This window comes from Nematostella vectensis, chromosome 8 (genome assembly GCF_932526225.1).
Source record: "Nematostella vectensis chromosome 8, jaNemVect1.1, whole genome shotgun sequence".
NCBI lineage: Eukaryota > Metazoa > Cnidaria > Anthozoa > Actiniaria > Edwardsiidae > Nematostella > Nematostella vectensis.
Genome location: NC_064041.1, coordinates 15,620,774 through 15,764,952, shown reverse-complemented (window position 1 = coordinate 15,764,952; position 144,179 = coordinate 15,620,774). Strand labels below are relative to the sequence as shown.

The 144,179-nt window shown below is 35.6% G+C and overlaps 2 protein-coding genes across 3 annotated transcripts in view; one reads left to right on the top strand and one right to left on the bottom strand.

Annotated features, from left to right (window-relative positions):
- Positions 1-7,571, top strand: part of LOC5505368 (xaa-Pro aminopeptidase 3) — a 13,831-nt gene extending 6,260 nt beyond the window's left edge. The window contains exons 11-18 of one of the 2 annotated variants that reach the window (XM_001626145.3): positions 2,326-2,438; positions 3,565-3,674; positions 3,970-4,133; positions 4,542-4,692; positions 5,002-5,074; positions 5,416-5,462; positions 6,096-6,256; positions 6,824-7,571. In XM_001626145.3, coding sequence (XP_001626195.2) covers positions 2,326-2,438; positions 3,565-3,674; positions 3,970-4,133; positions 4,542-4,692; positions 5,002-5,074; positions 5,416-5,462; positions 6,096-6,256; positions 6,824-6,944 — 940 coding nt within the window. In that variant the 3' untranslated portion in view covers positions 6,945-7,571. Of the gene's footprint in view, positions 1-2,325; positions 2,439-3,564; positions 3,675-3,969; positions 4,134-4,541; positions 4,693-5,001; positions 5,075-5,415; positions 5,463-6,095; positions 6,257-6,823 lie in introns of those variants that run through there. The other variant, XM_032373789.2, reaches the window with a different exon arrangement.
- On the bottom strand, positions 7,001-9,406 carry LOC5505343 (28S ribosomal protein S33, mitochondrial). The gene is made up of 4 exons (XM_032373791.2): positions 9,182-9,406; positions 8,750-8,885; positions 7,589-7,649; positions 7,001-7,099 (listed from the first exon to the last, which is right to left on the bottom strand). The coding sequence occupies exons 1-4, from the start codon at positions 9,259-9,261 to the stop codon at positions 7,068-7,070; spliced, it is 309 nt and encodes a 102-aa protein (XP_032229682.1). The 5' UTR covers positions 9,262-9,406; the 3' UTR covers positions 7,001-7,067.
- Between the last annotated feature and the right edge of the window lie 134,773 nt (positions 9,407-144,179).

Below are 144,179 nucleotides of genomic sequence, written 5' to 3'. Positions count from 1 at the left end.
TCAATTTTCATCATGACATGACGTATATTGTTCCTTTGAAGTGTAAATACCACGAAACACTATTGGAATTTGTTTTTAAACTTAATTTCAATTTCATATTTTGAGATATCAGTGTGTCTGAGCAGGCTGAATGAGCACACGCGGGCTTTGTTTCATTTCCGGTTCTGCGTTTTCTTAAAACTTTTTTAGAGCCAAGTTATTTCAAAATGCAACATTCTTTCTGTATTCCTTTTTTTGAAATTCTCCTTCATATAGCCAAGCATGGATTTAGCGTTAATCTAACAGAAACCAAAGTTATATCAAATAATCTGGATTTAAGGACCTTTGAAAAATCATAAAAAAACAATAACTCAATCATTTCTAAAATGCATGCTTGGCTTAATGCACCCATCCCTCAAGATTCATAAAACGTATTCAGTATTTGTTTTCGAGCAATTTTACTTGAAATATCTGCTTTTATATGTATCTATGACGTCACATTATGACATCACTGGGCAACGTCATCATAATAGTCAGCACACCTGTGGTGGTCAACTTGGCAAATATCAGACCCTTATGACTTTCTAAAAGGCTTTTCTATATGCTATATTTAATTTTCCTTAGCAACAGATGTCAGTACACCCTTAAAACCTGCCTCAACGTTGGAAACATGGCAAATGATCAGGCCCTTCACAATTGCCTGCCTTGCTACACGAGACCACATACACAGCACCTGCACAATATCAGCACAAAAGACATGGGACTTGCTGTAGGTCTCTGATAAGTTGCTGGCTAGCTGCACAAACCAAACGGGATTTCTATTTCCGCCTAGATGCCCTGGAGTCTTCTGTTATTGTAAAATATTTGTTTTTTAGCAGCCTGTACCCAAAAAGAAATTTTCTCAGCAATATGTAAACTGTGATTTGGAGGGCAAAGCCACGCCCCTTCTGATGAAGCCTGTACTAATTTCCTTATATAAAGAAATATATATATCTTATAATGCTCGTTTATTTCAACCGTTTGCAGTTCTTTTACAACTGAATTACCGGTGGGGTCAGCTAACTACAAAATACATTACACCATACATAATTCATAATAACATTAAATCCCCAGCATATTGCGCTGAGACGAATTTGGAAAAACGGTCCGTGCGACCCGGAACCACACTATGTGCGCGCTTAGATCTTAGGGAGTATGACGAATTGGAGGATATAAGTCTGCTTGACACTAGGGGATATAAGACGCTCCCCTGTTTGATATTGCTTATGAATTTTCTGCACACATTGTGACGCCGCGCCTCTAAAGAAGACAAGCATGCGCGTTCGAGGGCGTCCTCGTAGCTAAGGCCACTACCGAAAATTATTCCTAGAGATCTTTTTTGAATTCTTTCTAAGGCAGCACATAGGTATTGCGGAAGGTTGGAAAAGACAACGCAGGCATACTCTAAGATGGACCTTATAAGAGAACAGTATACAGACACTAAATCCCTTTCTGGGACACCACATGATTTTAGTTTTCTGAGTGCATAGAGACGACGGTTTGACTTTTTGATCACATAGTCACAGTGCGATGACCAACTAAGGTCCGAAGAGATATACACACCGAGAAGCTTGAAACTGGTGACTGACTCAATAACGGAACCGCCGACCGCTATTGGTTGGCACTGAGAACTATTGTACTGTAAAAAATCAACCCGCATCTCCTTGCACTTACTAGGATTTAACAGCATGTTATTATTTTGTGCGAAATTGTTGACATTATTTACCATATGTCTCATGACAGATGGAGCGTTGCGAGGAATTATTTCTAGAATAGATAAGTCATCAACGTATTTCACCCTAGGACCCCAGGCGCGCACTAGATCATCTACCATAACTGCAAATAAAATGGGGCTCAATTTGGTTCCCTGAGGAATTCCACCATTTGGGGATTTACAAGCTGATGACGAGTTAGCAATTTGGACACTCTGTGACCTTCCTTGAAGAAAAGTGGGTGGTGGGGTTGGGGCGTGCCGCCCGGGCCCCCTCCCCTGTTACAGCCCTGTTTGTGCTATACTAGCACTATTGGTCTACCCTTCTACGGCCCTGTTTGCGCTATACTAACACTATTGGTCTACCCTTCTACGGCCCTGTTTGCGCTATACTAACACTATTGGTCTACCCTTCTACGGCCCTGTTTGCGCTATACTAACACTATTGGTCTACCCTGCTACGGCCCTGTATGCGCTATACTAAACTCTAAATTGGTCTACCCTGCTACGGCCCTGTTTGTGCTATACTAACACTATACAGCCCTGTTTGCGCTATACTAACACTATTTATTCTATTTTGATTTATACGCACTTAGGTATGGTGGTAAAGGCTACTGCATCTGGTATGATCATATTCGCACAACAAACCCCCTACTCCATGCCGAAATAAGCGGAGTACTTTTCAAGACTCCAGAATTCACCTTTAAACGTAAGAGACATTTATTCTATAACCATTAGTAGTATTCAACTCCATAAATGATCGATGCATTATGTCCTCATGAATGTCGTAATCTTATAAAAGAAGCGTTTGATTGACTGGATTTTTCTGGAAATCTCTAAATGATCAAAACGGATTTTAAGAAAAAAGGCCTGCTTTTTATTACCATAGAGGTTCCAACAGCGTTCCTATTCAGCTTTTAGCCCATTACACACATTCTTTGTTTTCAATTCAATTCAATTTTCTATTTCTTTTCAATTTTACGTTAGTGGTTACTCAACCCACAAATAGCGTAGCTAGTCGAGGTGGGTTGAGTTTTAAATATATTGGAATAATTGTTTATTATTTTATTTTGAAAAAAAAGTACTGACACACACACAGAAAATACTAGACTAAAACAAGAAAAACCAATACAAACACAGAAGGACGAAAAGGAGAAGAGAACATTCTTTGTTTTCAATTCAATTTTTTTCAATTCAGTTCAATTTTTATTTCTTTTCAATTTTACATTAGTGGTTACTCAACCCACAAATAGCGTAGCTAGTCAAGGTGGGTTGAGTTTTAAATATATTGGAATAATTGTTTATTATTTTATTTTGAAAAACAGTACTGACACACACACAGAAAATACTAGACTAAAACAAGAAAACCATGACAAACACAGAAGGACAAAAAGGAGAAGATAACATTCTTTGTTTTCAATTCAATTTTTTTTAAATTCAATTCAATTTTTATTTCTTTTCAATTTTACATTTATAGTGGTTACTCAACCCACAAATAGCGTAGCTAGTCGAGGTGGGTTGAGTTTTAAATATATTGGAATAATTGTTTATTATTTTATTTTGAAAAAAAAGATCATTAATATGAATTATATTATATTAATATAAATAATAAAACTATTTCCTAGAATAGAGCCTGGGGAACTCCACAACCAATCTTTCTAGCATCAGACAGGCGATATATTGATTCTCTCTAACTGAGTTAAGGCAGCCTTGCTCTACCCTTAGAGCTAAGCTTCTATGACTTGCTTTCCTTTGTCCATTTATTTCAATGTTTAGCCTGTAGTTTGAATTTCCAGTGTGACTTTTTTGTAAATATTGTTTCTGTTGTACCCCAGGTCTACTGTCCCTCGGCCATAAACTTCACATGTTGAGGCTGATCAAGTCGCCTGCTGAGATTGCGCTGCTGCGGAAGTCCGCCTCTGTCGCTGCACAATCCATCACTAAAGTATAAAATGCTTAAAATACCAACAGTGATTTAAATGTGGTTTTATGGTGCGTTATAACGAAGTCAGTCGTAAAATTCCCAATTTTCTCTAATTCCACAATTATATGCATACAACGTAACATGGTTATTTGTTGCAGAAGACTTCCAATTGATCCGAATAAGCAAACTTCAGCCTTACACTGACCTCTAGTCTATGTCACAGTTTCTACTAGTTTGTATTATACATGTGGTTATAAACCCAAGCATTTGAGAGCAAAACATGTTTAGTTTAAAAATTGTCTTGCTGCTATTGCAGGTGATGCAAAATACTCGTCCTGGCATGGAGGAGTCACGGGCTCATGCCCTGATGGAGTACGAGTGTCGGATGCAGGGGGCAGATAGACTTGCATACCCCCCTGTGGTGGCTGGAGGGGCCCTGGCCAACACCCTACATTACATTAACAACACTCAAGTACTAAGGTTAGAGCAACTTAAAAGGAGACTTGGATACCAACCTTAGGTTGAAGGCCCCTCCATAGACAACACCCTACATTACATTAACAACACTCAAGTACTAAGGTTAGAGCAACTTAAAAGGAGACTTGGATACCAACCTTAGGTTGAAGGCCCCTCCATAGACAACACCCTACATTACATTAACAACGCTCAAGTACTAAGGTTAGAGCAACTTAAAAGGAGACTTGGATACCAACCTTAGGTTGAAGGACCCTCCATAGACAACACCCTACACTATGGAGAGAATGTAGAGAAGGACTTGCATATCCGTATAATGGCACTCCAGATCAAGGACACCAGAGCTTACACGATAGAGTTACATTGGCCCAAGTGTTTGTGCAGAAACATGTTTAACTTTTTTCACTCCTTCAGAGATGGTGATCTAGTGCTGATGGATTCCGGATGTGAGTACCATGGCTACGCCAGTGATATCACTCGCACATGGCCAGTCAACGGGACCTTCACAGGACCTCAGAGAGAGCTTTATGATATTGTACTAGAAGTGCAAAAAACTTGTATTTCGGTAAGATAATCAGTTTTCCCATAATCACTATGTCAGGACAAATGCTTTAGTTTTATTCAGCGCAAATTTGATGTATGTGTTTTGTCAAATGTTTAGGCAGCAAAGGTTGTGGTACCACATCCAATGCGCCTTGCTTTATTAACCAGTCAGATACAAGAAATGTAAGAATCACTGGCATGTGAAAATATTTTAGACCTGTTGCTGTAATTGGCTAACCACAGAGAAAATCTTAACTATGCGGCTGGTAAAAAATTGGTATGAACTAATCTGCAAATCACAAATAATCATTTTTTTTTTATTTCTCCCCAGCTTTGCCACAAAGACATTACACTTGACTACCTACACACAGTCATGCTCACTTTACTAGCTGAAGGACTCGTAAGTAAGTCACTTTTGGTTTTGAAACACTCATATTTGTTTTTTGTTAAACCCATTGACTCCTATACTGGCATGTACTGGCCATTGACTAGACTCACAGTATTTGACTTTGTATAAAACACAATGTAATTAAGTAAATAGTATTTGCTGTGTTTTTGTTTTGTGTTGTGTACATGTGAATTCTCTTCAAGTAAAAAAAATAATTTTTAGGCAAAATGAAAACTTTGATTGAAGGTGAAACTAGCCTCTTTTTCTAGCCATTGCGGGCTAAAAGAAATGAGCCTGGAAATCAAGCCTTGTGTGAAATACTTATTTGGTTTTACTCATTTATGGTTTGTGTTGCAGAGGCCGGCATTCTACCAAATAACTTGACCGAGTCCCAAACAAAACAGGTGACATCACATGCATACATGCTGGCTAGGGCTGTATGTGCTGGTTGGCAGGGGGTATTTTATCTTAATGGGTGAAAGTTATGTTACATGTACAGTGCCGTAGTGCGCCTCGTTATATTGGGGGAGGGGCACAATAAAGAAATATTAAGAAAATATTTGTGGGCCTACCTGTCATTTCCTTATAATGTTTTAACATATTGGGGGGGGGGGGGGGGGGGGGGCTGTGCCCAACCCCTATGAGGTGGATTTTTTTGTGACACCTCAATGTCATTTTAGGATTATTTTATTTATTGTATATCTTAGGGAGGGAACCGCAAGTTCATTTGTATGATCACAATGATATGAATTATTATAAATGATTGTCACCTTTTGTACTTTTTTGTTGACATTTTCATTTAAATGCCAAGAAATTCTAAAGGCATGTGGTAATACTAATAGATCATAGATATCCCTCCAGCCCAGAGCATTCTACATAGTGGCTACTCCAGGTGCATATTAGAAGAAAATATTTGGCCATCCTGCATTTAAAAATGACCCACTTTTGGGAGGCCAAAAGGGATTCGCTTCCACCCTGCCAATCCCTTGGTATGAGCTTGTTCTCCAAAGATGACATTTTCATTGTCTTCCCTCCAGGTTGCTGTTGAGTTGTGTCCTCACCATGTAGGCCACTACCTCGGCATGGATGTACACGACACCCACCTTGTGAGCCGCAGCCTAAGTATGCAGCCAGGAATGGTGGTTACCATAGAACCTGGACTGTATATCAACAGCAACAACAAGATTATTGATAAAAGGTACTTAAGGATGCAACATGTTTGTAAAATGATGGTTACCATGGAACCGGGACTGTATATCAACCTCATAATTGATAAAAGGTGCTTTATAGAGGTTGAAGTATAAGAGGAGAATCCTCAGTCCGCTAAGGTGATTTTTTTTCATATGTACTGAGTATAATTCAGCCCTTCTAATGGAAGTGAACAAAGCCATAAATTACAGTAGCTCACTGGGGCTTCTGACATGAAGGAATTGATCATAAGCATCCATCATCCTACGGCCGCGATGTCTCACACAACAGTTTGCCACACTTGGCGATCGGCCATGGCAGATTACAGGTCCTGCTGCGGGATCACGTGTCCTTGATATAGTGTCAGGAAAGGTCAGCTTGCAAGACGTGGCCATCAGCCGGGGTTCCACAGGATTAGATGGATTTGCCCGAAAGCAGTGTCCAGCGTATTCGCTGCACACTAAACGAATTAATTAAGTAGGCACTGTAGAAAATTGATTATTCAATAATTTTTCAATTTTATGTCTCTTTTTCCAGATATCTGATTAATCATTTTGCCAATCTCTTATTTCTCCAGGTACCATGGAATTGGTATTCGCATTGAGGATGATATTCTCATAACAGAAGAAGGCCAAGAGGTTCTAAGTGCAGAGTGTCCCAAGGATCCAGAGGAGATCGAGAAGCTTATGAGAAGATAGCAGGTTACAACGTATTTAACTGATTAGACATACTAGGTGTGGATCCTCACTACACATAAAACCAGTGTATTTTTTATTAATGTTACAATTATGTACAGTACAATTTTAGTCTTAATCATTTTCTTATTTCTTCTTTTTTGAGCGCTTTCCCTCTCCTGTACAAGATAAACAGAAAACAGTTTTTAGTAGAAGGCTTTTTTTTTCAAATTTTGTCTTTACTAATTAAAAGTAATCAGTTCTGTTTGTGGAATTGGGCTTTATGTACCATACCACCCTTTGTATTACCATGCTGCCACCCCAGAAAACCTCAAACTGCAAACAATATTCTTTCAATCAGAAGTTTTGATCTTATACATGTTTGTGTTTTCAAACAGGCAACAAAACTCATTGATTCACGAATTTCAATTTTAAAATTTTTATTTCAAGGGAAGAATCATCTGAGTCTATAAGTTTTATGGACTTTGGATCGTTGTAATAGAACAAAATTTAATAGTAAATAGGACAGAAAAAGGTACTGAGGTAATTATAGACTATTAATAGATTTTTGTCTTCCATGGTACTGTAAATAATAAATAGGTAGTTCAACTAGCAAGGAAAGGTAATTTAATAAATTTATAGTATTTGTAAGCATGGCGATTGTTTACCTTTCTTGGGAGGACCTTTCCCTCTTTCCTTCCTCCTGACAGCCATTTCTTCCTTGAAATCCTACAGGAACAGAAACACAGTAATTTGCATCCCCCCTAAGAAAACTACCAATAAGTAGTATGCAGTGCAAATTTTTTTCGGATTAAAACAGTTGAATTCTGAGAACTCAAATGTTCACAGAGCCATGAAAGGAGAATTGTACAAATGACCCTGATAAGAGATATATTTACATCAATGTGCCCCCAACAATTAGTGATAGTCCCCAAAACAAACACTGAGAAATGTTTCATAAAAAGAGGTCTGGGATCGAAGGATACCCAGCAGAAGTAGATGAACAAATGTATGCTAAACAAGACCCAGGTGTGAGCTGGTATGGATGGTATGGATAACCCAAAGCATAAGCAATGGTTAGGGAGCATTCAATAAATACACCAAGGGGAGGAGAGGGAAGATATTAGGGGGGGCTCCGAAATTTTTAAGCCACCAAGTGGGGCTCCGAAAAAAGCGGTCCTTTAAAGGGGGGGCTCTGAAAACAGTAACAAATTGAATTTGGGGGATTTTGAAAAGCAAACAACTGATTGAAAAAATCCCTGCACCATTTTACATGATTTTACTTGCAAAAAAATATGAGGTATTCCTAAAAGAATTAACGCCTTTTAATCCTGAGAGAAAATAAAATCCTGCCGACTTAAATTCACCCCCCCTCCCCCTTGGGCTGCCTTTTTTTATTATTTTCATGTCTGTTCATTCCAAAGTAGCTACTTTTACTAGGTAAAAAGCTAGATCTGTCCCTCTGTTGGACTCTGATATGATGACAAACTTGACTGGAACATCAATTCGGAAAAGGAGGGCAACTTCGCAGTATTCATTTTCCAGATTTAAAGCCTTTTTGTTTATTAAGGTTGTAAGTGGAGGGCACAGAAAAAAAATTTACAAGGAAAGGGAGGAGTTTCGAAATTTTAAGGTGTCTTGAGTAAAAATCTTCCCTCCTTCCCCGTTGGTGTATTTAATAAACACTCCCTTAAAAAAACATCCAAAGACCAAGCACAGCCACCAGGGAAACTACATCTGATGGCAAATAATGAGGTGACAGCGGCGGCGGCGACGATGATGATAATGATGATGATGACAAAGTGGTAATAGTGATAATGATGACTTACCAAATGATCATCACGATAAAATCCCAGATGTCGCAGTCTTAGTAGAAGAGAGTTGAACTGCTTCAGCGGAGGATAGTAGCTGTTTATAGCTCCACCAAGCGGTCGACGACTGAAATGTGTCACAACCTTGTATGACCTACAAAGATCACCACGGAAGACGTGACCAAGAAATAATAGCAGCTTTGCTATAAGCAGTCTGCTCTTCCCCTATCAGTATGGCCACAAAGGCAAAGTATCCAAACCTGATAACGTCAGGGCCGACTTGGCTTAAATACACTGATCCCCTATGCACCCACAACATTATCAGATATGGCACCTTTCGGCCATAGAACTGCCGTGAAATGACAACGTTTTTCTAAAAGGTCTTAGCATGTTTGGTTATTTTGGGTTGCCTGTGTAACGGTGTACAGTAGCTTAGTACTTAGTACTCACTGTTTTGTCACTGGCCTTGTCAACTTTCCAAAGATTCTTGCTTGAAGCAAGGCCATTTTCCGCGCATAATTCGTACTCATCTTGCAAAAAACGTCTTACTCGATCTCTTGCTTCCCCCTATAAAATCATTGCTATTGTAAAATGAACTCAAAACGCCGCAAACAACTGCTTTCCTCGACACTGAACCGAAACCACCAAAATGCAAAGTCAGAGTCATACGAGAGAGACTGGGGCAAGCACGTGTTTAGATATAATACAGCCGCTGACATATGTACGTAAGGCTCAGTCTGCCTCAAACCAAAACAAACTCAAACATGAGACTTCTAAAGAAATCAAGGAAGAATGCCGCTTCGTTATTTTTGCTTGCTTAAAGTAATATCCCAGAAACCTTTAAACACCAGTTTGATTATAAAGTTTCGATGCTGAAGAGGCATGAAAATAGTCAGTTTATGGTAAGAGTGAGATTATTTTGGCTCCTAGCTAGTACTGTAGGTTATCTTACTGTGTATTGTTTTTGAAACTTTGTGTATTCTACTAATTGTGGCATATATGCTAGATACGTACCTAGATTAATACCCCAGATCTAGATACCTTGGACTATCTATGTCTATTGTTGTATGTCTTCTTGCAAAAAAGTCATTTCAACTTTTTTTGACTATCAGATTGGTTTGGAACTTTTTGATTGACAAATGCCAAATTCTCAATGTATAATTTTAAATGTTCATCTAAGGATTACTCAGATAAGAAAATGTACCTTATTACACTTAATTTTCGCAACGCAGAATTTCGCGATTTTGAGATGGCAATATTTTGTGACACTTTATTCCCGCGATTTCCCTATTTTCGTAAAAACCAGATTTCGTGCATTATTATTTTCACGGCACTGAATTTTAACGTCACTTTATTTTCACAAATCTCTTAAAATCGCGAAATTAAAGTTATGGAAAAATTAAGTGTAATAAGGTATATTAACTAAGCTCTAATATTTGCTTGCAGACTTTGGTTAGCAGAGGGTTTTTTTCTAAGAGCAGTAATAAGCAAATGATGGATCCCATACATTTTGTTTTTCATAATAAGATGATGATCCCCCATCATTAGGTAAAAAACAAGCTATTTAATGGCCTCATATGTTTGTGTCTAACATACTGCACAGGTCACTCATGTTCATTGTAAGTATGTATGAATCAAATAAGTGGGTTCACATTGTGAGTTTTTTAAAACTCTTAAAAGTGTCAACAAACAGTTGAACTTTTTAAAAGCTGTGAATACCTTATTAAATAATATGCAATATTATATTGAAAACTATGTTAATTGACAGTTTGTGGTCATTTTTTTTGTTTTGTTTAAAGTCTCCCACATGTACCAAAAGCTCATAAGTCAGTATTAGAATTTCACTGAAGTTCATTGTGTCAGGGCTCTAGAGCTATTGCAAATCTCTTAACCATGACACTCCCCTTTTAAAGGAAAGTAAAAAAAATCAAAATTGTTGGTGGGGGTCTCTGTTGTGTTTGTTTTCTTTTTAGTTTTGTTCTATTATTATTATTATTTTCTTTTTAGAGGGGGAGGGGAATTAAGCTAAAAATAGCCAAGGGTCAATTCAAGCAACTAGTACAAAAGATGTTTTTTTGCAGTCCTTTATTCAATATATTCAAGGTTATCATGCAATTCTGTTGTTTGACTGCATATATATATATATATATATATATATATATATATATATATATATATTTTTCTTTCTTTTCATTACAAGTTCTATATGTGTAAGTGGTGACCATAGCTATGATTACTATTATTTAGAATATTTTTTTACCTACTAACAGAAAACAACTTGACTGCAAAACACTTACTGTAGGGCACTCGATATTAGGCATTACTTTCATGTGGATGTAAGGTTGAAATGTCAAAACCTTCATTAACCCGTGAACTACGCTTTAGCGTATTACACTTTGTGGTGATCTGATTCTATTGTACTTTTTTGTGTTTTACTAACTATTACCGTTTAACTATCACACTTTGTTTCACGGGTTAATGAAAACCACTCTAATTACTTACAGTAGTTCTTTTTTAATATTATTATTTACTTGTATAATTTAGATGAGCAATACATATTTCTTTATGGCTTTGTAGAGCTCATCTCGTTCCTCATAAATAACAAACAAAATGAAGTTTGTTCTTATTTTGGTGCAAAGGAATCTACAGTAGTTTTCTAATCAGATAATTGTTTTTTTTTTAACACTCACCTGTTATTTCAACAGCCTTACTTGAGTTTGCTTGTCTCAGAAATAGACCTTGCTTAATAAACAAAGACATGTTACAAACTTATTTAATAATAGGTAACAACTGCAATATTGTATGAAGAGAGTGCCCCTCTCTTCCCCCTACTATTGTTGAAATTATGCTCAATAAACTTTTACCTCTTCCCTCTCCACCAGTTAAGCATTCTATGTATGCTTCCCTGTACAAAATGCACCCCTTCAAATAGAACATTAAAGTTCACATACTTGTTTACTTCCTCAAACTCTTTGCTTTGTGTTTTTTGTTAACTTCCTAGGAACAAATTGAATACATATAATCAATAAATCTAGCAAGCTTATTTTGCAAACTCACTTTTTTTTTTTATTTTTGCGCAAAACCTATCAGGATTAAGGGGGTCCAGCACAAAGAAAAAGAAACGAACTAAAAAAAAAAAAGCCCATTGGCCTGGGATCAAACCCGGTCTGAAGAACAAAACGGAAACCATACATACGGATTACCCAATCGGTATGGCAGCAAAAGGCTTTTACGGAAGGCTGTAAAGAACCCGAAGGCCCCAAGCACCGATATTTCCGAGCGAATATGCTGTACAACACTCTTGCAAGGTTATCCCAACCCGCGCATTAATGGGGAGGACAATAACCAGGATCCCAGGCCTGTAATACGGTTACGCCATGCACAGCTCGCCGAGATTGTGGATGACAAAAAATAGAGGTCTATTTGGGCGTCTTGGGTCCCTTGGGGACTCGCCATGTGCACGGGCGCATCTCTTTTATTGTGTACATGACATCAAATTAGCGAAGAAAAAAGACGCTGTTTTGGTATCATGTGAAAATCATAAAATAAATAGAAATAAAGACGTAAGGGGGGAGAATATTGACATCTTCATATTAGAATATTGACAAAATCCGCAATTTTGTCTACGCTGACTAAGTAAAGCTGTATTTTGCTTTAAAGGGGCAGCAACATAGTACTGCGCATGTCTGGAGTCAGTGATTATTGTAGGCTTTTAAGTGTCTACAAACAGTTGAACATTTTAAAAGCTGTCAATACCTTATTAAATAATATACAATATTATATTGAAAACTATGTTAATGGTCAGTTTGTGGTCATTTTTTTTGTTTTGTTTAAAGTCTCCCACATGTACCAAAAGCTCATAAGTCAGTATTAGAATTTCACTGAAGTTCATTGTGTCAAGGCTCTAGAGCTATTGCAAATCTCTTAAACATGACACTCCCCCTTTAAAGGAAAGTAAAAAAAAAAATCAAAATTGTTGGTGGGTGTCTCTGCTGTGTTTGTTTTCTTTTTAGTTTTGTTCTATTATTTGTGGTGTTCGGCAAGGAACAAAGCAAAAAGAAACAGACTCGTGGTCTTCCACATTTAATACAAGATGGCGGATCTCTGACATGTGTTCTACCATGGTGCATTGCGCACCTTAACAATCCATAATGCAATGCGGCGGACACTACATCCCCCCCTTACTTAGCATTAAAGTCCATACTAGGAGCTAAATAACTATAACAGCTATAGTAGGGGTCCTACGCATGTATGTAAAACTGAAAAGAAAAATAAAACTAACAAAACTTATTGTAGCACATAATCCTTAAAACGAACAGGTTGTTGCCTAGTGCGCGCAGGTCGCTGATTGGCCAGAGAACCAGGAGACGCTGGCATTTCAGCTGTACAATCAAGTGTGGACTGGTTCTGGGTCTCAGGTGCGGTTTGGTGTTCCTGCGCGATTTCAGGTGCAGTAGGCAGCATGTCTGCGGCGACTGCTTCCTGTGGTTTGATGAACTTCTTCATTTGTGCTACATTCCTCATCTTCCTATTTCCATCAGAATCCTCCAGTACAACTGCATTACCTGTCTTCTGCAAAACCTTGTAAGCTTCAGGCTCAAAAACTGGAGAGAGTTTGTTCTCGCGGCGAGTCTGTCGCAGCAGTACTTCATCGCCTTCATCAATTCCACTTGGCTCAGCATGTCTTCTAGCATCAGCATACTCTTTCTGTCTGAGTTTTGATAGAGCGTCTCTGTCCCTAAGTTTGTGTTGCCACTCTGACTCTGTCGCTCTATCCTTCGGAATCTTTACACTAGGTAGCTTGTCTCGGAGCTGCCTTCCCATTAGGAGTTCGGCTGGCGAGCATCCAGTTGCGGCATGGTTTGTTGTGCGATACTGAAAAAGGAAATCATCAAGCGCTTTCTTCCAATCATTTCCTTGCAAGTTTGCTATCCGAATCACTTTAAGAATTGTTCTGTTACATCGTTCCACTTCGCCGTTGCTCTGTGGCCAATATGGAATTCCTTTCTTATGTTCTATGCCTAAGAACTCTAAGAAATTCTCAAATTCTTTCGAGGCAAAGGGCGGTCCGTTGTCGCTGCGAACCGTGTATGGTATGCCATGTGTCCTGAATATTCCCTCCAATGCCGTGATGACGTGTGGCGCATCGGTTTTCTTAAGGAGTACTACCTCTGGCCATCTGGAGTAGTTATCCACAACTACCAGCAAGTGGTTTCCTCCAGGTATCTCAGTCAAATCTGTGGCGAGGTCCTCCCATGGTTCTTCAGGTAGTTCTGTTGATCGAACAGGTTCCGGTTTGCCACGTGGTCCAACTAGCTGGCAGGGGTAGCAGGCCTTGATGAACTGTTCAGCCTGTGCATCCATCTGCGGCCACCATAGTTTGCTTCGCAGGCGGGATTTTGTGCGCACCATTCCTTGGTGTCCCTCATGAGCTAAAATAATTGCTTGCTTCCATAGGGATTCTGGTAGCACAATTCGGTTTCCACGCATCACTAATTGTCCGGCAATCCACAACTCCTTTGACACTGCTTTGTACAAGGTACCTGTGAGGCGGGTGAAGTCTCCACTTCTAATTGCTTCGCGTACCAGAATAAGGGTTGGGTCCTTCTCTGAAACAACCTCTACATGCTTTGGGGTCATGGCGACAGGTACTGCGGCCTTTGCAGTGCTAAACACATACTCGCTGGTTGCTTTAGAATCAGCTGTCTGTACTGGACCAACTGGTAAACGACTCAGGGCGTCGGCTGAATTTTCCTTTCCGGAAATGTGCCTGACCACATAGCTGAATTGCTGAAGGTACAACAGCCAGCGTTCAATCCTAGCAGACGGGGGTTTAGACTTTGGACCTAGGACTGAAATTAAGGGTTTGTGATCAGTTAGTATTTCAAAATGGGTTCCATAAAGGAACATGTGAAATTTCTCACAGGCCCATTTGACAGCAAGGGCCTCTCGCTCGAACTGTGAGTAGCGCTGTTCAACCTTACTAAGCTTACGACTTGCGTAGTACACTGGTCGAAATTGACCATCACCAGGTTGTCTTTGCTCTAGTATGGCCCCCAGGCCAACTGGTGAGGCGTCAGTGATAATCCTGGTCTGGGCTCCCTGTGTAAAATAAGACATGACTGGTGCACATGTTAGCAAGTGCTTAATTTGTGCAAATGATTCTGCCTCTTTGGCACCCCATTTCCATTTAGCATTTTTACTGGTAAGATCCCACAGGGGAGCAGAAATGGTTGCAAACTGTGGAATGAATTTGGCACAAAATTGAGCAGAACCAAGGAAACTTCTCACCTCTGATTGGTTGGTTGGTGCAGGTGCCTCGACAATTGCTTCGACTCTTTTGTCAGATAACTTAAGACCATCTGCAGAAATGGTGTCTCCCATGAAATCCATACTCGAGGCTCCTACCACACATCTCTCATAGTTGAGGGTGAGCCCGCTGTCTTGCAGCTTTTGGACAGCTCTTTCCAGGTTCTCGTCATGCTCCTTTTGGTTCCTACCCACTATAAGAATGTCGTCATGCATGTTGAAGGCTCCAGGGCAGTCTTTCAAAACTTGCCATATCAGGTTCTGGAACTTCTCGGTAGCCATGTTCACACCGAAGAGCAATCGACAGTAGCGATATAAACCTGTTGGCGCTGCGAAAGTAGTTATGTCTCGGGACTCTGGGGATAACTCGATTTGATGGAAAGCCATGTTTAAATCCAATTTGGTGAAAATCTTTGCATCTGAGATTTCTTGTAGGGTTTCTTGCATAGTAGGTACTGGGTGTCTTTCTCTTAAGATAGCCTGATTGGCCTGGCGCATGTCCAAACAAATGCGAACATCTCCATTTGGCTTTTCGACTGCCACAAGGGGATTGATCCAACTTGTAGGACTGTTTACCTTTTCCACCACACCAAGCTTCTCAAGTTCCTCTAACTTGTCAGCGACCTTCTGCCTGCGACTAAAAGGAATCCTACGCAATGGTTGTGCTACTGGCTTAATATTCTGATCAATATGTAACTTGAGTTTAAAACCTTTAAGCTTGCCCAAACCATGAAAAACATTAGGAAATTTGGCCTTAAGCGCTGCTTTGCTGTTTAACTGAGTATTTATAGCTGAGAAATCTGAGCTACAACTATTAACCTGAACTCCTACTTTGAGTATGCCTAGAGCTTCAGATAATTCACGACCTAACAAAGTTGACGCTTTTCCAGAGACAATGAAAAACTTTGCGCGCTTATCCACATTTGTTTCTGGTACATGCACATTAAGCATACAACTACCCTTAAGATTTAAAGCATCACTAGACGAATATGCAAAAATTTGCTTGCTACTTGGCTTCAAAACAATGTCTCCTTTTGATAAGTCATTGAATGTCCTTTCTGACATAAGGTTACAGCTTGCACCCGAATCAATGATGACATTCTGTATAACACCTCCAATAGATATCTCCATAGTACCAGGCGGTGACTCTGTGTGCGTGCAGAATACATTAAAAACATCTTCTTCCTCTTCGCTATCAGTTTCTTGAACATCAACAGCTTCCACTTGTCTTACATGAGATGGCTTCCTGCCCTTTGATTTTGGTCCACTTGCAGACTTTGCTTTTCCAGATGTCTGCTTTGATTTGCAGCAGACCTTGAAATGTCCAATTTTCCCACATTTTTCACATTGGTGATTTTTGCTACATCTGCAGTCAGCAGCTTTATGACCCTGCTTATTGCAACGATGACATCTGCCATCAAACTTGGGACCAGCACTGTCAGGCTTCTGTTGTACTCTCAATTGGTTAACACCACCTTGATCTGGCACAAGAACTAGTGCTTCTTTGTCATGGTACGTGTTGACAATTTCCAGGAGCTTGCTGAGAGTCAGACCTTCCTCACGAAAGAGTTTTGCTTTGAGGGGTTTATCCAATATGAAGGTCAAAATTCTATCTCGAATTTGACTGTCCTTTTGGTCGTTGTACTCGCAGTGTTCGCAAAGGGTTTGCAGTCTAATTGCAAATTGATGAATCCTCTCACCGGGTTTTGGTACCGCTGTCAAGAAGGCTTGCCTGGCCATCGGTACGTTTTTCTTGAGTTTGAAGTGTTGAGTGAGGGAGTCCATGGCTGTTTTATAGTCCTCCCCCTGTTGTTCAGCCGTAAAAGCGTGAAAAATTTCTCGTATTCCAGCTCCTGCTAGGTGAAGAAGTATTGCTCGTTGTTGTTTCGAGTCTTTGATGCCAGATGCAGTGCAGTAGAGCTCAAATTCGGACTTCCAGATTGTCCATCTTTGTTCCAGCGTGGCTGGTTCGCCAATGCAGTCGAAGGCTTTTGGCGTTGGTAATCCTGATAAACAGACGGCCATACCGGCTTTTTTTTGACAGATTTAACTTCAGTATGTGTTTATCCAGTTGTTGATCCCATCCTCGTCGCCAGAATGTGGTGTTCGGCAAGGAACAAAGCAAAAAGAAACAGACTCGTGGTCTTCCACATTTAATACAAGATGGCGGATCTCTGACATGTGTTCTACCATGGTGCATTGCGCACCTTAACAATACATAATGCAATGCGGCGGACACTACATTATTATTATTATTTTCTTTTTTAGAGGGGGAGGGGAATTCAGCTAAAAATAGCCAAGGGTCAATTCAAGCAACTAGTACAAAATATGTTTTTTTGCAGTCCTTTATTCAATATATTCAAGGTTATCATGCAATTCTGTTGTTTGACTGCATATATATTTTTTTCTTTCTTTTCATTACAAGTGCTATATGTGTAAGTGGTGACCATAGCTATGATTACTATTATTTAGAATAATTTTTTACCTACTAACAGAAAACAACTTGACTGCAAAACACTTACTGTAGGGCACTCGATATTAGGCATTACTTTCATGTGGATGTAAGGTTGAAATGTCAAAACCTTCATTAACCCGTGAACTACGCTTTAGGGTATTACACTTTGTTGTGATCTGATTCTATTGTTGTTTTTTGTGTTGTACTAACTATTACCGTTTAACTATCACACTTTGTTTCACGGGTTAACGAAAACCACTCTAATTACTTACAGTAATTCTTTTTTAATATTATTATTTACTTGTATAATTTAGATGAGCAATACATATTTCTTCTTGGCCTTGTAGAGCTCATCTCGTTCCTCATAAATAACAAACAAAATGAAGTTTGTACTTATTTGGTGCAAAGGAATCTACATTAGTTTTCTAATCAGATAATTGTTTTTTTTTTAACACTCACCTGTTATTTCAACAGCTCTTACTTGAGTTTGCTTGTCTCAGAAATAGACCTTGCTTAATAAACAAATATATATAACAAACTTATTTAATAATAGGTAACAACTGCAATATTGTATGAAGAGAGTGCCCCTCCCTTCCCCCTGCTATTGTTGACATTATGCTCAATAAACTGTTACCTCTCCCCACTCCACCAGTTAAGCATTCTATGTATGCTTCCCTGTACAAAATGCACAACTTCAAATAGAACATTAAAGTTCACATACTTGTTTACTTCCTCAAACTCTTTGCTTTGTGTTTTTGTTAACTTCCTAGGAACAAATTGAATACATATAATCAATAAATCTAGCAAGCTTATTTTGCAAACTCACTTTTTTTATTATTTTTGCGCAAAACCTATAAGGATTAAGGGAGTCCAGCACAAAGAAAAAAAAAACGAACTAAAAAAAAAGCCCATTGGCCTGGGATCGAACCCGGTCTGAAGAGCAAAATGGAAACCATACATACGGATTACCCAATCGGTATGGCAGCACAAGGCTTTTACGGAAGGCTGTAAAAAACCCGAAGGCCCCAAGCACCGATATTTCCGAGCGAATATGCTGTATAACACTCTTGCAAGGTTATCCCAACCCGCGCATTAATGGGGAGGACAATAACCAGGATCCCAGGCCTGTAATACGGTTACGCCACGCACAGCTCGCCGAGATTGTGGATGACAAAAAATAGAGGTCTATTTGGGCGTCTTGGGCCCCTTGGGGACTCGCCATGCGCACGGGCGCATCTCTTTTATTGTGTACATGACATCAAATTAGCAAAGAAAAAAGACGCTGTTTTGGTATCATGTGAAAAGCATAAAATAAATAGAAATAAAGACGTAAGGGGGAGAATAATGACATATTCATATTAGAATATTGACAAAATCCGCAATATTGTCTACGCTGACTAAGTAAAGCTGTATTTTACTTTGAAGGGGCAGCAGCATAGTACTGCGCATGTCAGGAGTAAGTGTTTATTGTAGGCTTTTAAGTGTCTACAAACAGTTGAACTTTTTAAAAGCTGTCAATACCTTATTAAATAATATGCAATATTATATTGAAAACTATGTTAATTGACAGTTTGTGGTCATTTTTTTTGTTTTGTTTAAAGTCTCCCACATGTACCAAAAGCTCATAAGTCAGTATTAGAATTTCACTGAAGTTCATTGTGTCGGGGCACTAGGGCTATTGCAAATCTCTTAACCATGACACTCCCCTTTTAAAGGAAAGTAAAAAAAAAATCAAAATTGTTGGTGGGGGTCTCTGCTGTGTTTGTTTTCTTTTTAGTTTTGTTCTATTATTATTATTATTATTATTATTATTTTCTTTTTTAGACGGGGAGGGGAATTCAGCTAAAAATAGCCAAGGGTCAATTCAAGCAACTAGTACAAAAGATGTTTTTTTGCAGTCCTTTATTCAATGTATATAAAGGTTATCATGCAATTCTGTTGTTTGACTGCATATATATATTTTTTCTTTCTTTTCATTACAAGTGCTATATGTGTAAGTGGTGACCATAGCTATGATTACTATTATTTAGAATATTTTTTTACCTACTAACAGAAAACAACTTGACTGCAAAACACTTACTGTAGGGCACTCGATATTAGGCATTACTTTCATGTGGATGTAAGGTTGAAATGTCAAAACCTTCATTAACCCGTGAACTACGCTTTAGGGTATTACACTTTGTTGTGATCTGATTCTATTGTTGTTTTTTGTGTTGTACTAACTATTACCGTTTAACTATCACACTTTGTTTCACGGGTTAACGAAAACCACTATAATTACTTACAGTAATTCTTTTTTAATATTATTATTTACTTGTATAATTTAGATGAGCAATACATATTTCTTCTTGGCCTTGTAGAGCTCATCTCGTTCCTCATAAATAACAAACAAAATGAAGTTTGTACTTATTTGGTGCAAAGGAATCTACATTAGTTTTCTAATCAGATAATTGTTTTTTTTTAACACTCACCTGTTATTTCAACAGCTCTTACTTGAGTTTGCTTGTCTCAGAAATAGACCTTGCTTAATAAACAAATATATATAACAAACTTATTTAATAATAGGTAACAACTGCAATATTGTATGAAGAGAGTGCCCCTCCCTTCCCCCTGCTATTGTTGACATTATGCTCAATAAACTGTTACCTCTCCCCACTCCACCAGTTAAGCATTCTATTTATGCTTCCCTGTACAAAATGCGCCCCTTCAAATAGAACATTAAAGTTCACATACTTGTTTACTTCCTCAAACTCTTTGCTTTGTGTTTTTGTTAACTTCCTAGGAACAAATTGAATACATATAATCAATAAATCTAGCAAGCTTATTTTGCAAACTCACTTTTTTTTATTATTTTTGCGCAAAACCTATCAGGATTAAGGGGGTCCAGCACAAAGAAAAAAAAACGAATTAAAAAAAAAAGCCCATTGGCCTGAGATGGAACCCGGTCTGAAGAACAAAACGGAAACCATACATACGGATTACCCAATCGGTATGGCAGCACAAGGCTTTTACGGAAGGCTGTAAAGAACCCGAAGGCCCCAAGCACCGATATTTCCGAGCGAATATGCTGTACAACACTCTTGCAAGGTTATCCCAACCCGCGCATTAATGGGGAGGACAATAACCAGGATCCCAGGCCTGTAATACGGTTACGCCACGCACAGCTCGCCGAGATTGTGGATGACAAAAAATAGAGGTCTATTTGGGCGTCTTGTGTCCCTTGGGGACTCGCCATGCGCACGGGCACATCTCTTTTATTGTGCACATGACATCAAATTAGCGAAGAAAAAAGACGCTGTTTTGGTATTATGTGAAAATCATAAAATAAATAGAAATAAAGACGTAAGGGGGGACAATATTGACATCTTCATATTAGAATATTGACAAAATCCGCAATTTTGTCTACGCTGACTAAGTAAAGCTGTATTTTACTTTAAAGGGGCAGCAACATAGTACTGCGCATGTCTGGAGTCAGTGATTATTGTAGGCTTTTAAGTGTCTACAAACAGTTGAACTTTTTAAAAGCTGTGAATACCTTATTAAATAGTATGCAATATTATATTGAAAACTATGTTAATTGACAGTTTGTGGTCATTTTTTTTTGGTTATAGTCTCCCACATGTACCAAAAGCTCATAAGTCAGTATTAGAATTTCACTGAAGTTCATTGTGTCAGGGCTCTAGAGCTATTGCAAATCTCTTAAACATGACACTCCCCCTTTAAAGGAAAGTAAAAAAAAAATCAAAATTGTTGGTGGGGGTCTCTGCTGTGTTTGTTTTCTTTTTAGTTTTGTTCTATTATTATTATTATTTTCTTTTTTTAGAGGGGGAGGGGAATTCAGCTAAAAATAGCCAAGGGTCAATTCAAGCAACTAGTACAAAAGATGTTTTTTTTGCAGTCCTTTATTCAATATATTCAAGGTTATCATGCAATTCTGTTGTTTGACTGCATATATATATTTTTTCTTTCTTTTCATTACAAGTGCTATATGTGTAAGTGGTGACCATAGCTATGATTACTATTATTTAGAATAATTTTTTACCTACTAACAGAAAACAACTTGACTGCAAAACACTTACTGTAGGGCACTCGATATTAGGCATTACTTTCATGTGGATGTAAGGTTGAAATGTCAAAACCTTCATTAAGCCGTGAACTACGCTTTAGCGTATTACACTTTGTTGTGATCTGATTCTATTGTTCTTTTTTGTGTTTTACTAACTATTACCGTTTAACTATCACACTTTGTTTTACGGGTTAATGAAAACCACTCTAATTACTTACAGTAATTCTTTTTTAATATTATTATTTACTTGTATAATTTAGATGAGCAATACATATTTCTTCTTGGCCTTGTAGAGCTCATCTCGTTCCTCATAAATAACAAACAAAATGAAGTTTGTTCTCATTTGGTGCAAAGGAATCTACATTAGTTTTCTAATCAGATAATTGTTTTTTTTAACACTCACCTGTTTTTTCAACAGCTCTTACTTGAGTTTGCTTGTCTCAGAAATAGACCTTGCTTAATAAACAAATATATCTTACAAACTTATTTAATAATAGGTAACAACTGCAATATTGTATGAAGAGATTGCCCCTCCCTTCCACCTGTTATTGTTGACATTATGCTCAATAAACTGTTACCTCTTCCCTCTCCACCAGTTAAGCATTCTATGTATGCTTCCCTGTACAAAATGCACCCCTTCAAATAGAACATTAAAGTTCATATACTTGTTTACTTCTTCAAACTCTTTGCTTTGTGTTTTTTGTTAACTTCCTAGGAACAAATTAAATACATATAATCAATAAATCTAGCAAGCTTATTTTGCAAACTCACTTTTTTTTATTATTTTTGCGCAAAACCTATCAGGATTAAGGGGGTCCAGCACAAAGAAAAAAAACTAATTAAAAAAAAAAAAAAGCCCATTGGCCTGGGATCAAACCCTGTCTGAAGAACAAAACGGAAACCATACATACGGATTACCCAATCGGTATGGCAGCACAAGGCTTTTACGGAAGGCTGTAAAGAACCCGAAGGCCCCAAGCACCGATATTTCCGAGCGAATATGCTGTACAACACTCTTGCAAGGTTATCCCAACCCGCGCATTAATGGGGAGGACAATAACCAGGATCCCAGGCATGTAATACGGTTACGCCACGCACAGCTCGCCGAGATTGTGGATGACAAAAAATAGAGGTCTATTTGGGCGTCTTGGGTCCCTTGGGGACTCGCCATGCGCACGGGCGCATCTCTTTTATTGTGTACATGACATCAAATTAGCGAAGAAAAAAGACGCTGTTTTGGTATCATGTGAAAATCATAAAATAAATAGAAATAAAGACGTAAGGGGGGAGAATATTGACATCTTCATATTAGAATATTGACAAAATCCGCAATTTTGTCTACGCTGACTAAGTAAAGCTGTATTTTACTTTAAAGGGGCAGCAACATAGTACTGCGCATGTCTGGAGTCAGTGTTTATTGTAGGCTTTTAAGTGTCAACAAACAGTTGAACTTTTTAAAAGCTGTGAATACCTTATTAAATAATATGCAATATTATATTGAAAACTATGTTAATTGACAGTTTGTGGTCATTTTGTTTGTTTTGTTTAAAGTCTCCCACATGTACCAAAAGCTCATAAGTCAGTATTAGAATTTCACTGAAGTTCATTGTGTCAGGGCTCTAGAGCTATTGCAAATCTCTTAAACATGACACTCCCCCTTTAAAGGAAAGTAAAAAAAATAAAAAATGTTGGTGGGGGTCTCTGCTGTGTTTGTTTTCTTTTTAGTTTTGTTCTATTATTATTATTATTTTCTTTTTTAGAGGGGGAGTTGAATTCAGCTAAAAATAGCCAAGGGTCAATTCAAGCAACTAGTACAAAAGATGTTTTTTTGCAGTCCTTTATTCAATATATTCAAGGTTATCATGCAATTCTGTTGTTTGACTGCATATATATATTTTTTCTTTCTTTTCATTACAAGTGCTATATGTGTAAGTGGTGACCATAGCTATGATTACTATCATTTAGAAGAATTTTTTACCTACTAACAGAAAACAACTTGACTGCAAAACACTTACTGTAGGGCACTCGATATTAGGCATTACTTTCATGTGGATGTAAGGTTGAAATGTCAAAACCTTCATTAACCCGTGAACTACGCTTTAGCGTATTACACTTTGTTGTGATCTGATTCTATTGTTCCTTTTTGTGTTTTACTAATGATTACCGTTTAACTATCACACTTTGTTTCACGGGTTAATGAAAACCACTCTAATTACTTACAGTAGTTCTTTTTTAATATTATTATTTACTTGTATAATTTAGATGAGCAATACATATTTCTTCTTGGCCTTGTAGAGCTCATCTCGTTCCTCATAAATAACAAACAAAATGAAGTTTGTTCTTATTTTGGTGCAAAGGAATCTACAGTAGTTTTCTAATCAGATAATTGTTTTCCTTTTAACACTCACCTGTTATTTCAACAGCTTTACTTGAGTTTGCTTGTCTCAGAAATAGACCTTGCTTAATAAACAAAGACATGTTACAAACTTATTTAATAATAGGTAACAATTGCAATATTGTATGAAGAGAGTGCCCCTCTCTTCCCCCTGCTATTGTTGAAATTATGCTCAATAAACTTTTACCTCTTCCCTCTCCACCAGTTAAGCATTCTATGTATGCTTCCCTGTACAAAATGCACCCCTTCAAATAGAACATTAAAGTTCACATACTTGTTTACTTCCTCAAACTCTTTGCTTTGTGTTTTTTGTTAACTTCCTAGGAACAAATTGAATACATATAATCAATAAATCTAGCAAGCTTATTTTGCAAACTCACTTTTTTTTATTTTTTTTGTGCAAAACCTATCAGTATTAAGGGGGTCCAGCACAAAGAAAAAAAACGAATTAAAAAAAAAGCCCATTGGCCTGGGATCGAACCCGTTCTGAAGAACAAAACGGAAACCATACATACGGATTACCCAATCGGTATGGCAGCACAAGGCTTTTACGGAAGGCTGTAAAGAACCCGAAGGCCCCAAGCACCGATATTTCCGAGCGAATATGCTGTACAACACTCTTGCAAGGTTATCCCAACCCGCGCATTAATGGGGAGGACAATAACCAGGATCCCAGGCCTGTAATACGGTTACGCCACGCACAGCTCGCCGGGATTGTGGATGACAAAAAATAGAGGTCTATTTGGGCGTCTTGGGTCCCTTGGGGACTCGCCATGCGCACGGGCGCATCTGTTTTATTGTGTACATGACATCAAATTAGCGAAGAAAAAAGAAGCTGTTTTGGTATCATGTGAAAAGCATAAAATAAATAGAAATAAAGACGTAAGGGGGGAGAATATTGACATCTTCATATTAGAATATTGACAAAATCCGCAATTTTGTCTACGCTGACTAAGTAAAGCTGTATTTTACTTTAAAGGGGCAGCAACATAGTACTGCGCATGTCTGGAGTCAGTGATTATTGTAGGCTTTTAAGTGTCAACAAACAGTTGAACTTTTTAAAAGCTGTGAATACCTTTTTAAATAATATGCAATATTATATTGAAAACTATGTTAATTGACAGTTTGTGGCATTTTTTTTTGTTTTGTTTAAAGTCTCCCACATGTACCAAAAGCTCATAAGTCAGTATTAGAATTTCACTGAAGTTCATTGTGTCAGGGCTCTAGAGCTATTGCAAATCTCTTAACCATGACACTCCCCTTTTAAAGGAAAGTAAAAAAAATCAAAATTGTTGGTGGGGGTCTCTGTTGTGTTTGTTTTCTTTTTAGTTTTGTTCTATTATTATTTTTATTTTATTTTTTATAGGGGGGGAGGGGAATTCAGCTAAAAATAGCTAAGGGTCAATTCAAGCAACTAGTACAAAAATGTTTTTTTGCAGTCCTTTATTCAATATATTTTCAAGGTTATCATGCAATTCTGTTGTTTGACTGCATATATATATATTTTTTCTTTCTTTTCATTACAAGTTCTATATGTGTAAGTGGTGACCATAGCTATGATTACTATTATTTAGAATATTTTTTTACCTACTAACAGAAAACAACTTGACTGCAAAACACTTACTGTAGGGCACTCGATATTAGGCATTACTTTCATGTGGATGTAAGGTTGAATTGTCAAAACCTTCATTAACCCGTGAACTACGCTTTAGCGTATTACACTTTGTTGTGATCTGATTCTATTGTTCTTTTTTGTGTTTTACTAACTATTACCGTTTAACTATCACACTTTGTTTCACGGGTTAATGAAAACCACTCTAATTACTTACAGTAATTCTTTTTTAATATTATTATTTACTTGTATAATTTTGATGAGCAATACATATTTCTTCTTGGCCTTGTAGAGCTCATCTCGTTTCTCATAAATAACAAACAAAATGAAGTTTGTTCTTATTTGGTGCAAAGGAATCTACAGTAGTTTTCTAATCAGATAATTGTTTTTCTTTTAACACTCACCTGTTATTTCAACAGCCTTACTAGAGTTTGCTTGTCTCAGAAATAGACCTTGCTTAATAAACAAAGACATGTTACAAACTTTTTTAATAATAGGTAACAACTGCAATATTGTATGAAGAGAGTGCCCCTCTCTTCCCCCTGCTATTGTTGAAATTATGCTCAATAAACTTTTACCTCTTCCCTCTCCACCAGTTAAGCATTCTATGTATGCTTCCCTGCACAAAATGCACCCCTTCAAATAGAACATTAAAGTTCACATACTTGTTTACTTCCTCAAACTCTTTGTTTTGTGTTTTTTGTTAACTTCCTAGGAACAAATTGAATACATATAATCAATAAATCTAGCAAGCTTATTTTGCAAACTCACTTTTTTTTATTATTTTTGCGCAAAACCTATCAGGATTAAGGGGGTCCAGCACAAAGAAAAAAAAACGAACTAAAAAAAAGCCCATTGGCCTGGGATCGAACCCGGTCTGAAGAACAAAACGGAAACCATACATACGGATTACCCAATCGGTATGGCAGCACAAGGCTTTTACGGAAGGCTGTAAAGAACCCGAAGGCCCCAAGCACCGATATTTCCGAGCGAATATGCTGTACAACACTCTTGCAAGGTTATCCCAACCCGCGCATTAATGGGGAGGACAATAACCAGGATCCCAGGCCTGTAATACGGTTACGCCACGCACAGCTCGCCGAGATTGTGGATGACAAAAAATAGAGGTCTATTTGGGCGTCTTGGGTCCCTTGGGGACTCGCCATGCGCACGGGCGCATCTCTTTTATTGTGTACATGACATCAAATTAGCGAAGAAAAAAGACGCTGTTTTGGTATCATGTGAAAAGCATAAAATAAACAGAAATAAAGACGTAAGGGGGAAAATAATGACATATTCATATTAGAATATTGACAAAATCCGCAATATTGTCTACGCTGACTAAGTAAAGCTGTATTTTACTTTAAAAGGGCAGCAGCATAGTACTGCGCATGTCAGGAGTCAGTGTTTATTGTAGTCTTTTAAGTGTCTACAAACAGTTGAACTTTTTAAAAGCTGTCAATACCTTATTAAATAATATGCAATATTATATTGAAAACTATGTCAATTGACAGTTTGTGGTCATTTTTTTTTGTTTTCTTTAAAGTCTCCCACATGTACCAAAAGCTCATAAGTCAGTATTAGAATTTCACTGACGTTCATTGTGTCAGGGCACTAGGGCTATTGCAAATCTCTTAACCATGACACTCCCCTTTTAAAGGAAAGTAAAAAAAAAATCAAAATTGTTGGCGGTGGTCTCTGCTGTGTTTGTTTTCTTTTTAGTTTTGTTCTATTATTATTATTATTATTTTCTTTTTTAGACGGGGAGGGGAATTCAGCTAAAAATAGCCAAGGGTCAATTCAAGCAACTAGTACAAAAGATGTTTTTTAGCAGTTCTTTATTCAATATATTCAAGGTTATCATGCAATTCTGTTGTTTGACTGCATATATATTTTTTTCTTTCTTTTCATTACAAGTGCTATATGTGTAAGTGGTGACCATAGCTATGATTACTATTATTTAGAATAATTTTTTACCTACTAACAGAAAACAACTTGACTGCAAAACACTTACTGTAGGGCACTCGATATTAGGCATTACTTTCATGGGGATGTAAGGTTGAAATGTCAAAACCTTCATTAACCCGTGAACTACGCTTTAGGGTATTACACTTTGTTGTGATCTGATTCTATTGTTGTTTTTTGTGTTTTACTAACTATTACCGTTTAACTATCACACTTTGTTTCACGGGTTAACGAAAACCACTCTAATTATTTACAGTAATTCTTTTTTAATATTATTATTTACTTGTATAATTTAGATGAGCAATACATATTTCTTCTTGGCCTTGTAGAGCTCATCTCGTTCCTCATAAATAACAAACAAAATGAAGTTTGTACTTATTTGGTGCAAAGGAATCTACATTAGTTTTCTAATCAGATAATTGTTTTTTTTTAACACTCACCTGTTATTTCAACAGCTCTTACTTGAGTTTGCTTGTCTCAGAAATAGACCTTGCTTAATAAACAAATATATATAACAAACTTATTTAATAATAGGTAACAACTGCAATATTGTATGAAGAGAGTGCCCCTCCCTTCCCCCTGCTATTGTTGACATTATGCTCAATAAACTGTTACCTCTCCCCTCTCCACCAGTTAAGCATTCTATTTATGCTTCCCTGTACAAAATGCGCCCCTTCAAATAGAACATTAAAGTTCACATACTTGTTTACTTCCTCAAACTCTTTGCTTTGTGTTTTTGTTAACTTCCTAGGAACAAATTGAATACATATAATCAATAAATCTAGCAAGCTTATTTTGCAAACTCACTTTTTTTTTATTATTTTTGCGCAAAACCTATCAGGATTAAGGGGGTCCAGCACAAAGAAAAAAAAAACGAATTAAAAAAAAAAGCCCATTGGCCTGAGATGGAACCCGGTCTGAAGAACAAAACGGAAACCATACATACGGATTACCCAATCGGTATGGCAGCACAAGGCTTTTACGGAAGGCTGTAAAGAACCCGAAGGCCCCAAGCACCGATATTTCCGAGCGAATATGCTGTACAACACTCTTGCAAGGTTATCCCAACCCGCGCATTAATGGGGAGGACAATAACCAGGATCCCAGGCCTGTAATACGGTTACGCCACGCACAGCTCGCCGAGATTGTGGATGACAAAAAATAGAGGTCTATTTGGGCGTCTTGGGTCCCTTGGGGACTCGCCATGCGCACGGGCGCATCTCTTTTATTGTGTACATGACATCAAATTAGCGAAGAAAAAAGACGCTGTTTTGGTATTATGTGAAAATCATAAAATAAATAGAAATAAAGACGTAAGGGGGGAGAATATTGACATCTCCATATTAGAATATTGACAAAATCCGCAATTTTGTCTACGCTGACTAAGTAAAGCTGTATTTTACTTTAAAGGGGCAGCAACATAGTACTGCGCATGTCTGGAGTCAGTGATTATTGTAGGCTTTTAAGTGTCTACAAACAGTTGAACTTTTTTAAAGCTGTGAATACCTTATTAAATAATATGCAATATTATATTGAAAACTATGTTAATGGACAGTTTGTGGTCATTTTTTTTGTTTTGTTTAAAGTCTCCCACATGTACCAAAAGCTCATAAGTCAGTATTAGAATTTCACTGAAGTTCATTGTGTCAGGGCTCTAGAGCTATTGCAAATCTCTTAAACATGACACTCCCCCTTTAGAGGAAAGTAAAAAAAAATCAAAATTACTGGTGGGGGTCTCTGCTGTGTTTGTTTTCTTTTTAGTTTTGTTCTATTATTATTATTATTTTCTTTTTTAGAGGGGGAGGGGAATTCAGCTTAAAATAGCCAAGGGTCAATTCAAGCAACTAGTACAAAAGATGTTTTTTTGCACTCCTTTATTCAATGTATTCAAGGTTATCATGCAATTCTGTTGTTTGACTGCATATATATATTTTTTCTTTCTTTTCATTACAAGTGCTATATGTGTAAGTGGTGACCATAGCTATGATTACTATTATTTAGAATAATTTTTTACCTACTAACAGAAAACAACTTGACTGCAAAACACTTACTGTAGGGCACTCGATATTAGGCATTACTTTCATGTGGATGTAAGGTTCAAATGTCAAAACCTTCATTAACCCGTGAACTACGCTTTAGCGTATTACACATTGTTGTGATCTGATTCTATTGTTCTTTTTTGTGTTTTGCTAACTATTACTGTCTAACTATCACACCTTGTTTCACGAGTTAATGAAAACCACTCTAATTACTTACAGTAGTTCTTTTTTAATATTATTATTTACTTGTATAATTTAGATGAGCAATACATATTTCTTTATGGCTTTGTAGAGCTCATCTCGTTCCTCATAAATAACAAACAAAATGAAGTTTGTTCTTATTTTGGTGCAAAGGAATCTACAGTAGTTTTCTAATCAGATAATTGTTTTTCTTTTAACACTCACCTGTTATTTCAACAGCCTTACTTGAATTTGCTTGTCTCAGAAATAGACCTTGCTTAATAAACAAAGACATGTTACAAACTTATTTAAAAATAGGTAACAACTGCAATATTGTATGAAGAGAGTGCCCCTCTCTTCCCCCTGCTATTGTTGAAATTATGCTCAATAAACTTTTACCTCTTCCCTCTCCACCAGTTAAGCATTCTATGTATGCTTCCCTGTACAAAATGCACCCCTTCAAATAGAACATTAAAGTTCACATACTTGTTTACTTCCTCAAACTCTTTGTTTTGTGTTTTTTGTTAACTTCCTAGGAACAAATTGAATACATATATATCAATAAATCTAGCAAGCTTATTTTGCAAACTCACTTTTTTTTTTTATTTTTGCGCAAAACCTATCAGGATTAAGGGGGTCCAGCACAAAGAAAAAAAACGAACTATAAAAAGCCCATTGGCCTGGGATCGAACCCGGTCTGAAGAACAAATCGGAAACCATACATACGGATTACCCAATCGGTATGGCAGCACATGGCTTCTACGGAAGGCTGTAAAGAACACGAAGGCCCCAAGCACCGATATTTCCGAGCGAATATGCTGTACAACACTCTTGCAAGGTTATCCCAACCCGCGCATTAATGGGGAGGACAATAACCAGGATCCCAGGCCTGTAATACGGTTACGCCACGCACAGCTCGCTGAGATTGTGGATGACAAAAAATAGAGGTCTATTTGGGCGTCTTGGGTCCCTTGGGGACTCGCCATGCGCACGGGCGCATCTCTTTTATTGTGTACATGATATCAAATTAGCGAAGAAAAAAGACGCTGTTTTGGTATCATGTGAAAATCATAAAATAAATAGAAATAAAGACGTAAGGGGGGAGAATATTGACATCTTCATATTAGAATATTGACAAAATCCGCAATTTTGTCTACGCTGACTAAGTAAAGCTGTATTTTACTTTAAAGGGGCAGCAACATAGTACTGCGCATATCTGGAGTCAGTGATTATTGTAGGCTTTTAAGTGTCAACAAACAGTTGAACTTTTTAAAAGCTGTGAATACCTTATTAAATATTATGCAATATTATATTGAAAACTATGTTAATGGACAGTTTGTGGTCATTTTTTTTTGTTTTGTTTAAAGTCTCCCACATGTACCAAAAGCTCATAAGCAGTATTAGAATTTCACTGAAGTTCATTGTGTCAGGGCTCTAGAGCTATTGCAAATCTCTTAACCATGACACTCCCCTTTTAAAGGAAAGTAAAAAAAAATCAAAATTGTTGGTGGGGGTCTCTGTTGTGTTTGTTTTCTTTTTAGTTTTGTTCTATTATTATTATTATTTTCTTTTTTAGAGGGGGAGGGGAATTCAGCTAAAAATAGCCAAGGGTCAATTCAAGCAACTAGTACAAAAGATGTTTTTTTTGCAGTCCTTTATTCAATATATTCAAGGTTATCATGCAATTCTGTTGTTTGACTGCATATATATATATATATATATTTTTTTTTTCTTTCTTTTCATTACAAGTTCTATATGTGTAAGTGGTGACCATAGCTATGATTACTATTATTTAGAATATTTTTTTACCTACTAACAGAAAACAACTTGACTGCAAAAAAACACTTACTGTAGGGCACTCGATATTAGGCATTACTTTCATGTGGATGTAAGGTTGAAATGTCAAAACCTTCATTAACCCGTGAACTACGCTTTAGCGTATTACACTTTGTGGTGATCTGATTCTATTGTACTTTTTTGTGTTTTACTAACTATTACCGTTTAACTATCACACTTTGTTTCACGGGTTAATGAAAACCACACTAATTACTTACAGTAGTTCTTTTTTAATATTATTATTTACTTGTATAATTTAGATGAGCAATACATATTTCTTTATGGTTTTGTAGAGCTCATCTCGTTCCTCATAAATAACAAACAAAATGAAGTTTGTTCTTATTTTGGTGCAAAGGTGTCTACAGTAGTTTTCTAATCAGATAATTGTTTTTCTTTCAACACTCACCTGTTATTTCAACAGCCTTACTTGAGTTTGCTTGTCTCAGAAATAGACCTTGCTTAATAAACAAAGACATGTTACAAACTTATTTAATAATAGGTAACAGCTGCAATATTGTATGAAGAGAGTGCCCCGCTCTTCCCCCTGCTATTGTTGAAATTATGCTCAATAAACTTTTACCTCTTCCCTCTCCACCAGTTAAGCATTCTATGTATGCTTCCCTGTACAAAATGCACCCCTTCAAATAGAACATTAAAGTTCACATACTTGTTTACTTCGCCAAACTCTTTGCTTTGTGTTTTTTGTTAACTTCCTAGGAACAAATTGAATACATATAATCAATAAATCTAGCAAGCTTATTTCGCAAACTCACTTTTTTATTATTATTTTTGCGCAAAACCTATCAGGATTAATGGGGTCCAGCACAAAGAAAAAAAAAACGAATTAAAAAAAAAAGCCCATTGGCCTGGGATCGAACCCGGTCTGAAGAACAAAACGGAAACCATACATACGGATTACCCAATCGGTATGGCAGCACAAGGCTTTTACGGAAGGCTGTAAAGAACCCGAAGGCCCAAAGCACCGATATTTCCGAGCGAATATGCTGTACAACACTCTTGCAAGGTTATCCCAACCCGAGCATTAATGGGGAGGACAATAACCAGGATCCCAGGCCTGTAATACGGTTACGCCACGCACAGCTCGCCGAGATTGTGGATGACAAAAAATAGAGGTCTATGTGGGCGTCTTGGGTCCCTTGGGGACTCGCCATGCGCACGGGCGCATCTCTTTTATTGTGTACATGACATCAAATTAGCGAAGAAAAAAGACGCTGTTGTGGTATCATGTGAAAATCATAAAATAAATAGAAATAAAGACGTAAGGGGGGAGAATATTGACATCTTCATATTAGAATATTGACAAAATCCGCAATTTTGTCTACGCTGACTAAGTAAAGCTGTATTTTACTTCAAAGGGGCAGCAACATAGTACTGCGCATGTCTGGAGTCAATGATTATTGTAGTCTTTTAAGTGTCAACAAACAGTTGAACTTTTTAAAAGCTATGAATACCTTATTAAATAATATGCAATATTATATTGAAAACTATGTTAATTGACAGTTTGTGGTCATTTTTTTGTTTTGTTTAAAGTCTCCCACATGTACCAAAAGCTCATAAGTCAGTATTAGAATTTCACTGAAGTTCATTGTGTCAGGGCTCTAGAGCTATTGCAAATCTCTTAACCATGACACTCCCCTTTTAAAGGAAAGTAAAAAAAATCAAAATTGTTGGTGGGGGTCTCTGTTGTGTTTGTTTTCTTTTTAGTTTTGTTCTATTATTATTATTATTTTCTTTTTTAGAGGGGGAGGGGAATTCAGCTAAAAATAGCCAAGGTTCAATTCAAGCAACTAGTACAAAAGATGTTTTTTTTGCAGTCCTTTTATCAATGTATTCAAGGTTATCATGCAATTCTGTTGTTTGACTGCATATATATATTTTTTCTTTCTTTTCATTACAAGTTCTATATGTGTAAGTGGTGACCATAGCTATGATTACTATTATTTAGAATAATTTTTTTACCTACTAACAGAAAACAACTTGACTGCAAAACACTTACTGTAGGGCACTCGATATTAGGCATTACTTTCATGTGGATGTAAGGTTGAAATGTCAAAACCTTCATTAACCCGTGAACTACGCTTTAGCGTATTACATTTTGTTGTGATCTGATTCTATTGTTCGTTTTTGTGTTTTACTAACTATTACCGTTTAACTATCACACTTTGTTTCACGGGTTAATGAAAACCACTCTAATTACTTACAGTAATTCTTTTTTAATATTATTATTTACTTGTATAATTTAGATGAGCAATACATATTTCTTCTTGGCCTTGTAGAGCTCATGTCGTTCCTCATAAATAACAAACAAAATGAAGTTTGTTCTTATTTGGTGCAAAGGAATCTACATTAGTTTTCTAATCAGATAATTGTTTTTTTTAACACTCACCTGTTATTTCAACAGCTCTTACTTGAGTTTGCTTGTCTCAGAAATAGACCTTGCTTAATAAACAAAGACATGTTACAAACTTATTTAATAAGAGGTAACAGCTGCAATATTGTATGAAGAGAGTGCCCCGCTCTTCCCCCTGCTATTGTTGAAATTATGCTCAATAAACTTTTACCTCTTCCCTCTCCAAAAGTTAAGCATTCTATGTATGCTTCCCTGTACAAAATGCACCCCTTCAAATAGAACATTAAAGTTCACATACTTGTTTACTTCCTCAAACTCTTTGCTTTGTGTTTTTTGTTAACTTCCTAGGAACAAATTGAATACATATAATCAATAAATCTAGCAAGCTTATTTCGCAAACTCACTTTTTTTTATTATTTTTGCGCAAAACCTATCAGGATTAAGGGGGTCCAGCACAAAGAAAAAAAAACGAATTTAAAAAAAAAAAAGCCTATTGGCCTGGGATCGAACCCGGTCTGAAGAACAAAACGGAAACCATACATACGGATTACCCAATCGGTATGGCAGCACAAGGCTTTTACGGAAGGCTGTAAAGAACCCGAAGGCCCCAAGCACCGATATTTCCGAGCGAATATGCTGTACAACACTCTTGCAAGGTTATCCCAACCCGCGCATTAATGGGGAGGACAATAACCAGGATCCCAGGCCTGTAATACGGTTACGCCACGCACAGCTCGCCGAGATTGTGGATGACAAAAAATAGAGGTCTATTTGGGCGTCTTGGGTCCCTTGGGGACTCGCCATGCGCACGGGCGCATCTCTTTTATTGTGTACATGACATCAACTTAGCGAAGAAAAAAGACGCTGTTTTGGTATCATGTGAAAATCATAAAATAAATAGAAATAAAGACGTAAGGGGGGTGAATATTGACATATTCATATTAAAATATTGACAAAATCCGCAATTTTGTCTACGCTGACTAAGTAAAGCTGTATTTTACTTAAAAGGGGCAGCAACATAGTACTGCGCATGTCTGGAGTCAGTGATTATTGTAGGCTTTTAAGTGTCAACAGACAGTAGAACTTTTTAAAAGCTGTGAATACCTTATTAAATAATATGCAATATTATACTGAAAACTATGTTAATTGACAGTTTGTGGTCATTTTTTTTGTTTTGTTTAAAGTCTCCCACATGTACCAAAAGCTCATAAGTCAGTATTAGAATTTCACTGAAGTTCATTTTGTCATGGCTCTAGAGCTATTGCAAATCTCTTAACCATGACACTCCCCTTTTAAAGGAAAGTAAAAAAAATCAAAATTGTTGGTGGGGGTCTCTGTTGTGTTTGTTTTCTTTTTAGTTTTGTTCTATTATTATTATTATTTTCTTTTTTAGAGGGGGAGGGGAATTCAGCTAAAAATAGCCAAGGGTCAATTCAAGCAACTAGTACAAATTATGTTTTTTTGCAGTCCTTTATTCAATATATTCAAGGTTATCATGCAATTCGGTTGTTTGACTGCATATATATATATATATATATATATATATATATATATATATATATATATATATATATATATATATATATATATATATATATATATATATATATATATATATATATATTTTTCTTTCTTTTCATTACAAGTTCTATATGTGTAAGTGGTGACCATAGCTATGATTACTATTATTTAGAATATTTTTTTACCTACTAACAGAAAACAACTTGACTGCAAAACACTTACTGTAGGGCACTCGATATTAGGCATTACTTTCATGTGGATGTAAGGTTGAAATGTGAAAACCTTCATTAACTAGTGAACTACGCTTTAGCGTATTACACTTTGTGGTGATCTGATTCTATTGTACTTTTTTGTGTTTTACTAACTATTACCGTTTAACTATCACACTTTGTTTCACGGGTTAATGAAAACCACTCTAATTACTTACAGTAGTTCTTTTTTAATATTATTATTTACTTGTATAATTTAGACGAGCAATACATATTTCTTCTTGGCCTTGTAGAGCTCATCTCGTTCCTCATAAATAACAAACAAAATGAAGTTTGTTCTTATTTGGTGCAAAGGAATCTACATTAGTTTTCTAATCAGATAATTGTTTTTTTTAACACTCACCTGTTATTTCAACAGCTCTTACTTGAGTTTGCTTGTCTCAGAAATAGACCTTGCTTAATAAACAAAGACATGTTACAAACTTATTTAATAAGAAGTAACAGCTGCAATATTGTATGAAGAGAGTGCCCCGCTCTTCCCCCTGCTATTGTTGAAATTATGCTCAATAAACTTTTACCTCTTCCCTCTCCAAAAGTTAAGCATTCTATGTATGCTTCCCTGTACAAAATGCACCCCTTCAAATAGAACATTAAAGTTCACATACTTGTTTACTTCCTCAAACTCTTTGCTTTGTGTTTTTTGTTAACTTCCTAGGAACAAATTGAATACATATAATCAATAAATCTAGCAAGCTTATTTCGCAAACTCACTTTTTTTTATTATTTTTGCGCAAAACCTATCAGGATTAAGGGGGTCCAGCACAAAGAAAAAAAAACGAATTTAAAAAAAAAAAAGCCTATTGGCCTGGGATCGAACCCGGTCTGAAGAACAAAACGGAAACCATACATACGGATTACCCAATCGGTATGGCAGCACAAGGCTTTTACGGAAGGCTGTAAAGAACCCGAAGGCCCCAAGCACCGATATTTCCGAGCGAATATGCTGTACAACACTCTTGCAAGGTTATCCCAACCCGCGCATTAATGGGGAGGACAATAACCAGGATCCCAGGCCTGTAATACGGTTACGCCACGCACAGCTCGCCGAGATTGTGGATGACAAAAAATAGAGGTCTATTTGGGCGTCTTGGGTCCCTTGGGGACTCGCCATGCGCACGGGCGCATCTCTTTTATTGTGTACATGACATCAACTTAGCGAAGAAAAAAGACGCTGTTTTGGTATCATGTGAAAATCATAAAATAAATAGAAATAAAGACGTAAGGGGGGTGAATATTGACATATTCATATTAAAATATTGACAAAATCCGCAATTTTGTCTACGCTGACTAAGTAAAGCTGTATTTTACTTAAAAGGGGCAGCAACATAGTACTGCGCATGTCTGGAGTCAGTGATTATTGTAGGCTTTTAAGTGTCAACAGACAGTAGAACTTTTTAAAAGCTGTGAATACCTTATTAAATAATATGCAATATTATACTGAAAACTATGTTAATTGACAGTTTGTGGTCATTTTTTTTGTTTTGTTTAAAGTCTCCCACATGTACCAAAAGCTCATAAGTCAGTATTAGAATTTCACTGAAGTTCATTTTGTCATGGCTCTAGAGCTATTGCAAATCTCTTAACCATGACACTCCCCTTTTAAAGGAAAGTAAAAAAAATCAAAATTGTTGGTGGGGGTCTCTGTTGTGTTTGTTTTCTTTTTAGTTTTGTTCTATTATTATTATTATTTTCTTTTTTAGAGGGGGAGGGGAATTCAGCTAAAAATAGCCAAGGGTCAATTCAAGCAACTAGTACAAATTATGTTTTTTTGCAGTCCTTTATTTAATATATTCAAGGTTATCATGCAATTCGGTTGTTTGACTGCATATATATATATATATATATATATATATATATATATATATATATATATATATATATATATATATATATATATATATATATTTTTTTTTTTTTTTTTTCCTTTCTTTTCATTACAAGTTCTATATGTGTAAGTGGTGACCATAGCTATGATTACTATTATTTAGAATATTTTTTTACCTACTAACAGAAAACAACTTGACTGCAAAACACTTACTGTAGGGCACTCGATATTAGGCATTACTTTCATGTGGATGTAAGGTTGAAATGTGAAAACCTTCATTAACTAGTGAACTACGCTTTAGCGTATTACACTTTGTGGTGATCTGATTCTATTGTACTTTTTTGTGTTTTACTAACTATTACCGTTTAACTATCACACTTTGTTTCACGGGTTAATGAAAACCACTCTAATTACTTACAGTAGTTCTTTTTTAATATTATTATTTACTTGTATAATTTACATGAGCAATACATATTTCTTTATGGCTTTTTAGAGCTCATCTCGTTCCTCATAAATAACAAACAAAATGAAGTTTGTTCTTATTTTGGTGCAAAGGAATCTACAGTAGTTTTCTAATCAGATAATTGTTTTTCTTTTAACACTCACCTGTTATTTCAACAGCCTTACTTGAGTTTGCTTGTCTCAGAAATAGACCTTGCTTAATAAACAAAGACATGTTACAAACTTATTTAATAATAGGTAACAACTGCAATATTGTATGAAGAGAGTGCCCCTCTCTTCCCCCTGCTATTGTTGAAATTATGCTCAATAAACTTTTACCTCTTCCCTCTCCACCAGTTAAGCATTCTATGTATGCTTCCCTGTACAAAATGCGCCCCTTCAAATAGAACATTAAAGTTCACATACTTGTTTGCTTCCTCAAACTCTTTGCTTTGTGTTTTTGTTAACTTCCTAGGAACAAATTGAATACATATAATCAATAAATCTAGCAAGCTTATTTTGCAAACTCACTTTTTTTTATTATTTTTGCGCAAAACCTATCAGGATTAAGGGGGTCCAGCACAAAGAAAAAAAAACGAATTTAAAAAAAAAGCCCATTGGCCTGGGATCGAACCCGGTCTGAAGAACAAAACGGAAACCATACATACGGATTACCCAATCGGTATTGCAGCACACAGAAAGCACCACACAGTAAATTATCCATTTCGACATCTAATGGAAACACCCTTGAATCAGTGGAATCAGTAAGACTCCTTGGACTGGATGTGGACAGTAAATTGACCTTTTCGGATCACGCTGAAAGGACATACAAGAAAATTGCAGGAAGAATCGGCGTACTAAATAAGATCAAAGGTTGTCTACCCCTCAAACAAAGAACAAATTTCTATAATGCCATGATCAAACCTTTGTTTAGCTATGCTGGGACTGTTTGGCAAACAGCATCAACTAAGGATTGTTTGTCAAGATTTCTAACTCTACAAAAAAGAGCTGCACGTCTAATACTCAACGCTGAACCCAGAGCACCCTCAGTACCGTTGTTTAATAGACTTCAATGGCTGCCTTTCTATCTGGACAATCACATCTCAATGTGTTCTATTCTCTTTAAAAGGCTACAACTGATGGTGCCCGAATATCTAATTGAAACTCTTAAGCTGAACAATACACTTCATAATAGAAATACTCGTTTCTCAGGACTGAATTTTATAACTCCAAAGTATATTAGAAAAACCGAAGGTGGGAAAACGTTTACAGTAAATGCCATCCGTAAATGGAACAATTTAGAAGCCAGCATAAAGAAACTGCCTAATATAAGCTCTTTTAAGAACGCTCTCCGTCATAAATATCTTAATGAACAATTACTTTTAAATCATTTTAATATTTCGAATTAACTCATATTTTATTTTATTTATTTAATCTTTTTTTTTTCTCCTTTTGGTCTGGGTGGGAATAGTATTTTTATAATTTGTATTGTAAATAGAGATTTTATATATATATATATATATATATATATATATATATATATATATATATATATATATATATATATATATATATATTTTATATTGTATTTTTTGTATGTATGAGTTTTGAGGGCCACAAGTTTACTAGTGTATTACACTATTAAGTGTCACCCTCTGTAAATAAAGTAAAAAATAAAATAGCACAAGGCTTTTACGGAAGGCTGTAAAGAACCCGAAGGCCCCAAGCACCGATATTTCCGAGCGAATATGCTGTACAACAATCTTGCAAGGTTAACCCAACCCGCGCATTAATGGGGAGGACAATAACCAGGATCCCAGGCCTGTAATACGGTTACGCCACGCACAGCTCGCTGAGATTGTGGATGACAAAAAATAGAGGTCTATTTGGGCGTCTTGGGTCCCTTGGGGACTCGCCATGCGCACGGGCGCATCTCTTTTATTGTGTACATGACATAAAATTAGCGAAGAAAAAAGACGCTGTTTTGGTATCATGTGAAAAGCATAAAATAAATAGAAATAAAGACGTAAGGGGGGAGAATATTGACATCTTCATATTAGAATATTGACAAAATCCGCAATTTTGTCTACGCTGACTAAGTAAAGCTGTATTTTACTTTAAAGGGGCAGCAACATAGTACTGCGCATGTCTGGAGTCAGTGATTATTGTAGGCTTTTAAGTGTCAACAAACAGTTGACCTTTTTAAAAGCTGTGAATACCTTATTAAATAATATGCAATATTATATTGAAAACTATGTTAATTGACAGTTTGTGGTCATTTTTTTGTTTTGTTTAAAGTCTCCCACATGTACCAAAAGCTCATAAGTCAGTATTAGAATTTCACTGAAGTTCATTGTGTCAGGTCTCTAGAGCTATTGCAAATCTCTTAACCATGACACTCCCCTTTTTAAGGAAAGTAAAAAAAAATCAAAATTGTTGGTGGGGGTCTCTGTTGTGTTTGTTTTCTTTTTAGATTTGTTCTATTATTATTATTATTTTCTTTTTTAGAGGGGGAGGGGAATTCAGCTAAAAATAGCCAAGGGTCAATTCAAGCAACTAGTACAAACGATGTTTTTTGCAGTCCTTTATTCAATATATTCAAGGTTATCATGCAATTCTGTTGTTTGACTGCATATATATATATATATATATATATATATATATATATATTTTCTTTCTTTTCATTTTAAGTTCTATATGTGTAAGTGGTGACCATAGCTATGATTACTATTATTTAGAATATTTTTTTACCTACTAACAGAAAACAACTTGACTGCAAAACACTTACTGTAGGGCATTCGATATTAGGCATTACTTTCATGTGGATGTAAGGTTGAAATGTCAAAACCTTCATTAACCCGTGAACTACGCTTTAGCGTATTACACTTTTTGGTGATCTGATTCTATTGTACTTTTTTGTGTTTTACTAACTATTACCGTTTAACTATCACACTTTGTTTCACGGGTTAATGAAAACCACTCTAGATACTTACAGTAGTTCTTTTTTAATATTATTATTTACTTGTATAATTTAGATGAGCAATACATATTTCTTTATGGCTTTGTAGAGCTCATCTCGTTCCTCATAAATAACAAACAAAATGAAGTTTGTTCTTATTTTGGTTCAAAGGAATCTACAGTAGTTTTCTAATCAGATAATTGTTTTTCTTTTAACACTCACCTGTTATTTCAACAGCCTTACTTGAGTTTGCTTGTCTCAGAAATAGACCTTGCTTAATAAACAAAGACATGTTACAAACTTATTTAATAATAGGTAACAACTGCAATATTGTACGAAGAGAGTGCCCCTCTTTTCCCCCTGCTATTGTTGAAATTATGCTCAATAAACTTTTACCTCTTCCCTCTCCACCAGTTAAGCATTCTATGTATGCTTCCCTGTACAAAATGCACCCCTTCAAATAAAACATTAAAGTTCACATACTTGTTAACTTCCTCAAACTCTTTGCTTTGTGTTTTTTGTTAACTTCCTAGGAACAAATTGAATACATATAATCAATAAATCTAGCAAGCTTATTTTGCAAACTCACTTTTTCATTATTTTTGCGCAAAACCTATCAGGATTAAGGGGGTCCAGCACAAAGAAAAAAAAAACGAATTAAAAAAACAAAGCCCATTGGCCTGGGATCGAACCCGGTCTGAAGAACAAAACGGAAACCATACATACGGATTACCCAATCGGTATGGCAGCACAAGGCTTTTACGGAAGGCTGTAAAGAACCCGAAGGCCCCAAGCACCGATATTTCCGAGCGAATATGCTGTACAACACTCTTGCAAGGTTATCCCAACCCGCGCATTAATGGGGAGGACAATAACCAGGATCCCAGGCCTGTAATACGGTTACGCCACGCACAGCTCGCCGAGATTGTGGATGACAAAAAATAGAGGTCTATTTGGGCGTCTTGGGTCCCTTGGGGACTCGCCATGCGCACGGGCGCATCTCTTTTATTGTGTACATGACATCAAATTAGCGAAGAAAAATGACGCTGTTTTGGTATCATGTGAAAAGCATAAAATAAATAGAAATAAATACGTAAGGGGGGAGAATATTAACATCTTCATATTAGAATATTGACAAAATCCGCAATTTTGTCTACGCTGACTAAGTAAAGCTGTATTTTACTTTAAAGGGGCAGCAACATAGTACTGCGCATGTCTGGAGTCAGTGATTATTGTAGGCTTTTAAGTGTCAACAAACAGTTGAACTTTTTAAAAGCTGTGAATACCTTATTAAATAATATGCAATATTATATTGAAAACTATGTTAATTGACAGTTTGGGGTCATTTTTTTTGTTTTGTTTAAAGTCTCCCACATGTACCTAAAGCTCATAAGTCAGTATTAGAATTTCACTGAAGTTCATTGTGTCAGGGCTCTAGAGCTATTGCAAATCTCTTAACCATGACACTCCTCTTTTAAAGGAAAGTAAAAAAAATCAAAATTGTTGGTGGGGGTCTCTGTTGTGTTTGTTTTCTTTTTAGTTTTGTTCTATTATTATTATTATTTTCTTTTTTAGAGGGGGAGGGGAATTCAGCTAAAAATAGCCAAGGGTCAATTCAAGCAACTAGTTCAAAAGATGTTTTTTTGCAGTCCTTTATTCAATATATTCAAGGTTATCATGCAATTCTGTTGTTTGACTGCATATATATATTTTTTCTTTCTTTTTATTACAAGGCTATATGTGTAAGTGGTGACCATAGCTATGATTACTATTATATAGAATAATTTTTTACCTACTAACAGAAAACAACTTGACTGCAAGACACTTACTGTAGGGCACTCGATATTAGGCATTACTTTCATGTGGATGTAAGGTTGAAATGTCAAAACCTTTATTAACCCGTAAACTACGCTTTAGCGTATTACACTTTGTTGTGATCTGATTCTATTGTACTTTTTTGTGTTTTACTAACTATTACCGTTTAACTATCACACTTTGTTTCACGGGTTAATGAAAACCACTCTAGATACTTACAGTAGTTCTTTTTTAATATTATTATTTACTTGTATAATTTAGATGAGCAATACATATTTCTTTATGGCTTTGTAGAGCTCATCTCGTTCCTCATAAATAGCAAACAAAATGAAGTTTGTTCTTATTTTGGTGCAAAGGAATCTACAGTAGTTTTCTAATCAGATAATTGTTTTTCTTTTAACACTAACCTGTTATTTCAACAGCCTTACTTGAGTTTGCTTGTCTCAGAAATAGACCTTGCTTAATAAACAAAGACATGTTACAAACTTATTTAATAATAGGTAACAACTGCAATATTGTATGAAGAGAGTGCCCCTCTCTTCCCCCTGCTATTGTTGAAATTATGCTCAATAAACTTTTACCTCTTCCCTCTCCACCAGTTAAGCATTCTATGTATGCTTCCCTGTACAAAATGCACCCCTTCAAATAGAACATTAAAGTTCACATACTTGTTTACTTCCTCAAACTCTTTGCTTTGTGTTTTTTGTTAACTTCCTAGGAACAAATTGAATACATATAATCAATAAATCTAGCAAGCTTATTTTGCAAACTCACTTTTTTTTATTATTTTTGCGCAAAACCTATCAGGATTAAGAGGGTCCAGCACAGAGAAAAAAAACGAATTAAAAAAAAGGCCCATTGGCCTGGGATCGAACCCGGTCTGAAGAACAAAACGGAAAACATACATACGGATTACCCAATCGGTATGGCAGCACAAGGCTTTTACGGAAGGCTGTAAAGAACCCGAAGGCCCCAAGCACCGATATTTCCGAGCGAATATGCTGTACAACACTCTTGCAAGGTTATCCCAACCCGCGCATTAATGGGGAGGACAATAACCAGGATCCCAGGCCTGTAATACGGTTACGCCACGCACAGCTCGCCGAGATTGTGGATGACAAAAAATAGAGGTCTATTTGGGCGTCTTGGGTCCCTTGGGGACTCGCCATGCGCACGGGCGCATCTCTTTTATTGTGTACATGACATCAAATTAGCGAAGAAAAATGACGCTGTTTTGGTATCATGTGAAAAGCATAAAATAAATAGAAATAAAGACGTAAGGGGGGAGAATATTGACATCTTCATATTAGAATATTGACAAAATCCGCAATTTTGTCTACGCTGACTAAGTAAAGCTGTATTTTACTTTAAAGGGGCAGCAACATAGTACTGCGCATGTCTGGAGTCAGTGTTTATTGTAGGCTTTTACGTGTCTACAAACAGTTGAACTTTTTAAAAGCTGTCAATACCTTATTAAATAATATGCAATATTATATTGAAAACTATGTTAATGGACAGTTTGTGGTCATTTTTTTTTGTTTTGTTTAAAGTCTCCCACATGTACCAAAAGCTCATAAGTCAGTATTAGAATTTCACTGAAGTTCATTGTGTCAGGGCTCTAGAGCTCTTGCAAATCTCCTAAACATGACACTCCCCTTTAAAGGAAAGTAAAAAAAAATCAAAATTGTTGGTGGGGGTCTCTGCTGTGTTTGTTTTCTTTTTAGTTTTGTTCTATTATATTATTATTTTCTTTTTTAGAGGGGGAGGGGAATTCAGCTAAAAATAGCCAAGGGTCAATTCAAGCAACTAGTACAAAAGATGTTTTTTTGCAGTCCTTTATTCAACATATTCAAGGTTATCATGCAATTCTGTTGTTTGACTGCATATATATATTTTTTTTCTTTCTTTTCATTACAAGGCTATATGTGTAAGTGGTGACCATAGCTATGATTACTATTATTTAGAATATTTTTTTACCTACTAACAGAAAACAACTTGACTGCAAAACACTTACTGTAGGGCACTCGATATTAGGCATTACTTTCATGTGGATGTAAGGTTGAAATGTCAAAACCTTCATTAACCCGTGAACTACCCTTTAGCGTATTACACTTTGTGGTGATCTGATTCTATTGTACTTTTTTGTGTTTTACTAACTATTACCGTTTAACTATCACACTTTGTTTCACGGGTTAATGAAAACCACTCTAGATACTTACAGTAGTTCTTTTTTAATATTATTATTTACTTGTATAATTTAGATGAGCAATACATATTTCTTTATGGCTTTGTAGAGCTCATCTCGTTCCTCATAAATAACAAACAAAATGAAGTTTGTTCTTATTTTGGTGCAAAGGAATCTACATTAGTTTTCTAATCAGATAATTGTTTTTCTTTTAACACTCACCTGTTATTTCAACAGCCTTACTTGAGTTTGCTTGTCTCAGAAATAGACCTTGCTTAATAAACAAAGACATGTTACAAACTTATTTAATAATAGGTAACAACTGCAATATTGTATGAAGGGAGTGCCCCTCTCTTCCCCCTGCTATTGTTGAAATTATGCTCAATAAACTTTTACCTCTTCCCTCTCCACCAGTTAAGCATTCTATGTATGCTTCCCTGTACAAAATGCACCCATTCAAATAGAACATTAAAGTTCATATACATGTTTACTTCCTCAAACTCTTTGCTTTGTGTTTTTTTGTTAACTTCCCAAGAACAAATTGAATACATATAATCAATAAATCTAGCAAGCTTATTTTGCAAACTCAGTTTTTTTATTATTTGTGCGCAAAACCTATCAGAATTAAGGGGGTCCAGCACAAAGAAAAAAAACGAACTAAAACAAGAAGCCCATTGGCCTGGGATCGAACCCGGTCTGAAGAACAAAACGGAAACCATACATACGGATTACCCAATCGGTATGGCAGCACAAGGCTTTTACGGAAGGCTGTAAAGAACCCGAAGGCCCCAAGCACCGATATTTCCGAGCGAATATGCTGTACAACACTCTTGCAAGGCTATCCCAACCCGCGCATTAATGGGGAGGACAATAACCAGGATCCCAGGCCTGTAATACGGTTACGCCACGCACAGCTCGCCGAGATTGTGGATGACAAAAAATAGAGGTCTATTTGGGCGTCTTGGGTCCCATGGGGACTCGCCATGCGCACGGGCGCATCTCTTTTATTGTGTACATGACATCAAATTAGCGAAGAAAAATGACGCTGTTTTGGTATCATGTGAAAAGCATAAAATAAATAGAAATAAAGACGTAAGTTGGGAGAATATTGACATCTTCATATTAGAATATTGACAAAATCCGCAATTTTGTCTACGCTGACTAAGTAAAGCTGTATTTTACTTTAAAGGGGCAGCAACATAGTACTGCGCATGTCTGGAGTCAGTGTTTATTGTAGGCTTTTAAGTGTCTACAAACAGTTGAACTTTTTAAAAGCTGTCAATACCTTATTAAATAATATGCAATATTATATTGAAAACAATGTTAATGGACAGTTTGTGGTCATTTTTTTTTTTTGTTCAAAGTCTCCCACATGTACCAAAAGCTCATAAGTCAGTATTAAAATTTCACTGAAGTTCATTGTGTCAGGGCTCTAGAGCTATTGCAAATCTCCTAAACATGACACTCCCCCTTTAAAGGAAAGTAAAAAAAAATCAAAATTGTTGGTGGGGGTCTCTGTTGTGTTTGTTTTCTTTTTAGTTTTGTTCTATTATTATTATTATTTTCTTTTTTAGAGGGGGAGGGAAATTCAGCTAAAAATAGCCAAGGGTCAATTCAAGCAACTAGTACAAAAGATGTTTTCTTGCAGTCCTTTATTCAATATATTCAAGGTTATCATGCAATTCTGTTGTTTGACTGCATATATATATTTTTTCTTTCTTTTCATTACAAGTTCTATATGTGTAAGTGGTGACCATAGCTATGATTACTATTATATAGAATAAATTTTTACCTACTAACAGAAAACAACTTGACTGCAAAACACTTACTGTAGGGCACTCGATATTAGGCATTACTTTCATGTGGATGTGAGGTTGAAATGTCAAAACCTTCATTAACCCGTGAACTACGCTTTAGCGTATTACACTTTGTTGTGATCTGATTCTATTGTTCTTTTTTGTGTTTTACTAACTATTACCGTTTAACTATCACACTTTGTTTCACGGGTTAATGAAAACCACTCTAATTACTTACAGTAATTCTTTTTCAATATTATTATTTACTTGTATAATTTAGACGAGCAATACATATTTCTTCTTGGCCTTGTAGAGCTCATCTCGTTCCTCATAAATAACAAAAAAAATGAAGTTTGTTCTTATTTGGTGCAAAGGAATCTACATTAGTTTTCTAATCAGATAATTGTTTTTTTTAAACACTCACCTGTTATTTCAACAGCTCTTACTTGAGTTTGCTTGTCTCAGAAATAGACCTTGCTTAATAAACAAATATATATAACAAACTTATTTAATAATAGGTAACAACTGCAATATTGTATGAAGAGAGTGCCCCTCCCTTCCCCCTGCTATTGTTGACATTATGCTCAATAAACTGTTACCTCTCCCCTCTCCACCAGTTAAGCATTTTATGTATGCTTCCCTGTACAAAATGCGCCCCTTCAAATAGAATATTAAAGTTCACATACTTGTTTACTTCCTCAAACTCTTTGCTTTGTGTTTTTGTTAACTTCCTAGAAACAAATTGAATACATATAATCAATACATCTAGCAAGCTTATTTTGCACACTCACTTTTTTTTATTATTTTTGCGCAAAACCTATCAGGATTAAGGGGGTCCAGCACAAAGAAAAAAAAACGAATTAAAAAAAAAGGCCCATTGGCCTGGGATCGAACCCGGTCTAAAGAACAAAACGGAAACCACACATACGGATTACCCAATCGGTATGGCAGCACAAGGCTTTTACGGAAGGCTGTAAAGAACCCGAAGGCCCCAAGCACCGATATTTCCGAGCGAATATGCTGTACAACACTCTTGCAAGGTTATCCCAACCCGCGCATTAATTTGGAGGACAATAACCAGGATCCCAGGCCTGTAATACGGTTACGCCACGCACAGCTCGCCGAGATTGTGGATGACAAAAAATAGAGGTTTATTGGGCGTCTTGGGTCCCTTGGGGACTCGCCATGCGCACGGGCGCATCTCTTTTATTGTGTACATGACATCAAATTAGCGAAGGAAAAAGACGCTGTTTTGGTATCATGTGAAAAGCATAAAATAAATAGAAATAAAGACGTAAGGGGGGAGAATATTGACATCTTCATATTAGAATATTGACAAAATCCGCAATTTTGTCTACGCTGACTAAGTAAAGCTGTATTTTACTTTAAAGGGGCAGCAACATAGTACTGCGCATGTCTGGAGTCAGTGATTATTGTAGGCTTTTAAGTGTCAACAAACAGTTGACCTTTTTAAAAGCTGTGAATACCTTATTAAATAATATGCAATATTATATTGAAAACTATGTTAATTGACAGTTTGTGGTCATTTTTTTTGTTTTGTTTAAAGTCTCCCACATGTACCAAAAGCTCATAAGTCTGTATTAGAATTTCACTGAAGTTCATTGTGTCAGGGCTCTAGAGCTCTTGCAAATCTCCTAAACATGACACTCCCCCTTTAAAGGAAAGTAAAAAAAAATCAAAATTGTTGGTGGGGGTCTCTGCTGTGTTTGTTTTCTTTTTAGTTTTGTTCTATTATATTATTATTTTCTTTTTTAGAGGGGGAGGGGAATTCAGCTAAAAATAGCCAAGGGTCAATTCAAGCAACTAGTACAAAAGATGTTTTTTTGCAGTCCTTTATTCAATATATTCAAGGTTATCATGCAATTCTGTTGTTTGACTGCATATATATATATTTGTTTTCTTTCTTTTCATTACAAGTTCTATATGTGTAGGTGGTGACCATAGCTATGATTACTATTATTTAGAATATTTTTTACCTACTAACAGAAAACAACTTGACTGCAAAACACTTACTGTAGGGCACTCGATATTAGGCATTACTTTCATGTGGATGTAAGGTTGAAATGTCAAAACCTTTATTAACCCGTGACCTACGCTTTAGCGTATTACACTTTGTGGTGATCTGATTCTATTGTACTTTTTTGTGTTTTACTAACTATTACCGTTTAACTATCACACTTTGTTTCACGGGTTAATGAAAACCACTCTAGATACTTACAGTAGTTCTTTTTTAATATTATTATTTACTTGTATAATTTAGATGAGCAATACATATTTCTTTATGGCTTTGTAGAGCTCATCTCGTTCCTCATAAATAACAAACAAAATGAAGTTTGTTCTTATTTTGGTGCAAAGGAATCTACAGTAGTTTTCTAATCAGATAATTGTTTTGTTTTTACACTCACCTGTTATTTCAACAGCCTTACTTGAGTTTGCTTGTCTCAGAAATAGACCTTGCTTAATAAACAAAGACATGTTACAAACTTATTTAATAATAGGTAACAACTGCAATATTGTATTAAGAGCGTGCCCCTCTCTTCCACATGCTATTGTTGAAATTATGCTCAATAAACTTTTACCTCTTCCCTCTCCACCAGTTAAGCATTCTATGAATGCTTCTTTGTACAAAATGCACCCCTTCAAATAGAACATTAAAGTTCACATACTTGTTTACTTCCTCAAACTCTTTGCTTTGTGTTTTTTGTTAACTTCCCAGGAACAAATTGAATACATATAATCAATAAATCTAGCAAGCTTATTTTGCAAACTCACTTTTTTTTATTATTTGTGCGCAAAACCTATCAGAATTAAGGGGGTCCAGCACAAAGAAAAAAAACGAACTAAAAAAAAAGCCCATTGGCCTGGGATCGAACCCGGTCTGAAGAACAAAACGGAAACCATACATACGGATTACCCAATCGGTATGGCAGCACAAGGCTTTTACGGAAGGCTGTAAAGAACCCGAAGGCCCCAAGCACCGATATTTCCGAGCGAATATGCTGTACAACACTCTTGCAAGGTTATCCCAACCCGCGCATTAATGGGGAGGACAAAAACCAGGATCCCAGGCCTGTAATACGGTTACGCCACGCACAGCTCGCCGAGATTGTAGATGACAAAAAATAGAGGTCTATTTGGGCGTCTTGGGTCCCTTGGGGACTCGCCATGCGCACGGGCGCATCTCTTTTATTGTGTACATGACATCAAATTAGCGAAGAAAAATGACGCTGTTTTGGTATCATGTGAAAATCATAAAATAAATAGAAATAAATACGTAAGGGGGGAGAATATTAACATCTTCATATTAGAATATTGACAAAATCCGCAATTTTGTCTACGCTGACTAAGTAAAGCTGTATTTTACTTTAAAGGGGCAGCAACATAGTACTGCGCATGTCTGGAGTCAGTGATTATTGTAGGCTTTTAAGTGTCAACAAACAGTTGAACTTTTTAAAAGCTGTCAATACCTTATTAAATAATATGCAATATTATATTGAAAACTATGTTAATTGACAGTTTGTGGTCATTTTTTTTGTTTTGTTTCAAGTCTCCCACATGTACCAAAAGCTCATAAGTCAGTATTAGAATTTCACTGAAGTTCATTGTGTCAGGGCTCCAGAGCTATTGCAAATCTCTTAACCATGACACTCCGCTTTTAAAGGAAAGTAAAAAAAATCAAAATTGTTGGTGGGGGTCTCTGTTGTGTTTGTTTTCTTTTTAGTTTTGTTCTATTATTATTATTATTATTTTCTTTTTTAGAGGGGGAGGGGAATTCAGCTAAAAATAGCCAAGGGTCAATTCAAGCAACTAGTACAAAAGATGTTTTTTTGCAGTCCTTTATTCAATATATTCAAGGTTATCATGCAATTCTGTTGTTTGACTGCATATATATATTTTTTCTTTCTTTTCATTACAAGGCTATATGTGTAAGTGGTGACCATAGCTATGATTACTATTATATAGAATAATTTTTTACCTACTAACAGAAAACAACTTGACTGCAAAACACTTACTGTAGGGCACTCGATATTAGGCATTACTTTCATGTGGATGTAAGGTTGAAATGTCAAAACCTTTATTAACCCGTGAACTACGCTTTAGCGTATTACACTTTGTTGTGATCTGATTCTATTGTTCTTTTTTGTGTTTTACTAACTATTACCGTTTAACTATCACACTTTGTTTCACGGGTTAATGAAAACCACTCTAATTACTTACAGTAATTCTTTTTTAATATTATTATTTACTTGTATAATTAAGACGAGCAATACATATTTCTTCTAGGCCTTGTAGAGCTCATCTCGTTCCTCATAAATAACAAACAAAATGAAGTTTGTTCTTATTTGGTGCAAAGGAATCTACATTAGTTTTCTAATCAGATAATTGTTTTTTTTTTTAACACTCACCTGTTATTTCAACAGCCTTACTTGAGTTTGCTTGTCTCAGAAATAGACCTTGCTTAATAAACAAATATATATAACAAACTTATTTAATAATAGGTAACAACTGCAATATTGTATGAAGAGAGTGCCCCTCCCTTCCCCCTGCTATTGTTGACATTATGCTCAATAAACTGTTACCTCTCCCCTCTCCACCAGTTAAGCATTCTATGTATGCTTCCCTGTACAAAATGCACCCCTTCAAATAGAATATTAAAGTTCACATACTTGTTTTTTTCCTCAAACTCTTTGCTTTGTGTTTTTGTTAACTTCCTAGGAACAAATTGAATACATATAATCAATAAATCTAGCAAGCTTATTTTGCAAACTCACTTTTTTTTATTATTTTTGCGCAAAACCTATCAGGATTAAGGGGGTCCAGCACAAAGAAAAAAAAACGAATTAAAAAAAAAGGCCCATTGGCCTGGGATCGAACCCGGTCTGAAGAACAAAACGGAAACCATACATACGGATTACCCAATCGGTATGGCAGCACAAGGCTTTTACGGAAGGCTGTAAAGAACCCGAAGGCCCCAAGCACCGATATTTCCGAGCGAATATGCTGTACAACACTCTTGCAAGGTTATCCCAGCCCGCGCATTAATATGGAGGACAATAACCAGGATCCCAGGCCTGTAATACGGTTACGCCACGCACAGCTCGCCGAGATTGTGGATGACAAAAAATAGAGGTCTATTTGGGCGTCTTGGGTCCCTTGGGGACTCGCCATGCGCACGGGCGCATCTCTTTTATTGTGTACATGACATCAAATTAGCGAAGAAAAAAGACGCTGTTTTGGTATTATGTGAAAATCATAAAATAAATAGAAATAAAGACGTAAGGGGGGAGAATATTGACATCTCCATATTAGAATATTGACAAAATCCGCAATTTTGTCTACGCTGACTAAGTAAAGCTGTATTTTACTTTAAAGGGGCAGCAACATAGTACTGCGCATGTCTGGAGTCAGTGATTATTGTAGGCTTTTAAGTGTCAACAAACAGTTGACCTTTTTAAAAGCTGTGAATACCTTATTAAATAATATGCAATATTATATTGAAAACTATGTTAATTGACAGTTTGTGGTCATTTTTTTTGTTTTGTTTCAAGTCTACCACATGTACCAAAAGCTCATAAGTCAGTATTAGAATTTCACTGAAGTTCATTGTGTCAGGGCTCTAGAGCTATTGCAAATCTCTTAACCATGACACTCCCCTTTTAAAAAAAAGTAAAAAAATTAAAATTGTTGGTGGGGGTCTCTGTTGTGTTTGTTTTCTTTTTAGTTTTGTTCTATTATTATTATTATTTTTTTTTTTAGAGGGGGAGGGGAATTCAGCTAAAAATAGCCAAGGGTCAATTCAAGCAACTAGTACAAAAGATGTTTTTTGCAGTCCTTTATTCAATATATTCAAGGTTATCATGCAATTCTGTTGTTTGACTGCATATATATATTTTTTCTTTCTTTTCGTTACAAGGCTATATGTGTAAATGGTGACCATAGCTATGATTACTATTATATAGAATAATTTTTTACCTACTAACAGAAAACAACTTGACTGCAAAATACTTACTGTAGGGCACTCGATATTAGGCATTACTTTCATGTGGATGTAAGGTTGAAATGTCAAAACCTTCATTAACCCGTGAACTACGCTTTAGCGTATTACACTTTGTTGTGATCTGATTCTATTGTTCTTTTTTGTGTTTTACTAACTATTACCGTTTAACTATCACACTTTGTTTCACGGGTTAATGAAAACCACTCTAGATACTTACAGTAGTTCTTTTTTAATATTATTATTTACTTGTATAATTTAGATGAGCAATACATATTTCTTTATGGCTTTGTAGAGCACATCTCGTTCCTCATAAATAACAAACAAAATGAAGTTTGTTCTTATTTTGGTGCAAAGGAATCTACAGTAGTTTTCTAATCAGATAATTGTTTTTCTTTTAACACTCACCTGTTATTTCAACAGCCTTACTTGAGTTTGCTTGTCTCAGAAATAGACCTTGCTTAATAAACAAAGACATGTTACAAACTTATTTAATAATAGGTAACAACTGCAATATTGTATTAAGAGCGTGCCCCTCTCTTCCCCCTGCTATTGTTGAAATTATGCTCAATAAACGTTTACCTCTTCCCTTTCCACCAGTTAAGCATTCTATGTATGCTTCCCTGTACAAAATGCACCCCTTCAAATAGAACATTAAAGTTTACATACTTGTTTACTTCCTCAAACTCTTTGCTTTGTGTTTTTTGTTAACTTCCCAGGAACAAATTGAATACATATTATCAATAAATCTAGCAAGCTTATTTTGCAAACTCACTTTTTTTTATTATTTTTGCGCAAAACCTATCAGGATTAAGGGGGTCCAGCACAAAGAAAAAAAAAACGAATTAAAAAAAACAAAGCCCATTGGTCTGGGATCGAACCCGGTCTGAAGAACAAAACGGAAACCATACATACGGATTACCCAATCGGTATGGCAGCACAAGGCTTTTACGGAAGGCTGTAAAGAACCCGAAGGCCCCAAGCACCGATATTTCCGAGCGAATATGCTGTACAACACTCTTGCAAGGTTATCCCAACCCGCGCATTAATGGGGAGGACAATAACCAGGATCCCAGGCCTGTAATACGGTTACGCCACGCACAGCTCGCCGAGATTGTGGATGACAAAAAATAGAGGTCTATTTGGGCGTCTTGGGTCGCTTGGGGACTCGCCATGCGCACGGGCGCATCTCTTTTATTGTGTACATGACATCAAATTAGCGAAGAAAAATGACGCTGTTTTGGTATCATGTGAAAAGCATAAAATAAATAGAAATAAATACGTAAGGGGGGAGAATATTAACATCTAAATATTAGAATATTGACAAAATCCGCAATTTTGTCTACGCTGACTAAGTAAAGCTGTATTTTACTTTAAAGGGGCAGCAACATAGTACTGCGCATGTCTGGAGTCAGTGATTATTGTAGGCTTTTAAGTGTCAACAAACAGTTAAACTTTTTAAAAGCTGTGAATACCTTATTAAATAAAATGCAATATTATATTGAAAACTATGTTAATTGACAGTTTGTGGTCATTTTTTTTGTTTTGTTTGAAGTCTCCCACATGTACCTAAAGCTCATAAGTCAGTATTAGAATTTCACTGAAATTCATTGTGTCAGGGCTCCAGAGCTATTGCAATTCTCTTAACCATGACACTCCCCTTTTAAAGGAAAGTAAAAAAAATCAAAATTGTTGGTGGGGGTCTCTGTTGTGTTTGTTTTCTTTTTAGTTTTGTTCTATTATTATTATTATTTTCTTTTTTAGAGGGGGAGGGGAATTCAGCTAAAAATAGCCAAGGGTCAATTCAAGCAACTAGTACAAAAGATGTTTTTTTGCAGTCCTTTATTCAATATATTCAAGGTTATCATGCAATTCTGTTGTTTGACTGCATATATATATTTTTTCTTTCTTTTCATTACAAGGCTATATGTGTAAGTGGTGACCATAGCTATGATTACTATTATATAGAATAATTTTTTACCTACTAACAGAAAACAACTTGACTGCAAAACACCTACTGTAGGGCACTCGATATTAGGCATTACTTTCATGTGGATGTAAGGTTGAAATGTCAAAACCTCCATTAACCCGTGAACTACGCTTTAGCGTATTACACTTTGTTGTGATCTGATTCTATTGTTCTTTTTTGTGTTTTACTAACTATTACCGTTTAACTATCACACTTTGTTTCACGGGTTAATGAAAACCACTCTAATTACTTACAGTAATTCTTTTTTAATATTATTATTTACTTGTATAATTAAGACGAGCAATACATATTTCTTCTAGGCCTTGTAGAGCTCATCTCGTTCCTCATAAATAACAAACAAAATGAAGTTTGTTCTTATTTGGTGCAAAGGAATCTACATTAGTTTTCTAATCAGATAATTGTTTTTTTTAACACTCACCTGTTATTTCAACAGCCTTACTTGAGTTTGCTTGTCTCAGAAATAGACCTTGCTTAATAAACAAATATATATAACAAACTTATTTAATAATAGGTAACAACTGCAATATTGTATGAAGAGAGTGCCCCTCCCTTCCCCCTGCTATTGTTGACATTATGCTCAATAAACTGTTACCTCTCCCCTCTCCACCAGTTAAGCATTCTATGTATGCTTCCCTGTACAAAATGCGCCCCTTCAAATAGAATATTAAAGTTCACATACTTGTTTACTTCCTCAAACTCTTTGCTTTGTGTTTTTGTTAACTTCCTAGGAACAAATTGAATACATATAATCAATAAATCTAGCAAGCTTATTTTGCAAACTCACTTTTTTTTATTATTTTTGCGCAAAACCTATCAGGATTAAGGGGGTCCAGCACAAAGAAAAAAAAAACGAATTAAAAAAAAAGACCCATTGGCCTGGGATCGAACCCGGTCTGAAGAACAAAACGGAAACCATACATACGGATTACCCAATCGGTATGGCAGCACAAGGCTTTTACGGAAGGCTGTAAAGAACCCGAAGGCCCCAAGCACCGATATTTCCGAGCGAATATGCTGTACAACACTCTTGCAAGGTTATCCCAACCCGCGCATTAATGGGGAGGACAATAACCAGGATCCCAGGCCTGTAATACGGTTACGCCACGCACAGCTCGCCGAGATTGTGGATGACAAAAAATAGAGGTCTATTTGGGCGTCTTGGGTCCCTTGGGGACTCGCCATGCGCACGGGCGCATCTCTTTTATTGTGTACATGACATCAAATTAGCGAAGAAAAAAGACGCTGTTTTGGTATTATGTGAAAAGCATAAAATAAATAGAAATAAAGACGTAAGGGGGGAGAATATTGACATCTTCATATTAGAATATTGACAAAATCCGCAATTTTGTCTACGCTGATTAAGTAAAGCTGTATTTTACTTTAAAGGGGCAGCAACATAGTACTGCGCATGTCTGGAGTCAGTGATTATTGTAGGCTTTTAAGTGTCAACAAACAGTTGACCTTTTTAAAAGCTGTGAATACCTTATTAAATAATATGCAATATTATATTGAAAACTATGTTAATTGACAGTTTGTGGTCATTTTTTTTGTTTTGTTTCAAGTCTACCACATGTACCAAAAGCTCATAAGTCAGTATTAGAATTTCACTGAAGTTCATTGTGTCAGGGCTCTAGAGCTATTGCAAATCTCTTAACCATGACACTCCCCTTTTAAAGGAAAGTAAAAAAAATCAAAATTGTTGGTGGGGGTCTCTGCTGTGTTTGTTTTCTTTCTAGTTTTGTTCTATTATTATTATTATTTTCTTTTTTAGAGGGGGAGGGGAATTCAGCTAAAAATAGCCAAGGGTCAATTCAAGCAACTAGTACAAAAGATGTTTTTTGCAGTCCTTTATTCAATATATTCAAGGTTATCATGCAATTCTGTTGTTTGACTGCATATATATATTTTTTCTTTCTTTTCATTACAAGGCTATATGTGTAAATGGTGACCATAGCAATGATTACTATTATATAGAATAATTTTTTACCTACTAACAGAAAACAACTTGACTGCAAAATACTTACTGTAGGGCACTCGATATTAGGCATTACTTTCATGTGGATGTAAGGTTGAAATGTCAAAACCTTCATCAACCCGTGAACTACGCTTTAGCGTATTACACTTTGTTGTGATCTGATTCTATTGTTCTTTTTTGTGTTTTACTAACTATTACCGTTTAACTATCACACTTTGTTTCACGGGTTAATGAAAACCACTCTAATTACTTACAGTAATTCTTTTTTAATATTATTATTTACTTGTATAATTTAGACGAGCAATACATATTTCTTCTTGGCCTTGTAGAGCTCATCTCGTTCCTCATAAATAACAAACAAAATGAAGTTTGTTCTTATTTGGTGCAAAGGAATCTACATTAGTTTTCTAATCAGATAATTGTTTTTTTTTAACACTCACCTGTTATTTCAACAGCTCTTACTTGAGTTTGCTTGTCTCAGAAATAGACCTTGCTTAATAAACAAAGACATGTTACAAACTTATTTAATAATAGGTAACAACTGCAATATTGTATAAAGGGAGTGCCCCTCTCTTCCCCCTGCTATTGTTGAAATTATGCTCAATAAACTTTTAACTCTTCCCTCTCCACCAGTTAAGCATTCTATGTATGCTTCCCTGTACAAAATGCACCCCTTCAAATAGAACATTAAAGTTCACATACTTGTTTACTTCCTCAAACTCTTTGCTTTGTGTTTTTTGTTAACTTCCCAAGAACAAATTGAATAGATATAATCAATAAATCTAGCAAGCTTATTTTGCAAACTCAGTTTTTTTATTATTTGTGCGCAAAACCTATCAGAATTAAGGGGGTCCAGCACAAAGAAAAAAAAAACGAACTAAAAAAAAAAGCCCATTGGCCTGGGATCGAACACGGTCTGAAGAACAAAACGGAAACCATACATACGGATTACCCAATCGGTATGGCAGCACAAGGCTTTTACGGAAGGCTGTAAAGAACCTGAAGGCCCCAAGCACCGATATTTCCGAGCGAATATGCTGTACAACACTCTTGCAAGGTTATCCCAACCCGCGCATTAATGGGGAGGACAATAACCAGGATCCCAGGCCTGTAATACGGTTACGCCACGCACAGCTCGCCGAGATTGTGGATGACAAAAAATAGATGTCTATTTGGGCGTCTTGGGTCCCTTGGGGACTCGCCATGCGCACGGGCGCATCTCTTTTATTGTGTACATGATATCAAATTAGCGAAGAAAAAAGACGCTGTTTTGGTATCATGTAAAAAACATAAAATAAATAGAAATAAAGGCGTAAGGGGGGAGAATATTGACATCTTCATATTAGAATATTGACAAAATACGCAATTTTGTCTACGCTGACTAAGTAAAGCTGTATTTTACTTTAAAGAGGCAGCAACATAGTACTGCGCATGTCTGGAGTCAGTGTTTATTGTAGGCTTTCAAGTGTCTACAAACAGTTGAACTTTTTAAAAGCTGTCAATACCTTATTAAATAATATGCAATATTATATTGAAAACTATGTTAATGGACAGTTTGTGGTCATTTTTTTTTGTTTTGTTTAAAGTCTCCCACATGTACCAAAAGCTCATAAGTCAGTATTAGAATTTCACTGAAGTTCATTGTGTCAGGGCTCTAGAGCTCTTGCAAATCTCCTAAACATGACACTCCCCCTTTAAAGGAAAGTAAAAAAAATCAAAATTGTTGGTGGGGGTCTCTGCTGTGTTTGTTTTCTTTTTAGTTTTGTTCTATTATATTATTATTTTCTTTTTTAGAGGGGGGGGGAATTCAGCTAAAAATAGCCAAGGGTCAATTCAAGCAACTAGTACAAAAGATGTTTTTTTGCAGTCCTTTATTCAATATATTCAAGGTTATCATGCAATTCTGTTGTTTGACTGCATATATATATATTTGTTTTCTTTCTTTTCATTACAAGTTCTATATGTGTAGGTGGTGATCATAGCTATGATTACTATTATTTAGAATATTTTTTACCTACTAACAGAAAACAACTTGACTGCAAAACACTTACCGTAGGGCACTCGATATTAGGCATTACTTTCATGTGGATGTAAGGTTGAAATGTCAAAACCTTCATTAACCCGTGACCTACGCTTTAGCGTATTACACTTTGTGGTGATCTGATTCTATTGTACTTTTTTGTGTTTTACTAACTATTACCGTTTAACTATCACACTTTGTTTCACGGGTTAATGAAAACCACTCTAGATACTTACAGTAGTTATATTTTAATATTATTATTTACTTGTATAATTTAGATGAGCAATACATATTTCTTTATGGCTTTGTAGAGCTCATCTCGTTCCTCATAAATAACAAACAAAATGAAGTTTGTTCTTATTTTGGTGCAAAGGAATCTACAGTAGTTTTCTAATCAGATAATTGTTTTTTTTTAACACTCACCTGTTATTTCAACAGCCTTACTTGAGTTTGCTTGTCTCAGAAATAGACCTTGCTTAATAAACAAAGACATGTTACAAACTTATTTAATAATAGGTAAAAACTGCAATATTGTATGAAGAGCGTGCCCCTCTCTTCCCCCTGCTATTGTTGAAATTATGCTCAATAAACTTTTACCTCTTCCCTCTCCACCAGTTAAGCATTCTATGAATGCTTCCCTGTACAAAATGCACACCTTTAAATAGAACATTAAAGTTCACATACTTGTTTACTTCCTCAAACTCTTTGCTTTGTGTTTTTTGTTAACTTCCTAGGAACAAATTGAATACATATAATCAATAAATCTAGCAAGCTTATTTTGCAAACTTACTTTTTTTTATTATTTTTGCGCAAAACCTATCAGGATTAAGGTGGTCCAGCACAAAGAAAAAAAAAACGAATTAAAAAAACAAAGCCCATTGGCCTGGGATCGAACCCGGTCTGAAGAACAAAACGGAAACCATAGATACGGATTACCCAATCGGTATGGCAGCACAAGGCTTTTACGGAAGGCTGTAAAGAACCCGAAGGCCCCAAGCACCGATATTTCTGAGCGAATATGCTGTACAACACTCTTGCAAGGTTATCCCAACCCGCGCATTAATGGGGAGGACAATAACCAGGATCCCAGGCCTGTAATACGGTTACGCCACGCACAGCTCGCCGAGATTGTGGATGACAAAAAATAGAGGTCTATTTGGGCGTCTTGGGTCCCTTGGGGACCCGCCATGCGCACGGGCGAATCTCTTTTATTGTGTACATGACATCAAATTAGCGAAGAAAAAAGACGCTGTTTTGGTATCATGTGAAAAGCATAAAATAAATAGAAATAAATACGTAAGGGGGGAGAATATTAACATCTTCATATTAGAATATTGACAAAATCCGCAATTTTGTCTACGCTGACTAAGTAAAGCTGTATTTTACTTTAAAGGGGCAGCAACATAGTACTGCGCATGTCTGGAGTCAGTGATTATTGTAGGCTTTTAAGTGTCAACAAACAGTTGAACTTTTTAAAAGCTGTGAATACCTTATTAAATAATATGCAATATTATATTGAAAACTATGTTAATTGACAGTTTGTGGTCATTTTTTTTGTTTTGTTTAAAGTCTCCCACATGTACCAAAAGCTCATAAGTCAGTATTAGAATTTCACTGAAGTTCATTGTGTCAGGGCTCCAGAGCTATTGCAAATCTCTTAACCATGACACTCCGCTTTTAAAGGAAAGTAAAAAAAATCAAAATTGTTGGTGGGGGTCACTGTTGTGTTTGTTTTCCTTTTAGTTTTGTTCTATTATTATTATTATTTTCTTTTTTAGAGGGGGAGGGGAATTCAGCTAAAAATAGCCAAGGGTCAATTCAAGCAACTAGTACAAAAGATGTTTTTTTGCAGTCCTTTATTCAATATATTCAAGGTTATCATGCAATTCTGTTGTTTGACTGCATATATATATTTTTTCTTTCTTTTCATTACAAGGCTATATGTGTAAGTGGTGACCATAGCTATGATTACTATTATATAGAATAATTTTTTACCTACTAACAGAAAACAACTTGACTGCAAAACACTTACTGTAGGGCACTCGATATTAGGCATTACTTTCATGTGGATGTAAGGTTGAAATGTCAAAACCTTCATTAACCCGTGAACTACGCTTTAGCGTATTACACTTTGTTGTGATCTGATTCTATTGTTCTTTTTTGTGTTTTACTAACTATTACCGTTTAACTATCACACTTTGTTTCACGGGTTAATGAAAACCACTCTAATTACTTACAGTAATTCTTTTTTAATATTATTATTTACTTGTATAATTAAGACGAGCAATACATATTTCTTCTAGGCCTTGTAGAGCTCATCTCGTTCCTCATAAATAACAAACAAAATGAAGTTTGTTCTTATTTGGTGCAAAGGAATCTACATTAGTTTTCTAATCAGATAATTGTTTTTTTTAACACTCACCTGTTATTTCAACAGCCTTACTTGAGTTTGCTTGTCTCAGAAATAGACCTTGCTTAATAAACAAATATATATAACAAACTTATTTAATAATAGGTAACAACTGCAATATTGTATGAAGAGAGTGCCCCTCCCTTCCCCCTGCTATTGTTGACATTATGCTCAATAAACTGTTACCTCTCCCCTCTCCACCAGTTAAGCATTCTATGTATGCTTCCCTGTACAAAATGCACCCCTTCAAATAGAATATTAAAGTTCACATACTTGTTTACTTCCTCAAACTCTTTGCTTTGTGTTTTTGTTAACTTCCTAGGAACAAATTGAATACATATAATCAATAAATCTAGCAAGCTTATTTTGCAAACTCACTTTTTTTTATTATTTTTGCGCAAAACCTATCAGGATTAAGGGGGTCCAGCACAAAGAAAAAAAAAACGAATTAAAAAAAAAGGCCCATTGGCCTGGGATCGAACCCGGTCTGAAGAACAGAACGGAAACCATACATACGGATTACCCAATCGGTATGGCAGCACAAGGCTTTTACGGAAGGCTGTAAAGAACCCGAAGGCCCCAAGCACCGATATTTCCGAGCGAATATGCTGTACAACACTCTTGCAAGGTTATCCCAACCCGCGCATTAATTGGGAGGACAATAACCAGGATCCCAGGCCTGTAATACGGTTACGCCACGCACAGCTCGCCGAGATTGTGGATGACAAAAAATAGAGGTCTATTTGGGCGTCTTGGGTCGCTTGGGGACTCGCCATGCGCACGGGCGCATCTCTTTTATTGTGTACATGACATCAAATTAGCGAAGAAAAAAGACGCTGTTTTGGTATTATGTGAAAAGCATAAAATAAATAGAAATAAAGACGTAAGGGGGGAGAATATTGACATCTTCATATTAGAATATTGACAAAATCCGCAATTTTGTCTACGCTGACTAAGTAAAGCTGTATTTTACTTTAAAGGGGCAGCAACATAGTACTGCGCATGTCTGGAGTCAGTGATTATTGTAGGCTTTTAAGTGTCAACAAGCAGTTGACCTTTTTAAAAGCTGTGAATACCTTATTAAATAATATGCAATATTATATTGAAAACTATGTTAATTGACAGTTTGTGGTCATTTTTTTTGTTTTGTTTCAAGTCTACCACATGTACCAAAAGCTCATAAGTCAGTATTAGAATTTCACTGAAGTTCATTGTGTCAGGGCTCTAGAGCTATTGCAAATCTCTTAACCATGACACTCCCCTTTTAAAGGAAAGTAAAAAAAATCAAAATTGTTGGTGGGGGTCTCTGTTGTGTTTGTTTTCTTTTTAGTTTTGTTCTATTATTATTATTATTTTCTTTTTTAGAGGGGGGGGAAATTCAGCTAAAAATAGCCAAGGGTCAATTCAAGCAACTAGTACAAAAGATGTTTTTTTGCAGTCCTTTATTCAATATATTCAAGGTTATCATGCAATTCTGTTGTTTGACTGCATATATATATTTTTTCTTTCTTTTCATTACAAGTGCTATATGTGTAAGTGGTGACCATAGCTATGATTACTATTATTTAGAATATTTTTTTACCTACTAACAGAAAACAACTTGACTGCAAAACACTTACTGTAGGGCACTCGATATTAGGCATTACTTTCATGTGGATGTAAGGTTGAAATGTCAAAACCTTCATTAACCCGTGAACTACGCTTTAGCGTATTACACTTTGTTGTGATCTGATTCTATTGTTCTTTTTTGTGTTTTACTAACTATTACCGTTTAACTATCACACTTTGTTTCACGGGTTAATGAAAACCACTCTAATTACTTACAGTAATTCTTTTTTAATATTATTATTTACTTGTATAATTTAGATGAGCAATACATATTTCTTCTTGGCCTTGTAGAGCTCATCTCGTTCCTCATAAATAACAAACCAAATTGAGTTTGTTCTTATTTGGTGCAAAGGAATCTACATTAGTTTTCTAATCAGATAATTGTTTTTTTTTAACACTCACCTGTTATTTTAACAGCTCTTACTTGAGTTTGCTTGTCTCAGAAATAGACCTTGCTTAATAAACAAAGACATGTTACAAACTTATTTAATAATAGGTAACAACTGCAATATTGTATGAAGGGAGTGCACCTCTCTTCCCCCTGCTATTGTTGAAATTATGCTCAATAAACTTTTACCTCTTCCCTCTCCACCAGTTAAGCATTCTATGTATGCTTCCCTGTACAAAATGCACCCCTTCAAATAGAACATTAAGACCAGCGGTCTGAGTTCGTCAAGATTTCTCGGAAAAATGATGTTTGGGCGCCCTAGCTCAAAACTAAACTGGTTATAGGTATGGTTGACCTCAGTATACTGTGAAAGTTTGAAGCAATTTGGATAAATATTTTTGGTGATAGAAGCCGAAAAGTAATTTTTCGTCTCCCGCACCCGGATTTGAGACAATTTCGTGGTTGTTAGAAAAAGACTAAAAACCGGTTCGCAACGCGTGATAAAACATTTGAAGCCTATATAAACCTAAAGAATAGATAATAAGGATTTCCCAGGCTGAAAGATAAGCTGTTTTGTCAGCACCTTATTATTTTACGCGATTTTATTTTATTTTATGTTTTTAGATGACTTTGAAAAGCCTTGAAATGATCGTGTAATATCGCCGATGAGATGTGGATTTGGCAAAAATGATTGCATTCATCGAAAAGAACATCATTTCTACCTTTGATATGTGAAATAAAATTTAGGGGCAAATAAAATCCGACTTTTTTACAAGCCGAAATATGACCCCCACTTGACCCTAATTATAAACAAATGCTGACTACTGTATCGGGTTTTCCGTATTCAAACAACGCCTTCAAATCTCCAGAAAAACAAGAAAGAGCGCTCAAATCAAAAGAAATATACTGTCGGCAATACTAAAATTTAATGGTAATAATTTCATAGCATTTATTGCATTAAATTGCGATTTTTAGGCTCGCGTGATACTATTTTGTTTGCTGCCATGCATACGTAATTTTAAAAGCGTGACAAACAAAGCGACAAGCATTAAATACCTCACCATGACTGCAATAAGACTTTTCTGATAATTACTTATTAAAAAGAAAAACGTCCAAAAGAAGAAAATGAGAGTTTTGCATGTTTTTATTTAATTAACAAGCGATACTGACATAATTTTGTACAGTTTTAAATTGTAATTAAAGAAAAAGCTTGATCAAATTGTCAAAATTTGCTTATTTTCAAAGCCTTTGTTCAACTACAAATTTGATCAAATAAAAATACAAATTACGCAAGAACGCTGAGACATTTGCGATATTGAGGCCTCTCACCGTAAGCTGTTTTCCTTTTTAGTAAAAGAGAGTATTGAAGTGTAAAAACTTACTCTGGTCTTCACAACAGAACACAGGATTACCGACTCAGAAATCTATTTCATGTAACCATGAAAAAAATATAATCGGGACCCAAGAAATCGTGGATTTATTTTGCGCAACTACATCTTCGAATAACATCCAATAGCGTGGCTACAAAAGAAGCTTTGCGTCGGGTTGCTCCGGGCACTTGAAGCTCCAGCTCTTTGCAGATAGTGGGAAGGGTGGCCACTGAAAGAAAGGTGAGCCTGGACCTGGAGTACAAGTGGCACAAGTCGATGCCGTTCGCTTCTATTGGGTGATTTAGTCGGCATTCATCTAGGATGGCAGCTCTCGTACGGAAGTAGGCGGCTGCCTCCTCCGCAGCCTCTACTGCCTCCGCACCCTGTGTTATTTTCGGGAAAAATACACCTGTACATGGCCCGGTAATAGGAACTCGCTGATTTAATCGGCGTTCCCCTGTATAGAGATGCAGCTTGTTGATTCTATCACTTCATTCCCAATTAATGGTACACCCCCCTCCTCCCCCCGACTACTTTTTGGTGGTAGCCAAGCTTGCCGGGAAGGGGGACTCCGATAAAAACAGACGGGGGTGATCGTCGGCAAAATTAACCTGTTAGGGATGGCACTTTAGGCGTGGTCAACAGAAATTATTTCCTCTAAGAGATGGAAAATTGGGTAGGGTCGAAGGAATTTTTGCCCCTAAGGGATAGCAGAATCGAAAAAAAAAACCGTTTAACACCCCCTTAGGAATAGCAATTAATCGAAGTTTATACCCTAAGAGATAACAGAATGGAAAAAAAAAAACGTTTAACACCCACTTAGGAATAGCAGTTGGTCGAATTTTACACCCTAAGAGATAGCAAAATCTGAAAAATCCTCCAACACCCCCAAAGAGATGGCAGTTGGTAGAAATTTTATACCCGAAAAGATATGACGATTACCCCCGTCTATATTTTTAGAGAGTCTCTCCCCCCCCCCCCCCCCCCCCCCCCCCCCCGGGCAAAGATATGCATTCCCCTTCTTTGTCAAACTCGCATTTGCCGTATAGTGTGTGCCGGTCTAACCAAGCCAAGCGTGTATAGCCTTTCACGCACTGGACAGCTGAATAGCTTTGTGGTAGGCTCTTCCTCGTTGCTGACTGCGAGTTCTGGCTCAGCGGCGTTCGCCCTGCGCTCGACAGCACGCTGGATGTCATCGAATTCACCGTCACTGAACGAGCCCGGAAACGTTGAAATCGATTGGTCAGGATGCTGCTTGAAGGCTCTCTCTCCTCTTCCTCTCCCACTCCCCTCGTTTTTCATTTTTGCTCAAATCCAAGATGGTGGCTATAATACACCGGGTAAACGCCCCCCCCCCCCCCCCCCCTTATTGAAGGCTTTTCAAATATTATTATTTTTCCAAATGGTACCTATGGTTGAGCAAGCCACACCTCCCCCCCCCCCTCCTCAGTCCTCTGGTCCTATGATCTCCTGCCTGAGACTTTGTCAAAGTAAAGAAGCGCTTATAGACAGTAATTACCTGCTTGCAATAAGCTTTTACTGCTTCTTACGCGCAATGATAGAATCCTGCGTTGTCTTGCTTGTAGTATGCCGGTAAAGTGAATAGTGAAAGCGATTTTTTTTACTGGTTAACAACCAATCGATTGGCTAGGACAAAATTTGGACGGCTGTTTATCCCGGCCAGACAAATTTTGTCCTCCTAGTACGATTAGGCCCTTAGTTAACGCGCGAAAAAATGAAAACAGAAAAGTAACCTCAAAATTTACCTAGGGAGCTTTTTTGGACATATGCTCCCTGACAAGAATGGAATTTTTTTGGTAGTATTGAAAACAATAGTAAAAGCATCAACTGTTATTTTTTCTTACTTTCTTTTTATAACTCAATTTACCTGGGGAATGGAAATTGGTTGGTTATATCATAAACAATGGTAGAAAAGCTTCAACTGTTATGTTTTCTTGATTTCTTTGTATGAACGCTTGTTGAATAAATTAACTCCTCGAATTTGCATAACAACACGACAGCAGAAGATGGTACGCGTTTCTAGTCCACGAAAGTAGGAAACGAAAGAAAATATTATAATTCTTATAGAACGAGGGATGGATAGAAATAAATATAGGACGATTTAAGAATAACTTTCGTGGGAAAAAGTTTTGTGATGCTCATGAAGCGGAAGAATAAAGAACCGGAAGTTTTTAGTGCCGATAATAATTATCATGCATGGGGATTGTACTTTAAAATGTTATGAAAATATAATCTTGAAAAGCATATAAACATCAGAGAGACAAGAATATTTGATCAAATACCAGTATTTTCAAGAATTATATTGCATCCTTTTTTTGGGAGTTTTAATTGTTATTTATAAGTTTTTGGTAGCGAGGCATTAAAAAGTGAGTGTCGGCATTTGTTTATAATTAGGGTCAAGTGGGGGTCATATTTCGGCTTGTAAAAAAGTCGGATTTTATTTGCCCCTAAATTTTATTTCACATATCAAAAGTAGAAATGATGCTCTTTTCGATGAATGCAAACATTTTTGCCAAATCCACATCTCATCGGCGATATTACACGATTATTTCAAGGCTTTTCAAAATCATCTAAAAACATAAAATAAAATAAAATCGCGTAAAATAATAAGGTGCTGACAGAACAGCTTATCCTTCAGCCTGGGAGTTCCTTATTATCCATTCTTTAGGTTTATATAAGCTGCAGTTGTTTTATCACGCGTTGCGAACCGGTTTTTAGTCTTTTTCTAACAACCACGAAATTGTCTCAAATCCGGGTGCGGGAGACGAAAAATTACTTTTCGGCTTCTATCGCCAAAAATATTTATCCAAATTGCTTCAAACTTTCACAGGATATCATGGTCACACATACCTATTACCAGTTTAATTTTGAGCTAGGGCACCCAAACATCATTTTTCCGAGAAATCTCGACGAACTCAGACTGCTGGTCTTAAAGTTCAAATACTTGTTTACTTCCTCAAACTCTTTGCTTTGTGTTTTTTGTTAACTTCCCAAGAACAAATTGAATACATATAATCAATAAATCTAGCAAGCTTATTTTGCAAACTCAGTTTTTTTATTATTTGTGCGCAAAACCTATCAGAATTAAGGGGGTCCAGCACAAAGAAAAAAAAACGAACTAAAAAAAAAAGCCCATTGGCCTGGGATCGAACACGGTCTGAAGAACAAAACGGAAACCATACATACTGATTACCCAATCGGTATGGCAGCACAAGGCTTTTACGGAAGGCTGTAAAGAACCTGAAGGCCCCAAGCACCGATATTTCCGAGCGAATATGCTGTACAACACTCTTGCAAGGTTATCCCAACCCGCGCATTAATGGGGAGGACAATAACCAGGATCCCAGGCCTGTAATACGGTTACGCCACGCACAGCTCGCCGAGATTGTGGATGACAAAAAATAGAGGTCTATTTGGGCGTCTTGAGTCCCTTGGGGACTCGCCATGCGCACGGGCGCATCTCTTTTATTGTGTACATGATATCAAATTAGCGAAGAAAAAAGACGCTGTTTTGGTATCATGTGAAAAGCATAAAATAAATAGAAATAAAGACGTAAGGGGGGAGAATATTGACATCTTCATATTAGAATATTGACAAAATCCGCAATTTTGTCTACGCTGACTAAGTAAAGCTGTATTTTACTTTAAAGGGACAGCAACATAGTACTGCGCATGTCTGGAGTCAGTGTTTATTGTAGGCTTTTAAAAGTCTACAAACAGTTGAACTTTTTAAAAGCTGTCAATACCTTATTTAATAATATGCAATATTATATTGAAAACTATGTTAATGGACAGTTTGTGGTCATTTTTTTTTTGTTTTGTTTAAAGTCTCCCACATGTACCAAAAGCTCATAAGTCAGTATTAGAATTTCACTGAAGTTCATTGTGTCAGGGCTCTAGAGCTCTTGCAAATCTCCTAAACATGACACTCCCCCTTTAAAGGAAAGTAAAAAAAAATCAAAATTGTTGGTGGGGGTCTCTGCTGTGTTTGTTTTCTTTTTAGTTTTGTTCTATTATATTATTATTTTCTTTTTTAGAGGGGGAGGGGAATTCAGCTAAAAATAGCCAAGGGTCAATTCAAGCAACTAGTACAAAAGATGTTTTTTTGCAGTCCTTTATTCAATATATTCAAGGTTATCATGCAATTCTGTTGTTTGACTGCATATATATATATTTGTTTTCTTTCTTTTCATTACAAGTTCTATATGTGTAGGTGGTGACCATAGCTATGATTACTATTATTTAGAATATTTTTTACCTACTAACAGAAAACAACTTGACTGCAAAACACTTACTGTAGGGCACTCGATATTAGGCATTACTTTCATGTGGATGTAAGGTTGAAATGTCAAAACCTTCATTAACCCGTGACCTACGCTTTAGCGTATTACACTTTGTGGTGATCTGATTCTATTGTACTTTTTTGTGTTTTACTAACTATTACCGTTTAACTATCACACTTTGTTTCACGGGTTAATGAAAACCACTCTAGATACTTACAGTAGTTCTTTTTTAATATTATTATTCACTTGTATAATTTAGATGAGCAATACATATTTCTTTATGGCTTTGTAGAGCTCATCTCGTTCCTCATAAATAACAAACAAAATGAAGTTTGTTCTTATTTTGGTGCAAAGGAATCTACAGTAGTTTTCTAATCAGATAATTGTTTTTTTTTTAACACTCACCTGTTATTTCAACAGCCTTACTTGAGTTTGCTTGTCTCAGAAATAGACCTTGCTTAATAAACAAATATATATAACAAACTTATTTAATAATAGGTAACAACTGCAATATTGTATGAAGAGCGTGCCCCTCTCTTCCCCCTGCTATTGTTGAAATTATGCTCAATAAACTTTTACCTCTTCCCTCTCCACCAGTTAAGCATTCTATGAATGCTTCCCTGTACAAAATGCACACCTTTAAATAGAACATTAAAGTTCACATACTTGTTTACTTCCTCAAACTCTTTGCTTTGTGTTTTTTGTTAACTTCCTAGGAACAAATTGAATACATATAATCAATAAATCTAGCAAGCTTATTTTGCAAACTCACTTTTTTTATTATTTTTGCGCAATAAATAATATGCAATATTATATTGAAAACTATGTTAATTGACAGTTTGTGGTCATTTTTTTTGTTTTGTTTCAAGTCTACCACATGTACCAAAAGCTCATAAGTCAGTATTAGAATTTCACTGAAGTTCATTGTGTCAGGGCTCTAGAGCTATTGCAAATCTCTTAACCATGACACTCCCCTTTTAAAGGAAAGTAAAAAAAATCAAAATTGTTGGTGGGGATCTCTGTTGTGTTTGTTTTCTTTTTAGTTTTGTTCTATTATTATTATTATTTTCTTTTTTAGAGGGGGAGGGGAATTCAGCTAAAAATAGCCAAGGGTCAATTCAAGCAACTAGTACAAAAGATGTTTTTTTTTGCAGTCCTTTATTCAATATATTCAAGGTTATCATGCAATTCTGTTGTTTGACTGCATATATATATTTTTTCTTTCTTTTCATTACAAGGCTATATGTGTAAATGGTGACCATAGCTATGATTACTATTATATAGACTAATTTTTTACCTACTAACAGAAAACAACTTGACTGCAAAATACTTACTGTAGGGCACTCGATATTAGGCATTACTTTCATGTGGATGTAAGGTTGAAATGTCAAAACCTTCATTAACCCGTGAACTACGCTTTAGCGTATTACACATTGTTGTGATCTGATTCTATTGTTCTTTTTTGTGTTTCACTAACTATTACCGTTTAACTATCACACTTTGTTTCACGGGTTAATGAAAACCACTCTAATTACTTACAGTAATTCTTTTTTAATATTATTATTTACTTGTATAATTTAGACGAGCAATACATATTTCTTCTTGGCCTTGTAGAGCTCATCTCGTTCCTCATAAATAACAAACAAAATGAAGTTTGTTCTTATTTGGTGCAAAGGAATCTACATTAGTTTTCTGATCAGATAATTGTTTTTTTTTTAACACTCACCTGTTATTTCAACAGCCTTACTTGAGTTTGCTTGTCTCAGAAATAGACCTTGCTTAATAAACAAATATATATAACAAACTTATTTAATAATAGGTAACAACTGCAATATTGTATGAAGAGAGTGCCCCTCCATTCCCCCTGCTATTGTTGACATTATGCTCAATAAACTGTTACCTCTCCCCTCTCCACCAGTTAAGCATTCTATGTATGCTTCCCTGTACAAAATGCGCCCCTTCAAATAGAATATTAAAGTTCACATACTTGTTTACTTCCTCAAACTCTTTGCTTTGTGTTTTTGTTAACTTCCTAGGAACAAATTGAATACATATAATCAATAAATCTAGCAAGCTTATTTTGCAAACTCACTTTTTTTTATTATTTTTGCGCAAAACCTATCAGGATTAAGGGGGTCCAGCACAAAGAAAAAAAAACGAATTAAAAAAAAAGGCCCATTGGCCTGGGATCGAACCCGGTCTAAAGAACAAAACGGAAACCATACATACGGATTACCCAATCGGTATGGCAGCACAAGGCTTTTAAGGAAGGCTGTAAAGAACCCGAAGGCCCCAAGCACCGATATTTCCGAGCGAATATGCTGTACAACACTCTTGCAAGGTTATCCCAACCCGCGCATTAATGGGGAGGACAATAACCAGGATCCCAGGCCTGTAATACGGTTACGCCACGCACAGCTCGCCGAGATTGTGGATGACAAAAAATAGAGGTCTATTTGGGCGTCTTGGGTCCCTTGGGGACTCGCCATGCGCACGGGCGCATCTCTTTTATTGTGTACATGACATCAAATTAGCGAAGAAAAAAGACGCTGTTTTGGTATCATGTGAAAAGCATAAAATAAATAGAAATAAAGACGTAAGGGGGGAGAATATTGACATCTTCATATTAGAATATTGACAAAATCCGCAATTTTGACTACGCTGACTAAGTAAAGCTGTATTTTACTTTAAAGGGGCAGCAACATAGTACTGCGCATGTCTGGAGTCAGTGATTATTGTAGGCTTTTAAGTGTCAACAAACAGTTGACCTTTTTAAAAGCTGTGAATACCTTATTAAATAATATGCAATATTATATTGAAAACTATGTTAATTGACAGTTTGTGGTCATTTTTTTTGTTTTGTTCAAAGTCTCCCACATGTACCAAAAGCTCATAACTCTGTATTAAAATTTCACTGAAGTTCATTGTGTCAGGGCTCTAGAGCTCTTGCAAATCTCCTGAACATGACACTCCCCCTTTAAAGGAAAGTAAAAAAAAAATCAAAATTGTTGGTGGGGGTCTCTGCTGTGTTTGTTTTCTTTTTAGTTTTGTTCTATTATATTATTATTTTCTTTTTTAGAGGGGGAGGGGAATTCAGCTAAAAATAGCCAAGGGTCAATTCAAGCAACTAGTACAAAAGATGTTTTTTTTGCAGTCCTTTATTCAATATATTCAAGGTTATCATGCAATTCTGTTGTTTGACTGCATATATATATATTTTTTCCTTCTTTTCATTACAAGTTCTATATGTGTAAGTGGTGACCATAGCTATGATTACTATTATTTAGAATATTTTTTTACCTACTAACAGAAAACAACTTGACTGCAAAACACTTACTGTAGGGCACTCGATATTAGGCATTACTTTCATGTGGATGTAAGGTTGAAATGTCAAAACCTTCATTAACCCGTGAACTACGCTTTAGCGTATTACACTTTGTGGTGATCTGATTCTATTGTACTTTTTTGTGTTTTACTAACTATTACCGTTTAACTATCACACTTTGTTTCACGGGTTAATGAAAACCACTCTAGATACTTACAGTAGTTCTTTTTTAATATTATTATTTACTTGTATAATTTAGATGAGCAATACATATTTCTTTATGGCTTTGTAGAGCTCATCTCGTTCCTCATAAATAACAAACAAAATGAAGTTTGTTCTTATTTTGGTGCAAAGGAATCTACAGTAGTTTTCTAATCAGATAATTGTTTTTCTTTTAACACTCACCTGTTATTTCAACAGCCTTACTTGAGTTTGCTTGTCTCAGAAATAGACCTTGCTTAATAAACAAAGACATGTTACAAACTTATTTAATAATAGGTAACAACTGCAATATTGTATGAAGGGAGTGCCCCTCTCTTCCCCCTGCTATTGTTGAAATTATGCTCAATAAACTTTTACCTCTTCCCTCTCCACCAGTTAAGCATTCTATGTATGCTTCCCTGTACAAAATGCACCCCTTCAAATAGAACATTAAAGTTCACATACTTGTTTACTTCCTCAAACTCTTTGCTTTGTGTTTTTTGTTAACTTCCCAAGAACAAATTGAATACATATAATCAATAAATCTAGCAAGCTTATTTTGCAAACTCAGTTTTTTTATTATTTGTGCGCAAAACCTATCAGAATTAAGGGGGTCCAGCACAAAGAAAAAAAACGAACTAAAAAAAAAAGCCCATTGGCCTGGGATCGAACCCGGTCTGAAGAACAAAACGGAAACCATACATACGGATTACCCAATCGGTATGGCAGCACAAGGCTTTTAAGGAAGGCTGTAAAGAACCCGAAGGCCCCAAGCACCGATATTTCCGAGCGAATATGCTGTACAACACTCTTGCAAGGTTATCCCAACCCGCGCATTAATGGGGAGGACAATAACCAGGATCCCAGGCCTGTAATACGGTTACGCCACGCACAGCTCGCCGAGATTGTGGATGACAAAAAATAGATGTCTATTTGGGCGTCTTGGGTCCCTTGGGGACTCGCCATGCGCACGGGCGCATCTCTTTTATTGTGTACATGACAACAAATTAGCGAAACAAAAAGACGCTGTTTTGGTATCATGTGAAAAGCATAAAATAAATAGAAATAAAGACGTAAGGGGGGAGAATATTGACATCTTCATATTAGAATATTGACAAAATCCGCAATTTTGTCTACGCTGACTAAGTAAAGCTGTATTTTACTTTAAAGGGGCAGCAACATAGTACTGCGCATGTCTGGAGTCAGTGTTTATTGTAGGCTTTTAAGTGTCTACAAACAGTTGAACTTTTTAAAAGCTGTCAATACCTTATTAAATAATATGCAATATTATATTGAAAACAATAATAATTGACAGTTTGTGGTCATTTTTTTTGTTTTGTTTAAAGTCTCCCACATGTACCAAAAGCTCATAAGTCAGTATTAGAATTTCACTGAAGTTCATTGTGTCAGGGCTCTAGAGCTCTTGCAAATCTCCTAAACATGACACTCCCCCTTTAAAGGAAAGTAAAAAAAATCAAAATTGTTGGTGGGGGTCTCTGCTGTGTTTGTTTTCTTTTTAGTTTTGTTCTATTATATTATTATTTTCTTTTTTAGAGGGGGTGGGGAATTCAGCTAAAAATAGCCAAGGGTCAATTCAAGCAACTAGTACAAAAGATGTTTTTTTGCAGTCCTTTATTCAATATATTCAAGGTTATCATGCAATTCTGTTGTTTGACTGCATATATATATATATTTGTTTTCTTTCTTTTCATTACAAGTTCTATATGTGTAGGTGGTGACCATAGCTATGATTACTATTATTTAGAATATTTTTTACCTACTAACAGAAAACAACTTGACTGCAAAACACTTACTGTAGGGCACTCGATATTAGGCATTACTTTCATGTGGATATAAGGTTGAAATGTCAAAACCTTTATTAACCCGTGACCTACGCTTTAGCGTATTACACTTTGTGGTGATCTGATTCTATTGTACTTTTTTGTGTTTTACTAACTATTACCGTTTAACTATCACACTTTGTTTCACGGGTTAATGAAAACCACTCTAGATACTTACAGTAGTTCTTTTTTAATATTATTATTTACTTGTATAATTTAGATGAGCAATACATATTTCTTTATGGCTTTGTAGAGCTCATCTCGTTCCTCATAAATAACAAACAAAATGAAGTTTGTTCTTATTTTGGTGCAAAGGAATCTACAGTAGTTTTCTAATCAGATAATTGTTTTTCTTTTAACACTCACCTGTTATTTCAACAGCCTTACTTGAGTTTGCTTGTCTCAGAAATAGACCTTGCTTAATAAACAAAGACATGTTACAAACTTATTTAATAATAGGTAACAACTGCAATATTGTATTAAGAGCGTGCCCCTCTCTTCCCCCTGCTATTGTTGAAATTATGCTCAATAAACTTTTACCTCTTCCCTCTCCACCAGTTAAGCATTCTATGAATGCTTCCCTGTACAAAATGCACCCCTTCAAATAGAACATTAAAGTTCACATACTTGTTTACTTCCTCAAACTCTTTGCTTTGTGTTTTTGTTAACTTCCTAGGAACAAATTGAATACATATAATCAATAAATCTAGCAAGCTTATTTTGCAAACTCACTTTTTTTTATTATTTTTGCGCAAAACCTATCAGGATTAAGGGGGTCCAGCACAAAGAAAAAAAACGAATTAAAAAAAAAGGCCCATTGGCCTGGGATCGAACCCGGTCTGAAGAACAAAACGGAAACCATACATACGGATTACCCAATCGGTATGGCAGCACAAGGCTTTTACGGAAGGCTGTAAAGAACCCGAAGGCCCCAAGCACCGATATTTCCGAGCGAATATGCTGTACAACACTCTTGCAAGGTTATCCCAACCCGCGCATTAATGGGGAGGACAATAACCAGGATCCCAGGCCTGTAATACGGTTACGCCACGCACAGCTCGCCGAGATTGTGGATGACAAAAAATAGAGGTCTATTTGGGCGTCTTGGGTCCCTTGGGGACTCGCCATGAGCACGGGCGCATCTCTTTTATTGTGAACATGACATCAAATTAGCGAAGAAAAAAGACGCTGTTTTGGTATCATGTGAAAAGCATAAAATAAATAGAAATAAAGACGTAAGGGGGGAAAATATTGACATCTTCATATCAGAATATTGACAAAATCCGCAATTTTGTCTACGCTGACTAAGTAAAGCTGTATTTTACTTTAAAGGGGCAGCAACATAGTACTGCGCATGTCTGGAGTCAGTGATTATTGTAGGCTTTTAAGTGTCAACAAACAGTTGAACTTTTTAAAAGTTGTCAATACCTTATTAAATAATATGCAATATTATATTGAAAACTATGTTAATTGACAGTTTGTGGTCATTTTTTTTGTTTTGTTTAAAGTCTCCCACATGTACCAAAAGCTCATAAGTCAGTATTAGAATTTCACTGAAGTTCATTGTGTCAGGTCTCTAGAGCTATTGCAAATCTCTTAACCATGACACTCCGCTTTTAAAGGAAAGTAAAAAAATCAAAATTGTTGGTGGGGGTCTCTGTTGTGTTTGTTTTCTTTTTAGTTTTGTTCTATTATATTATTATTTTCTTTTTTAGAGCGGGAGGGGAATTCAGCTAAAAATAGTCAAGGGTCAATTCAAGCAACTAGTACAAAAGATGTTTTTTTTGCAGTCCTTTATTCAATATATTCAAGGTTATCATGCAATTCTGTTGTTTGACTGCATATATATATATTTTTTCTTTCTTTTCATTACAAGTTCTATATGTGTAAGTGGTGACCATAGCTATTATTACTATTATTTAGAATATTTTTATACCTACTAACAGAAAACAACTTGACTGCAAAACACTTACTGTAGGGCACTCGATATTAGGCATTACTTTCATGTGGATGTAAGGTTGAAATGTCAAAACCTTCATTAACCCGTGAACTACGCTTTAGCGTATTACACTTTGTGGTGATCTGATTCTATTGTACTTTTTTGTGTTTTACTAACTATTACCGTTTAACTATCACACTTTGTTTCACGGGTTAATGAAAACCACTCTAGATACTTACAGTAGTTCTTTTTTAATATTATTATTTACTTGTATAATTTAGATGAGCAATACATATTTCTTTATGGCTTTGTAGAGCTCATCTCGTTCCTCATAAATAACAAACAAAATGAAGTTTGTTCTTATTTTGGTGCAAAGGAATCTACAGTAGTTTTCTAATCAGATAATTGTTTTTCTTTTAACACTCACCTGTTATTTCAACAGCCTTACTTGAGTTTGCTTGTCTCAGAAATAGACCTTGCTTAATAAACAAAGACATGTTACAAACTTATTTAATAATAGGTAACAACTGCAATATTGTATGAAGGGAGTGCCCCTCTCTTCCCCCTGCTATTGTTGAAATTATGCTCAATAAACTTTTACCTCTTCCCTTTCCACCAGTTAAGCATTCTATGTATGCTTCCCTGTACAAAATGCACCCCTTCAAATAGAACATTAAAGTTTACATACTTGTTTACTTCCTCAAACTCTTTGCTTTGTGTTTTTTGTTAACTTCCCAGGAACAAATTGAATACATATAATCAATAAATCTAGCAAGCTTATTTTGCAAACTCACTTTTTTTTATTATTTTTGCGCAAAACCTATCAGGATTAAGGGGGTCCAGCACAAAGAAAAAAAAACGAATTAAAAAAACAAAGCCCATTGGTCTGGGATCGAACCCGGTCTGAAGAACAAAACGGAAACCATACATACGGATTACCCAATCGGTATGGCAGCACAAGGCTTTTACGGAAGGCTGTAAAGAACCCGAAGGCCCCAAGCACCGATATTTCCGAGCGAATATGCTGTACAACACTCTTGCAAGGTTATCCCAACCCGCGCATTAATGGGGAGGACAATAACCAGGATCCCATGCCTGTAATACGGTTACGCCACGCACAGCTCGCCGAGATTGTGGATGACAAAAAATAGAGGTCTATTTGGGCGTCTTGGGTCCCTTGGGGACTCGCCATGCGCACGGGCGCATCTCTTTTATTGTGTACATGACATCAAAATAGCGAAGAAAAATGACGCTGTTTTGGTATCATGTGAAAATCATAAAATAAATAGAAATAAATACGTAAGGGGGGAGAATATTAACATCTAAATATTAGAATATTGACAAAATCCGCAATTTTGTCTACGCTGACTAAGTAAAGCTGTATTTTACTTTAAAGGGGCAGCAACATAGTACTGCGCATGTCTGGAGTCAGTGATTATTGTAGGCTTTTAAGTGTCAACAAACAGTTGACCTTTTTAAAAGCTGTGAATACCTTATTAAATAATATGCAATATTATATTGAAAACTATGTTAATTGACAGTTTGTGGTCATTTTTTTTGTTTTGTTCAAAGTCTCCCACATGTACCAAAAGCTCATAAGTCTGTATTAAAATTTCACTGAAGTTCATTGTGTCAGGGCTCTAGAGCTCTTGCAAATCTCCTAAACATGACACTCCCCCTTTAAAGGAAAGTAAAAAAAAAATCAAAATTGTTGGTGGGGGTCTCTGCTGTGTTTGTTTTCTTTTTAGTTTTGTTCTATTATATTATTATTTTCTTTTTTAGAGGGGGAGGGGAATTCAGCTAAAAATAGCCAAGGGTCAATTCAAGCAACTAGTACAAAAGATGTTTTTTTTGCAGTCCTTTATTCAATATATTCAAGGTTATCATGCAATTCTGTTGTTTGACTGCATATATATATATATTTTCTTTCTTTTCATTACAAGTTCTATATGTGTAAGTGGTGACCATAGCTATGATTACTATTATTTAGAATATTTTTTTACCTACTAACAGAAAACAACTTGACTGCAAAACACTTACTGTAGGGCACTCGATATTAGGCATTACTTTCATGTGGATGTAAGGTTGAAATGTCAAAACCTTCATTAACCCGTGAACTACGCTTTAGCGTATTACACTTTGTGGTGATCTGATTCTATTGTACTTTTTTGTGTTTTACTAACTATTACCGTTTAACTATCACACTTTGTTTCACGGGTTAATGAAAACCACTCTAGATACTTACAGTAGTTCTTTTTTAATATTATTATTTACTTGTATAATTTAGATGAGCAATACATATTTCTTTATGGCTTTGTAGAGCTCATCTCGTTCCTCATAAATAACAAACAAAATGAAGTTTGTTCTTATTTTGGTGCAAAGGAATCTACAGTAGTTTTCTAATCAGATAATTGTTTTTCTTTTAACACTCACCTGTTATTTCAACAGCCTTACTTGAGTTTGCTTGTCTCAGAAATAGACCTTGCTTAATAAACAAAGACATGTTACAAACTTATTTAATAATAGGTAACAACTGCAATATTGTATGAAGGGAGTGCCCCTCTCTTCCCCCTGCTATTGTTGAAATTATGCTCAAAACACTTTTACCTCTTCCCTCTCCACCAGTTAAGCATTCTATGTATGCTTCCCTGTACAAAATGCACCCCTTTAAATAGAACATTAAAGTTCACATACTTGTTTACTTCCTCAAACTCTTTGCTTTGTGTTTTTTGTTAACTTCCCAAGAACAAATTGAATACATATAATCAATAAATCTAGCAAGCTTATTTTGCAAACTCAGTTTTTTTATTATTTGTGCGCAAAACCTATCAGAATTAAGGGGGTCCAGCACAAAGAAAAAAAACGAACTAAAAAAAAAAGCCCATTGGCCTGGGATCGAACCCGGTATGAAGAACAAAACGGAAACCATACATACGGATTACCCAATCGGTATGGCAGCACAAGGCTTTTAAGGAAGGCTGTAAAGAACCCGAAGGCCCCAAGCACCGATATTTCCGAGCGAATATGCTGTACAACACTCTTGCAAGGTTATCCCAACCCGCGCATTAATGGGGAGGACAATAACCAGGATCCCAGGCCTGTAATACGGTTACGCCACGCACAGCTCGCCGAGATTGTGGATGACAAAAAATAGATGTCTATTTGGGCGTCTTGGGTCCCTTGGGGACTCGCCATGCGCACGGGCGCATCTCTTTTATTGTGTACATGACAACAAATTAGCGAAACAAAAAGACGCTGTTTTGGTATCATGTGAAAAGCATAAAATAAATAGAAATAAAGACGTAAGGGGGGAGAATATTGACATCTTCATATTAGAATATTGACAAAATCCGCAATTTTGTCTACGCTGACTAAGTAAAGCTGTATTTTACTTTAAAGGGGCAGCAACATAGTACTGCGCATGTCTGGAGTCAGTGTTTATTGTAGGCTTTTAAGTGTCTACAAACAGTTGAACTTTTTAAAAGCTGTCAATACCTTATTAAATAATATGCAATATTGTATTGAAAACAATAATAATTGACAGTTTGTGGTCATTTTTTTTGTTTTGTTTAAAGTCTCCCACATGTACCAAAAGCTCATAAGTCAGTATTAGAATTTCACTGAAGTTCATTGTGTCAGTGCTCTAGAGCTCTTGCAAATCTCCTAAACATGACACTCCCCCTTTAAAGGAAAGTAAAAAAAATCAAAATTGTTGGTGGGGGTCTCTGCTGTGTTTGTTTTCTTTTTAGTTTTGTTCTATTATATTATTATTTTCTTTTTTAGAGGGGGAGGGGAATTCAGCTAAAAATAGCCAAGGGTCAATTCAAGCAACTAGTACAAAAGATGTTTTTTTGCAGTCCTTTATTCAATATATTCAAGGTTATCATGCAATTCTGTTGTTTGACTGCATATATATATATATTTGTTTTCTTTCTTTTCATTACAAGTTCTATATGTGTAGGTGGTGACCATAGCTATGATTACTATTATTTAGAATATTTTTTACCTACTAACAGAAAACAACTTGACTGCAAAACACTTACTGTAGGGCACTCGATATTAGGCATTACTTTCATGTGGATGTAAGGTTGAAATGTCAAAACCTTTATTAACCCGTGACCTACGCTTTAGCGTATTACACTTTGTGGTGATCTGATTCTATTGTACTTTTTTGTGTTTTACTAACTATTACCGTTTAACTATCACACTTTGTTTCACGGGTTAATGAAAACCACTCTAGATACTTACAGTAGTTCTTTTTTAATATTATTATTTACTTGTATAATTTAGATGAGCAATACATATTTCTTTATGGCTTTGTAGAGCTCATCTCGTTCCTCATAAATAACAAACAAAATGAAGTTTGTTCTTATTTTGGTGCAAAGGAATCTACAGTAGTTTTCTAATCAGATAATTGTTTTTCTTTTAACACTCACCTGTTATTTCAACAGCCTTACTTGAGTTTGCTTGTCTCAGAAATAGACCTTGCTTAATAAACAAAGACATGTTACAAACTTATTTAATAATAGGTAACAACTGCAATATTGTATTAAGAGCGTGCCCCTCTCTTCCCCCTGCTATTGTTGAAATTATGCTCAATAAACTTTTACCTCTTCCCTCTCCACCAGTTAAGCATTCTATGAATGCTTCCCTGTACAAAATGCACCCCTTCAAATAGAACATTAAAGTTCACATACTTGTTTACTTCCTCAAACTCTTTGCTTTGTGTTTTTTGTTAACTTCCTAGGAACAAATTGAATACATATAATCAATAAATCTAGCAAGCTTATTTTGCAAACTCACTTTTTTTTATTATTTGTGCGCAAAACCTATCAGAATTAAGGGGGTCCAGCACAAAGAAAAAAAACGAACTAAAAAAAAAGCCCATTGGCCTGGGATCGAACCCGGTCTGAAGAACAAAACGGAAACCATACATACGGATTACCCAATCGGTATGGCAGCACAAGGCTTTTACGGAAGGCTGTAAAGAACCCGAAGGCCCCAAGCACCGATATTTCCGAGCGAATATGCTGTACAACACTCTTGCAAGGTTATCCCAACCCGCGCATTAATGGGGAGGACAATAACCAGGATCCCAGGCCTGTAATACGGTTACGCCACGCACAGCTCGCCGAGATTGTGGATGACAAAAATTAGAGGTCTATTTGGGCGTCTTGGGTCCCTTGGGGACTCGCCATGCGCACGGGCGCATCTCTTTTATTGTGTACATGACATCAAATTAGCGAAAAAAAATGAAGCTGTTTTGGTATCATGTGAAAATCATAAAATAAATAGAAATAAATACGTAAGGGGGGAGAATATTAACATCTTCATATTAGAATATTGACAAAATCCGCAATTTTGTCTACGCTGACTAAGTAAAGCTGTATTTTACTTTAAAGGGGCAGCAACATAGTACTGCGCATGTCTGGAGTCAGTGATTATTGTAGGCTTTTAAGTGTCAACAAACAGTTGAACTTTTTAAAAGCTGTGAATACCTTATTAAATAATATGCAATATTATATTGAAAACTATGTTAATTGACAGTTTGTGGTCATTTTTTTTGTTTTGTTTAAAGTCTCCCACATGTACCAAAAGCTCATAAGTCAGTATTAGAATTTCACTGAAGTTCATTGTGTCAGGGCTCTAGAGCTATTGCAAATCTCTTAACCATAACACTCCCCTTTTAAAGGAAAGTAAAAAAAATCAAAATTGTTGGTGGGGGTCTCTGTTGTGTTTGTTTTCTTTTTAGTTTTGTTCTATTATTATTATTATTTTCTTTTTTAGAGGGGGAGGGGAATTCAGCTAAAAATAGCCAAGGGTCAATTCAAGCAACTAGTACAAAAGATGTTTTTTTGCAGTCCTTTATTCAATATATTCAAGGTTATCATGCAATTCTGTTGTTTGACTGCATATATATATTTTTTCTTTCTTTTCATTACAAGGCTATATGTGTAAGTGGTGACCATAGCTATGATTACTATTATATAGAATAATTTTTTACCTACTAACAGAAAACAACTTGACTGCAAAACACTTACTGTAGGGCACTCGATATTAGGCATTACTTTCATGTGGATGTAAGGTTGAAATGTCAAAACCTTCATTAACCCGTGAACTACGCTTTAGCGTATTACACTTTGTGGTGATCTGATTCTATTGTACTTTTTTGTGTTTTACTAACTATTACCGTTTAACTATCACACTTTGTTTCACGGGTTAATGAAAACCACTCTAGATACTTACAGTAGTTCTTTTTTAATATTATTATTTACTTGTATAATTTAGATGAGCAATACATATTTCTTTATGGCTTTGTAGAGCTCATCTCGTTCCTCATAAATAACAAACAAAATGAAGTTTGTTCTTATTTTGGTGCAAAGGAATCTACAGTAGTTTTCTAATCAGATAATTGTTTTTCTTTTAACACTCACCTGTTATTTCAACAGCCTTACTTGAGTTTGCTTGTCTCAGAAATAGACCTTGCTTAATAAACAAAGACATGTTACAAACTTATTTAATAATAGGTAACAACTGCAATATTGTATGAAGGGAGTGCCCCTCTCTTCCCCCTGCTATTGTTGAAATTATGCTCAATAAACTTTTACCTCTTCCCTTTCCACCAGTTAAGCATTCTATGTATGCTTCCCTGTACAAAATGCACCCCTTCAAATAGAACATTAAAGTTTACATACTTGTTTACTTCCTCAAACTCTTTGCTTTGTGTTTTTTGTTAACTTCCCAGGAACAAATTGAATACATATAATCAATAAATCTAGCAAGCTTATTTTGCAAACTCACTTTTTTTTATTATTTTTGCGCAAAACCTATCAGGATTAAGGGGGTCCAGCACAAAGAAAAAAAAACGAATTAAAAAAACAAAGCCCATTGGTCTGGGATCGAACCCGGTCTGAAGAACAAAACGGAAACCATACATACGGATTACCCAATCGGTATGGCAGCACAAGGCTTTTACGGAAGGCTGTAAAGAACCCGAAGGCCCCAAGCACCGATATTTCCGAGCGAATATGCTGTACAACACTCTTGCAAGGTTATCCCAACCCGCGCATTAATGGGGAGGACAATAACCAGGATCCCATGCCTGTAATACGGTTACGCCACGCACAGCTCGCCGAGATTGTGGATGACAAACAATAGAGGTCTATTTGGGCGTCTTGGGTCCCTTGGGGACTCGCCATGCGCACGGGCGCATCTCTTTTATTGTGTACATGACATCAAATTAGCGAAGAAAAATGACGCTGTTTTGGTATCATGTGAAAATCATAAAATAAATAGAAATAAATACGTAAGGGGGGAGAATATTAACATCTAAATATTAGAATATTGACAAAATCCGCAATTTTGTCTACGCTGACTAAGTAAAGCTGTATTTTACTTTAAAGGGGCAGCAACATAGTACTGCGCATGTCTGAAGTCAGTGTTTATTGTAGGCTTTTAAGTGTCTACAAAAAGTTGAACTTTTTAAAAGCTGTCAATACCTTATTAAATAATATGCAATATTATATTGAAAACAATAATAATTGACAGTTTGTGGTCATTTTTTTTGTTTTGTTTAAAGTCTCCCACATGTACCAAAAGCTCATAAGTCAGTATTAGAATTTCACTGAAGTTCATTGTGTCAGGGCTCCAGAGCTATTGCAAATCTCTTAACCATGACACTCCCCTTTTAAAGGAAAGTAAAAAAAATCAAAATTGTTGGTGGGGGTCTCTGTTGTGTTTGTTTTCTTTTTAGTTTTGTTCTATTATTATTATTATTTTCTTTTTTAGAGGGGGAGGGGAATTCAGCTAAAAATAGCCAAGGGTAAATTCAAGCAACTAGTACAAAAGATGTTTTTTTGCAGTCCTTTATTCAATATATTCAAGGTTATCATGCAATTCTGTTGTTTGACTGCATATATATATTTTTTCTTTCTTTTCATTACAAGGCTATATGTGTAAGTGGTGACCATAGCTATGATTACTATTATATAGAATAATTTTTTACCTACTAACAGAAAACAACTTGACTGCAAAACACTTACTGTAGGGCACTCGATATTAGGCATTACTTTCATGTGGATGTAAGGTTGAAATGTCAAAACCTTCATTAACCCGTGAACTACGCTTTAGCGTATTACACTTTGTTGTGATCTGATTCTATTGTTCTTTTTTGTGTTTTACTAACTATTACCGTTTAACTATCACACTTTGTTTCACGGGTTAATGAAAACCACTCTAATTACTTACAGTAATTCTTTTTTAATATTATTATTTACTTGTATAATTAAGACGAGCAATACATATTTCTTCTAGGCCTTGTAGAGCTTATCTCGTTCCTCATAAATAACAAACAAAATGAAGTTTGTTCTTATTTGGTGCAAAGGAATCTACATTAGTTTTCTAATCAGATAATTGTTTTTTTTAACACTCACCTGTTATTTCAACAGCCTTACTTGAGTTTGCTTGTCTCAGAAATAGACCTTGCTTAATAAACAAATATATATAACAAACTTATTTAATAATAGGTAACAACTGCAATATTGTATGAAGAGAGTGCCCCTCCCTTCCCCCTGCTATTGTTGACATTATGCTCAATAAACTGTTACCTCTCCCCTCTCCACCAGTTAAGCATTCTATGTATGCTTCCCTGTACAAAATGCGCCCCTTCAAATAGAATATTAAAGTTCACATACTTGTTTACTTCCTCAAACTCTTTGCTTTGTGTTTTTGTTAACTTCCTAGGAACAAATTGAATACATATAATCAATAAATCTAGCAAGCTTATTTTGCAAACTCACTTTTTTTTTATTATTTTTGCGCAAAACCTATCAGGATTAAGGGGGTCCAGCACAAAGAAAAAAAAAACGAATTAAAAAAAAAGACCCATTGGCCTGGGATCGAACCCGGTCTGAAGAACAAAACGGAAACCATACATACGGATTACCCAATCGGTATGGCAGCACAAGGCTTTTACGGAAGGCTGTAAAGAACCCGAAGGCCCCAAGCACCGATATTTCCGAGCGAATATGCTGTACAACACTCTTGCAAGGTTATCCCAACCCGCGCATTAATGGGGAGGACAATAACCAGGATCCCAGGCCTGTAATACGGTTACGCCACGCACAGCTCGCCGAGATTGTGGATGACAAAAAATAGAGGTCTATTTGGGCGTCTTGGGTCCCTTGGGGACTCGCCATGCGCACGGGCGCATCTCTTTTATTGTGTACATGACATCAAATTAGCGAAGAAAAAAGACGCTGTTTTGGTATTATGTGAAAATCATAAAATAAATAGAAATAAAGACGTAAGGGGGGAGAATATTGACATCTTCATATTAGAATATTGACAAAATCCGCAATTTTGTCTACGCTGACTAAGTAAAGCTGTATTTTACTTTAAAGGGGCAGCAACATAGTACTGCGCATGTCTGGAGTCAGTGTTTATTGTAGGCTTTTAAGTGTCTACAAACAGTTGAACTTTTTAAAAGCTGTCAATACCTTATTAAATAATATGCAATATTATATTGAAAACTATGTTAATGGACAGTTTGTGGTCATTTTTTTTTTGTTTTGTTTAAAGTCTCCCACATGTACCAAAAGCTCATAAGTCAGTATTAGAATTTCACTGAAGTTCATTGTGTCAGGGCTCTAGAGCTCTTGCAAATCTCCTAATCATGACACTCCCCCTTTAAAGGAAAGTAAAAAAAAATCAAAATTGCTGGTGGGGGTCTCTGCTGTGTTTGTTTTCTTTTTAGTTTTGTTCTATTATATTATTATTTTCTTTTTTAGAGGGGGGGGGGAAATTCAGCTAAAAATAGCCAAGGGTCAATTCAAGCAACTAGTACAAAAGATATTTTTTTGCAGTCCTTTATTCAATATATTCAAGGTTATCATGCAATTCTGTTGTTTGACTGCATATATATATATTTGTTTTCTTTCTTTTCATTACAAGTTCTATATGTGTAAGTGGTGACCATAGCTATGATTACTATTATTTAGAATATTTTTTACCTACTATCAGAAAACAACTTGACTGCAAAACACTTACTGTAGGGCACTCGATATTAGGCATTACTTTCATGTGGATGTAAGGTTGAAATGTCAAAACCTTCATTAACCCGTGACCTACGCTTAAGCGTATTACACTTTGTGGTGATCTGATTCTATTGTACTTTTTTGTGTTTTACTAACTATTACCGTTTAACTATCACACTTTGTTTCACGGGTTAATGAAAACCACTCTAGATACTTACAGTAGTTCTTTTTTAATATGATTATTTACTTGTATAATTTAGATGAGCAATACATATTTCTTTATGGCTTTGTAGAGCTCATCTCGTTCCTCATAAATAACAAACAAAATGAAGTTTGTTCTTATTTTGGTGCAAAGGAATCTACAGTAGTTTTCTAATCAGATAATTGTTTTTTTTTTTAACACTCACCTGTTATTTCAACAGCCTTACTTGAGTTTGCTTGTCTCAGAAATAGACCTTGCCTAATAAACAAAGACATGTTACAAACTTATTTAATAATAGGTAACAACTGCAATATTGTATGAAGAGCGTGCCCCTCTCTTTCCCCTGCTATTGTTGAAATTATGCTCAATAAACTTTTACCTCTTCCCTCTCCACCAGTTAAGCATTCTATGAATGCTTCCCTGTACAAAATGCACACCTTTAAATAGAACATTAAAGTTCACATACTTGTTTACTTCCTCAAACTCTTTGCTTTGTGTTTTTTGTTAACTTCCTAGGAACAAATTGAATACATATAATCAATAAATCTAGCAAGCTTATTTTGCAAACTCACTTTTTTTTATTATTTTTGCGCAAAACCTATCAGGATTAAGGGGGTCCAGCACAAAGAAAAAAAAACGAATTAAAAAAACAAAGCCCATTGGCCTGGGATCGAACCCGGTCTGAAGAACAAAACGGAAACCATACATACGGATTACCCAATCGGTATGGCAGCACAAGGCTTTTACGGAAGGCTGTAAAGAACCCGAAGGCCCCTAGCACCGATATTTCTGAGCGAATATGCTGTACAACACTCTTGCAAGGTTATCCCAACCCGCGCATTAATGGGGAGGACAATAACCAGGATCCCAGGCCTGTAATACGGTTACGCCACGCACAGCTCGCCGAGATTGTGGATGACAAAAAATAGAGGTCTATTTGGGCGTCTTGGGTCCCTTGGGGACCCGCCATGCGCACGGGCGAATCTCTTTTATTGTGTACATGACATCAAATTAGCGAAGAAAAAAGACGCTGTTTTGGTATCATGTGAAAAGCATAAAATAAATAGAAATAAAGACGTAAAGGGGGAGAATATTGATAACTTCATATTAGAATATTAACAAAATCCGCAATTTTGTCTACGCTGACTAAGTAAAGCTGTATTTTACTTTAAAGGGGCAGCAACATAGTACTGCGCATGTCTTGAGTCAGTGATTATTGTAGGCTTTTAAGTGTCTACAAACAGTTGAACTTTTTAAAAGCTGTCAATACCTTATTAAATAATATGCAATATTATATTGAAAACAATGTTAATGGACAGTTTGTGGTCATTTTTTTTGTTTTGTTTAAAGTCTCCCACATGTACCAAAAGCTTATAAGTCAGTATTAGAATTTCACTGAAGTTCATTGCGTCAGGGCTCTAGAGCTATTGCAAATCTCCTAAACATGACACTCCCCCTTTAAAGGAAAGTAAAAAAAAAATCAAAATTGTTGGTGGGGGTCTCTGTTGTGTTTGTTTTCTTTTTAGTTTTGTTCTATTATTATTATTATTTTCTTTTTTAGAGGGGGAGGGGAATTCAGCTAAAAATAGTCAAGGGTCAATTCAAGCAACTAGTACAAAAGATGTTTTTTTGCAGTCCTTTATTCAATATATTCAAGGTTATCATGCAATTCTGTTGTTTGACTGCATATATATATTTTTTCTTTCTTTTCATTACAAGGCTATATGTGTAAATGGTGACCATAGCTATGATTACTATTATATAGACTAATTTTTTACCTACTAACAGAAAACAACTTGACTGCAAAATACTTACTGTAGGGCACTCGATATTAGGCATTACTTTCATGTGGATGTAAGGTTGAAATGTCAAAACCTTCATTAACCCGTGACCTACGCTTTAGCGTATTACACTTTGTGGTGATCTGATTCTATTGTACTTTTTTGTGTTTTACTAACTATTACCGTTTAACTATCACACTTTGTTTCACGGGTTAATGAAAACCACTCTAGATACTTACAGTAGTTCTTTTTTAATATGATTATTTACTTGTATAATTTAGACGAGCAATACATATTTCTTCTTGGCCTTGTAGAGCTCATCTCGTTCCTCATAAAAAACAAACAAAATGAAGTTTGTTCTTATTTGGTGCAAAGGAATCTACATTAGTTTTTTTATCAGATAATTGTTTTTTTTTAACACTCACCTGTTATTTCAACAGCCTTACTTGAGTTTGCTTGTCTCAGAAATAGACCTTGCTTAATAAACAAATATATATAACAAACTTATTTAATAATAGGTAACAACTGCAATATTGTATGAAGAGAGTGCCCCTACCTTCCCCCTGCTATTGTTGAAATTATGCTCAATAAACTTTTACCTCTTCCCTCTCCACCAGTTAAGCATTCTATGTATGCTTCCCTGTACAAAATGCACCCCTTCAAATAGAACATTAAAGTTCACATACTTGTTTACTTCCTCAAACTCTTTGCTTTGTGTTTTTTGTTAACTTCCCAAGAACAAATTGAATACATATAATCAATAAATCTAGCAAGCTTATTTTGCAAACTCAGTTTTTTTTTTATTTGTGCGCAAAACCTATCAGAATTAAGGGGGTCCAGCACAAAGAAAAAAAAACGAACTAAAAAAAAAAAGCCCATTGGCCTGGGATCGAACACGGTCTGAAGAACAAAACGGAAACCATACATACGGATTACCCAATCGGTATGGCAGCACAAGGCTTTTACGGAAGGCTGTAAAGAACCTGAAGGCCCCAAGCACCGATATTTCCGAGCGAATATGCTGTACAACACTCTTGCAAGGTTATCCCAACCCGCGCATTAATGGGGAGGACAATAACCAGGATCCCAGGCCTGTAATACGGTTACGCCACGCACAGCTCGCCGAGATTGTGGATGACAAAAAATAGATGTTTATTTGGGCGTCTTGGGTCCCTTGGGGACTCGCCATGCGCACGGGCGCATCTCTTTTATTGTGTACATGATATCAAATTAGCGAAGAAAAAAGACGCTGTTTTGGTATCATGTGAAAAGCATAAAATAAATAGAAATAAAGACGTAAGGGGGGAGAATATTGACATCTTCATATTAGAATATTGACAAAATCCGCAATTTTGTCTACGCTGACTAAGTAAAGCTGTATTTTACTTTAAAGGGGCAGCAACATAGTACTGCGCATTTCTGGAGTCAGTGTTTATTGTAGGCTTTTAAGTGTCTACAAACAGTTGAACTTTTTAAAAGCTGTCAATACCTTATTAAATAATATGCAATATTATATTGAAAACTATGTTAATGGACAGTTTGTGGTCATTTTTTTTGTTTTGTTTAAAGTCTCCCACATGTACCAAAAGCTCATAAGTCAGTATTAGAATTTCACTGAAGTTCATTGTGTCAGGGCTCTAGAGCTATTGCAAATCTCTTAACCATGACACTCCCCTTTTAAAGGATAGTAAAAAAAATCAAAATTGTTGGTGGGGGTCTCTGTTGTGTTTGTTTTCTTTTTAGTTTTGTTCTATTATTATTATTATTTTCTTTTTTAGAGGGGGAGGGGAATTCAGCTAAAAATAGCCAAGGGTCAATTTAAGCAACTAGTACAAAATATGTTTTTTTGCAGTCCTTTATTCAATATATTCAAGGTTATCATGCAATTCTGTTGTTTGACTGCATATATATATTTTTTCTTTCTTTTTATTACAAGGCTATATGTGTAAGTGGTGACCATAGCTATGATTACTATTATATAGAATAATTTTTTACCTACTAACAGAAAACAACTTGACTGCAAAACACTTACTGTAGGGCACTCGATATTTGGCATTACTTTCATGTGGATGTAAGGTTGAAATGTCAAAACCTTCATTAACCCGTAAACTACGCTTTAGCGTATTACACTTTGTTGTGATCTGATTCTATTGTTCTTTTTTGTGTTTTACTAACTATTACCGTTTAACTATCACACTTTGTTTCACGGGTTAATGAAAACCACTCTAGATACTTACAGTAGTTCTTTTTTAATATTATTATTTACTTGTATAATTTAGATGAGCAATACATATTTCTTCTTGGCCTTGTAGAGCTCATCTCGTTCCTCAAAAATAACAAACGAAATTAAGTTTGTTCTTATTTTGGTGCAAAGGAATCTACAGTAGTTTTCTAATCAGATAATTGTTTTTCTTTTAACACTCACCTGTTATTTCAACAGCCTTACTTGAGTTTGCTTGTCTCAGAAATAGACCTTGCTTAATAAACAAAGACATGTTACAAACTTATTTAATAATAGGTAACAACTGCAATATTGTATGAAGGGAGTGCCCCTCTCTTCCCCCTGCTATTGTTGAAATTATGCTCAATAAACTTTTACCTCTTCCCTCTCCACCAGTTAAGCATTCTATGTATGCTTCCCTGTACAAAATGCACCCCTTCAAATAGAACATTAAAGTTCACATACTTGTTTACTTCCTCAAACTCTTTGCTTTGTGTTTTTTGTTAACTTCCCAAGAACAAATTGAATACATATAATCAATAAATCTAGCAAGCTTATTTTGCAAACTCAGTTTTTTTATTATTTGTGCGCAAAACCTATCAGAATTAAGGGGGTCCAGCACAAAGAAAAAAAAACGAACTAAAAAAAAAAGCCCATTGGCCTGGGATCGAACCCGGTCTGAAGAACAAAACGGAAACCATACATACGGATTACCCAATCGGTATGGCAGCACAAGGCTTTTACGGAAGGCTGTAAAGAACCCGAAGGCCCCAAGCACCGATATTTCCGAGCGAATATGCTGTACAACACTCTTGCAAGGTTATCCCAACCCGCGCATTAATGGGGAGGACAATAACCAGGATCCCAGGCCTGTAATACGGTTACGCCTCGCACAGCTCGCCGAGATTGTGGATGACAAAAAATAGATGTCTATTTGGGCGTCTTGGGTCCCTTGGGGACTCGCCATGCGCACGGGCGCATCTCTTTTATTGTGTACATGACATCAAATTAGCGAAGAAAAAAGACGCTGTTTTGGTATCATGTGAAAAGCATAAAATAAATAGAAATAAAGACGTAAGGGGGGAGAATATTGACATCTTCATATTAGAATATTGACAAAATCCGCAATTTTGTCTACGCTGACTAAGTAAAGCTGTATTTTACTTTAAAGGGGCAGCAACATAGTACTGCGCATGTCTGGAGTCAGTGATTATTGTAGGCTTTTAAGTGTCAACAAACAGTTGACCTTTTTAAAAGCTGTGAATACCTTATTAAATAATATGCAATATTATATTGAAAACTATGTTAATTGACAGTTTGTGGTCATTTTTTTTTGTTTTGTTCAAAGTCTCCCACATGTACCAAAAGCTCATAAGTCAGTATTAGAATTTCACTGAAGTTCATTGTGTCAGGGCTCTAGAGCTCTTGCAAATCTACTAAACATGACACTCCCCCTTTGAAGGAAAGTAAAAAAAAATCAAAATTGTTGGTGGGGGTCTCTGCTGTGTTTGTTTTCTTTTTAGTTTTGTTCTATTATATTATTATTTTCTTTTTTAGAGGGGGAGGGGAATTCAGCTAAAAATAGCCAAGGGTCAATTCAAGCAACTAGTACAAAAGATGTTTTTTTGCAGTCCTTTATTCATTATATTCAAGGTTATCATGCAATTCTGTTGTTTGACTGCATATATATATATTTTTTCTTTCTTTTAATTACAAGTTCTATATGTGTAAGTGGTGACCATAGCTATGATTACTATTATTTAGAATATTTTTTTACCTACTAACAGAAAACAACTTGACTGCAAAACACTTACTGTAGGGCACTCGATATTAGGCATTACTTTCATGTGGATGTAAGGTTGAAATGTCAAAACCTTCATTAACCCGTGAACTACGCTTTAGCGTATTACACTTTGTGGTGATCTGATTCTATTGTACTTTTTTGTGTTTTACTAACTATTACCGTTTAACTATCACACTTTGTTTCACGGGTTAATGAAAACCACTCTAGATACTTACAGTAGTTCTTTTTTAATATTATTATTTACTTGTATAATTTAGATGAGCAATACATATTTCTTTATGGCTTTGTAGAGCTCATCTCGTTCCTCATAAATAACAAACAAAATGAAGTTTGTTCTTATTTTGGTGCAAAGGAATCTACAGTAGTTTTCTAATCAGATAATTGTTTTTCTTTTAACACTCACCTGTTATTTCAACAGCCTTACTTGAGTTTGCTTGTCTCAGAAATAGACCTTGCTTAATAAACAAAGACATGTTACAAACTTATTTAATAATAGGTAACAACTGCAATATTGTATGAACGGAGTGCCCCTCTCTTCCCCCTGCTATTGTTGAAATTATGCTCAATAAACTTTTACCTCTTCCCTCTCCACCAGTTAAGCATTCTATGTATGCTCCCCTGTACAAAATGCACCCCTTCAAAAAGAACATTAAAGTTCACATACTTGTTTACTTCCTCAAACTCTTTGCTTTGTGTTTTTTGTTAACTTCCCAAGAACAAATTGAATACATATAATCAATAAATCTAGCAAGCTTATTTTGCAAACTCAGTTTTTTTATTATTTGTGCGCAAAACCTATCAGAATTAAGGGGGTCCAGCACAAAGAAAAAAAAACGAACTAAAAAAAAAAGCCCATTGGCCTGGGATCGAACCCGGTCTGAAGAACAAAACGGAAACCATACATACGGATTACCCAATCGGTATGGCAGCACAAGGCTTTTACGGAAGGCTGTAAAGAACCCGAAGGCCCCAAGCACCGATATTTCCGAGCGAATATGCTGTACAACACTCTTGCAAGGTTATCCCAACCCGCGCATTAATGGGGAGGACAATAACCAGGATCCCAGGCCTGTAATACGGTTACGCCACGCACAGCTCGCCGAGATTGTGGATGACAAAAAATAGATGTCTATTTGGGCGTCTTGGGTCCCTTGGGGACTCGCCATGCGCACGGGCGCATCTCTTTTATTGTGTACATGACATCAAATTAGCGAAGAAAAAAGACGCTGTTTTGGTATCATGTGAAAAGCATAAAATAAATAGAAATAAAGACGTAAGGGGGGAGAATATTGACATCTTCATATTAGAATATTGACAAAATCCGCAATTTTGTCTACGCTGACTAAGTAAAGCTGTATTTTACTTTAAAGGGGCAGCAACATAGTACTGCGCATGTCTGGAGTCAGTGTTTATTGTAGGCTTTTAAGTGTCTACAAACAGTTGAACTTTTTTAAAACTGTCAATACCTTATTAAATAATATGCAATATTATATTGAAAACAATGTTAATGGACAGTTTGTGGTCATTTTTTTTGTTTTGTTTAAAGTCTCCCACATGTACCAAAAGCTCATAAGTCAGTATTAGAATTTCACTGAAGTTCATTGTGTCAGGGCTCTAGAGCTCTTGCAAATCTCCTAAACATGACACTCCCCCTTTAAAGGAAAGTAAAAAAAATCAAAATTGTTTGTGGGGGTCTCTGCTGTGTTTGTTTTCTTTTTAGTTTTGTTCTATTATATTATTATTTTCTTTTTTAGAGGGGGAGGGGAATTCAGCTAAAAATAGCCAAGGGTCAATTCAAGCAACTAGTACAAAAGATGTTTTTTTGCAGTCCTTTATTCAATATATTCAAGGTTATCATGCAATTCTGTTGTTTGACTGCATATATATATATTTTTTCTTTCTTTTCATTACAAGTTCTATATGTGTAGGTGGTGACCATAGCTATGATTACTATTATTTAGAATATTTTTTACCTACTAACAGAAAACAACTTGACTGCAAAACACTTACTGTAGGGCACTCGATATTAGGCATTACTTTCATGTGGATGTAAGGTTGAAATGTCAAAACCTTCATTAACCCGTGACCTACGCTTTAGCGTATTACACTTTGTGGTGATCTGATTCTATTGTACTTTTTTGTGTTTTACTAACTATTACCGTTTAACTATCACACTTTGTTTCACGGGTTAATGAAAACCACTCTAGATACTTACAGTAGTTCTTTTTTAATATTATTATTTACTTGTATAATTTAGATGAGCAATACATATTTCTTTATGGCTTTGTAGAGCTCATCTCGTTCCTCATAAATAACAAACAAAATGAAGTTTGTTCTTATTTTGGTGCAAAGGAATCTACAGTAGTTTTCTAATCAGATAATTGTTTTTCTTTTAACACTCACCTGTTATTTCAACAGCCTTACTTGAGTTTGCTTGTCTCAGAAATAGACCTTGCTTAATAAACAAAGACATGTTACAAACTTATTTAATAATAGGTAACAACTGCAATATTGTATTAAGAGCGTGCCCCTCTCTTCCCCCTGCTATTGTTGAAATTATGCTCAATAAACTTTTACCTCTTCCCTCTCCACCAGTTAAGCATTCTATGAATGCTTCCCTGTACAAAATGCACCCCTTCAAATAGAACATTAAAGTTCACATACTTGTTTACTTCCTCAAACTCTTTGCTTTGTGTTTTTTGTTAATTTCCTAGGAACAAATTGAATACATATAATCAATAAATCTAGCAAGCTTATTTTGCAAACTCACTTTTTTTTATTATTTGTGCGCAAAACCTATCAGAATTAAGGGGGTCCAGCACAAAGAAAAAAAAACGAACTAAAAAAAAAGCCCATTGGCCTGGGATCGAACCCGGTCTGAAGAACAAAACGGAAACCATACACACGGATTACCCATTCGGTATGGCAGCACAAGGCTTTTACGGAAGTCTGTAAAGAACCCGAAGGCCCCAAGCACCGATATTTCCGAGCGAATATGCTGTACAACACTCTTGCAAGGTTATCCCAACCCGCGCATTAATGGGGAGGACAATAACCAGGATCCCAGGCCTGTAATACGGTTACGCCACGCACAGCTCGCCGAGATTGTGGATGACAAAAAATAGAGGTCTATTTGGGCGTCTTGGGTCCCTTGGGGACTCGCCATGCGCACGGGCGCATCTCTTTTATTGTGTACATGACATCAAATTAGCGAAGAAAAATGACGCTGTTTTGGTATCATGTGAAAATCATAAAATAAATAGAAATAAATACGTAAAGGGGGAGAACATTAACATCTTCATATTAGAATATTGACAAAATCCTCAATTTTGTCTACGCTGACTAAGTAAAGCTGTATTTTACTTTAAAGGGGCAGCAACATAGTACTGCGCATGTCTGGAGTCAGTGATTATTGTAGGCTTTTAAGTGTCAACAAACAGTTGAACTTTTTAAAAGCTGTCAATACCTTATTAAATAATATGCAATATTATATTGAAAACTATGTTAATTGACAGTTTGTGGTCATTTTTTTGTTTTGTTTAAAGTCTCCCACATGTACCAAAAGCTCATAAGTCAGTATTAGAATTTCACTGAAGTTCATTGTGTCAGGGCTCTAGAGCTATTGCAAATCTCTTAACCATAACACTCCCCTTTTAAAGGAAAGTAAAAAAAATCAAAATTGTTGGTGGGGGTCTCTGTTGTGTTTGTTTTCTTTTTAGTTTTGTTCTATTATATTATTATTTTCTTTTTTAGAGGGGGAGGGGAATTCAGCTAAAAATAGCCAAGGGTCAATTCAAGCAACTAGTACAAAAGATGTTTTTTTGCAGTCCTTTATTCAATATATTCAAGGTTATCATGCAATTCTGTTGTTTGACTGCATATATATATATTTTTTCTTTCTTTTCATTACAAGTTCTATATGTGTAAGTGGTTACCATAGCTATGATTACTATTATTTAGAATATTTTTTTACCTACTAACAGAAAACAACTTGACTGCAAAACACTTACTGTAGGGCACTCGATATTAGGCATTACTTTCATGTGGATGTAAGGTTGAAATGTCAAAACCTTCATTAACCCGTGAACTACGCTTTAGCGTATTACACTTTGTGGTGATCTGATTCTATTGTACTTTTTTGTGTTTTACTAACTATTACCGTTTAACTATCACACTTTGTTTCACGGGTTAATGAAAACCACTCTAGATACTTACAGTAGTTCTTTTTTAATATTATTATTTACTTGTATAATTTAGATGAGCAATACATATTTCTTTATGGCTTTGTAGAGCTCATCTCGTTCCTCATAAATAACAAACAAAATGAAGTTTGTTCTTATTTTGGTGCAAAGGAATCTACAGTAGTTTTCTAATCAGATAATTGTTTTTCTTTTAACACTCACCTGTTATTTCAACAGCCTTACTTGAGTTTGCTTGTCTCAGAAATAGACCTTGCTTAATAAACAAATATATATAACAAACTTATTTAATAATAGGTAACAACTGCAATATTGTATGAAGGGAGTGCCCCTCTCTTCCCCCTGCTATTGTTGAAATTATGCTCAATAAACTTTTACCTCTTCCCTCTCCACCAGTTAAGCATTCTATGTATGCTTCCCTGTACAAAATGCGTCCCTTCAAATAGAACATTAAAGTTCACATACTTGTTTACTTCCTCAAACTCTTTGCTTTGTGTTTTTTGTTAACTTCCTAGGAACAAATTGAATACATATAATCAATAAATCCAGCAAGCTTATTTTGCAAACTTACTTTTTTTTTTGCGCAAAACCAATCAGGATTAGGGGGGTCAAGCACAAAGAAAAAAAAACGAATTAAAAAAACAAAGCCCATTGGCCTGGGATCGAACCCGGTCTGAAGAACAAAACGGAAACCATACATACGGATTACCCAATCGGCATGGCAGCACAAGGCTTTTACGGAAGGCTGTAAAGAACCCGAAGGCCTCAAGCACCGATATTTCGGAGCGAATATGCTGTACAACACTCTTGCAAGGCTATCCCAACCCGCGCATTAATGGGGAGGACAATAACCAGGATCCCAGGCCTGTAATACGGTTACGCCACGCACAGCTCGACGAGATTGTGGATGACAAAAAATAGAGGTCTATTTGGGCGTCTTGGGTCCCTTGGGGACTCGCCATGCGCACGGGCGCATCTCTTTTATTGTGTACATGACATCAAATTAGCGAAGAAAAAAGACGCTGTTTTGGTATCATGTGAAAAGCATAAAATAAATAGAAATAAAGACGTAATGGGGGGAGAATATTGATATATTCATATTAGAATATTGACAAAATCCGCAATATTGTCTACGCTGACTAAGTAAAGCTGTATTTTACTTTAAAGGGGCAGCAGCATAGTACTGCGCATGTCTGGATTCAGTGTTTATTGTAGGCTTTTAAGTGTCTACAAACAGTTGAACTTTTTAAAAGCTGTCAATACCTTATTAAATAATATGCTATATTATATTGAAAACTATGTTAATGGACAGTTTGTGGTCATTTTTTTTGTTTTGTTTAAAGTCTCCCACATGTACCAAAAGCTCATAAGTCAGTATTAGAATTTCACTGAAGTTCATTGTGTCAGGGCTCTAGAGCTATTGCAAATCTCTTAAACATGACACTCCCCCTATAAAGGAAAGTAAAAAAAATTCAAAATTGTTGGTGGGGGTCTCTGCTGTGTTTGTTTTCTTTTTAGTTTTGTTCTATTATTATTATTATTTTCTTTTTAAGAGGGGTAGGGGAATTCAGCTAAAAATAGCCAAGGGTCAATTCAAGCAACTAGTACAAAAGATGTTTTTTTGCAGTCCTTTATTCAATATATTCAAGGTTATCATGCAGTTCTGTTGTTTGACTGCATTTATATATTTTTTCTTTCTTTTCATTACAAGTGCTATATGTGTAAGTGGTGACCATAGCTATGATTACTATTATTTAGAATAATTTTTTACCTACTAACAGAAAACAACTTGACTGCAAAACACTTACTGTAGGGCACTCGATATTAGGCATTACTTTCATGTGGATGTAAGGTTGAAATGTCAAAACCTTCATTAACCCGTGAACTACGCTTTAGCGTATTACACTTTGTTGTGATCTGATTCTATTGTTCTTTTTTGTGTTTTACTAACTACAACCGTTTAACTATCACACTTTGTTTCACGGGTTAATGAAAACAACTCTAATTACTTACAGTAATTCTTTTTTAATATTATTATTTACTTGTATAATTTAAATGAGCAATACATATTTCTTCTTGGCCTTGTAGAGCTCATCACGTTCCTCATAAATAACAAACAAAATGAAGTTTGTTCTTATTTGGTGTAAAGGAATCTACATTAGTTTTCTAATCAGATAATTGTTTTTTTTAACACTTACCTGTTATTTCAACAGCTCTTACTTGAGTTTGCTTGTCTTAGAAATAGACCTTGCTTAATACACAAATATATCTTACAAACTTATTTAATAATAGGTAACAACTGCAATATTGTATGAAGAGAGTGCCCCTCCCTTTCCCCTGCTATTGTTGACATTATGCTCAATAAACTGTTACCTCTCCCCTCTCCACCAGTTAAGCATTCTATGTATGCTTCACTGTACAAAATGCGCCCCTTCAAATAGAACATTAAAGTTCACATACTTGTTTACTTCCTCAAACTCTTTGCTTTGTGTTTTTTGTTAATTTCCTAGGAACAAATTGAATACATATAATCAATAAATCCAGCAAGCTTATTTTGCAAACTCACTTTTTTTTTGTTATTTTTGCGCAAAACCAATCAGGATTAGGGGGGTCAAGCACAAAGAAAGAAAACGAATAAAAAAAGCCCATTGGCCTGGGATCGAACCCGGTCTGAAGAACAAAACGGAAACCATACATACGGATTACCCAATCGGTATGGCAGCACAAGGCTTTTACGGAAGGCTGTAAAGAACCCGAAGGCCCCAAGCACCGATATTTCCGAGCGAATATGCTGTACAACACTCTTGCAAGGTTATCCCAACCCGCGCATTAATGGGGAGGACAATAACCAGGATCCCAGGCCTGTAATAAGGTTACGCCACGCACAGCTCGCCGAGATTGTGGATGACAAAAAATAGAGGTCTATTTGGGCGTCTTGGGTCCCTTGGGGACTCGCCATGCGCACGGGCGCATCTCTTTTATTGTGTACATGACATCAAATTAGCGAAGAAAAATGACGCTGTTTTGGTATCATGTGAAAAGCATAAAATAAATAGAAATAAAGACGTAAGGGTGGAGAATATTGACATCTTAATATTAAAATATTGACAAAATCCGCAATTTTGTCTACGCTGACTAAGTAAAGCTGTATTTTACTTTAAAGGGGCAGCAGCATAGTACTGCGCATGTCTGGAGTCAGTGTTTATTGTAGGCTTTTAAGTGTCTACAAACAGTTGAACTTTTTAAAAGCTGTCAATACCTTATTAAAAAATAAGCAATATTATATTGAAAACTATGTTAATGGACAGTTTGTGGTCATTTTTTTTTTGTTTTGTTTAAAGTCTCCCACATGTACCAAAAGCTCATAAGTCAGTTTCAGAATTTCACTGAAGTTCATTGTGTGAGGGCTCTAGAGCTATTGCAAATCTCTTAACCATGACACTCCCCTTCTAAAGGAAAGTAAAAAAAAAATCAAAATTGTTGGTGGGGGTCTCTGCTGTGTTTGTTTTCTTTTTAGTTTTGTTCTATTATTATTATTATTTTCTTTTTTAGAGGGGGAGGGGAATTAAGCTAAAAATAGCCAAGGGTCAATTCAAGCAACTAGTACAAAAGATGTTTTTTTGCAGTCCTTTATTTAATATATTCAAGGTTATCATGCAATTCTGTTGTTTGACTGCATATATATATTTTTTCTTTTCATTACAAGTGCTATATGTGTAAGTGATGATCATAGCTATGATTACTATTATTTAGAATAATTTTTTACCTACTAACAGAAAACAACTTGACTGCAAAACACTTACTGTAGGGCACTCGATATTAGGCATTACTTTCATGTGGATGTAAGGTTGAAATGTCAAAACCTTCATTAACCCGTGAACTACGCTTTAGCGTATTACACTTTGTGGTGATCTGATTCTATTGTACTTTTTTGTGTTTTACTAACTATTACCGTTTAACTATCACACTTTGTTTCACGGGTTAATGAAAACCACTCTAATTACTTACAGTAGTTCTTTTTTAATATTATTATTTACTTGTATAATTTAGATGAGCAATACATATTTCTTTATGGCTTTGTAGAGCTCATCTCGTTCTTCATAAATAACAAACAAAATGAAGTTTGTTCTTATTTGGTGCAAAGGAATCTACATTAGTTTTCTAATCAGATAATTGTTTTTCTTTTAACACTCACCTGTTATTTCAACAGCTCTTACTTGAGTTTGCTTGTCTCAGAAATAGACTTTGCTTAATAAACAAATATATATAACAAACTTATTTAATAATAGGCAACAACTGCAATATTGTATGAAGAGAGTGCCCCTCCCTTCCCCCTGCTATTGTTGACATTATGCTCAATAAACTGTTACCTCTCCCCTCTCCACCAATTAAGCATTCTATGTATGATTCCCTGTACAAAATGCGCCCCTTCAAATAGAACATTAAAGTTCACATACTTGTTTACTTCCTCAAACTCTTTGCTTTGTGTTTTTGTTAACTTCCTAGGAACAAATTGAATACATATAATCAATAAATCTAGCAAGCTTATTTTGCAAACTCACTTTTTTGTATTATTTTTGCGCAAAACCTATCAGGATTAAGTGGGTCCAGCACAAAGAAAAAAAAACGAATTAAAAAAAAAAGCCCATTGGCCTGGGATCGAACCCGGTCTGAAGAACAAAACGGAAAACATACATACGGATTACCCAATCGGTATGGCAGCACAACGTCTTTTACGAAAGGCTGTAAAGAACCCGAAGGCCCCAAGCACCGATATTTCCGAGCGAATATGCTGTACAACACTCTTGCAAGGTTATCCCAACCCGCGCATTAATGGGGAGGACAATAACCAGGATCCCAGGCCTGTAATACGGTTACGCCACGCACAGCTCGCCGAGATTGAGGATGACAAAAAATAGAGGTCTATTTGGGCGTCTTGGGTCCCTTGGGGACTCGCCATGCGCACGGGCGCATCTCTTTTATTGTGTACATGACATCAAATTAGCGAAGAAAAAAGACGCTGTTTTGGTATTATGTGAAAATCATAAAATAAATAGAAAAAAAGACGTAAGGGGGGAGAATATTGACATCTTCATATTAGATAATTGACAAAATCCGCAATTTTGTCTACGCTGACTAAGTAAAGCTGTATTTTACTTTAAAGGGGCAGCAACATAGTACTGTGCATGTCTGGAGTCAGTGATTATTGTAGGCTTTTAAGTGTCAACAAACAGTTGAACTTTTTAAAAGCTGTCAATACCTTATTAAATAATATGCAATATTATATTGAAAACTTTGTTAATGGACAGTTTGTGGTCATTTGTTTTGTTTTGTTTAAAGTCTCCCACATGTACCAAAAGCTCATAAGTCACTATTAGAATTTCACTGAAGTTCATTGTGTCAGGGCTCTAGAGCTATTGCAAATCTCTTAAACATGACACTCCCCCTTTAAAGGAAAGTAAAAAAAATCAAAATTGTTGGTGGGGGTCTCTGCTGTGTTTGTTTTCTTTTTAGTTTTGTTCTATTATTATTATTATTTTCTTTTTTAGAGGGGGAGGGGAATTAAGCTAAAAATAGCCAAGGGTCAATTCAAGCAACTAGTACAAAAGATGTTTTTTTGCAGTCCTTTATTCAATATATTCAAGGTTATCATGCAATTCTGTTGTTTGACTGCATATATATATTTTTTCTTTTCATTACAAGTGCTATATGTGTAAGTGGTGACCATAGCTATGATTACTATTATTTAGAATAATTTTTTACCTACTAACAGAAAACAACTTGACTGCAAAACACTTACTGTAGGGCACTCGATATTAGGCATTACTTTCATGTGGATGTAAGGTTGAAATGTCAAAACCTTCATTAACCCGTGAACTACGCTTTAGCGTATTACACTTTGTGGTGATCTGATTCTATTGTACTTTTTTGTGTTTTACTAACTATTACCGTTTAACTATCACACTTTGTTTCACGGGTTAATGAAAACCACTCTAATTACTTACAGTAGTTCTTTTTTAATATTATTATTTACTTGTATAATTTAGATGAGCAATACATATTTCTTTATGGCTTTGTAGAGCTCATCTCGTTCTTCATAAATAACAAACAAAATGAAGTTTGTTCTTATTTGGTGCAAAGGAATCTACATTAGTTTTCTAATCAGATAATTGTTTTTCTTTTAACACTCACCTGTTATTTCAACAGCTCTTACTTGAGTTTGCTTGTCTCAGAAATAGACTTTGCTTAATAAACAAATATATATAACAAACTTATTTAATAATAGGCAACAACTGCAATATTGTATGAAGAGAGTGCCCCTCCCTTCCCCCTGCTATTGTTGACATTATGCTCAATAAACTGTTACCTCTCCCCTCTCCACCAATTAAGCATTCTATGTATGATTCCCTGTACAAAATGCGCCCCTTCAAATAGAACATTAAAGTTCACATACTTGTTTACTTCCTCAAACTCTTTGCTTTGTGTTTTTGTTAACTTCCTAGGAACAAATTGAATACATATAATCAATAAATCTAGCAAGCTTATTTTGCAAACTCACTTTTTTGTATTATTTTTGCGCAAAACCTATCAGGATTAAGTGGGTCCAGCACAAAGAAAAAAAAACGAATTAAAAAAAAAGCCCATTGGCCTGGGATCGAACCCGGTCTGAAGAACAAAACGGAAACCATACATACGGATTACCCAATCGGTATGGCAGCACAACGTCTTTTACGAAAGGCTGTAAAGAACCCGAAGGCCCCAAGCACCGATATTTCCGAGCGAATATGCTGTACAACACTCTTGCAAGGTTATCCCAACCCGCGCATTAATGGGGAGGACAATAACCAGGATCCCTGGCCTGTAATACGGTTACGCCACGCACAGCTCGCCGAGATTGTGGATGACAAAAAATAGAGGTCTATTTGGGCGTCTTGGGTCCCTTGGGGACTCGCCATGAGCACGGGCGCATCTCTTTTATTGTGTACATGACATCAAATTAGCGAAGAAAAAAGACGCTGTTTTGGTATTATGTGAAAATCATAAAATAAATAGAAATAAAGACGTAAGGGGGGAGAATATTGACATCTTCATATTAGATAATTGACAAAATCCGCAATTTTGTCTACGCTGACTAAGTAAAGCTGTATTTTACTTTAAAGGGGCAGCAACATAGTACTGCGCATGTCTGGAGTCAGTGATTATTGTAGGCTTTTAAGTGTCAACAAACAGTTGAACTTTTTAAAAGCTGTCAATACCTTATTAAATAATATGCAATATTATATTGAAAACTATGTTAATTGACAGTTTGTGGTCATTTTTTTTGTTTTGTTTAAAGTCTCCCACATGTACCAAAAGCTCATAAGTCAGTATTAGAATTTCACTGAAGTTCATTGTGTCAGGGCTCTAGAGCTATTGCAAATCTCTTAAACATTACACTCCTCCTTTAAAGGAAAGTAAAAAAAAATCAAAATTGTTGGTGGGGGTCTCTGCTGTGTTTGTTTTCTTTTTAGTTTTGTTCTATTATTATTATTATTTTCTTTTTTAGAGGGGGAGGGGAATTCAGCTAAAAATAGCCAAGGGTCAATTCAAGCAACTAGTACAAAAGATGTTTTTTTTGCAGTCCTTTATTCAATATATTCAAGGTTATCATGCAATTCTGTTGTTTGACTGCATATATATATTTTTTCTTTCTTTTCATTACAAGTGCTATATGTGTAAGTGGTGACCATAGCTATGATTACTATTATTTAGAATAATTTTTTACCTACTAACAGAAAACAACTTGACTGCAAAACACTTACTGTAGGGCACTCGATATTAGGCATTACCTTCATGTGGATGTAAGGTTGAAATGTCAAAACCTTCATTAACCCGTGACCTACGCTTTAGCGTATTACACTTTGTTGTGATCTGATTCTATTGTTCTTTTTTGTGTTTTACTAACTATTACCGTTTAACTATTACACTTTGTTTCGTGGGTTAATGAAAACCACTCTAATTACTTACAGTAATTCTTTTTTTAGTATTATTATTTACTTGTATAATTTAGATGAGCAATACATATTTCTTCTTGGCCTTGTAGAGCTCATCTCGTTCCTCATAAATAACAAACAAAATGAAGTTTGTTCTTATTTGGTGCAAAGGAATCTACATTAATTTTCTAATCAGATAATTGTTTTTTTTTAACACTCACCTGTTATTTCAACAGCTCTTACTTGAGTTTGCTTGTCTCAGAAATAGACCTTGCTTAATAAACAAATATATCTTACAAACTTATTTAATAATAGGTAACAACTGCAATATTGTATGAAGAGAGTGCCCCTCCCTTCCCCCTGCTATTGTTGACATTATGCTCAATAAACTGTTACCTCTCCCCTCTCCACCAGTTAAGCATTCTATGTATGCTTTCCTGTACAAAATGCACCCCTTCAAATAGAACATTAAAGTTCACATACTTGTTTACTTCCTCAAACTCTTTGCTTTGTGTTTTTTGTTAACTTGCTAGGAACAAATTGAATACATATAATCAATAAATCTAGCAAGCTTATTTTGCAAACTCACTTTTTTTATTATTTTTGCGCAAAACCTATCAGGATTAAGGGGGTCCAGCACAAACAAAAAAAAAACGAATTAAAAAAAAGCCCATTGGCCTGGGATCGAACCAGGTCTGAAGAACAAAACGGAAACCATACATACGGATTACCCAATCGGTATAGCAGCACAAGGCTTTTACGGAAGGCTGTAAAGAACCCGAAGGCCCCAAGCACCGATATTTCCGAGCGAATATGCTGTACAACACTCTTGCAAGGTTATCCCAACCCGCGCATTAATGGGGAGGACAATAACCAGGATCCCAGGCTTGTAATACGGTTACGCCACGCACAGCTCGCCGAGATTGTGGATGACAAAAAATAGAGGTCTATTTGGGCGTGTTGGGTCCCTTGGGGACTTGCCATGCGCACGGGCGCATCTCTTTTATTGTGTACATGACATCAAATTAGCGAAGAAAAAAGACGCTGTTTTGGTATCATGTGAAAATCATAAAATAAATAGAAATAAAGACGTAAGGGGGGAGAATATTGACATCTTCATATTAGAATATTGACAAAATCCGCAATTTTGTCTACGCTGACTAAGTAAAGCTGTATTTTACTTTAAAGGGGCAGCAGCATAGTACTGCGCATGTCTGGAGTCAGTGATTATTGTAGGCTTTTGAGTGTCTACAAACAGTTGAACTTTTTAAAAGCTGTGAATACCTTATTAAATAATATGCAATATTATATTGAAAACTATATTAATTGACAGTTTGTGGTCATTTTTTTTTGTTTTGTTTAAAGTCTCCCACATGTACCAAAAGCTCATAAGTCAGTATTAGAATTTCACTGAAGTTTATTGTGTCAGGGCTCTAGAGCTATTGCAAATCTCTTAACCATGACACTCCCCCTTTAAAGGAAAGTAAAAAAAATCAAAATTGTTGGTGGGGGTCTCTGTTCTGTTTGTTTTCTTTTTAGTTTTGTTCTATTATTATTATTATTTTCTTTTTTAGAGGGGGAGGGGAATTCAGCTAAAAATAGCCAAGGGTCAATTCAAGCAACTAGTACAAAAGATGTTTTTTTGCAGTCCTTTATTCAATATATTCAAGGTTATCATGCAATTCTGTTGTTTGACTGCATATATATATATTTTTTCTTTCTTTTCATTACAAGTGCTATATGTGTAAGTGGTGACCATAGCTATGATTACTATTATTTAGAATAATTTTTTACCTACTAACAGAAAACAACTTGACTGCAAAACACTTACTGTAGGGCACTCGATATTAGGCATTACTTTCATGTGGATGTAAGATTGAAATGTCAAAACCTTCATTAACCCGTGAACTACGCTTTAGCGTATTACACTTTGTTGTGATCTGATTCTATTGTTCTTTTTTGTGTTTCACTAACTATTACCGTTTAACTATCACACTTTGTTTCACGGGTTAATAAAAACCACTCTAATTACTTACAGTAATTCTTTTTTAATATTATTATTTACTTGTATAGTTTAGATGAGCAATACATATTTCTTCTCGGCCTTGTAGAGCTCATCTCGTTCCTCATAAATAACAAACAAAATGAAGTTTTTTCTTATTTGGTGCAAAGGAATCTACATTAGTTTTCTAATCAGATAATTGTTTTTTTTAACACTCACCTGTTATTTCAACAGCTCTTACTTGAGTTTGCTTGTCTCAGAAATAGACCTTGCTTAATAAACAAATATATCTTACAAACATTTTTAATAATAGGTAACAACTGCAATATTGTATGAAGAGAGTGCCCCTCCCTTCCCCCTGCTATTGTTGACATTATGCTCAATAAACTGTTACCTCTCCCCTCTCCACCAGTTAAGCATTCTATGTATGATTCCCTGTACAAAATTCACCCCTTCAAATAGAACATTAAAGTTCACATACTTGTTTACTTCCTCAAACTCTTTGCTTTGTGTTTTTTGTTAACTTCCTAGGAACAAATTGAATACATATAATCAATAAATCTAGCAAGCTTATTTTGCAAACTCACTTTTTTTTATTATTTTTGCGCAAAACCTATCAGGATTAAGGGGGTCCAGCACAAAGAAAAAAAAACGAATTAAAAAAAAAGCCCATTGGCCTGGGATCGAACCCGAAACGGAACCATACATACGGATTACCCAATCGGTATGGCAGCACAAGGCTTTTACGTAAGGCTGTAAAGAACCCGAAGGCCCCAAGCACCGATATTTCCGAGCGAATATGCTGTACAACACTCTTGCAAGGTTATCCCAACCCGCGCATTAATGGGGAGGACAATAACCAGGATCCCAGGCCTGTAATAAGGTTACGCCACGCACAGCTCGCCGAGATTGTGGATGACAAAAAAAAGAGGTCTATTTGGGCGTCTTGGGTCCCTTGGGGACTCGCCATGCGCACGGGCGCATCTCTTTTATTGTGTACATGACATCAAATTAGCGAAGAAAAATGACGCTGTTTTGGTATCATGTGAAAAGCATAAAATAAATAGAAATAAAGACGTAAGGGTGGAGAATATTGACATCTTCATATTAAAATATTGACAAAATCCGCAATTTTGTCTACGCTGACTAAGTAAAGCTGTATATTACTTTAAAGGGGCAGCAGCATAGTACTGCGCATGTCTGGAGTCAGTGTTTATTGTAGGCTTTTAAGTGTCTACAAACAGTTGAACTTTTTAAAAGCTGTCAATACCTTATTAAATAATATGCAATATTATATTGAAAACTATGTTAATTGACAGTTTGTGGTCATTTTTTTGTTTTGTTTAAAGTCTCCCACATGTACCAAAAGCTCATAAGTCAGTATTAGAATTTCACTGAAGTTCATTGTGTCAGGGCTCTAGAGCTATTGCAAATCTCTTAACCATAACACTCCCCTTTTAAAGGAAAGTAAAAAAAATCAAAATTGTTGGTGGGGGTCTCTGTTGTGTTTGTTTTCTTTTTAGTTTTGTTCTATTATATTATTATTTTCTTTTTTAGAGGGGGAGGGGAATTCAGCTAAAAATAGCCAAGGGTCAATTCAAGCAACTAGTACAAAAGATGTTTTTTTGCAGTCCTTTATTCAATATATTCAAGGTTATCATGCAATTCTGTTGTTTGACTGCATATATATATTTTTTCTTTTCATTACAAGTGCTATATGTGTAAGTGGTGACCATAGCTATGATTACTATTATTTAGAATAATTTTTTACCTACTAACAGAAAACAACTTGACTGCAAAACACTTACTGTAGGGCACTCGATATTAGGCATTACTTTCATGTGGATGTAAGGTTGAAATGTCAAAACCTTCATTAACCCGTGAACTACGCTTTAGCGTATTACACTTTGTGGTGATCTGATTCTATTGTACTTTTTTGTGTTTTACTAACTATTACCGTTTAACTATCACACTTTGTTTCACGGGTTAATGAAAACCACTCTAATTACTTACAGTAGTTCTTTTTTAATATTATTATTTACTTGTATAATTTAGATGAGCAATACATATTTCTTTATGGCTTTGTAGAGCTCATCTCGTTCCTCATAAATAACAAACAAAATGAAGTTTCTTCTTATTTTGGTGCAAAGGTATCTACATTAGTTTTCTAATCAGATAATTGTTTTTCTTTTAACACTCACCTGTTATTTCAACAGCCTTACTTGAGTTTGCTTGTCTCAGAAATAGACCTTGCTTAATAAACAAAGACATGTTACAAACTTATTTAATAATAGGTAACAACTGCAATATTGTATGAAGAGAGTGCCCCTCTCTTCCCCCTGCTATTGTTGAAATTATGCTCAATAAACTTTTACCTCTTTCCTCTCCACCAGTTAAGCATTCTATGTATGCTTCCCTCTACAAAATGCACCCCTTCAAATAGAACATTAAAGTTCACATACTTGTTTACTTCCTCAAACTCTTTGCTTTGTGTTTTTTGTTAACTTCCTAGGAACAAATTGAATACATATAATCAATAAATCTAGCAAGCCTATTTTGCAAACTCACTTTTTTTTTATTATTTTTGCGCAAAACCTATCAGGATTAAGGGGGTCCAGCACAAAGAAAAAAAAACGAATTAAAAAAAAAGCCCATTGGCCTGGGATCGAACCCGGTCTGAAGAACAAAACGGAAACCATACATACGGATTACCCAATCGGTATGGCAGCACAAGGCTTTTACAGAAGGCTGTAAAGAACGGGAAGGCCCCAAGCACCGATATTTCCGAGCGAATATGCTGTACAACACTCTTGCAAGGTTATCCCAACCCGCGCATTAATGGGGACGACAATAACCAGGATCCCAGGCCTGTAATACGGTTACGCCACGCACAGCTCGCCGAGATTGTGGATAACAAAACATAGAGGTCTATTTGGGCGTCTTGGGTCCCTTGGGGACTCGCCATGCGCACGGGCGCATCTCTTTTATTGTGTACATGACATCAAATTAGCGAAGAAAAAAGACGCTGTTTTGGTATCATGTGAAAATCATAAAATAAATAGAAATAAAGACGTAAGGGGGGAGAATATTGACATATCCATATTAGAATATTGACAAAATCCGCAATTTTGTCTACGCTGACTAAGTAAAGCTGTATTTTACTTTAAAGGGGCAGCAACATAGTACTGCGCATGTCTGGAGTCAGTGATTATTGTAGGCTTTTAAGTGTCAACAAACAGTTGAACTTTTTAAAAGCTGTCAATACCTTATTAAATAATATGCAATATTATATTGAAAACTATGTTAATTGACAGTTTGTGGTCATTTTTTTTGTTTTGTTTAAAGTCTCCCACATGTACCAAAAGCTCATAAGTCAGTATTAGAATTTCACTGAAGTTCATTGTGTCAGGGCTCTAGAGCTATTGCAAATCTCTTAACCATGACACTCCCCTTTTAAAGGAAAGTAAAAAAAATTAAAATTGTTGGTGGGGGTCTCTGTTGTGTTTGTTTTCTTTTTAGTTTTGTTCTATTATTATTATTATTTTCTTTTTTAGAGGGGGGGGGAATTCAGCTAAAAATAGCCAAGGGTCAATTCAAGCAACTAGTACAAAAGATGTTTTTTTGCAGTCCTTTATTCAATATATTCAAGGTTATCATGCAATTCTGTTGTTTGACTGCATATATATATTTTTTCTTTCTTTTCATTACAAGTGCTATATGTGTAAGTGGTGACCATAGCTATGATTACTATTATTTAGAATATTTTTTTACCTACTAACAGAAAACAACTTGACTGCAAAACAGTTACTGTAGGGCACTCGATATTAGGCATTACTTTCATGTGGATGTAAGGTTGAAATGTCAAAACCTTCATTAACCCGTGAACTACGCTTTAGCGTATTACACTTTGTTGTGATCTGATTCTATTGTTCTTTTTTGTGTTTTACTAACTATTACCGTTTAACTATCACACTTTGTTTCACGGGTTAATGAAAACCACTCTAATTACTTACAGTAATTCTTTTTTAATATTATTATTTACTTGTATAATTTAGATGAGCAATACATATTTCTTCTTGGCCTTGTAGAGCTCATCTCGTTCCTCATAAATAACAAACCAAATTGAGTTTGTTCTTATTTGGTGCAGAGGAATCTACATTAGTTTTCTAATCAGATAATTGTTTTTTTTAACACTTACCTGTTATTTCAACAGCCTTACTTGAGTTTGCTTGTCTCAGAAATAGACCTTGCTTAATAAACAAAGACATGTTACAAACTTATTTAATAATAGGTAACAACTGCAATATTGTATGAAGAGAGTGCCCCTCTCTTCCCCCTGCTATTGTTGAAATTATGCTCAATAAACTTTTACCTCTTCCCTCTCCACCAGTTAAGCATTCTATGTATGCTTCCCTGTACAAAATGCACCCCTTCAAATAGAACATTAAAGTTCACATACTTGTTTACTTCCTCAAACTCTTTGCTTTGTGTTTTTTGTTAACTTCCTAGGAACAAATTGAATACATATAATCAATAAATCTAGCAAGCTTATTTTGCAAACTCACTTTTTTTTATTATTTTTGCGCAAAACCTATCAGGATTAAGAGGGTCCAGCACAAAGAAAAAAAAAACGAATTAAAAAAAAGGCCCATTGGCCTGGGATCGAACCCGGTCTGAAGAACAAAACGAAAACCATACATACGGATTACCCAATCGGTATGGCAGCACAAGGCTTTTACGGAAGGCTGTAAAGAACCCGAAGGCCCCAAGCACCGATATGTCCGAGCGAATATGCTGTACAACACTCTTGCAAGGTTATCCCGACCCGCGCATTAATGGGGAGGACAATAACCAGGATCCCAGGCCTGTAATACGGTTACGCCACGCACAGCTCGCCGAGATTGTGGATGACAAAAAATAGAGGTCTATTTGGGCGTCTTGGGTCCCTTGGGGACTCGCCATGCGCACGGGCGCATCTCTTTTATTGTGTACATGACATCAAATTAGCGAAGAAAAAAGACGCTGTTTTGGTATCATGTGAAAAGCATAAAATAAATAGAAATAAAGACGTAAGGGGGGAGAATATTGACATCTTCATATTAGAATATTGACAAAATCCGCAATTTTGTCTACGCTGACTAAGTAAAGCTGTATTTTACTTTAAAGGGGCAGCAACATAGTACTGCGCATGTCTGGAGTCAGTGTTTATTGTAGGCTTTTAAGTGTCTACAAACAGTTGAACTTTTTAAAAGCTGTCAATACCTTATTAATAATATGCAATATTATATTGAAAACTATGTTAATTGACAGTTTGTGGTCATTTTTTTTGTTTTGTTTAAAGTCTACCACATGTACCAAAAGCTCATAAGTCAGTATTAGAATTTCACTGAAGTTCATTGTGTCAGGTCTCTAGAGCTATTGCAAATTTCTTAACCATGACACTCCCCTTTTAAAGGAAAGTAAAAAAAATCACAATTGTTTGTGGGGGGTCTCTGTTGTGTTTGTTTTCTTTTTAGTTTTGTTCTATTATTATTATTATTATTTTCATTTATAGAGGGGGAGGGGAATTCAGCTAAAAATAGCCAAGGGTCAATTCAAGCAACTAGTACAAAAGATGTTTTTTTTGCAGTCCTGTATTCAATATATTCAAGGTTATCATGCAATTCTGTTGTTTGACTGCATATATATATATATTTTCTTTCTTTTCATTACAAGTTCTATATGTGTAAGTGGTGACCATAGCTATGATTACTATTATTTAGAATATTTTTTTACCTACTAACAGAAAACAACTTGACTGCAAAACACTTACTGTAGGGCACTCGATATTAGGCATTACTTTCATGTGGATGTAAGGTTGAAATGTCAAAACCTTCATTAACCCGTGAACTACGCTTTAGCGTATTACACTTTTTGGTGATCTGATTCTATTGTACTTTTTTGTGTTTTACTAACTATTACCGTTTAACTATCACACTTTGTTTCACGGGTTAATGAAAACCACTCTAGATACTTACAGTAGTTCTTTTTTAATATTATTATTTACTTGTATAATTTAGATGAGCAATACATATTTCTTAATGGCTTTGTAGAGCTCATCTCGTTCCTCATAAATAACAAACAAAATGAAGTTTGTTTTTATTTTGGTGCAAAGGAATCTACAGTAGTTTTCTAATCAGATAATTGTTTTTCTTTTAACACTCACCTGTTATATCAACAGCCTTACTTGAGTTTGCTTGTCTCAGAAATAGACCTTGCTTAATAAACAAAGACATGTTAACAACTTATTTAATAATAGGTAACAACTGCAATATTGTATGAAGGGAGTGCCCTCTCTTCCTCCTGCTATTGTTGAAATTATGCTCAATAAACTGTTACCTCTTCCCTCTCCACCAGTTAAGCATTCTATGTATGCTTCCCTGTACAAAATGCACCCCTTCAAATAGAACATTAAAGTTCACATACTTGTTTACTTCCTCAAACTCTTTGCTTTGTGTTTTTTGTTAACTTCCCAGGAACAAATTGAATACATATAATCAATAAATCTAGCAAGCTTATTTTGCAAACTCACTTTTTTTATTACTTGTGCGCAAAACCTATCACGATTAAGGGGGTCCAGCACAAAGAAAAAAAAACGAACTAAAAAAAAAAGCCCATTGGCCTGGGATCGAACCCGGTCTGAAGAACAAAACGGAAACCATACATACGGATTACCCAATCGGTATGGCAGCACAAGGCTTTTACGGAAGGCTGTAAAGAACCCGAAGGCCCCAAGCACCGATATTTCCGAGCGAATATGCTGTACAACACTCTTGCAAGGTTATCCCAACCCGCGCATTAATGGGGAGGACAATAACCAGGATCCCAGGCCTGTAATACGGTTACGCCACGCACAGCTCGCCGAGATTGTGGATGACAAAAAATAGAGGTCTATTTGGGCGTCTTGGGTCCCTTGGGGACTCGCCATGCGCACGGGCGCATCTCTTTTATTGTGTACATGACATCAAATTAGCGAAGAAAAAAGACGCTGTTTTGGTATCATGTGAAAAGCATAAAATAAATAGAAATAAAGACGTAAGGGGGGAGAATATTGACATCTTCATATTAGAATATTGACAAAATCCGCAATTTTGTCTACGCTGACTAAGTAAAGCTGTATTTTACTTTAAAGGGGCAGCAACATAGTACTGCGCATGTCTGGAGTAAGTGTTTATTGTAGGCTTTTAAGTGTCTACAAACAGTTAAATTTTTTAAAAGCTGTCAATACCTTATTAAATAATATGCAATATTATATTGAAAACTATGTTAATGGACAGTTTGTGGTCATTTTTTTTGTTTTGTTTAAAGTCTCCCACATGTACCAAAAGCTCTTAAGTCAGTATTAGAATTTCACTGAAGTTCATTGTGTCAGGGCTCTAGAGCTCTTGCAAATCTCCTAAACATGACACTCCCCCTTTAAAGGAAAGTAAAAAAAATCAAAATTGTTGGTGGGGGTCTCTGCTGTGTTTGGTTTCTTTTTAGTTTTGTTCTATTATTACTATTATTTTCTTTTTTAGAGGGGGAGGGGAATTAAGCTAAAAATAGCCTAGGGTCAATTCAAGCAACTAGTACAAAAGATGTTTTTTTGCAGTCCTTTATTCAATATATTCAAGGTTATCATGCAATTCTGTTGTTTGACTGCATATATATATATATATTTTTTTCATTACAAGTTCTATATGTGTAGGTGGTGACCATAGCTATGATTACTATTATTTAGAATATTTTTTTACCTACTAACAGAAAACAACTTGACTGCAAAACACTTACTGTAGGGCACTCGATATTAGGCATTACTTTCATGTGGATGTAAGGTTGAAATGTCAAAACCTTCATTAACCCGTGACCTACGCTTTAGCGTATTACACTTTGTGGTGATCTGATTCTATTGTACTTTTTTGTGTTTTACTAACTATTACCGTTTAACTATCACACTTTGTTTCACGGGTTAATGAAAACCACTCTAGATACTTACAGTAGTTCTTTTTTAATATTATTATTTACTTGTATAATTTAGATGAGCAATACATATTTCTTTATGGCTTTGTAGAGCTCATCTCGTTCCTCATAAATATAAAACAAAATGAAGTTTGTTCTTATTTTGGTGCAAAGGAATCTACAGTAGTTTTCTAATCAGATAATTGTTTTTCTTTTAACACTCACCTGTTATTTCAACAGCCTTACTTGAGTTTGCTTGTCTCAGAAATAGACCATGCTTAATAAACAAAGACATGTTACAAACTTATTTAATAATAGGTAACAACTGCAATATTGTATGAAGGGGTGCCCCTCTCTTCCCCCTGCTATTGTTGAAATTATGCTCAATAAACTTTTACCTCTTCCCTCTCCACCAGTTAAGCATTCTATGTATGCTTCCCTGTACAAAATGCACCCCTTCAAATAGAACATTAAAGTTCACATACTTGTTTACTTCCTCAAACTCTTTGCTTTGTGTTTTTTGTTAACTTCCCAGGAACAAATTGAATACATATAATCAATAAATCTAGCAAGCTTATTTTGCAAACTCACTTTTTTTATTATTTGTGCGCAAAACCTATCAGGATTAAGGGGGTCCAGCACAAAGAAAAAAAAACGAACTAAAAAAAAAAGCCCATTGGCCTGGGATCGAACCCGGTCTGAAGAACAAAACGGAAACCATACATACGGATTACCCAATCGGTATGGCAGCACAAGGCTTTTACGGAAGGCTGTAAAGAACCCGAAGGCCCCAAGCACCGATATTTCCGAGCGAATATGCTGTACAACACTCTTGCAAGGTTATCCCAACCCGCGCATTAATGGGGAGGACAATAACCAGGATCCCAGGCCTGTAATACGGTTACGCCACGCACAGCTCGCCGAGATTGTGGATGACAAAAAATAGAGGTCTATTTGGGCGTCTTGGGTCCCTTGGGGACCCGCCATGCGCACGGGCGAATCTCTTTCATTGTGTACATGACATCAAATTAGCGAAGAAAAAAGACGCTGTTTTGGTATCATGTGAAAAGCATAAAATAAATAGAAATAAAGACGTAAGGGGGGAGAATATTGACATCTTCATATTAGAATATTGACAAAATCCGCAATTTTGTCTACGCTGACTAAGTAAAGCTGTATTTTACTTTAAAGGGGCAGCAACATAGTACTGCGCATGTCTGGAGTCAGTGATTATTGTAGGCTTTTAAGTGTCTACAAACAGTTGAACTTTTTAAAAGCTGTCAATACCTTATTAAATAATATGCAATATTATATTGAAAGCTATGTCAATGGACAGTTTGTGGTCATTTTTTTTTGTTTTGTTTAAAGTCTCCCACATGTACCAAAAGCTCATAAGTCAGTATTAGAATTTCACTGAAGTTCATTGTGTCAGGGCTCTAGAGCTCTTGCAAATCTCCTAAACATGACACTCCCCTTTAAAGGAAAGTAAAAAAAAATCAAAATTGTTGGTGGGGGTCTCTGCTGTGTTTGTTTTCTTTTTAGTTTTGTTCTATTATATTATTATTTTCTTTTTTAGAGGGGGAGGGGAATTCAGCTAAAAATAGCCAAGGGTCAATTCAAGCAACTAGTACAAAAGATGTTTTTTTGCAGTCCTTTATTCAATATATTCAAGGTTATCATGCAATTCTGTTGTTTGACTGCATATATATATATATTTTTTTTCTTTCTTTTCATTACAAGGCTATATGTGTAAGTGGTGACCATAGCTATGATTACTATTATATAGAATAATTTTTTACCTACTAACAGAAAACAACTTGACTGCAAAACACTTACTGTAGGGCACTCGATATTAGGCATTACTTTCATGTGGATGTAAGGTTGAAATGTCAAAACCTTCATTAACCCGTGAACTACGCTTTAGCGTATTACACTTTGTTGTGATCTGATTCTATTGTTCTTTTTTGTGTTTTACTAACTATTACCGTTTAACTATCACACTTTGTTTCACGGGTTAATGAAAACCACTCTAATTACTTACAGTAATTCTTTTTTTAATATTATTATTTACTTGTTTAATTTAGACGAGCAATACATATTTCTTCTTGGCCTTGTAGAGCTCATCTCGTTCCTCATAAATAACAAACAAAATGAAGTTTGTTCTTATTTTGATGCAAAGGAATCTACAGTAGTTTTCTAATCAGATAATTGTTTTTCTTTTAACACTCACCTGTTATTTCAACAGCCTTACTTGAGTTTGCTTGTCTCAGAAATAGACCTTGCTTAATAAACAAAGACATGTTACAAACTTATTTAATAATAGGTAACAACTGCAATATTGTATGAAGGGGTGCCCCTCTCTTCCCCCTGCTATTGTTGAAATTATGCTCAATAAACTTTTACCTCTTCCCTCTCCACCAGTTAAGCATTCTATGTATGCTTCCCTGTACAAAATGCACCCCTTCAAATAGAACATTAAAGTTCACATACTTGTTTACTTCCTCAAACTCTTTGCTTTGTGTTTTTTGTTAACTTCCCAGGAACAAATTGAATACATATAATCAATAAATCTAGCAAGCTTATTTTGCAAACTCACTTTTTTTTATTATTTTTGCGCAAAACCTATCAGGATTAAGGGGGTCCAGCACAAAGAAAAAAAAAACGAATTAAAAAAACAAAGCCCATTGGCCTGGGATCGAACCCGGTCTGAAGAACAAAACGGAAACCATACATACGGATTACCCAATCGGTATGGCAGCAGAAGGCTTTTACGGAAGGCTGTAAAGAACCTGAAGGCCCCAAGCACCGATATTTCCGAGCGAATATGCTGTACAACACTCTTGCAAGGTTATCCCAACCCGCGCATTAATGGGGAGGACAATAACCAGGATCCCAGGCCTGTAATACGGTTACGCCACGCACAGCTCGCCGAGATTGTGGATGACAAAAAATAGATGTCTATTTGGGCGTCTTGGGTCCCTTGGGGACCCGCCATGCGCACGGGCGAATCTCTTTCATTGTGTACATGACATCAAATTAGCGAAGAAAAAAGACGCTGTTTTGGTATCATGTGAAAAGCATAAAATAAATAGAAATAAAGACGTAAGGGGGGAGAAAATTGACATCTTCATATTAGAATATTGACAAAATCCGCAATTTTGTCTACGCTGACTAAGTAAAGCTGTATTTTACTTTAAAGGGGCAGCAACATAGTACTGCGCATGTCTGGATTCAGTGATTATTGTAGGCTTTTAAGTGTCTACAAACAGTTGAACTTTTTAAAAGATGTCAATACCTTATTGAATAATATGCAATATTATATTGAAAACTATGTTAATTGACAGTTTGTGGTCATTTTTTTTGTTTTGTTTCAAGTCTACCACATGTACCAAAAGCTCATAAGTCAGTATTAGAATTTCACTGAAGTTCATTGTGTCAGGGCTCTAGAGCTATTGCAAATCTCTTAACCATGACACTCCCCTTTTAAAGGAAAGTAAAAAAAATCAAAATTGTTGGTGGGGGTCTCTGTTGTGTTTGTTTTCTTTTTAGTTTTGTTCTATTATTATTATTATTTTCTTTTTTAGAGGGGGAGGGGAATTCAGCTAAAAATAGCCAAGGGTCAATTCAAGCAACTAGTACAAAAGATGTTTTTTGCAGTCCTTTATTCAATATATTCAAGGTTATCATGCAATTCTGTTGTTTGACTGCATATATATATATTTTTTCTTTCTTTTCATTACAAGTGCTATATGTGTAAGTGGTGACCATAGCTATGATTACTATTATTTAGAATATTTTTTTACCTACTAACAGAAAACAACTGGACTGCAAAACACTTACTGTAGGTCACTCGATATTAGGCATTACTTTCATGTGGATGTAAGGTTGAAATGTCAAAACCTTCATTAACCCGTGAACTACGCTTTAGCGTATTACACTTTGTGGTGATCTGATTCTATTGTACTTTTTTGTGTTTTACTAACTATTACCGTTTAACTATCACACTTTGTTTCACGGGTTAATGAAAACCACTCTAATTACTTACAGTAGTTCTCTTTTAATATTATTATTTACTTGTATAATTTAGATGAGCAATACATATTTCTTCTTGGCCTTGTAGAGCTCATCTCGTTCCTCATAAATAACAAACAAAATGAAGTTTGTTCTTATTTTGGTGCAAAGGAATCTACAGTAGTTTTCTAATCAGATAATTGTTTTTCTTTTAACACTCACCTGTTATTTCAACAGCTCTTACTTGAGTTTGCTTGTCTCAGAAATAGACCTTGCTTAATAAACAAATATATATAACAAACTTATTTAATAATAGGTAACAACTGCAATATTGTATGAAGAGAGTGCCCCTCCCTTCCTCCTGTTATTGTTGACATTATGCTCAATAAACTGTTACCTCTTCCCTCTCCACCAGTTAAACATTCTATGTATGCTTCCCTGTACAAAATGCGCCCCTTCAAATAGAACATTAAAGTTCACATACTTGTTTACTTCCTCAAACTCTTTGCTTTGTGTTTTTGTTAACTTCCTAGGAACAAATTGAATACATATAATCAATAAATCTAGCAAGCTTATTTTGCAAACTCACTTTTTTGTATTATTTTTGCGCAAAACCTATCAGGATTAAGTGGGTCCAGCACAAAGAAAAAAAAACGAATTAAAAAAAAAAGCCCATTGGCCTGGGATCGAACCCGGTCTGAAGAACAAAACGGAAAACATACATACGGATTACCCAATCGGTATGGCAGCACAAGGCTTTTACGTAAGGCTGTAAAGAACCCAAAGGCCCCAAGCACCGATATTTCCGAGCGAATATGCTGTACAACACTCTTGCAAGGTTATCCCAACCCGCGCATTAATGGGGAGGACAATAACCAGGATCCCAGGCCTGTAATAAGGTTACGCCACGCACAGCTCGCCGAGATTGTGGATGACAAAAAAAAGAGGTCTATTTGGGCGTCTTGGGTCCCTTGGGGACTCGCCATGCGCACGGGCGCATCTCTTTTATTGTGTACATGACATCAAATTAGCGAAGAAAAATGACGCTGTTTTGGTATCATGTGAAAAGCATAAAATAAATAGAAATAAAGACGTAAGGGTGGAGAATATTGACATCTTCATATTAAAATATTGACAAAATCCGCAATTTTGTCTACGCTGACTAAGTAAAGCTGTATTTTACTTTAAAGGGGCAGCAGCATAGTACTGCGCATGTCTGGAGTCAGTGTTTATTGTAGGCTTTTAAGTGTCTACAAACAGTTGAACTTTTTAAAAGCTGTCAATACCTTATTAAAAAATAAGCAATATTATATTGAAAACTATGTTAATGGACAGTTTGTGGTCATTTTTTTTGTTTTGTTTAAAGTCTCCCACATGTACCAAAAGCTCATAAGTCAGTATTAGAATTTCACTGAAGTTCATTGTGTGAGGGCTCTAGAGCTATTGCAAATCTCTTAACCATGACACTCCCCTTCTAAAGGAAAGTAAAAAAAAAAATCAAAATTGTTGGTGGGGGTCTCTGCTGTGTTTGTTTTCTTTTTAGTTTTGTTCTATTATTATTATTTTTTTCTTTTTTAGAGGGGGAGGGGAATTCAGCTAAAAATAGCCAAGGGTCAATTCAAGCAACTAGTACAAAAGATGTTTTTTGCAGTCCTTTATTCAATATATTCAAGGTTATCATGCAATTCTGTTGTTTGACTGCATATATATATTTTTTCTTTTCATTACAAGTGCTATATGTGTAAGTGGTGACCATATCTATGATTACTATTATTTAGAATAATTTTTTACCTACTAACAGAAAACAACTTGACTGCAAAACACTTACTGTAGGGCACTCGATATTAGGCATTACTTTCATGTGGATGTAAGGTTGAAATGTCAAAACCTTCATTAACCCGTGAACTACGCTTTAGCGTATTACACTTTGTGGTGATCTGATTCTATTGTACTTTTTTGTGTTTTACTAACTATTACCGTTTAACTATCACACTTTGTTTCACGGGTTAATGAAAACCACTCTAATTACTTACAGTAGTTCTTTTTTAATATTATTATTTACTTGTATAATTTAGATGAGCAATACATATTTCTTTATGGCTTTGTAGAGCTCATCTCGTTCCTCATAAATAACAAACAAAATGAAGTTTCTTCTTATTTTGGTGCAAAGGTATCTACATTAGTTTTCTAATCAGATAATTGTTTTTCTTTTAACACTCACCTGTTATTTCAACAGCCTTACTTGAGTTTGCTTGTCTCAGAAATAGACCTTGCTTAATAAACAAAGACATGTTACAAACTTATTTAATAATAGGTAACAACTGCAATATTGTATGAAGAGAGTGCCCCTCTCTTCCCCCTGCTATTGTTGAAATTATGCTCAATAAACTTTTACCTCTTTCCTCTCCACCAGTTAAGCATTCTATGTATGCTTCCCTCTACAAAATGCACCCCTTCAAATAGAACATTAAAGTCCACATACTTGTTTACTTCCTCAAACTCTTTGCTTTGTGTTTTTTGTTAACTTCCTAGGAACAAATTGAATACATATAATCAATAAATCTAGCAAGCCTATTTTGCAAACTCACTTTTTTTTTATTATTTTTGCGCAAAACCTATCAGGATTAAGGGGGTCCAGCACAAAGAAAAAAAAACGAATTAAAAAAAAAGCCCATTGGCCTGGGATCGAACCCGGTCTGAAGAACAAAACGGAAACCATACATACGGATTACCCAATCGGTATGGCAGCACAAGGCTTTTACAGAAGGCTGTAAAGAACGGGAAGGCCCCAAGCACCGATATTTCCGAGCGAATATGCTGTACAACACTCTTGCAAGGTTATCCCAACCCGCGCATTAATGGGGACGACAATAACCAGGATCCCAGGCCTGTAATACGGTTACGCCACGCACAGCTCGCCGAGATTGTGGATAACAAAACATAGAGGTCTATTTGGGCGTCTTGGGTCCCTTGGGGACTCGCCATGCGCACGGGCGCATCTCTTTTATTGTGTACATGACATCAAATTAGCGAAGAAAAAAGACGCTGTTTTGGTATCATGTGAAAATCATAAAATAAATAGAAATAAAGACGTAAAGGAGGAGAATATTGACATATCCATATTAGAATATTGACAAAATCCGCAATTTTGTCTACGCTGACTAAGTAAAGCTGTATTTTACTTTAAAGGGGCAGCAACATAGTACTGCGCATGTCTGGAGTCAGTGATTATTGTAGGCTTTTAAGTGTCAACAAACAGTTGAACTTTTTAAAAGCTGTGAAAACCTTATTAAATAATATGCAATATTATATTGAAAACTATGTTAATTGACAGTTTGTGGTCATTTTTTTTGTTTTGTTTAAAGTCTCCCACATGTACCAAAAGCTCATAAGTCAGTATTAGAATTTCACTGAAGTTCATTGTGTCAGGGCTTTAGAGCTATTGCAAATCTCTTAACCATGACACTCCCCTTTTAAAGGAAAGTAAAAAAAATCAAAATTGTTGGTGGGGGTCTCTGTTGTGTTTGTTTTCTTTTTAGTTTTGTTCTATTATTATTATTATTTTCTTTTTTAGAGGGGGGGGGAATTCAGCTAAAAATAGCCAAGGGTCAATTCAAGCAACTAGTACAAAAGATGTTTTTTTGCAGTCCTTTATTCAATATATTCAAGGTTATCATGCAATTCTGTTGTTTGACTGCATATATATATTTTTTCTTTCTTTTCATTACAAGTGCTATATGTGTAAGTGGTGACCATAGCTATGATTACTATTATTTAGAATATTTTTTTACCTACTAACAGAAAACAACTTGACTGCAAAACAGTTACTGTAGGGCACTCGATATTAGGCATTACTTTCATGTGGATGTAAGGTTGAAATGTCAAAACCTTCATTAACCCGTGAACTACGCTTTAGCGTATTACACTTTGTTGTGATCTGATTCTATTGTTCTTTTTTGTGTTTTACTAACTATTACCGTTTAACTATCACACTTTGTTTCACGGGTTAATGAAAACCACTCTAATTACTTACAGTAATTCTTTTTTAATATTATTATTTACTTGTATAATTTAGATGAGCAATACATATTTCTTCTTGGCCTTGTAGAGCTCATCTCGTTCCTCATAAATAACAAACCAAATTGAGTTTGTTCTTATTTGGTGCAGAGGAATCTACATTAGTTTTCTAATCAGATAATTGTTTTTTTTTAACACTTACCTGTTATTTCAACAGCTCTTACTTGAGTTTGCTTGTCTTAGAAATAGACCTTGCTTAATAAACAAATATATATAACAAACTTATTTAATAATAGGTAACAACTGCAATATTGTATGAAGAGAGTGCCCCTCCCTTCCCCCTGCTATTGTTGACATTATGCTCAATAAACTGCTACCTCTTCCCTCTCCACCAGTTAAGCATTCTATGTATGCTTCCCTGTACAAAATGCGCCCCTTCAAATAGAACATTAAAGTTCACATACTTGTTTACTTCCTCAAACTCTTTGCTTTGTGTTTTTGTGAACTTCCTAGTAACAAATTGAATACATATAATCAATAAATCTAGCAAGCTTATTTTGCAAACTCACTTTTTTTATTATTATTTTTGCGCAAAACCTATCAGGATTAAGGGGGTCCAGCACAAAGAAAAAAAAAACGAACTAAAAAAAAAGCCCATTGCCCTGGGATCGAACCCGGTCTGAAGAACAAAACGGAAACCATACATACGGATTACCCAATCGGTATGGCAGCACAAGGCTTTTACGGAAGGCTGTAAAGAACCCAAAGGCCCCAAGCACCGATATTTCCGAGCGAATATGCTGTACAACACTCTTGCAAGGTTATCCCAACCCGCGCATTAATGGGGAGGACAATAACCAGGATCCCAGGCCTGTAATACGGTTACGCCACGCACAGCTCGCCGAGATTGTGGATGACAAAAAAAAAGAGGTCTATTTGGGCGTCTTGGGTCCCTTGGGGACTCGCCATGCGCACGGGCGCATCTCTTTTATTGTGTACATGACATCAAATTAGCGAAGAAAAAAGACGCTGTTTTGGTATCATGTGAAAAGCATAAAATAAATAGAAATAAAGACGTAAGGGGGGAGAATATTGACATATTCATATTAGAATATTGACAAAATCCGCAATATTGTCTACGCTGACTAAGTAAAGCTGTATTTTACTTTAAAGGGGCAGCAGCATAGTACTGCGCATGTCTGGAGTCAGTGCTTATTGTAGGCTTTTAAGTGTCTACAAACAGTTGAACTTTTTAAAAGCTGTCAATACCTTATTAAATAATATGCAATATTATATTGAAAACTTTGTTAATGGACAGTTTGTGGTCATTTGTTTTGTTTTGTTTAAAGTCTCCCACATGTACCAAAAGCAAATAAGTCACTATTAGAATTTCACTGAAGTTCATTGTGTCAGGGCTCTAGAGCTATTGCAAATCTCTTAAACATGACACTCCCCCTTTAAAGGAAAGTAAAAAAAATCAAAATTGTTGGTGGGGGTCTCTGCTGTGTTTGTTTTCTTTTTAGTTTTGTTCTATTATTATTATTATTTTCTTTTTTAGAGGGGGAGGGGAATTAAGCTAAAAATAGCCAAGGGTCAATTCAAGCAACTAGTACAAAAGATGTTTTTTTGCAGTCCTTTATTCAATATATTCAAGGTTATCATGCAATTCTGTTGTTTGACTGCATATATATATAATTTTTTTCTTTTCATTACAAGTGCTATATGTGTAAGTGGTGACCATAGCTATGATTACTATTATTTAGAATAATTTTTTACCTACTAACAGAAAACAACTTGACTGCAAAACACTTACTGTAGGGCACTCGATATTAGGCATTACTTTCATGTGGATGTAAGGTTGAAATGTCAAAACCTTCATTAACCCGTGAACTACGCTTTAGCGTATTACACTTTGTGGTGATCTGATTATATTGTACTTTTTTGTGTTTTACTAACTATTACCGTTTAACTATCACACTTTGTTCCACGGGTTAATGAAAACCACTCTAATTTCTTACAGTAGTTCTTTTTTTAATATTATTATTTACTTGTATAATTTAGATGAGCAATACATATTTCTTTATGGCTTTGTAGAGCTCATCTCGTTCCTCATAAATAATAAACAAAATGAAGTTTGTTCTTATTTTGGTGCAAAGGAATCTACAGTAGTTTTCTAATCAGATAATTGTTTTTCTTTTAACACTCACCTGTTATTTCAACAGCCTTACTTGAGTTTGCTTGTCTCAGAAATAGACCTTGCTTAATAAACAAATATATATAACAAACTTATCTAATAATAGGTAACAACTGCAATATTGTATGAAGAGAGTGACCCTCTCTTCCCCCTACTATTATTGAAATTATGCTCAATAAACTTTTACCTCTTCCCTCTCCACCAGTTAAGCATTCTATGTATGCTTCCCTGTACAAAATGCACCCCTTCAAATAGAACATTAAAGTTCACATACTTGTTTACTTCCTCAAACTCTTTGCTTTGTGTTTTTGTTAACTTCCTAGGAACAAATTGAATACATATAATCAATAAATTTAGCAAGCTTATTTTGCAAACTCACTTTTTTTTATTTTTTTGGCGCAAAACCTATCAGGATTAAGGGGGTCCAGCACAAAGAAAAAAAAACGAACTAAAAAAAAAAGCCCATTGGCCTGGGATCGAACCCGGTCTGAAGAACAAAACGGAAACCATACATACGGATTACCCAATCGGTATGGCAGCACAAGGCTTTTACGGAAAGCTGTAAAGAACCCAAAGGCCCCAAGCACCGATATTTCCGAGCGAATATGCTGTACAACACTCTTGCAAGGTTATCCCAACCCGCGCATTAATGGGGAGGACAATAACCAGGATCCCAGGCCTGTAATAAGGTTACGCCACGCACAGCTCGCCGAGATTGTGGATGACAAAAAAAAAGAGGTCTATTTGGGCGTCTTGGGTCCCTTGGGGACTCGCCATGCGCACGGGCGCATCTCTTTTATTGTGTACATGACATCAAATTAGCGAAGAAAAAAGACGCTGTTTTGGTATCATGTGAAAAGCATAAATAAATAGAAATAAAGACGTAAGGGGGGAGAATATTGACATATTCATATTAGAATATTGACAAAATCCGCAATATTGTCTACGCTGACTAAGTAAAGCTGTATTTTACTTTAAAGGGGCAGCAGCATAGTACTGCGCATGTCTGGAGTCAGTGCTTATTGTAGGCTTTTAAGTGTCTACAAACAGTTGAACTTTTTAAAAGCTGTCAATACCTTATTAAATAATATGCAATATTATATTGAAAACTTTGTTAATGGACAGTTTGTGGTCATTTGTTTTGTTTTGTTTAAAGTCTCCCACATGTACCAAAAGCTCAAAAGTCACTATTAGAATTTAACTGAAGTTCATTGTGTCAGGGCTCTAGAGCTATTGCAAATCTCTTAAACATGACACTCCCCCTTTAAAGGAAAGTAAAAAAAATCAAAATTGTTGGTGGGGGTCTCTGCTGTGTTTGTTTTCTTTTTAGTTTTGTTCTATTATTATTATTATTTTCTTTTTTAGAGGGGGAGGGGAATTAAGCTAAAAATAGCCAAGGGTCAATTCAAGCAACTAGTACAAAAGATGTTTTTTTGCAGTCCTTTATTCAATATATTCAAGGTTATCATGCAATTCTGTTGTTTGACTGCATATATATATAATTTTTTTCTTTTCATTACAAGTGCTATATGTGTAAGTGGTGACCATAGCTATGATTACTATTATTTAGAATAATTTTTTACCTACTAACAGAAAACAACTTGACTGCAAAACACTTACTGTAGGGCACTCGATATTAGGCATTACTTTCATGTGGATGTAAGGTTGAAATGTCAAAACCTTCATTAACCCGTGAACTACGCTTTAGCGTATTACACTTTGTGGTGATCTGATTATATTGTACTTTTTTGTGTTTTACTAACTATTACCGTTTAACTATCACACTTTGTTCCACGGGTTAATGAAAACCACTCTAATTTCTTACAGTAGTTCTTTTTTTAATATTATTATTTACTTGTATAATTTAGATGAGCAATACATATTTCTTTATGGCTTTGTAGAGCTCATCTCGTTCCTCATAAATAATAAACAAAATGAAGTTTGTTCTTATTTTGGTGCAAAGGAATCTACAGTAGTTTTCTAATCAGATAATTGTTTTTCTTTTAACACTCACCTGTTATTTCAACAGCCTTACTTGAGTTTGCTTGTCTCAGAAATAGACCTTGCTTAATAAACAAATATATATAACAAACTTATTTAATAATAGGTAACAACTGCAATATTGTATGAAGAGAGTGACCCTCTCTTCCCCCTACTATTATTGAAATTATGCTCAATAAACTTTTACCTCTTCCCTCTCCACCAGTTAAGCATTCTATGTATGCTTCCCTGTACAAAATGCACCCCTTCAAATAGAACATTAAAGTTCACATACTTGTTTACTTCCTCAAACTCTTTGCTTTGTGTTTTTGTTAACTTCCTAAAAACAAATTGAATACATATAATCAATAAATCTAGCAAGCTTATTTTGCAAACTCACTTTTTTTTTATTTTTTTTGCGCAAAACCTATCAGGATTAAGGGGGTCCAGCACAAAGAAAAAAAAACGAACTAAAAAAAAAAGCCCATTGGCCTGGGATCGAACCCGGTCTGAAGAACAAAACGGAAACCATACATACGGATTACCCAATCGGTATGGCAGCACAAGGCTTTTACGGAAAGCTGTAAAGAACCCAAAGGCCCCAAGCACCGATATTTCCGAGCGAATATGCTGTACAACACTCTTGCAAGGTTATCCCAACCCGCGCATTAATGGGGAGGACAATAACCAGGATCCCAGGCCTGTAATAAGGTTACGCCACGCACAGCTCGCCGAGATTGTGGATGACAAAAAAAAAGAGGTCTATTTGGGCGTCTTGGGTCCCTTGGGGACTCGCCATGCGCACGGGCGCATCTCTTTTATTGTGTACATGACATCAAATTAGCGAAGAAAAAAGACGCTGTTTTGGTATTATGTGAAAATCATAAAATAAATAGAAATAAAGACGTAAGGGGGGAGAATATTGACATCTTCATATTAGAATATTGACAAAATCCGCAATTTTGTCTACGCTGACTAAGTAAAGCTGTATTTTACTTTAAAGGGGCAGCAACATAGTACTGCGCATGTCTGGAGTCAGTGATTATTGTAGGCTTTTAAGTGTCAACAAACAGTTGAACTTTTTAAAAGCTGTGAAAACCTTATTAAATAATATGCAATATTATATTGAAAACTATGTTAATTGACAGTTTGTGGTCATTTTTTTTGTTTTGTTTAAAGTCTCCCACTTGTACCAAAAGCTCATAAGTCAGTATTAGAATTTCACTGAAGTTCATTGTGTCAGGGCTCTAGAGCTATTGCAAATCTCTTAACCATGACACTCCCCTTTTAAAGGAAAGTAAAAAAAATCAAAATTGTTGGTGGGGGTCTCTGTTGTGTTTGTTTTCTTTTTAGTTTTGTTCTATTATTATTATTATTTTTTTTTTTAGAGGGGGAGGGGAATTCAGCTAAAAATAGCCAAGGGTCAATTCAAGCAACTAGTACAAAAGATGTTTTTTTGCAGTCCTTTATTCAATATATTCAAGGTTATCATGCAATTCTGTTGTTTGACTGCATATATATATTTTTTTTCTTTCTTTTCATTACAAGTGCTATATGTGTAAGTGGTGACCATAGCTATGATTACTATTATTTAGAATAATTTTTTACCTACTAACAGAAAACAACTTGACTGCAAAACACTTACTGTAGGGCACTCGATATTAGGCATTACTTTCATGTGGATGTAAGGTTGAAATGTCAAAACCTTCATTAACCCGTGAACTACGCTTTAGCGTATTACACTTTGTTGTGATCTGATTCTATTGTTCTTTTTTGTGTTTTACTAACTATTACCGTTTAACTATCACACTTTGTTTCACGGGTTAACAAAAACCACTCTAATTACTTACAGTAATTCTTTTTTATTATTATTATTTACTTGTATAATTTAAATGAGCAATACATATTTCTTCTTGGCCTTGTAGAGCTCATCTCGTTCCTCATAAATAACAAACAAAATGAAGTTTGTTCTTATTTTGGTGCAAAGGAATCTACATTAGTTTTCTAATCAGATAATTGTTTTTTTTTTTAACACTCACCTGTTATTTCAACAGCCTTACTTGAGTTTGCTTTTCTCAGAAATAGACCTTGCTTAATAAACAAATATATATAACAAACTTTTTTAATAATAGGTAACAACTGCAATATTGTATGAAGAGCGTGCCCCTCTCTTCCCCCTGCTATTGTTGAAATTATGCTCAATAAACTTTTACCTCTTCCCTCTCCACCAGTTAAGCATTCTATGAATGCTTCCCTGTACAAAATGCACCCCTTCAAATAGAACATTAAAGTTCACATACTTGTTTACTTCCTCAAACTCTTTGCTTTGTGTTTTTTGTTAACTTCCTAGGAACAAATTGAATACATATAATCAATAAATCTAGCAAGCTTATTTTGCAAACTCACGTTTTTTTTATTATTTTTGCGCAAAACCTATCAGGATTTAGGGGGTCCAGCACAAAGAAAAAAAAACGAATTAAAAAAACAAAGCCCATTGGCCTGGGATCGAACCCGGTCTGAAGAACAAAACGGAAACCATACATACGGATTACCCAATCGGTATGGCAGCACAAGGCTTTTACGGAAGGCTGTAAAGAACCCAAAGGCTGCAAGCACCGATATTTCCGAGCGAATATGCTGTACAACACTCTTGCAAGGTTATCCCAACCCGCGCATTAATGGGGAGGACAATAACCAGGATCCCAGGCCTGTAATAAGGTTACGCCACGCACAGCTCGCCGAGATTGTGGATGACAAAAAATAGAGGTCTATTTGTGCGTCTTGGGTCCCTTGGGGATTCGCCATGCGCACGGGCGCATCTCTTTTATTGTGTACATGACATCAAATTAGCGAAGAAAAAAGACCCTGTTTTGGTATTATGTGAAAATCATAAAATAAATAGAAATAAAGACGTAAGGGGGGAGAATATTGACATCTTCATATTAGAATATTGACAAAATCCGCAATTTTGTCTACGCTGACTAAGTAAAGCTGTATTTTACTTTAAAGGGGCAGCAACATAGTACTGCGCATGTCTGGAGTCAGTGATTATTGTAGGCTTTTAAGTGTCAACAAACAGTTGAACTTTTTAAAAGCTGTGAAAACCTTATTAAATAATATGCAATATTATATTGAAAACTATGTTAATTGACAGTTTGTGGTCATTTTTTTTGTTTTGTTTAAAGTCTCCCACTTGTACCAAAAGCTCATAAGTCAGTATTAGAATTTCACTGAAGTTCATTGTGTCAGGGCTCTAGAGCTATTGCAAATCTCTTAACCATGACACTCCCCTTTTAAAGGAAAGTAAAAAAAATCAAAATTGTTGGTGGGGGTCTCTGTTGTGTTTGTTTTCTTTTTAGTTTTGTTCTATTATTATTATTATTTTCTTTTTTAGAGGGGGAGGGGAATTCAGCTAAAAATAGCCAAGGGTCAATTCAAGCAACTAGTACAAAAGATGTTTTTTTGCAGTCCTTTATTCAATATATTCAAGGTTATCATGCAATTCTGTTGTTTGACTGCATATATATATTTTTTTTCTTTCTTTTCATTACAAGTGCTATATGTGTAAGTGGTGACCATAGCTATGATTACTATTATTTAGAATAATTTTTTACCTACTAACAGAAAACAACTTGACTGCAAAACACTTACTGTAGGGCACTCGATATTAGGCATTACTTTCATGTGGATGTAAGGTTGAAATGTCAAAACCTTCATTAACCCGTGAACTACGCTTTAGCGTATTACACTTTGTTGTGATCTGATTCTATTGTTCTTTTTTGTGTTTTACTAACTATTACCGTTTAACTATCACACTTTGTTTCACGGGTTAATAAAAACCACTCTAATTACTTACAGTAATTCTTTTTTAATATTATTATTTACTTGTATAATTTAAATGAGCAATACATATTTCTTCTTGGCCTTGTAGAGCTCATCTCGTTCCTCATAAATAACAAACAAAATGAAGTTTGTTCTTATTTTGGTGCAAAGGAATCTACATTAGTTTTCTAATCAGATAATTGTTTTTTTTTTAACACTCACCTGTTATTTCAACAGCCTTACTTGAGTTTGCTTTTCTCAGAAATAGACCTTGCTTAATAAACAAATATATATAACAAACTTTTTTAATAATAGGTAACAACTGCAATATTGTATGAAGAGCGTGCCCCTCTCTTACCCCTGCTATTGTTGAAATTATGCTCAATAAACTTTTACCTCTTCCCTCTCCACCAGTTAAGCATTCTATGAATGCTTCCCTGTACAAAATGCACCCCTTCAAATAGAACATTAAAGTTCACATACTTGTTTACTTCCTCAAACTCTTTGCTTTGTGTTTTTTGTTAACTTCCTAGGAACAAATTGAATACATATAATCAATAAATCTAGCAAGCTTATTTTGCAAACTCACGTTTTTTTTATTATTTTTGCGCAAAACCTATCAGGATTAAGGGGGTCCAGCACAAAGAAAAAAAAAACGAATTAAAAAAACAAAGCCCATTGGCCTGGGATCGAACCCGGTCTGAAGAACAAAACGGAAACCATACATACGGATTACCCAATCGGTATGGCAGCACAAGGCTTTTACGGAAGGCTGTAAAGAACCCAAAGGCTGCAAGCACCGATATTTCCGAGCGAACATGCTGTACAACACTCTTGCAAGGTTATCCCAACCCGCGCATTAATGGGGAGGACAATAACCAGGATCCCAGGCCTGTAATACGGTTACGCCACGCACAGCTCGCCGAGATTGTGGATGACAAAAAAACAGAGGTCTATTTGGGCGTCTTGGGTCCCTTGGGGACTCGCCATGCGCACGGGCGCATCTCTTTTATTGTGTACATGACATCAAATTAGCGAAGAAAAAAGACGCTGTTTTGGTATCATGTGAAAAGCATAAAATAAATAGAAATAAAGACGTAAGGGGGGAGAATATTGACATATTCATATTAGAATATTGACAAAATCCGCAATTTTGTCTACGCTGACTAAGTAAAGCTGTATTTTACTTTAAAGGGGCAGCAGCATAGTACTGCGCATGTCTGGAGTCAGTGCTTATTGTAGGCTTTTAAGTGTCTACAAACAGTTGAACTTTTTAAAAGCTGTCAATACCTTATTAAATAATATGCAATATTATATTGAAAACTTTGTTAATGGACAGTTTGTGGTCATTTGTTTTGTTTTGTTTAAAGTCTCCCACATGTACCAAAAGCTCATAAGTCAGTATTAGAATTTCACTGAAGTTCATTGTGTCAGGGCTCTAGAGCTATTCCAAATCTCTTAAACATGACACTCCCCCTTTAAACGAAAGTAAAAAAAATCAAAACTGTTGGTGGGGGTCTCTGCTGTGTTTGTTTTCTTTTTAGTTTTGTTCTATTATTATTATTATTTTCTTTTTTAGAGGGGGAGGGGAATTCAGCTAAAAATAGCCAAGGGTCAATTCAAGCAACTAGTACAAAAGATGTTTTTTTGCAGTCCTTTATTCAATATATTCAAGGTTATCATGCAATTCTGTTGTTTGACTGCATATATATATAATTTCTTTCTTTTCATTACAAGTGCTATATGTGTAAGTGGTGACCATAGCTATGATTACTATTATTTAGAATATTTTTTTACCTACTAACAGAAAACAACTGGACTGCAAAACACTTACTGTAGGGCACTCGATATTAGGCATTACTTTCATGTGGATGTAAGGTTGAAATTTCAAAACCTTCATTAACCCGTGAACTACGCTTTAGCGTATTACACTTTGTGGTGATCTGATTCTATTGTACTTTTTTGTGTTTTACTAACTATTACCGTTTAACTATCACACTTTGTTTCACGGGTTAATAAAAACCACTCTAATTACTTACAGTAATTCTTTTTTAATATTATTATTTACTTGTATAATTTAAATGAGCAATACATATTTCTTCTTGGCCTTGTAGAGCTCATCTCGTTCCTCATAAATAACAAACAAAATGAAGTTTGTTCTTATTTTGGTGCAAAGGAATCTACATTAGTTTTCTAATCAGATAATTGTTTTTTTTTTAACACTCACCTGTTATTTCAACAGCCTTACTTGAGTTTGCTTTTCTCAGAAATAGACCTTGCTTAATAAACAAATATATATAACAAACTTTTTTAATAATAGGTAACAACTGCAATATTGTATGAAGAGCGTGCCCCTCTCTTCCCCCTGCTATTGTTGAAATTATGCTCAATAAACTTTTACCTCTTCCCTCTCCACCAGTTAAGCATTCTATGAATGCTTCCCTGTACAAAATGCACCCCTTCAAATAGAACATTAAAGTTCACATACTTGTTTACTTCCTCAAACTCTTTGCTTTGTGTTTTTTGTTAACTTCCTAGGAACAAATTGAATACATATAATCAATAAATCTAGCAAGCTTATTTTGCAAACTCACGTTTTTTTTATTATTTTTGCGCAAAACCTATCAGGATTAAGGGGGTCCAGCACAAAGAAAAAAAAAACGAATTAAAAAAACAAAGCCCATTGGCCTGGGATCGAACCCGGTCTGAAGAACAAAACGGAAACCATACATACGGATTACCCAATCGGTATGGCAGCACAAGGCTTTTACGGAAGGCTGTAAAGAACCCAAAGGCTGCAAGCACCGATATTTCCGAGCGAACATGCTGTACAACACTCTTGCAAGGTTATCCCAACCCGCGCATTAATGGGGAGGACAATAACCAGGATCCCAGGCCTGTAATACGGTTACGCCACGCACAGCTCGCAGAGATTGTGGATGACAAAAAAAAAGAGGTCTATTTGGGCGTCTTGGGTCCCTTGGGGACTCGCCATGCGCACGGGCGCATCTCTTTTATTGTGTACATGACATCAAATTAGCGAAGAAAAAAGACGCTGTTTTGGTATCATGTGAAAAGCATAAAATAAATAGAAATAAAGACGTAAGGGGGGAGAATATTGACATATTCATATTAGAATATTGACAAAATCCGCAATTTTGTCTACGCTGACTAAGTAAAGCTGTATTTTACTTTAAAGGGGCAGCAGCATAGTACTGCGCATGTCTGGAGTCAGTGCTTATTGTAGGCTTTTAAGTGTCTACAAACAGTTGAACTTTTTAAAAGCTGTCAATACCTTATTAAATAATATGCAATATTATATTGAAAACTTTGTTAATGGACAGTTTGTGGTCATTTGTTTTGTTTTGTTTAAAGTCTCCCACATGTACCAAAAGCTCATAAGTCAGTATTAGAATTTCACTGAAGTTCATTGTGTCAGGGCTCTAGAGCTATTCCAAATCTCTTAAACATGACACTCCCCCTTTAAACGAAAGTAAAAAAAATCAAAACTGTTGGTGGGGGTCTCTGCTGTGTTTGTTTTCTTTTTAGTTTTGTTCTATTATTATTATTATTTTCTTTTTTAGAGGGGGAGGGGAATTCAGCTAAAAATAGCCAAGGGTCAATTCAAGCAACTAGTACAAAAGATGTTTTTTTGCAGTCCTTTATTCAATATATTCAAGGTTATCATGCAATTCTGTTGTTTGACTGCATATATATATAATTTCTTTCTTTTCATTACAAGTGCTATATGTGTAAGTGGTGACCATAGCTATGATTACTATTATTTAGAATATTTTTTTACCTACTAACAGAAAACAACTGGACTGCAAAACACTTACTGTAGGGCACTCGATATTAGGCATTACTTTCATGTGGATGTAAGGTTGAAATTTCAAAACCTTCATTAACCCGTGAACTACGCTTTAGCGTATTACACTTTGTGGTGATCTGATTCTATTGTACTTTTTTGTGTTTTACTAACTATTACCGTTTAACTATCACACTTTGTTTCACGGGTTAATGAAAACCACTCTAATTACTTACAGTAGTTCTTTTTTAATATTATTATTTACTTGTATAATTTAGATGAGAAGTACATATTTCTTTATGGCTTTGTAGAGCTCATCTCGTTCCTCATAAATAACAAACAAAATGAAGTTTGTTCTTATTTTGGTGCAAAGGAATCTACAGTAGTTTTCTAATCAGATAATTGTTATTCTTTAAACACTCACCTGTTATTTCAACAGCCTTACTTGAGTTTGCTTGTCTCAGAAATAGACCTTGCTTAATAAACAAAGACATGTTACAAACTTATTTAATAATAGGTAACAACTGCAATATTGTATGAAGAGAGTGCCCCTCTCTTCCCCCTACTATTATTGAAATTATGCTCAATAAACTTTTACCCCTTCCCTCTCCACCAGTTAAGCATTCTATGTATGCTTCCCTGTACAAAATGCACCCCTTCAAATAGAACATTAAAGTTCACATACTTGTTTACTTTCTCAAACTCTTTGCTTTTTGTTTTTTGTTAACTTCCTAGGAACAAATTGAATACATATAATCAATAAATCTAGCAAGCTTATTTTGCAAACTCACTTTTTTTTTATTTTTTTTGCGCAAAACCTATCAGGATTAAGGGGGTCAAGCACAAAGAAAAAAAAACGAATTAAAAAAAAAGCCCATTGGCCTGGGATCGAACCCGGTCTGAAGAACAAAACGGAAACCATACATACGGATTACCCAATCGGTATGGCAGCACAAGGCTTTTACGGAAGGCTGTAAAGAACCCGAAGGCCTCAAGCACCGATATTTCCGAGCGAATATGCTGTACAACACTCTTGCAAGGTTATCTCAACCCGCGCATTAATGGGGAGGACAATAACCAGGATCCCAGGCCTGTAATACGGTTACGCCACGCACAGCTCGCCGAGATTGTGGATAACAAAAAATAGAGGTCTATTTGGGCGTCTTGGGTCCCTTGGGGACTCGCCATGCGCACGGGCGCATCTCTTTTATTGTGTACATGACATCAAATTAGCGAAGAAAAAAGACGCTGTTTTGGTATCATGTGAAAATCATAAAATAAATAGAAATAAAGACGTAAGGGGGGAGAATATTGACATATCCATATTAGAATATTGACAAAATCTGCAATTTTGTCTACGCTGACTAAGTAAAGTTGTATTTTACTTTAAAGGGGCAGCAACATAGTACTGCGCATGTCTGGAGTCAGTGATTATTGTAGGCTTTTAAGTGTCAACAAACAGTTGAACTTTTTAAAAGCTGTGAAAACCTTATTAAATAATATGCAATATTATATTGAAAACTATGTTAATTGACAGTTTGTGGTCATTTTTTTTGTTTTGTTTAAAGTCTCCCACATGTACCAAAAGCTCATAAGTCAGTATTAGAATTTCACTGAAGTTCATTGTGTCAGGGCTCTAGAGCTATTGCAAATCTCTTAACCATGACACTCCCCTTTTAAAGGAAAGTAAAAAAAATCAAAATTGTTGGTGGGGGTCTCTGTTGTGTTTGTTTTCTTTTTAGTTTTGTTCTATTTTTATTATTATTTTCTTTTTTAGAGGGGGGGGGAATTCAGCTAAAAATAGTCAAGGGTCAATTCAAGCAACTAGTACAAAAGATGTTTTTTTGCAGTCCTTTATTCAATATATTCAAGGTTATCATGCAATTCTGTTGTTTGACTGCATATATATATTTTTACTTTCTTTTCATTACAAGTGCTTTATGTGTAAGTGGTGACCATAGCTATGATTACTATTATTTAGTTTTTTTTTACCTACTAACAGAAAACAACTTGACTGCAAAACACTTACTGTATGGCACTCGATATTAGGCATTACTTTTATGTGGATGTAAGGTTGAAATGTCAAAACCTTCATTAACCCGTGAACTACGCTTTAGCGTATTACACTTTGTGGTGATCTGATTCTATTGTACTTTTTTGTGTTTTACTAACTATTACCGTTTAACTATCACACTTTGTTTCACGGGTTAATAAAAACCACTCTAATTACTTACAGTAATTCTTTTTTAATATTATTATTTACTTGTATAATTTAAATGAGCAATACATATTTCTTCTTGGCCTTGTAGAGCTCATCTCGTTCCTCATAAATAACAAACAAAATGAAGTTTGTTCTTATTTTGGTGCAAAGGAATCTACATTAGTTTTCTAATCAGATAATTGTTTTTTTTTTAACACTCACCTGTTATTTCAACAGCCTTACTTGAGTTTGCTTTTCTCAGAAATAGACCTTGCTTAATAAACAAATATATATAACAAACTTTTTTAATAATAGGTAACAACTGCAATATTGTATGAAGAGCGTGCCCCTCTCTTCCCCCTGCTATTGTTGAAATTATGCTCAATAAACTTTTACCTCTTCCCTCTCCACCAGTTAAGCATTCTATGAATGCTTCCCTGTACAAAATGCACCCCTTCAAATAGAACATTAAAGTTCACATACTTGTTTACTTCCTCAAACTCTTTGCTTTGTGTTTTTTGTTAACTTCCTAGGAACAAATTGAATACATATAATCAATAAATCTAGCAAGCTTATTTTGCAAACTCACGTTTTTTTTATTATTTTTGCGCAAAACCTATCAGGATTAAGGGGGTCCAGCACAAAGAAAAAAAAAACGAATTAAAAAAACAAAGCCCATTGGCCTGGGATCGAACCCGGTCTGAAGAACAAAACGGAAACCATACATACGGATTACCCAATCGGTATGGCAGCACAAGGCTTTTACGGAAGGCTGTAAAGAACCCAAAGGCTGCAAGCACCGATATTTCCGAGCGAACATGCTGTACAACACTCTTGCAAGGTTATCCCAACCCGCGCATTAATGGGGAGGACAATAACCAGGATCCCAGGCCTGTAATACGGTTACGCCACGCACAGCTCGCAGAGATTGTGGATGACAAAAAAAAAGAGGTCTATTTGGGCGTCTTGGGTCCCTTGGGGACTCGCCATGCGCACGGGCGCATCTCTTTTATTGTGTACATGACATCAAATTAGCGAAGAAAAAAGACGCTGTTTTGGTATCATGTGAAAAGCATAAAATAAATAGAAATAAAGACGTAAGGGGGGAGAATATTGACATATTCATATTAGAATATTGACAAAATCCGCAATTTTGTCTACGCTGACTAAGTAAAGCTGTATTTTACTTTAAAGGGGCAGCAGCATAGTACTGCGCATGTCTGGAGTCAGTGCTTATTGTAGGCTTTTAAGTGTCTACAAACAGTTGAACTTTTTAAAAGCTGTCAATACCTTATTAAATAATATGCAATATTATATTGAAAACTTTGTTAATGGACAGTTTGTGGTCATTTGTTTTGTTTTGTTTAAAGTCTCCCACATGTACCAAAAGCTCATAAGTCAGTATTAGAATTTCACTGAAGTTCATTGTGTCAGGGCTCTAGAGCTATTCCAAATCTCTTAAACATGACACTCCCCCTTTAAACGAAAGTAAAAAAAAAATCAAAACTGTTGGTGGGGGTCTCTGCTGTGTTTGTTTTCTTTTTAGTTTTGTTCTATTATTATTATTATTTTCTTTTTTAGAGGGGGAGGGGAATTCAGCTAAAAATAGCCAAGGGTCAATTCAAGCAACTAGTACAAAAGATGTTTTTTTGCAGTCCTTTATTCAATATATTCAAGGTTATCATGCAATTCTGTTGTTTGACTGCATATATATATAATTTCTTTCTTTTCATTACAAGTGCTATATGTGTAAGTGGTGACCATAGCTATGATTACTATTATTTAGAATATTTTTTTACCTACTAACAGAAAACAACTGGACTGCAAAACACTTACTGTAGGGCACTCGATATTAGGCATTACTTTCATGTGGATGTAAGGTTGAAATTTCAAAACCTTCATTAACCCGTGAACTACGCTTTAGCGTATTACACTTTGTGGTGATCTGATTCTATTGTACTTTTTTGTGTTTTACTAACTATTACCGTTTAACTATCACACTTTGTTTCACGGGTTAATGAAAACCACTCTAATTACTTACAGTAGTTCTTTTTTAATATTATTATTTACTTGTATAATTTAGATGAGAAGTACATATTTCTTTATGGCTTTGTAGAGCTCATCTCGTTCCTCATAAATAACAAACAAAATGAAGTTTGTTCTTATTTTGGTGCAAAGGAATCTACAGTAGTTTTCTAATCAGATAATTGTTATTCTTTAAACACTCACCTGTTATTTCAACAGCCTTACTTGAGTTTGCTTGTCTCAGAAATAGACCTTGCTTAATAAACAAAGACATGTTACAAACTTATTTAATAATAGGTAACAACTGCAATATTGTATGAAGAGAGTGCCCCTCTCTTCCCCCTACTATTATTGAAATTATGCTCAATAAACTTTTACCCCTTCCCTCTCCACCAGTTAAGCATTCTATGTATGCTTCCCTGTACAAAATGCACCCCTTCAAATAGAACATTAAAGTTCACATACTTGTTTACTTTCTCAAACTCTTTGCTTTTTGTTTTTTGTTAACTTCCTAGGAACAAATTGAATACATATAATCAATAAATCTAGCAAGCTTATTTTGCAAACTCACTTTTTTTTTATTTTTTTTGCGCAAAACCTATCAGGATTAAGGGGGTCAAGCACAAAGAAAAAAAAACGAATTAAAAAAAAAGCCCATTGGCCTGGGATCGAACCCGGTCTGAAGAACAAAACGGAAACCATACATACGGATTACCCAATCGGTATGGCAGCACAAGGCTTTTACGGAAGGCTGTAAAGAACCCGAAGGCCTCAAGCACCGATATTTCCGAGCGAATATGCTGTACAACACTCTTGCAAGGTTATCTCAACCCGCGCATTAATGGGGAGGACAATAACCAGGATCCCAGGCCTGTAATACGGTTACGCCACGCACAGCTCGCCGAGATTGTGGATAACAAAAAATAGAGGTCTATTTGGGCGTCTTGGGTCCCTTGGGGACTCGCCATGCGCACGGGCGCATCTCTTTTATTGTGTACATGACATCAAATTAGCGAAGAAAAAAGACGCTGTTTTGGTATCATGTGAAAATCATAAAATAAATAGAAATAAAGACGTAAGGGGGGAGAATATTGACATATCCATATTAGAATATTGACAAAATCTGCAATTTTGTCTACGCTGACTAAGTAAAGTTGTATTTTACTTTAAAGGGGCAGCAACATAGTACTGCGCATGTCTGGAGTCAGTGATTATTGTAGGCTTTTAAGTGTCAACAAACAGTTGAACTTTTTAAAAGCTGTGAAAACCTTATTAAATAATATGCAATATTATATTGAAAACTATGTTAATTGACAGTTTGTGGTCATTTTTTTTGTTTTGTTTAAAGTCTCCCACATGTACCAAAAGCTCATAAGTCAGTATTAGAATTTCACTGAAGTTCATTGTGTCAGGGCTCTAGAGCTATTGCAAATCTCTTAACCATGACACTCCCCTTTTAAAGGAAAGTAAAAAAAATCAAAATTGTTGGTGGGGGTCTCTGTTGTGTTTGTTTTCTTTTTAGTTTTGTTCTATTTTTATTATTATTTTCTTTTTTAGAGGGGGGGGGAATTCAGCTAAAAATAGCCAAGGGTCAATTCAAGCAACTAGTACAAAAGATGTTTTTTTGCAGTCCTTTATTCAATATATTCAAGGTTATCATGCAATTCTGTTGTTTGACTGCATATATATATTTTTACTTTCTTTTCATTACAAGTGCTATATGTGTAAGTGGTGACCATAGCTATGATTACTATTATTTAGTTTTTTTTTACCTACTAACAGAAAACAACTTGACTGCAAAACACTTACTGTATGGCACTCGATATTAGGCATTACTTTCATGTGGATGTAAGGTTGAAATGTCAAAACCTTCATTAACCCGTGAACTACGCTTTAGCGTATTACACTTTGTGGTGATCTGATTCTATTGTACTTTTTTGTGTTTTACTAACTATTACCGTTTAACTATCACACTTTGTTTCACGGGTTAATGAAAACCACTCTAGATACTTACAGTAGTTCTTTTTTAATATTATTATTTACTTGTATAATTTAGATGAGCAATACATATTTCTTTATGGCTTTGTAGAGCTCATCTCGTTCCTCATAAATAACAAACAAAATGAAGTTTGTTCTTATTTGGTGCAAAGGAATCTACATTAGTTTTCTAATCAGATAATTATTTTTATTTTAACACTCACCTGTTATTTCAACAGCTCTTACTTGAGTTTGCTTGTCTCAGAAATAGACCTTGCTTAATAAACAAATATATATAACAAACTTATTTAATAATAGGCAACAACTGCAATATTGTATGAAGAGAGTGCCCCTCCCTTCCACCTGCTATTGTTGACATTATGCTCAATAAACTGTTACCTCTCCCCTCTCCACCAATTAAGCATTCTATGTATGCTTCCCTGTACAAAATGCGCCCCTTCAAATAGAACATTAAAGTTCACATACTTGTTTACTTCCTCAAACTCTTTGCTTTGAGTTTTTGTTAACTTCCTAGGAACAAATTGAATACATATAATCAATAAATCTAGCAAGCTTATTTTGCAAACTCACTTTTTTTTATTATTTTTGCGCAAAACCTATCAGGATTAAGTGGGTCCAGCACAAAGAAAAAAAAACGAATTAAAAAAAAAAGCCCATTGGCCTGGGATCGAACCCGGTCTGAAGAACAAAACGGAAACCATACATACGGATTACCCAATCGGTATGGCAGCACAAGGCTTTTACGGAAAGCTGTAAAGAACCCAAAGGCCCCAAGCACCGATATTTCCGAGCGAATATGCTGTACAACACTCTTGCAAGGTTATCCCAACCCGCGCATTGATGGGTAGGACAATAACCAGGATCCCAGGCCTGTAATAAGGTTACGCCACGCACAGCTCGCCGAGATTGTGGATGACAAAAAAAAAGAGGTCTATTTGGGCGTCTTGGGTCCCTTGGGGACTCGCCATGCGCACGGGCGCATCTCTTTTATTGTGTACATGACATCAAATTAGCGAAGAAAAAAGACGCTGTTTTGGTATCATGTGAAAAGCATAAATAAATAGAAATAAAGACGTAAGGGGGGAGAATATTGACATATTCATATTAGAATATTGACAAAATCCGCAATATTGTCTACGCTGACTAAGTAAAGCTGTATTTTACTTTAAAGGGGCAGCAGCATAGTACTGCGCATGTCTGGAGTCAGTGCTTATTGTAGGCTTTTAAGTGTCTACAAACAGTTGAACTTTTTAAAAGCTGTCAATACCTTATTAAATAATATGCAATATTATATTGAAAACTTTGTTAATGGACAGTTTGTGGTCATTTGTTTTGTTTTGTTTAAAGTCTCCCACATGTACCAAAAGCTCATAAGTCACTATTAGAATTTCACTGAAGTTCATTGTGTCAGGGCTCTAGAGCTATTGCAAATCTCTTAAACATGACACTCCCCCTTTAAAGGAAAGTAAAAAAAATCAAAATTGTTGGTGGGGGTCTCTGCTGTGTTTGTTTTCTTTTTAGTTTTGTTCTATTAATATTATTATTTTCTTTTTTAGAGGGGGAGGGGAATTAAGCTAAAAATAGCCAAGGGTCAATTCAAGCAACTAGTACAAAAGATGTTTTTTTGCAGTCCTTTATTCAATATATTCAAGGTTATCATGCAATTCTGTTGTTTGACTGCATATATATATTTTTTCTTTCTTTTCATTACAAGTGCTATATGTGTAAGTGGTGACCATAGCTATGATTACTATTATTTAGAATAATTTTTTACCTACTAACAGAAAACAACTTGACTGCAAAACACTTACTGTAGGGCACTCGATATTAGGCATTACTTTCATGTGGATGTAAGGTTGAAATGTCAAAACCTTCATTAACCCGTGAACTACGCTTTAGCGTATTACACTTTGTGGTGATCTGATTCTATTGTACTTTTTTGTGTTTTACTAACTATTACCGTTTAACTATCACACTTTGTTTCACGGGTTAATGAAAACCACTCTAATTACTTACAGTAGTTCTTTTTTAATATTATTATTTACTTGTATAATTTAGATGAGCAATACATATTTCTTTATGGCTTTGTAGAGCTCATCTCGTTCCTCATAAATAACAAACAAAATGAAGTTTGTTCTTATTTTGGTGCAAAGGAATCTAGAGTAGTTTTCTAATCAGATAATTGTTTTTCTTTTAACACTCACCTGTTATTTCAACAGCTCTTACTTGAGTTTGCTTGTCTCAGAAATAGACCTTGCTTAATAAACAAATATATATAACAAACTTATTTAATAATAGGTAACAACTGCAATATTGTATGAAGAGAGTGCCCCTCTCTTCCCCCTACTATTATTGAAATTATGCTCAATAAACTTTTACCCCTTCCCTCTCCACCAGTTAAGCATTCTATGTATGCTTCCCTGTACAAAATGCACCCCTTCAAATAGAACATTAAAGTTCACATACTTGTTTACTTCCTCAAACTCTTTGCTTTGTGTTTTTGTTAACTTCCTAGGAACAAATTGAATACATATAATCAATAAATCTAGCAAGCTTATTTTGCAAACTCACTTTTTTTTATTTTTTTTTGCGCAAAACCTATCAGGATTAAGGGGGTCCAGCACAAAGAAAAAAAAACGAACTAAAAAAAAAAGCCCATTGGCCTGGGATCGAACCCGGTCTGAAGAACAAAACGGAAACCATACATACGGATTACCCAATCGGTATGGCAGCACAAGGCTTTTACGGAAGGCTGTAAAGAACCCGAAGGCCCCAAGCACCGATATTTCCGAGCGAATATGCTGTACAACACTCTTGCAAGGTTATCCCAACCCGCGCATTAATGGGGAGGACAATAACCAGGATCCCAGGCCTGTAATACGGTTACGCCACGCACAGCTCGCCGAGATTGTGGATGACAAAAAATAGAGGTCTATTTGGGCGTCTTGGGTCCCTTGGGGACTCGCCATGCGCACGGGCGCATCTCTTTTATTGTGTACATGACATCAAATTAGCGAAGAAAAAAGACCCTGTTTTGGTATTATGTGAAAATCATAAAATAAATAGAAATAAAGACGTAAGGGGGGAGAATATTGACATCTTCATATTAGAATATTGACAAAATCCGCAATTTTGTCTACGCTGACTAAGTAAAGCTGTATTTTACTTTAAAGGGGCAGCAACATAGTACTGCGCATGTCTGGAGTCAGTGATTATTGTAGGCTTTTAAGTGTCAACAAACAGTTGAACTTTTTAAAAGCTGTGAAAACCTTATTAAATAATATGCAATATTATATTGAAAACTATGTTAATTGACAGTTTGTGGTCATTTTTTTTTGTTTTGTTTAAAGTCTCCCACATGTACTAAAAGCTCATAAGTCAGTATTAGAATTTCACTGAAGTTCATTGTGTCAGGGCTCTAGAGCTATTGCAAATCTCTTAACCATGACACTCCCCTTTTAAAGGAAAGTAAAAAAAATCAAAATTGTTGGTGGGGGTCTCTGTTGTGTTTGTTTTCTTTTTAGTTTTGTTCTATTATTATTATTATTTTCTTTTTTAGAGGGGGAGGGGAATTCAGCTAAAAATAGCCAAGGGTCAATTCAAGCAACTAGTACAAAAGATGTTTTTTGCAGTCCTTTATTCAATATATTCAAGGTTATCATGCAATTCTGTTGTTTGACTGCATATATATATATTTTTTCTTTCTTTTCATTACAAGTGCTATATGTGTAAGTGGTGACCATAGCTATGATTACTATTATTTAGAATATTTTT

Bases quoted from the DNA above. Each gene is read 5' to 3' on its own strand.
- LOC5505343 (XM_032373791.2), bottom strand. From the start codon at position 9,261: ATGAGTACGAATTATGCGCGGAAAATGGCCTTGCTTCAAGCAAGAATC. The intron at 8,886-9,181 runs GTGAGTACTAAG...TGATCTTTGTAG, and splicing joins ACAAGGCCAGTGACAAAACA to GTCATACAAGGTTGTGACAC. The intron at 7,650-8,749 runs GTAAGTCATCAT...CTGTTCCTGTAG, and splicing joins TTTATCGTGATGATCATTTG to GATTTCAAGGAAGAAATGGC.